The sequence below is a fragment of the Halichoerus grypus genome, chromosome 2 (assembly GCF_964656455.1).
Source record: "Halichoerus grypus chromosome 2, mHalGry1.hap1.1, whole genome shotgun sequence".
Lineage (NCBI taxonomy): Eukaryota > Metazoa > Chordata > Mammalia > Carnivora > Phocidae > Halichoerus > Halichoerus grypus.
Window position 1 is genome coordinate 189,197,619 of NC_135713.1, and position 101,701 is coordinate 189,299,319.

The 101,701-nt window shown below is 51.4% G+C and overlaps 6 protein-coding genes, 1 long non-coding RNA gene and 1 pseudogene across 12 annotated transcripts; 2 read left to right on the plus strand and 6 right to left on the minus strand.

The window, feature by feature from the left end:
• Positions 1 to 8,151: 8,151 nt before the first annotated feature.
• On the minus strand, positions 8,152 to 14,361 carry P3H4 (prolyl 3-hydroxylase family member 4 (inactive)). Its single transcript, XM_036069141.2, has 8 exons — positions 13,810 to 14,361; positions 13,344 to 13,496; positions 13,083 to 13,254; positions 12,300 to 12,428; positions 11,228 to 11,373; positions 10,493 to 10,576; positions 8,884 to 9,028; positions 8,152 to 8,571 (listed from the first exon to the last, which is right to left on the minus strand). The coding sequence occupies exons 1-8, from the start codon at positions 14,290 to 14,292 to the stop codon at positions 8,549 to 8,551; spliced, it is 1,335 nt and encodes a 444-aa protein (XP_035925034.2). The 5' UTR covers positions 14,293 to 14,361; the 3' UTR covers positions 8,152 to 8,548.
• A 982-nt stretch (positions 14,362 to 15,343) lies between these two features.
• On the plus strand, positions 15,344 to 23,655 carry FKBP10 (FKBP prolyl isomerase 10). The gene is made up of 10 exons (XM_036069131.2): positions 15,344 to 15,676; positions 18,662 to 18,807; positions 19,246 to 19,435; positions 19,552 to 19,697; positions 20,073 to 20,262; positions 20,435 to 20,580; positions 21,199 to 21,391; positions 21,813 to 21,955; positions 22,151 to 22,314; positions 22,605 to 23,655. Exons 1-10 carry the CDS (start codon positions 15,432 to 15,434, stop codon positions 22,788 to 22,790), a joined length of 1,749 nt encoding a protein of 582 aa, XP_035925024.1. The 5' UTR covers positions 15,344 to 15,431; the 3' UTR covers positions 22,791 to 23,655.
• On the minus strand, positions 19,798 to 21,204 carry LOC144380857 (uncharacterized). Its single transcript, XR_013445084.1, has 2 exons — positions 21,072 to 21,204; positions 19,798 to 20,275 (listed from the first exon to the last, which is right to left on the minus strand). It is a non-coding gene; the product is annotated as an uncharacterized LOC144380857 (long non-coding RNA).
• Positions 23,656 to 25,372: 1,717 nt separating the features above from the next.
• Positions 25,373 to 35,829, minus strand: NT5C3B (5'-nucleotidase, cytosolic IIIB). 4 transcript variants are annotated; one of them, XM_036069142.2, is made up of 9 exons: positions 35,748 to 35,829; positions 35,403 to 35,501; positions 34,703 to 34,772; positions 34,569 to 34,615; positions 31,365 to 31,450; positions 30,708 to 30,797; positions 27,771 to 27,933; positions 26,711 to 26,911; positions 25,373 to 25,867 (listed from the first exon to the last, which is right to left on the minus strand). In XM_036069142.2, the coding sequence occupies exons 1-9, from the start codon at positions 35,757 to 35,759 to the stop codon at positions 25,733 to 25,735; spliced, it is 903 nt and encodes a 300-aa protein (XP_035925035.1). In that variant the 5' UTR covers positions 35,760 to 35,829; the 3' UTR covers positions 25,373 to 25,732. The 4 variants fall into 4 exon arrangements, with proteins under 4 accessions (XP_035925035.1, XP_077921858.1, XP_077921856.1 ...); XM_078065732.1 differs by lacking the exons at positions 35,403 to 35,501; positions 35,748 to 35,829 and adding an exon at positions 35,502 to 35,707 and having other exon boundaries at positions 34,569 to 34,634; XM_078065730.1 differs by lacking the exons at positions 35,403 to 35,501; positions 35,748 to 35,829 and adding an exon at positions 35,502 to 35,706.
• Positions 35,830 to 36,651: 822 nt separating this feature from the next.
• Positions 36,652 to 42,244, plus strand: KLHL10 (kelch like family member 10). Its single transcript, XM_036069144.2, has 5 exons — positions 36,652 to 36,845; positions 39,370 to 39,859; positions 40,559 to 41,176; positions 41,485 to 41,634; positions 41,870 to 42,244. Exons 1-5 carry the CDS (start codon positions 36,652 to 36,654, stop codon positions 42,242 to 42,244), a joined length of 1,827 nt encoding a protein of 608 aa, XP_035925037.1.
• Positions 42,245 to 42,453: 209 nt separating this feature from the next.
• KLHL11 (kelch like family member 11) lies at positions 42,454 to 52,398 on the minus strand. 2 transcript variants are annotated; one of them, XR_004909875.2, is made up of 3 exons: positions 51,778 to 52,398; positions 46,277 to 47,935; positions 42,454 to 44,325 (listed from the first exon to the last, which is right to left on the minus strand). XR_004909875.2 is itself a non-coding variant. In XM_036069145.2 (2 exons), the coding sequence occupies exons 1-2, from the start codon at positions 52,320 to 52,322 to the stop codon at positions 46,354 to 46,356; spliced, it is 2,127 nt and encodes a 708-aa protein (XP_035925038.1). In that variant the 5' UTR covers positions 52,323 to 52,398; the 3' UTR covers positions 42,454 to 46,353. The 2 variants fall into 2 exon arrangements, 1 of the variants encoding a protein (XP_035925038.1); XM_036069145.2 differs by having other exon boundaries at positions 42,454 to 47,935.
• Positions 52,399 to 53,447: 1,049 nt separating this feature from the next.
• Positions 53,448 to 95,201, minus strand: ACLY (ATP citrate lyase). Of its 2 annotated transcripts, XM_036069147.2 has the most exons (29): positions 95,047 to 95,201; positions 90,678 to 90,859; positions 89,353 to 89,475; positions 87,619 to 87,681; positions 86,977 to 87,167; positions 86,410 to 86,489; positions 84,220 to 84,350; positions 83,287 to 83,405; positions 82,303 to 82,439; positions 81,529 to 81,590; positions 80,155 to 80,272; positions 78,165 to 78,319; positions 77,460 to 77,550; positions 76,311 to 76,340; positions 73,612 to 73,753; positions 73,165 to 73,333; positions 70,397 to 70,501; positions 69,415 to 69,611; positions 66,458 to 66,539; positions 65,697 to 65,807; positions 62,104 to 62,231; positions 61,180 to 61,273; positions 58,735 to 58,889; positions 57,281 to 57,431; positions 56,937 to 57,080; positions 55,855 to 55,968; positions 55,412 to 55,494; positions 55,056 to 55,132; positions 53,448 to 54,435 (listed from the first exon to the last, which is right to left on the minus strand). In XM_036069147.2, exons 2-29 carry the CDS (start codon positions 90,834 to 90,836, stop codon positions 54,341 to 54,343), a joined length of 3,306 nt encoding a protein of 1,101 aa, XP_035925040.1. In that variant the 5' UTR covers positions 90,837 to 90,859; positions 95,047 to 95,201; the 3' UTR covers positions 53,448 to 54,340. The 2 variants fall into 2 exon arrangements, with proteins under 2 accessions (XP_035925040.1, XP_035925041.1); XM_036069148.2 differs by lacking the exon at positions 76,311 to 76,340.
• LOC144380858 (NADH dehydrogenase [ubiquinone] iron-sulfur protein 5 pseudogene) lies at positions 84,358 to 86,401 on the minus strand (annotated as a pseudogene).
• Positions 95,202 to 101,701: the final 6,500 nt, after the last annotated feature.

Here is a 101,701-nt window from a genome sequence, read left to right on the forward strand (position 1 = left end):
TAAGCACCTACTGTGTGCCTGCCAGGCACTGAGGATTCATCTGTAGGATACAGAAAAGAATCAGAAAATGATGTTTACTACAATGAGCTGCCTGTGTAGAGGATTTGGTGTCAAGGGGCGAGGAGGTGCCTAGGGACAGGGATGAGAGTCTCTGTGGCCACAGACTCCCCGGTAGCTTGAACTTGAAGGACAGGCCACAGGAACATCTTACCCAGTCCCCTTCCTCCAAGCCTTTAAAGGCAGGGGTTTCTCTGTTTTACAAATCTCCAGGAAAGGAGAGTCTCCAGATATTATATGAATACCCTTGTCTCCTTTTAATGTAAGTTCCTTATGTCTAGCTTCACTTCGTATTCCTGAATTTTAAGCTCATTTCTCTTGCCCAGAGCTCAGTGGAAGCAGAGTCCTTGGGCCATGGTTAATGCAACCTTGCAGCTGTCTGGGTTCTCAGAGCAAAGAAGGAAAGGGCATCAAGGGGCTCATCCCAAACTTCCCCAGAAGTGGAAGTTACCAGCAAAGAGGGGTATGATGAGGGTCCAATGTTGGGGTGGGGGAGTTGGGAGGGTGGGGGCCGGGAGGTGCTTCCCTGGAGGAAGGTGAACAACAGCCAGGCCGCTCTCCTCAGCTCATCCTCCGCAGGCCTCTGGGCCGTATAAGGAGCTGGGAGAGATGCTGTTGTCTTCCATCTCAGCCCCCTCTCTGTCAGGGATTTAGATGTGCAAAAGCCACACACACACACAACCATCTGCACTCATACCTCCGGGATATACACTGACGGGCCTAGATTCACACATACAAACACCAGGCACGTCAGCACTCTCCCCCCAGCACACACACACACACACACACACACACCCTTCTTCCCTCCTCTTTGACCCAAGGTGGCCGCAGGGATGGCCACCTCTACAAAAGAAGATGGGGGGCACCTGGGTGGCTCAGTCGGTTAAGCATCTGACTTCAGCAGATCATGAACTCGGGGTCCTGGGATCGAGCCCCACAGCAGGCTCCCTGAAATTTTTTTAAAAATCTTATAGAAGAAGATGGGGTGAACAGATGGGTGGCTAAACTTCAGGCTGATGACGCTGCCTTTCCACAGCAGGAAAAACACAGACAATTGCAAGTTACTCCTGGGGGAGCAGACTGGAATCAGAGGCAATGCACAGAGCGAGGGGCATCTTGAGCGACGGCCTTCTCTCGGCCCTGGGGCAGAGCCATCCACAGGCGTGGGGAAGGGGCCTCAGCCCTGGTCCTCCCATGGGGGGGCGGGGGACAGCACTCCTCCACACAGGAACAAGGGGAGGAGCCTACACAGTGTTCATCCCTCTCCCCTTTGAGACCACACTCTGGATGGGAAACCGGAATTCCCTGCCCAGAGCTGACCCTGCTTGGGTGGCCTGTAGTTCTCTTGTTCTGGCTCTTTCTCCTGAGAATGGACAGAAGCAGCATGCGTGTGACGTGCACACTTGGGCCAAGGGGTGACAGGGGCAGGGATGGGGGAGGGATGGACACAGAGGACATGCTGCTGGGGTATCTACACACACGTGCTGGAAGCCCTTGGTCATGTGCTGATGAGTGGGGAGCCAGGGGTGCAAAGGGAAGGGGAGATGGCCCAGGCACTGGGGGTCGGGGAACAGTTACCCCAGGCTGCTGTGCTCTGAGAAGGAATCAGAACTCTCTGTTCCATCCTGGCCCTTCAGGTCACTGTAGGGGTATACTTGTCAAGGTACACCTTACTTAACAGTTTGTTGGCTTGATTTGTGCCCAACTTAGATCTCTGTATGCTGGCCTCCATTTGCACTCTGGCCCCTGCCTGCTGGTGTCGGGGTGGGGGGATTGCTCAGTGGGATCCCTTCGGGGCTGGGGAGATGGCTGCAGAAGGGCCTCTGGCTCCCAAGCTCTCCTGGCGGGAGCGGGGCCAGGCCTTGCTGGGAGCAGGAGCACACAGGATGGTGCAAGGACCCTGTGTGTGTTTGGGGGGGGGGTGCTCCTGCTTTTTGTGCTGCCCTCTGTCAGGGGGAGGAGCCTGGAGGCCAGAGACAGACGGCCACAGCCTGGTCCTGAGGGTGTGTGCCCAGCCGGCCAGGGGAGGGCTCTTAATTATAGAGGTAGCTCCCAAGACACTTCACTGCAAGGCGTGTGGGCGGGGATAGAATGTCAAAAAGAAAACAGGGAGACAAGAAAACAGAGATAGGACAGCCAGAAATAGCACAGGCCAGGGGGAGATACCAGGGGCCGGAGGTGGTGGTGGATAGGGAGAGGCTGGAAGAGGGTCAGGACCTCTCCAGAGCATGACGATCCCCCAGTAGGTACCCCCTTACCTACCCCAACCCCCCAACAAGGTGCGATTCCAGAATTTCAGGAACTCAACAGGACGGGCTCCAAGCATTGGGACTATATTCTTGAGCTCTGTCCCCCTGGGTTTCTGAGCAACCCCCTCCCCCTGCTGAGAGTTTGGGTGGGGGGGAAGCAGCAGGGGGAACCCTGCCACCTGAGTCACCCCTCTTGCTGCTCCTGGCCTGGAACAGGCTGACGCAGCTGAGGCCCCACCCACCTGCCAGCCCGCCTGCCCCTCCTGCTCCCAACAATCCCGGAGAGATGCCTGCCCTGACAGGTGCCCTTCCCACGGAGAGGCTGCCCCTCCCCTGGCACACGCGTGTGCAAGCATGAGAATGCTTGCACGTGTGTGCACACACACACAACCCGATGACAGGATTTCTCCTGCACCTGTGGAGAGTGCTTGGGAAAAGGAAGAAGAAACATCAATCAGAGTCTCCTTCCTTGTATATATGGGGAAACTGAGGCTAGAACCAGGAAAGGAACGTCCCCAAGGTCACACAAGCAAATTCCTGGCAGGCCTGAGACTTGAACCTTGTCTCCTGCCTTCCCCCGCGGCCCCCCCCCCCCCCCCCCCCCCGCCCCAGCCCACTGGTCCCACCAATCTAGGTCTTTTCTATCTCAGCAAAGGTGGGGTGCGGTGTATGTGTTAGGGGGAGAGGAGAACCAATTTTGTGGGAAGTCACCTCGTGTTGGGACTTCTGGAGGAAAACTTCGGGATTTGAGAGCCAGGGCTGGGGGGCCACTGGGGCCTTGCTGGGCTGGCCGGCCCTCCCCAGGGGTGGAAATCAGTCACCTCTGCTCACTGCCGCGCAAGCCTCCGCACCAAGAGGGCACCACCCAGAGCCACAGTCCTGGATGTCATAGGGACCTTTCCCCCACCTCCCGGGCCTCCGGGCCCCAGACTCCAGCAGGGCGGGACCCGCGGTCAGGGCTTGGAGCCCCCCTCCCCCGCCCCCCGCCCTGCTACGTGAATCCCTTGTTCCCCAGTCCCATCCTGCGGCCACCAGGGAATTTGAGAGTTGAGATCCCTGAATATTTCATCGTCACCTCAGCCCTGAGTTGAAGCAACAGCCAACTTCGAGCTCATGGATAATTTACGGCCCCGGCAGAGCACCCGGAAGTGGTGAGGGGGAGGGGCAGGGGGCGTGGGGCCGGGTGAAGCCTGGCCAGGGCCGCGCGGAGGGTGCTGGAGAGAGGCCAGGTCCATCCGAAGTGTGTGTGTGCTTATGTGTGTGTGTGCGGGGGTGCTCCAAGGCCTGGGACATTTCCATTTTTGAGGATACCAATGGATTACCAAAAAAAAAAAAAAAGGCAAAAACCCACAACCACCACCACCAACCAGGTTTGTCAAAATAATTGTACTAAAGGTTAAAGTCATGAGACAAGCATTTTCTGACTTCATTCCTATCCCCGTGTCTCTGTACCTGTGAGCATAACCTCATTTGGAGATACCAAAAGCTTTTATTTTTTTTTAAGATTTTACTTTTGAGTAATCTCTACATGCAATGTGGGGCTCAGATTTACAACCCAGAGATCGAGTCACCTTGTCCTCCAATTAAGCCAGCCAGGCGCCCCCCCAAAAGCTTTTAATGGAATGTCCTTCATGGCTGTGAGGTCTCTAAAAGGCCCCCTGCTCCCTACACCCACCAGGGCCAGGGAGAGAGGCCAGACTTGCCACTCAGACTGGCTGAACTGCTCTCCTTCCTAGCTCCCTCCAGGAGGGCCACCAGGATTTAGCCAAGGGGTCAAGGGAAAAGGAAGGCATCTCATGTGGCTACTCTTTACTGTGCTCCAAGAACGTAATATCCCACTCTTCTCCTAAAAGGAAAGATGAAAAAGGTGACCCAAATGGAAAATGTCAAGTTCTCCTTGACTCTTCATTGGGAGTAACTTACCTTAGTGAGTTCTTCCCCAGGTTGAAAGGATTAAGTATATGTGTGTGGGGAGGGGGCAGTAAAAAAGCAGGCACGTTCTCCCCCTTACCTCAGTTTCCCCACCTGAGTCATGGGTGTGAGAGGTGCTCCCACCCCAAGGGCTGTTTGGGGGACAGAAGAGATGCTATCCAGGTGCCCTGGCGCTAAGTGGGACCCAGGCAGGTGGTGATTACAGGTGATGCGTCCACAGGTCGGCCTGGGGCTGGCTCTGGTGGGCAGTTCCAGGCCCCCACATACTCCCACCTAATCCCTGAGTCATTTTGGGGCTAAGCCAGCCTTCTACACTCTCTGGGCCTCAGTTTCCCCATCCATGAAGGTGGGGCCATCTGCCGGGGCTGTCCTTGGGGAGGAGTGGGAGAGCTGGATGAAGACCCCAGAGCCGGGGGGGCGCCTGGGTGGCTCAGTCGTTAAGCGGCTGCCTTCGGCTCAGGTCATGATCCCAGGGTCCTGGGATCGAGCCCCGCATCGGGCTCCTTGCTCGGTAGGGAGTCTGCTTCTCCCTCTCCCTCTGCCTGCCACTCCCCCTGCTTGTGCTCTCTCTCTGTCTCTCTCTGTCAAAAAAAAAAAAAAAAAAAAAGACCCCAGAGTGGGGAAGCGGAGGGGGCGTGGGCCCTGCAGCTGCTAGAACTTCTGCAGTCAGGTTATGCTTCTGGCGTCGGTGCCAACTGGACACAGCCTTCTGACCCAGGGAAGGGGTCCCTCTCTGTCCCCAGGGGAGACCCTACTCTCCTGGAGAAAGGGGAACACCAGGGTGAGACTTTAAGAACTACTGCTCAAACCTAAGGGGGGATTTCTTCCATTAGAATTTACTGGAATTTTGGAAGAGCCTGTAGGACTGTCCCCCTCCACTGGCCCTCACTTCTCAGGATTCAAGAAGGTGCTGGTAAGTGACCCCGGCAAGTCTGTCCCCAGCCTCCCTAACATGGGCCCAATTCCACGGAGCGGACAATGGCAGGAGGCAGGGGAGGGCAGGCTCTGGAATTGGGGCCGAGATGCAGAACCTGACTGCCTGCTCTTCCTTCCCCTCCCTACCCCCTTCTTCCCTCCCCTTTTTTTTTTTTTTTTTAAGATTTTATTTATTTATTTGACACAGAGAGAGAGACAGTGAGAGAGGGAACACAAGCAAGGGGAGTGGGAGAGGGAGAAGCAGGCTTCCCGCTGAGCAGAGAGCCCCATGTGGGGCTCGATCCCCGGACCCTGGGATCATGACCCGAGCCGAAGGCAGACGCTTAACGACCGAGCCACCCAGGCGCCCCTCTTCCCTCCCTTCTAGAACTCTTTGCCTCCCTCAGTAGGCTGCAGCAATGTGGGGGCTCTGTCCACACATCTAGCCCCAAAGCCAGCACCTTTCTCTCCTTTCTCTGAGCAGCATCGATCTGGGGGAGAAGAGTTTCAAACCCAGCTCAGTCACCCCTCAATGTGAGGAACCTGGGACAAGTTGCTTCTCATTCCTCAGCCTCACCTGGAGCAGAAGGGAACTGAGGCCTATGTCACAAGAATGTTTAAGACCAAGTGCCCAGCGTATGGTAGGTACTCGGTATACTGTCGTAGGTACTCAGTACACTGCAGTAGTGAAGCTTGCTTCAGGATGGGGTCTTTCTGGGTCCGGGCATCTCTGTGGCTTCTGAGCCTGGCCCTATTGTGTGAGGTCGCCATCCCCAGTCCCTTTTAGGCCTTCCCTAACCTTCTACCCATTATACTACAGATGCTATGACTGATGAGGTGCTGGGTGGGGTTGGGGGGCGGGGTACGGAGGGACCAGGTGAGACAGAAGTGGAGGAGGCAAGGGTGTCTGCAGTGGGTGGGGTTGGGAGAATGGGCTGGAGGGCCCACGCCGGGACTCCGTCTCACCGGTTTGGGGACCTGGCCTGGCACTGGGGAGACGCTGGTATCGGGGGGGGGGAGGGGGGTGGTGGCTGCCTAGAAGAGGAGAGCTGAGTAAGGGACACGGGGCTGCAGGGCCTGGGCGAGGGCCTGCCCGTGGGGAGAGGGCCCAGGCCGGGGCTGGCGTTCCGCCCCCGGGGGATACCCCCCCTCACACACACACCCAGAGACGCCACTCTCAGCTGCACACTTAGACACACACCACACGCTTCTGAAATGGCATCCCCTCAACTCTCCCCGTCCCTCCTCCCCAGCTCTATTTTTCTGTCTGATTTATCAGACTAACCATATAATTTATTTATTATAACATTTATTGTCGGGGCACCTGGGTGGCTCAGTCAGTTAAGCGTCTGCCTTCGGCTCAGGTCATGATCCCAGGGTTCTGGGATCGAGTCCCGCATCGGGCTCCCTGCTCCGCAGGAAGTCTGCTTCTCCCTCTCCCTCTGCCCCTCCCCACTGCTCCTGTGCTCTCTCTAATAAATAAATAAAATCCTCTTAAAAAACACAACACTTATTGTTTATTGGAGGTCTCTCTGCTGGGACGCAAGCTCCACGAAGGCAGGTGCTTGGCCTGCTTTGCCCACTATTGTATGCCCGCACCTACAGTGCACTTAGCACATACTAGGTGCTCAATAAATACGTGCTGAGTGAGCGAACCCCTCGAGAAACACATTCACGAAGGCCTGCGCGGTCACGGGGCCATGTGCAGAACCATGCTCGGTCACCCGTGCGACTGCCACAGACATTCTCCGACACACGCACACAGACCTTCTTGCTCCTGCACACACACCCTGTCAGACTCACACCCAGCTGTCCAGATTCCGAAGCTCCTACTCACAGCAGGCACGCTCGGGCACATCCCAGCTCCCCAGCCCCTCCCAGAAACGGGGCGGGGCGTCAGTGGAAGCTGACAACACAGCAGCTAGGAAGGGGTGGGGTGGGGTGGGGTGGGGTGGGGCAGGCCCACCCTGGCACCTGCGAGACGCTACCGCTGCGGACCCACCTACGGGAGAGAGGGAGTGAGGTCACGGGTGCCCTCAGCCTTGACCCAGCCCTGCTGCAGACTGACTCTGGCCTCCCTGTCCTCGTCCCCACCAGAGACCCAGGGGAGGGGTTTGGGATGAGGCAGAGAGTCCTCCTGGGCACAGAGAGGGGGAGGGCCCAGGCCAGGTCACCTGGCACGTCTGTGGGGAGGGCAGGGGTGCGGGCTTCCCAGCATCCGCTCCACCCTCGGATAGGAAGAGAAGCCTCCTACACCACCCTGCCCCCTGGGAGGCCTGAAACCTGGGGAGTCGGGCAGAACTGTTACCTGCCTTTCGTCCTGGCCCAGGGTCCCTCTCCAGAGACGCCCCTTCCCCCCTTCTCCCCCCCGTGGAACACGGGGGAGGACACGGGTGCATCACGGCACTGAACAGTAGCCACCTGGCATTCCCCTCACCTCTGCACCTCCAGACTCTCTGCCCCCTAGAGCTGATGGAAGACTGGGCAGGAGGATCTGGCAGTCCCACTGCCACCACGAGGTCTCATGTTATCAAACTGTATGCCTAGGGCCCCTCTGGCTGCTGAGATGGAGCCCCAACCTCTGCTGAAGAATGGGAGAAGGGGCAGAGAGCAGGGCAGGGAATGCTTGCTCAGCCCCTCGAGAACCTGGCTCAGGAAATGCCTAGAAAGTAACAACCGGAAATATCCTTAGCCCCCTCCGCATGCTCACCACACTCCCCGAGGGAAGCAATGCTGAACCAGGAAAATATAGGACATCCCATCTTAGAAATCTGAAACCGCCTTCCAGCGGCTGCAGAAGGAACTGCGTGCTCACGCCCCCTGGCGGGCGGATCTGCAATTGCACACTGCTCTCAAAAAAACCCGCCCAGGTCCCCGGAGGCCAAACTGTGCCCCCTTGCCCACCCCATATTTACACAGGAGGGGAGATGGACGCGGAGGGAGGGAACGACCCGCACCCTCAGCCCAGGGGAGACCGGACCCCAGGTACTGCAATTCATTCGACAAGAAACATTTATTGAGCACCCACTGCCAGTGAGCCAGGAACCACTGGACTCTCGAGTGCTCTTCATAACATCAGCGGCCCCTCTGCTGTCTCTGAAATCCAGGCTGAGACCCAGCTTGGAGGAGCAGGAACCTTCCCTCCAGGAGACTGCCCAGCTGAGGAGAGCACCGGGGAGGAGGATGGGCCATCAGCAGCTGGAGCACCACCATCCTGTGGCCCAGAGACCCTGAGACCTGGGGAGCAGCACTCACAGGTGGGATGGGATGGGGCCTGGTCAGCTATGTCCGTTGTACATTTTTAATAAATAGTTCTTGCTGCTGCACAGGCTGGTGAGGGCGGTACCACTGGGCTCAGGCTTCCCCAGCTCTTGAGGGGTGCAAGGGTGGCCCTCTCATGCTGGTTCAGGCTCCAGCTCTGGAAGGGAAAGGAGGGAGCCCCGGGTTAGCCCCGCACCCGCTCCCAACAAGCATCTGGGCGCTGTTCTGGGGGCATAGGGGCAGGCAGGAAGGAGGCTCCCTGGGGCAGGTCTCAGCGGGGTCCCAGCTCCAGAGAGGATGCCACCCCCTCACATACAAGGTGGGACAGGGTTGGCTAACAGGCTAGAAGCCCCCAGAGGAGAGGTCCCCACACCCCAACTACCTCTGCCGTGCAGTACAAGGATCCTTCTGTGGCCAACCTCCACCCCAGGTGGCAGCCCCGCCCTCCGCCAGCACTGGAGTCACTGACCGGCCTCTGCCTCGTCACCCTTGGCATCCGGCTCCTGCCACCAGTCAGCATAGATGCCCTCCTCGTAGTCCCCCTCCCCCTCGAACTCGGTGTCGGAGGGCGGGTCCTTGGGCTCCACGGGAGGCACTGCCTCTTCAAGCTCCATCTAGAGCAGCCCCAGGGTGGGGAGGGAAATGAGGTCACAGCACGTGCAAACCCAGACGGGCTCCCTTCCTGGATGAGCCCCCCATCCCATCTCAGCCCCCAAAGCCCCTCCTTCCCCAGTCTCAAGATCCCACCAGACACTGATGTGAGGGTTTCTCCCACAAGGTCCCACCCCAAACTGCCGCTCCGAGGGCCGATGCTTCCCCAGCAGAGAGTGAATGTCAGCTAAGCGTTCCCTCGCCAAGGCCCTCCTTTAAAGTATGAATTCCATAGCGAATGCTGCTAGTCCACGTAGTGTGTGCTCATGCAGTTTCCTGGCCAGGAACATGATTACCTCCCCCCCCACCACCCCGTGCCTGGGTAATGCCTGGACCGCTCTTTTTGACCTCACCAACGCCAGGCGTCAGCTCCAGGATGCGACCCTGGCCGATGAGCCCGGTTGGACCTGGAGCCCTCCTCTGCTGGCCCGGGCTGACCTCTCCTGAGCACGTGCCTTCCCCACTAGACTGTGAGCTGCTTGGAAAAAGGACTCTGCCTTTCATCAACTTGCCCCAGGCCCCCACAGTGTCTGGCAAACAGCAGGCCATGAATAACAGTAATCAAAACGGCACCATTCACTGAGCATCTGTACTAAGTGCTTTCCATACTCGATCTCATTTCATTGCCACCACAATGGTGTGACGTGGGCATCATCCTCCGAATTCGAGATGCAGGAACGGAAGTTCGAGAGCTACCTAAGACTTGCCTGGAGGCTGCCCACCCGGTAAGTGGCGAGGCCAAGTCAGGCTGTTGCCAAAGCCAGGGTGCAAATGGTGTACCCCTGCCCCCGTATGTGACAAGTAGGGGCATGGGTGAGTGAACGAAGGGGGTAATGAATAAATCAGCACTGAGCACAACACCTCACTGAAATTCAGACTCTCAAACCCTCATTCAGAATCAAGGTACCACACTGTAGTCCTTCCTTCCTGGCATCCTGCGTTCATTCATTCGCTGGTTCATTCAAACTCCGTTTCCCCACACCAGCTCTGTGGCAGGTGCTGTGGGAAAGCTGGGAATAACCTGGTCCCCCGTCCCAGAGCACAACCCTCTGGGAGACTGGACAGAGAAGGGGGCTGGGGGAGTGGAGAGGGACCAGGGCTGCAAATCACTCCAGGTCCGGGGAGGCAGAGGGTCAGAACTGGCACTGCAAGCCAGAAGACAGAGCCAGGGCATGCAGGGAGGGCTTCCTGGAGGAGCTGCCCCTTGAGCTGGGCTGGGGAGTTATTGGGCAAGACACGTAGAGAAGGGGAGCACAAGAACACTGAGCGGGGAGAGAAGGGCAGGTATCAATGAGGGACAGTGAATCTCTCCTGCTTCACAGCAGTTGAGTGCCAGGAGGTGGGGCCGAGCTTTGGCACAGTGGCCCGCCGGAAGAAGATCAGAGGTCTCCATCATGGCCCAGCCTAGAGAGCAGGGGTTCGCTTACCTCATCATCTGACTGCAGGTACATATGTGCAAACTCCAGCAGCTCCCGAAGCTCAGTGGTCTGGTTGTGGTAGAGCATGGCCTCCTGAGAGGAGGGGAGGAACGTGGGGTAAGCCAGACCCTGCTGCCAGGTGGGCGAGGATCCACATTGTTAGGATCTGGGTCCTCCCACCCTTTTTCAGCTCAAAGAGCAGGGAACAGGTATCAGGTCACACGCTGGTGGAAAAAAATCACAGCTGCTTGGAGTGCCTGGGTTAAGGAGGATTCTGAGGGCTCTATTAGAAAGAGTTCCCTAATCCATTAGCAATGTCTGCCACACATAAGGAAATCGAGGGTGGCACCATGTGCCCCATGACTGCCAGTCTTGCCCTAGATTCCCAGGGGTTCCTTAGTTGGTCCAAGCTAGGGGGTCCCTGGGGAAGAAGGGCAAAGGCCAGCGGTGAGAGTGACCAGGGTGGGGCAGGGAGCAGGCGGGGATGGACAGGTGTTTTGGGCCTCCCACAGCCCGGGCTCTGTGCTGTCCCAGGAGGTGGTACCACTCCCATTTTGCAGGTGAGACCACATATTCAGAAAGGGTCAGTAATGTTCCCAGGCCCATTCAGCTGGTGGGGCTGGCTTTGAACCCAGGACTCCAACCACAACCCACAGTCTTTCTTTTCCCTTCGCATCCTGCCTTCCAAAGAAGCCAGGATTTTTTTTTTATTAAACCGAGAGTGACTCCAAAGGCAGTGCCCACCTCCCGGGGCTGGAAGTCCTCCTCCTCCAGGCCCCAGCGAGCCCGGTGGAAGCGGTAGTACACCAGGTTCTGCTGCATGACGCTGTCCCCGGGGTCGAAGAGCATGTAGCTGGCGGCGCTGTGGGCGGCCTGGCGCACGTCGTTCACTGCGGGCAGGACAGGAGTGAGAACTAGTCCTGGTGCCTCCCCACCTTCAGGGACAATGTCTTCCTAGCCCATCCCTATTTCCCAACTCAGTCCAGTGCTCCCGGCTCCCCAGCTGCCTCTCAGAAGATCTTTTGGCCACCTCACCGCACCCAAATAATAATGCAAGCTAGAATGTACTGGGAACTTGCCATGTGCCAGGCCCATGTAATTCATTTAAGCCTCACCATTATTATCATCCCCATTTTATAGACAAGAGACCCAAGGCACCGAGAGGTTAGGTAGATTTCTCAAGCTGACACAGCTGGAGAATAATGGCACTGGGGAATGAGAGCCCAGCAGCCTGGCCCTCAACCGCTCTGCCAACTGGACCCATGAAGGGTCTCCTGGCCCCTTGGTCCTCAGCTCCTCCACTCCGACTCCAGCCTCCATACGAATCTTGGCATCTTAGCATTGCAGGAACACTGGAGATCATCCATCCCAGCCCCAGCTGATGCTCAGGGTCTCCCCCAGACAAGAAGAGCCATAAGTCCTGGTGCTACTTATCATTAGCCATGTGACTAATGGCCGCATTGCGCTATATGAGCCTCAGTTTCTCATCTGAAAAATGGGTCCAGTCATGTCAGCTGCCCGGGGGGGGGGGGCTGGTGAAAGCATCAAGTGAGATAAACAGACGTGGCGGGGGTGTGTAAACTGTGAAGTGCTGTGCAGTTGTTGGCTACCCAGTCATTTACCCAAGAGATCCCTGAATTCTCCTAAGCCTGCTCTCTGTTCCTTCCCACCCTCTCACCTGCCCGCCACCCCCAGCCTTCCCTCCCGTCACCCAGGGTCCTCACTTCCGAGGAACGGCTCGCCAAGACTCTGACACTCCCAGTGCAGTGCTCTCTCTCCCCCCTGCCCCCCATCCCAAGCCCCCTAGGAGGCTCACACTTGTAGTAGGCAAACTGCAGGTAGTGATACATGGTAGCCACGAACTTCTCCACGAAATAGCCACCCACGTTGGGGGTCAAGTTGGCCTCACAGTCCACCTTGCACTGCAGGGACTCTGCAAAGAGATCTAGGGGGTGGGAGGCAGTGGTGAGGAGCTGGTGCCCAGCCAGCCTGTGCGATCACAGGAGGTAATGCTGGTGAAGACGTCGCTCAGCATACTAAGGGCAGTGCTAAGGACGACCGGGCCGGGGCGGCCTGGGCGGACTTATCACCCCCTCGATTCAACCCCCACCCCAAAACCCGAGGGAGCCGGGGCATTCTGAGGCAGATGAGGTTTGGAGGTGGGACTGAAGCCTAGATAGAGAAGCTCAGGACAGTCCTCTGTGCGCCCCCTGCTGAGGGACCGCACAGTTAGGGATCCCCAGACTAGGTGTGATTTCTGGCCACAAACTGCCTTCTGCACACACCACCTTGGCACCTTTGCCCTCTGCCTGGAAGGCCTGTGAACCCAATGTCCCCAGACCCTTTGGGCATGTCACCACCTCTCTGTACCCTTGCCCACACCTTGGCCAGTCAGCACCGTGGCCTGTCCCTCTCAGAGGACTGAAGGCTCCCGGAGCGGGTTAACACCTTACTCCGGTCCACCTCCCAAGAACTTCCTCCATGCTTCATCAAAGTGTACGGGAGGCATACTTGTGTTAAGGGGCCTTAGGCGTTCTGGGAAGCAGCGCCCTGTGGGTGAGAGGGACGTCCACATGGGTCTGCAGGGCCCAGGGAATACCTGCTATAGCCGGGTAGAAGTCCTTGAAGTCCACCTGCTCGTGGGCCCCCTCGCAGCCGGCCAGACACCGGGCAAAGACGGCCAGGTACTCGGCCAGGGCCCGCTCCATGTCCTCCGTGCTGCTGCGGAAGTCCCCGCTGTTGTAGAGCTTCACAGCCCTGAGGAACACGGCCTGGAGGGGAGCAGGTAGGGGTCAGGGAGACGCCCCAACAGCTCCCCTCCTCTACAAGCCTCAGGGCCAGCCCTACCCCTCCACCCCACCTCGTAGGGCTGCGCCTCCAAGTCTGTGAGCGGCTCGTCGGCGGCGTCTAGCAGCCCCCGGTAGTAGCTGAGATACTTGGCGGTTAGCTCGTGCTTCGGGTTCCTCTGGAGGAAGGTGTAGGCCGCGGCTGCCGCCTTCTCCAGCCGGTTAGCCTGTGCGGCGGGGACAGAGGGGTCGGAAGGGCCAGAGCCTGCAGCCCGGGGCGCACGCGCGGGCTGGGCTGTCCCGGGTTGTGCGAGCGACTCTGCTCCCGACCCGACGGAACCCGACGCCGGCTCCGAACCACGCGCCCCAGCCGGGCCCCGGGGGGGAGGCAGGGCAGGGGCGCCGGGGGTGAGAGGCACCCCGGCTGGGGGCGGGGGGGGGCATGGTTGGTGGGGGAGGCGAGGCGAGGGAGGCTCTGGGACTTGGGGCGCGGCGGGGCTGGGGGGGCGCGGCGGGACGAGGGGCGCGGCGGGGGCCCACCTTGAACAGCGCGTAGTGCAGGTACTGGTAGGGCAGGCGGCTCTGGAAGTCGCGCAGCAGCTGCCGCGGCGGGTAGGGCACCTGGAAGGCGGGCAGCGTCCGCTTGCAGCGCCGCAGGCAGGCGGCGCGTTCCAGGACGTGACCGAAGAGCTGCAGCTCGCGGGCCCACTCGTCGCCGCCGCGGCCGCCGTCGGGACCGAGCGCGGGCGCCGAGGGCGAGGCCGCGGGCGGCGCGGGGCCGCTGCAGTTGGCGTGGCAGAAGGCCTCGCTGTCCCGCAGCAGCCGGTGCAGCCGCAGCGCCGCCTCGAGGTAGCGCGCGCTCTCGCGCCAGCTCTCCCCCTCGTACTGCTCGAGCGCGTGCCCGTAGGCCGCGGCCAGGGGCATCAGGTCCTCGGGCGGGAAGCCCCGGAAGCTGTACTTTTCGTACTGCGCCGCGGCGCTGCCCAGCAGCAGCCACAGCAGCCCCCACGCCGCCCGCCCCATGGCCGCGCCGCGCGGGCCGGCTCTCCCGGGCGGAGCAGGCGTCAGGGCCGGCCGGGCGGCGGGAGCCGGGGCCGGGCGGGCGCGCCCGCTGGGTCTTAGCGCCGGGCACCGGGGGGGCGGGGAGCAGGAAAGCGGGGTCGCGGTCTGGGTCAGCTCCCCCGAGGGGCAGAGGGTCCAGTGGTGTCCTGAGTCCCCTACGTTGGCCGACCTCCTGCTCTTGGGGGTCTTCCGCTTGACAGATGGTAAGTGGGTGGAGGAACGCTTCCCGCAGGGATGGGAGCCCGCAAAGCCCCACCCCACACAAGGACAGTCCCCCACTTTAAGATCAAGAAACTGAGGGAGCGCCGCCTCCTCCACTCTGCCTAAACCCTGGCACCCGGTCTTCTTTCCATTACAGGGTCCCTTCTGCTTCTTCTCCGCCCCTAGCCCCGATGAAGTCACTCCTAGTGTCCCCTCCCCGCTCCCCCCCCACCCCGGTCCGCTACGGGGAGGCGCACACCTGGCTTCACCCCGCACACAGCACCCTCGCCGCCGCCCACCCACCTCCACCCCCGCGCGGGAGAGGCTTGGCGGTCGGGTTTTTTCGAGCCGCCGCAGCTCGTCCCTGGAGAGGCCATCCCTGGGACAGTGGGGGGGGGTGGGGCGGGGGGAATACCAAGATTCTGGAGCCCCACCAGCCACCTGGAGAGGCCTCGATTTGGGGGGTGCCAGCGAAAGAAGCAAGGGATGCTTCAGCCCGGCTTTAGGACCCGGGGGCTCCGGAAAAAAGACTCTGAACTTTTTTTTAAATGGGAGTCAGCTCCGACTTCTCGGCTTTCCCGAACCTCCCTCCCTGGCCGGGCCCCTGGACGCCGAGCCCCGGGGGAGCGGGAGGGGGGAAGCTGCAGTTCTTTGTGGTGCATTCCTGTGACTCCAACGCTCAGCCTCGCCCCCTCCTCCTATTCCACCCTCCGTCTCCCGCCCCCCGCCCCGCGCCAGCTCAGTCTCCCCTGCCCCCATTCCACGTGGACCCGCCAGGGCGGGGGTGGGGACGGAGGACAGGAAGGGGGGGAGCCTGCTCCGGGAGGAGGGGGGAAGAAGGTTGGCGGCGGCGACTCCCTCGCTCGCCCTCACTGCCGGCCGTCCCAGCTCCAGGCACCATGTTCCGCGCGGTGTCCCCGAGCCACACCTTCCTCGGGCTCCCCCTGCTGCAGTTGCTGCTGCTGCTGGTGCAGGCCGTGGGGAGGGGGCTGGGTCGTGCCAGTCCGGCCGGGGGCCCCCTGGAAGATGTAGTCATCGAGAGGTACCACATCCCCAGGACCTGTCCCCGGGAAGTGCAGATGGGGGATTTTGTGCGCTACCACTACAACGGCACTTTCGAGGATGGCAAGAAGTTTGACTCGAGGTAATGGGTTGGGTGCCCCCAGACTCGCCACTCCCCTTGGGGCCAGGCTCTCTTAATCCTGGGGATCCCTTGTAGCCCCTTAGGCTGTGTCTGTATCCCCTACTCCATGGTCTTCTAACCCCTAACACAGCACCTTGGGGATGGGGACTCCCAGACATCCATCTTCCCAAAGACATCCTTGCCCTGGATTTCAAACCCCCACCTCTCAAAGGACCCCAGTTTCTTTTACAGCAAGCTCCCCATTTTCCCCAAAGTGTTTGATGATCAAGGTGAACTGCTCTCTTTACTTACGGGTGCTTTACTTAAAGGCCTGGCAGGGAGGAGGTTCTGGTCCCCAGTGCTGGGGGGAAGGGCATGGCCCCTGCTGCATGTGAATCCTCCAGGGGTCTCAGTCTGGGACCCCCACCCTTTCTACCCAGGCTGAATCCCTTCTGGTTCCAGCCCCAGGGTCTAGTGCCTTTGTAACCAGAGAACAGGCAGTAGAACCTTTTTGGAGGCGGTGGGGATTAGGATAAGCTAGCATAGTAAAGCCGAGGGAGCATTGTAATAAGACAGCAGGATGGATCCAGGAGTGTAGGGCATAGCTCTGTGTAGGGATCCTATCTGTCTACGTGTCATATGGCCGGGCATTGACCCCCTGGGCTCCTCGGAGGGTTCTCTTACCTCTCTCTCCGGGTCTCCCTGCACCCCCACCTTCCTCCATCTTAGCTCTACCAGGCCAGGGCTGTCGCCCATCTTGCCAGCCTTGGGGTTTGAGAGATGGGTTTCTGGTCTGATCAGGCCTTTGGTCTGCTCTGGCAAGTCACTTTTGTTGGTGGAGGCAGGGCAGGGCTGCAGAGCAACCCTGGTTCAACCTCAGGTCCCAGTCACATACCATATCCCAAGAAGTCAGTCCCTCTTAGACCCCTTCCCAAAACACACAACTCAGCCCACGGGAAATTAGTGGCCTTGGCTTTGGAAGGCAGGCAGTATGTTGGGTAAGAACATGAACTCCAGAGTCCAAGACACTGGGTTCCAATCCAGCCTGTGACCATGGACAAGGAATTTTGCCACTTTAAGCTTCATGTTCCTAATCTGAAAAATGGAGGTTAAAAACAATCTGGAAAATTAAGTCCTCCCTTCCTAAGGCTGATAACAGGGCTCAAGTAAGATGATGAATGAAAGCGAACTTCGCGCAGTGCCTGCCAATCCAAAAGCCAGTTGAGGGCCTATTAGCCTTGACTGTGGGGAGGACTGGGTGCTCTGTGTTGTGGGTTTTTTTTTTTTTTTTAAGATTTTATTTATTTGTTTGACACAGAGAGAGAGACAGCAAGAGAGGGAACACAAGCAGGGGGAGAGGGAGAGGGAGAAGAAGGCTTCCCGCCAAGCAGGGAGCCCGATGCGGGGCTCGATTCCAGGACCCCGGGATCATGACCTGAGCCGAAGGCAGATGCTTAACGACTGAGCCACCCAGGCGCCCCTGGGTGCTCTGTTTTTAACTGGTAGAAATTTTGTGCAGGCTTGGGCCCTCACAACAGCACTGTAAAGGAAGCAGCTCAGTGGGCAGAATGAGGTATGGCCTGTGGCCAGGAGTACAGCCCAAGTCAGGGAGGGGTGGGGAGCAGGGGATGACTTCCTTGGTGCGACTCTGGGAGCCTAGCTGGCCCCAGTTCATGCAGTGCTGAGCTTGGAAAACTTTCCTAACCCATGGTTCTTAACCCCTTTGATCAAAATAAAAATCTCGGGGCACCTGGCTGGCTCAGTTGGAAGAGCATACAACTCTTGATCTTGGGGTCATGAGTTCAAACCCCACATTGGAGGTAGAGATTACTCAAAAAAAATAAATAAACTTAAAAAAAAATAAAGTGATTTAAAAATTTTTTTAAAATAAAAATCTCCAGGGTCACCTGGGTGGTTCAGTCGGTTAAGTGCCTGCCTTCAGCTCAGGTCATGATCCCAGGGTCCTGGGATTGAGTGAGCTCAGTGAGGATCCTGCTTCTTCTCCCTCTGCCTGCCACTCAGCTTGCTTGTGCTCTCTCTCTCTCTCTGTCAAATAAATAAGTGGAATCTTAAAAATAAATAAGTAAAAAAATAAAATAAAAAAATAAAAATCTCCCATCCTCCCTTAACTTCTGAAAACTGAAAACTGTAAGTAAAAGCAAATAAAAGTCAAGAGGTACAAACTTCCAATTATAAAATAAATCAATCACGGGAAAGCATGGGGAGCACAGATGACAGTACTGAATTAACTTTGTGTGGTGACAGATGCTGACTAGATTTATTATTCCGATCTTCTTGTAATGTATGTGAATGTCGAATCACGAGGTTGTACACCTGAAACTAATATCATCTTGTACGTCAATTATACTTCAATAAAAAAAATAAAAGTAAAAAAACAAATAAAGGCCACAGCAATTTTAAAACAGGCCTTTCCAAAATTGGAAACCAATCCCTATTCTCAGGGAGCCCTGCTGCCCCCTCCTTTCCTGGGAAATCGATGGTGTGGCGGCCCAAACACAGAGGTCAGTTGACCACGTGTTAGCCGTGTGACCTTGGGCAAGTCAGCTAGTCTCTTGTCCCAATCGTTGTCATGAGAAAAATGAAAACCCTAACGCCCACTTCACAGAACACAATAAGGTGGCGCATGTACAAGGCCGAGGATTTCATCTGGCCCGTCGTACAAGCTCAGTGGTCCTCGGCCCCTTGGTGCCATACTTCGCCCTCCACAGCCGCTCGCAGATCTTAGTAGGACACAGCCCTGCGCAGACCCCCGTCCCCCTGCACCCCCCCACCCCGGTCCCAGGCAAATAAAAGCCCGTGGCCTCCCTCGGGGGCTTCCCTGTGTAACAGCCCCTCCTCTTGAGTGGGGAGGGAGGCTCGAAGAGGAGACAGGAGCATGTAGATGCACACCTGTGTAGCGGGAGGGGGACTGAGTGTGTGCGTGCCCCTGTGCGTGTATGTGGCCCCCAGAGGCCACGTGGCCCATCTGTTTCCTCCCTCCTGCAGCTATGACCGAAGCACCTTAGTGGCCATCGTGGTGGGCGTGGGGCGCCTCATCACCGGCATGGACCGGGGCCTCATGGGCATGTGTGTCAACGAGCGGCGACGCCTCATCGTGCCCCCCCACCTGGGCTATGGCAGCATCGGTGTGGGTGAGAAGGGGTGGGGCCCAAGCATGGGGATGGAGGAGACCAGGAAGCAGAATCAAGGGCCCCAGGTCCAAAAACCTGAAGCTCAGAGTGGGAGAGTGACTTGCCCAAGGTCACACTGCACATGCAGCGTGAGTCGGGGCAGGTCTGGGACTAGAGTTTCGGTCTCCTGCCCCTGGAGTGGGAGGAAAGGAAATGACAGGGCCCTGGGTAGAATCAAAGCTTGACTGGGGAGAAGGGGACCTAGGGGCGGTGGAGCGGGTGGCCGAGCAGGACGTTCAAATGTCCATTCAACCCGCCACGCTGGGGCTGCAGCAAACACAGCACCAGCTTTGATACCAGGTAAGGCTAGAGGGAGTCCCGGGGCCCCGGGGACTGTGGTGCGCTGAGGGGTCCTGGAGGCTGCACCAAACATGAGCTGGGGCTGCCGGACTCTCACAGCGGGGCTCATTCCCCCGGATGCCACCCTCTACTTCGATGTGGTCCTGCTGGATGTATGGAACAAGGCAGACACCGTGCAGGTGAGCACCTTGCTGCACCCAGCCCACTGCCCCCGCACCGTCCAGGACAGCGACTTTGTCCGCTACCACTACAACGGCACACTGCTGGATGGCACCGCCTTTGACACCAGGTAAGGGCTGGAGGGAGTCCTGGGGCCCTGGGGGCCGTGGTATGATGGGGAGGGTGTCCGGGGCCCTTCCTGCCTCTCTCATCTCTGCAACATCACCTCTACCTCATTCTCTGCAGCTACAGTAGGGGTGGCACTTATGACACCTACGTCGGCTCGGGCTGGCTGATCAAGGGCATGGATCAGGGGCTGCTGGGCATGTGTCCTGGAGAGAGGAGGAAGATCATCATCCCGCCATTCCTGGCCTATGGCGAGAAAGGCTATGGTGAGGGCAGACAGGGACTCGGAGATTCCCCAGAAGAGGGCTGCCACATACAGTTGTTCAGGTTGTGTACTGTACAAGGGCACTCAGCCAAGGAGGCAAATCAGAGATGAACTCTATCTTGGTGATGATCTCACTAAGAAAGGGTGCTTTATTCTGATTCACACACGCATTCAGTATGGGCTGGTGATGGCCTTGGGGAAGATCCGGCTCACACCTCACAGGGGGAGCAAGAAACAGGGCTGCTGAGGGTAGGGAAGGGTCTCTGGAGAGCAGAATTAGCACCTTTTTGCAGGGTGCTCACATGGGCCTTCCTGAGTGGAGGAGGAGCCCTGCTTTGCTCTCCACTTGTATGGTTCAAGCCTATCCCTTCCCCAGGGACTGTGATCCCCCCGCAGGCCTCCCTGGTCTTCCACGTGCTGCTGATTGACGTCCACAACCCCAAGGACACTGTCCAGCTGGAGACGCTGGAGCTACCTCCTGGCTGCGTCCGGAGAGCCGTGGCTGGAGACTTCATGCGTTACCACTACAACGGCTCGCTGATGGACGGCACCCTCTTTGATTCCAGGTCCAGGGGGCTCCTGAGGAGGGAAGGTGGGGGCTGGGAGGAAGGTGGAAGAGGCTGAGGCAGGATCTGGGGTGGCCCCCCGGCAGGAACCGGGGATGGTTGGCTCTGAGCTGCCAGGAAGGGCCAGGGACCCCTTTGACCCCTTGCTGGCCCTCCCTGCCTTGTCTTACAGCTACTCCCGCAACCACACCTACAACACCTATGTGGGGCAGGGTTACATCATCCCCGGGATGGACCAGGGGCTGCAGGGCGCCTGCATGGGGGAGCGCCGGAGGATCACCATCCCCCCGCACCTGGCCTACGGGGAGAACGGGACTGGTAGGCGTGTCCCCTGTGCTCCCACTCACCTCCTCAGCTCCTCTGCACACTGTTCACCGACCTCTCCACCGCAGGGCCATCCCAGCACCTGTTCTGCCCCTCTCATCACAAAAACCATCACCCACCCACCTCCTGCCACACAGACTCCGTCCTTGCCTCCAGGGGCAGCCCCCCCCCCAACTTCTCCCTTCCATACTGGAGAAGGGCAACCGACTCCTGAGTTTGGGGAAGGGGGGTGGTCATGGAAGAACAGAAACAGCATAGCCCTAGGAAGCAAAGAGACCTGGACTTGAGCCCCAGCTTTGCTGGAAGCCTCAGTGTCCTCACCTGTAAAATGGGACTAATCCCATTGACCAGCAGGGTAAGTTGCTGGGAGGTTGCAAGATGATGTGTATAAAGGGCTTTCTAACTGGCCTGGCCCTTCCCTCCCCTGCCCCTCACCCCCCCCCCCCCCCCCCCCCCCCACTGCACGAGGTATTAGAAGAACTGACCCTGGGGACAAATACCCTGTCCCATCCTGGTTTGAAAACATAGGGCGCGGGAGTCTAGGGGCCTCTGTGGAGGCCTGAGCAGCCCCTCCTGGATTCCAAGCCGATCCACTCCCCGTTCTGGCCCCAGGAGACAAGATCCCTGGCTCCGCTGTGCTGATCTTCGACGTCCATGTCATTGACTTCCACAACCCTGGGGATCCGGTGGAAATCAAGATTCTGTCCCCGCCCCCGGAGACCTGCAATGAGACGGCCAAACCCGGGGACTTCGTTCGCTACCACTACAACTGCTCCCTGCTGGATGGCACCAAGCTCTTCTCCTCGTGGGTCCGGGGCTGGGCCGGGGCTGGGCAGGTGGGTGGGCCCAGGTGCGGGGAGTCCTCCTGAGAGCCCCCCGACGGGTGCTTTGTCCATAAGTTCCCATCCAGCGAGCGTGGGGGAGCACGAGGAGCTGAGGTTCTTGACTTGCGGGCACAGGGAAAGTGAAGCCAGCGTCTTGGGGAACTGCGGGCTCCGTTTGTGGAGGGGACACCAAAGCAGGGGCAGTGGCACCATGAGGAGGGTGTGCTGTCTCTGAATTGTTGGGCCCGGCCCTCGGCTGTGTGGGGTGGGCCCCAGGAGGAGTGACTGGGAAACTGGGCCTGCGGGGGCGGCGGGGGTGGGGGGACAATGGGATTCCAGCTGGCCTGGGACAAGGATGGGCGCTGACCTGGGAATCTGCTCTCCCCCCCCCCCCGCCCCCAGCCACGACTATGGCGACCCCCAGGAGGCTACTCTGGGGGCCAACAAGGTGATCGAAGGCCTAGACACGGGCCTGCAGGGCATGTGCGTGGGAGAGAGGCGGCAGCTCGTGGTGCCCCCGCACCTGGCCCACGGAGAGAGCGGAGGTGAGGGGCCGACTGGCCTTGGTGGCTGGCGAGAGGGGTGTGGGAAGCCTTCCCAAGGGTTCTGCAAACATCCCATGTGCCCAACACGGGAAACGGAGGCCTCTGGGCTGGGGAGCACCCAGGGCAGGCTGCGAGTCGGGCCAGACCTGGGCCCGATGGCGAGGCCTTCCTTCTCTTCTCCCTCCCCGCCTGCAGCCCGGGGTGTCCCTGGTAGTGCGGTGCTCCTGTTTGCGGTGGAGCTCGTGTCCCGGGAAGAGGGGCTGCCCACAGGCTACCTGTTTGTGTGGCACGAGGACCCTCCTGCCAACCTGTTTGAAGGCCTGGACCTCAACAAGGATGGCGAGGTCCCCCTGGAGGAGGTGGGTGAAGAGTTGGGTCCTTCTAAGAACCGGTCCCCCACTGTCACCCCCAATAGGAGCCACCATGCGTGGTGGCATCGAGCAACGCAGTCCTTCTGCCGTTCCGTCTGCACCTCTTTCTGCCCCTGTGCTGGATCCCTGTGCCTTAGGTCCCTTGTCCCTGCCTCTTCCTCATGCAACCCACTCCCCCCCTACTGCTGGCTCGCCACCTGGGGCCCTTCCCCAGGCCACCCACAGCTGCTCAGGTGAGACCCTCACTCCCCTCTCCCCTGGGCTCTCTCGGCTCCTAGTTCTCCACCTTCATCAAGGCTCAAGTCAGTGAAGGCAAAGGACGCCTCATGCCTGGGCAGGACCCGGAGAAAACCATAGCAGACATGTTCCAGAACCAGGACCGCAACCAGGATGGCAAGATCACTATGGAGGAGCTCAAGCTGAAGTCAGACGAAGACCAAGAGCGGGTCCACGAGGAGCTCTGAAGGCCAGGGGCCCGGGCTCGAATGCAAAGGCCCACTTCTGGGAGGACAGTGGGCAGTGGGGCTGACCTTCCAAGAGTCACCCTCCCCTGTGCTGGCAGGATGTCGAGAAAACATCTAGAACTTGGTCAGAGGAGACAACTCTGGTCATCCCACCAGCCCCCAAGTAAAATCCACAGCACAGACCTCTATTCAGTTTTTCTCTTCTGACCCCAAACCCCTCCTTTACAAGTTTTGGAGTCACAAAGCCAAGCCGGCCATTGGCCGAGCCTCGGGGATGAACGGGGCCATTGCTGGTGCTTCACCCATACCTCCCCTCCACGTCACCAGACACTGAACAAGGCCAAGCTTGTCCTTTATTTCCCCAAACTTCCCTTTTGTCCATACTTTTCCTTGTCGTCCCCAGCCACCCCCCGCTCCAGTCCCTATTCCTGTGTCGTGGCAGCTCCCCAGGAGTGTGAACCAAAACTGACTGGACGCTCAGCCTTCCTCTCTCCGCTCTGGCTGGCTTCTGTCCCACCCCCCTCCCCTGTGTCCCCGCACCTATGCTGTCCACCCCTCACTCCGGCCAGTAGTGGCTAAAGTGACCCTGGGGTGCCGCATTCAGGGCTGGGCTTGGTGTTGCCTTTCATCCCTAAAGAAGGCTGCTTTCTCTAAGGGACAGAGAAGAGGAAGAATATGAAGGGGGCAGGGGTGAGGATAACTACTTGGGTGGGTCTTGGGGCTACGAAATCCTTGGTTCTGGGCTGAGATAAACTTGGAAGAAGGGCTCGTGGCGGGGGGAGGGGGGCAGAGCTCCACACACTCAAAAGGCTAAATTGGTGTCAGATCCCTTTCTCCTTTGTACCAAATAAAAGACTAAACCAAAGGCCTCAGGATGTGCTCTTCCTTCCGGGGGCAGGGGGAGGCCCTTAGACCCAAGGACTGGGGAAGAAAGGGGAACAAAGCAGGCGCTCAAGATACTGTGTCCCTAGGTCTCTGCCTCGTGCCCCCTGAGGCCTAATCAGGGCCCTCCCCATGGAAAGGGAGCCCCTATCTGCTGGAGGGAGGGTGGGGAGTGGGCGTCTACAGAGGGGCCTGCGGGGAGGTGTGGAGAGATGATCCCTGTCTCCTAACTATCCCAACTGAATGGAAAGATGAGGTCCCTGACCTCAAACATGACATCAGAAACTCAAGGATTAAATTAAGCTGCACAGGTCGGATTCCTCTCTTCCATGTAGACTTGTTCCAATGCTAGGCTATCCCCACCTCTCCCTGCTCCTGGCTGCCAGCCATTACCTCCTGCTGGATCCTCCCTCCTGTCTGAAGGAAAGGTAACAGGGCTCCAATCTCCGGGGTCTTGAGGGAGGAGTTGCTTCAGCCAGCACCTGCCCGGCCGGACTCTGGCCAGGACAACAAAGATGACCTAAGCCAGGAGAGGACAGGAGAGCGGGGGAGTCTTGGGGGAGAGACTGATGGTCCTGGACTCCCCGAACTGACCCATCCCCCACGAGCACCCGCTTCTTGCCCAGGATCCCGAGACACGGCTTTTCCCTATGGCCAATCACGGACACTCCTGGCCCCAAAGCATCCCGAAGGCACCTCAGGGTCTGACAATGGCTGTGGACCGGCCTCAGATGGTCACCACCCGCCCCCCAGAAGCGAACAGCCAGCTCAGGACCAGAGCCCGCGAGCAGGGGTGGAGGCGCGAAGCAGAAGAAAGGCGACGGCATCGGTCAGAAACACTGAAATCTGGCGCTAGCTCCTAGCTATGGAGTGGGAGCACGTTTCTGGTCTTTTCCGAGCCACCTATAGATGGGAACTACACCTACCTTCAGGGCCCTAGTGAAGAAGGCACTGCCGTCCCCTTCAGAGCCGCAGGGAAACGCATGTGCCACAGCTGGGCACCCTCTGCGGGAGGATGAGGGGAGCGTTTCTCTGAGGACAGGCTACAAAATGCCAGGTGAAACTGGTGGGTTTCCATTTTTTCTTCAAAAGGTGCCCTAGAGAGAATTCAGCTAGTTCTTGACCATCCAAGTCGACAGGGGAGGGAGAAGGAAAGAAACTGAAGGAAGCCCAGTGATGCAAGACGACGGAGCAGAAATCACTTCCACTTTACTGTGTCACTGAGTGCCTTCTCCCTTCAGGTCCCGGTCTTGACTCCCCTGAAGTCACCCATCTTCGTGGTCCTGGGCCCACATAAGGAAGAGAAGACGGCAGGAGCCAAGGGCACAAGAGAAAATCTGCACCCAAATGGATCCCTTTGGGGATCCATAAATAGGGAACTCTGCACACAGGGCTGGCCAGACCCAACTGACCCCAACTGAAGTTCAAGTTTAACGGCTACCTCAGCATCACGTGAAACCATTCCAGGTCAGAAACGCACCTTCCAATCCCGCTGCCCACCTCGGTCCCCAGACACATTTAGGACGTGCTCAGAGGGCCCTGTGAGTGAATTCCGTGTTTTGTTTTGTTTTGTTTTAAGATTTTATTTTCTAAGTAATCTCTACGCCCAATGTGGGGCTCGAACTCGTAAGCCAGAGATCAAGAGTCAAACACCCCACTGACTGAGCCAGCCAGCCCTGCACCCCCCAAATCAGAACAGCTGTTTTTTCCTTTTTTTATTTTGATCTGTTTAACACATTAGATTTGTTTGAAGACTAGCTTCCCGTGTTTAAAAACTGGGGGTGGGGGAAGAACCCCTGGACTAGTTGGTCCCTAGAGTGCTAACACTCCGTAGGTCCTGTGTTCGCCTGGCTGGCCCTCCCATCCGGCAGGGCCTCCCGCCAGCCTCCGGAGAACACCACAGAAGACGCTGGGAGAGGAGGAGGGAGAGGCTGGGCTCGGCAGATGCACCCCCTGGGACTCTGCGCACACATAGGGCGCAGCAACGCTCCCCACAGGGTGGCCTCCTGGCGAGGCTCCCCCTTCCCCGCAGCCCGCAGCGCCTGGCCCCCCGCCCACGCTCAGGAGCCCTGCGTCTCTCTCCAGTCCCCGCGGGGCAGGATGTGTTGTAGCACCCCGTTGACCACGTCCAGCGTCTCGTCCTTCTCCAGCACAATGTCGTAGGAGTCCATGTAGCGCTCCCGCCGCTCTTCCACCTGCCCAGGGAAGGGGGATATAGTCCCCAGAACACCCTGACTTCTGCCTCTGCCTCTCAGGCACCCGGGGCAGGGGGAGGAGAACATTCGAGCTGCAGCTCCCCAAGAGCAGCTCCAGGTTACAGGGACCCGCCCTTTGGATGGCAACGGGCACAGGGTGCCACCATTAACCCTTGGGTCAATGGCAAAAGGAAAGGACGAGAATTAAAATTTAAAAACCAGATGTCACTTCTAATCCATCTGGCCTGAATTTTCACAAGGCTCAAGCATTCTGGAGGTCTTCAGCACCTGCTGGCTGGGCCAGGGCGAGGGACTGGTAGCCTTCTAACTTGACACCATGCTGTGTCCCTTTAGGACTATGGTGTTTTCATTTGGCCTCTGGTCTGTTCTTGTGTTTTCCTTCTCTGAATTGTAAACCCACCTCCTGAATACTGACATCTCCCACTTCAATCATGCCTTACAGGTATGATTGAGGAGGACTGTAACCAGCCCCACCACTTCCTACACTATGTACCATGGGTAGATGAACCTCCTTGCCTCGGTTTCCCCATCTGTAAATTGAGGCATACGAGGCACCACCTCAAAAGGCTGCTGTAAGGACTAAACGGGTCAGTAGGCCTGGCACGTGGTGAGCACCCAGAGGAAGTGTCCCTGAACTCTGCTGTGGCGCCGTGTGCCCAACACAGCCATCATCACGGTGTCCCTAGGAGAATATAGCTTGTGGCTCGCCTCTGTGCCCTGGACACTGACCGCGCCCGGCACAGAGTGCTCGCTAGGCATTCGTTAACAGGCAGCGAAACAAAAGAGTGCCACTAAGACGGGAAGCCCCGGTCCCACACCTACCTTGTCATTTAAGAAGCCAATCTTGAGAATGTTCTCCACACCAGGAACCCCATCAGCCATAGTGAGGTCCCCCATGGAGTCTCCCAGCAGGAGGATGTTGGTTTTGCCCTGAAGCTGCTGGAAGTACCCAGAGTTCTCACAAACGGAGCTGTTCTTGTTGTATGTGTGTATGAGCTGGCCCTTGAAACCCTGGAGGAAACCCTAAATAATCAAGAGACAGAAGGGCTGCAGGGACCATCCAGAGCCAGTGTCCACTGTCTCTGTCACAGAGGAAAGGGAATCCCAACAGCCAGAGACATGCCAACACCTCCTTGTAGTCTAAACTCGGGGCCAGCCAACTAGGTCCTGCAGCCAAATGTGGCCTATTTTTATAAATTCAGTTTGACCGGAACACAGCCAGCCTCGTCTGTCACATTGTGTTCATGGTTGCTTTTTTTCCACAGCACAGCTGAGTAGTTGTGACCGATCAGAGTCCATCCCACAACGTCTAAAATATCTACTACCTGGCCTTTTACAAAAAAGGCGTGTAACCCCTGATTTAAACTCACAAGGACCCTCAGACATCACTGATCAGCTACTCTGGTGGGAGCATGAAGCCATGACACGAGCACTGCTCAGACCACACGTGTGCTCACCCTCTGCGGCGGGCGCGGCCTCACCCCAGGTGAACGGAGAAGTGGAGCCACTGGTGTGAGGGGAAGAAGTCAGAGTGTGGGTGAGTCAGAGCCGCCCACCTCTGGCTCCAGGAAGACAACTCAAAGTCTAAGCCCTGGAGTACCTAGGATGGCACATGACCTGGCACGGTGACACGGGGCCTGGGTGAACCCTAAATTAGGTACCCCAGGACACTGGGCTGTCAGTCAAACACCAAAGGGCGAGTCCTTCAGAGGTAACTGTCTCTAGCATGCATGAAGAAATAAATAACTGCCCGAGGGCAAGAAGCTAGCACGCTTTCCCTCCCTTTCCTCCCCAAGTCAGACTTCAGGGTTTCGGGTGCTACCTGAGGGGCTGGTGGTCCCCACCCCTCATCCACTCCCACCCTAAAGGAGAGCCGGCTCACGTCTTCATCAAAGTCCATGTAGTTTGACACGATGTGGATGTTGGAGTGGAACACTTTCATCTGTCGGATAATCTCCTCCAGGATGTCACCAATGCCCGCAGAAAAGATGAAAAGGGGAATGTTGTTCTGGTAGAGGGTGTTGAAGAACGTCTTGTATCCCTCCCTGAAAAGAGATGGATGGATTCCACAATGGCACTGCCTCTGCTCCTGGTCTTTATTTTCTATTGGGGTGATGAATTTTTAAATTTTTTCTTTTTAAAGATTTATTTGGGGCACCCGGATGGCTCACTGGGTTAAGTGTCTGCCTTTGGCTCAGGCCATGGTCCCGGGGTCCTGGGATCGAGCCCCACATCGGGCTCCCTGCTCAGTGGGGAGCCTGCTTCTCCCTCTGCCTCTCCCTTTGCTCCTGCTTTCTCTCCCTCTCCTCTCTCTCTCACATGCTCTCTTTCTTTCAAATAAATAAATAAATAAATAAATAAAATCTTTTAAAAAAATAAAGATTTGTTTATTTATTTGAGAAAGAGAGTGTGTGGGTGGGGAGGGAGGGAGGGGCAGAGGGAGAGAGAGTCTTAAGCAGATTCCCCACGGAGCACAGAGCCTGACATGAGGCTCGATCTCAGGACCCTGAGATCACAACCTGAGCCAAAATCAAGAGTCGGAGGCTTAACCGACTGAGCCACCCAGGTGCCCCTAAATTTTTTCTTTTATTTCTTTCCTTTTTTTCTTTTAAGATCTTTTATTTATTTGAGAGAGAGAGCAAGCAGGGGGAGGGACTGAGGGAGAGGGAGAAGCAGCCTCCCCGCTCAGGACAGAGCCTGACATGGGGCTCGATCCCAGGACCCTGGGATCATGACCTGAGCCGAAGGCAGATGCTTAATGACTGAGCCACACAGGTGCCCCTAAAAACATTTTAAATTGAGGTATAAAATACATACAATAAATGGTTAACATGCACTAATCTTTTTTAAAATTTTTTATTGTTATGTTAATCACCATACATTACATCATTAGTTTTAGATGTAGTGTTCCATGATTCATTGTTTGTGCATAACACCCAGTGCTCCATGCAGAACGTGCCCTTTTTAATACCCATCACCAGGCTAACCCATCCTTCCACCCCCCCTCCCCTCTAGAACCCTCAGTTTGTTTTTCAGAGTCCATCGTCTCTCATGGTTCGTCTCCCCCTCCGATTTCCCCGCCTTTATTCTTCCCCTCCTACTATCTTCTTCTTTTTTTTTTTCTTAACATATATTGCATTATTTGTTTCAGAGGTACAGATCTGTGATTCAACAGTCTTGCACAATTAACATGCACTAATCTTAAGTGTTCAATTCAGTTAATATTTACATACGTATACACCCATGTAATTACTAACCAGATCAAGGTTCCCTTCCCAACCAATGCCATCCCCTCCCGTTGTGACTTCATATCACTGCTGATCAGCTTTGCCTATCCTTGAACTTCATACAAATGGGCTATTGTTTGCTTGTTTGTTTCTGCCTTATTTTGCTGGAGCAAAATACAACCAGGTAGCTATCCGGGGCAGCTTCACTGAGGAAACACTCCAACCCCACCCTGGTACTTACTGGGTCTGCACGTGTCTCTACTTTCTTGGCTTTTCATGGCTCTCCCCAGTTCGGACACCCAATCCTGGAGAGCAGGCAACCACGTTGCCTCCTTCCTCTATGTGACCTCATCCCTCCTCCAGGAAAGAATATGGCAGCAGAACCCTATGGCCCAGCAATTGCGCTACTGGGTATTTACCCCAAAGATATAAATGTAGTGATCTGAAGGGGTACCTGCACCCCAATGTTTATAGCAGCAATGTCCACAATAGCCAAACTATGGAAAGAGCCCAGATGTCCATGGATGCCTGGGTGGCTCAGTTGGTTTAGCGACTGCCTTCGGCTCAGGTCATGATTCTGGAGTCTTGGGATCGAGTCCTGCATCGGGCTCCCTGCTCAGCGGGGAGTTTGCTTCTCCCTCTGACCCTCCCCCCCTCATGCTCTCTCTCTCATTCTCTCTCAAATAAATAAAATCTTAAAAAAAAAAAAAAAGAGCCCAGATGTCCATCGACAGATGAATGGATAAAGAAGATGTAGTATATACATACAATGGAATATTACTCAGCCATCAAAAAGAATGAAATCTTGCCATTTGGGATGACGTGGATGGAACTAGAGGGTATTATGCTAAGCGAAATAAGTCAATCAGAGAAAGACAATTATCATATGATCTCACTGATATGCGGAATTTAAGAAACAAGGCAGAGGATCATAGGAGAAGAGAGGAAAAAATAAAACAAGATGAAACCAGAGAGGGAGACAAACCATAAGAGACTCTTAATCTTAGGAAACAAACTGAGGGTTGCTGGAGGGGAGGGGGGGTGGGAGGGATGGGGTGGCTGGGTGATGGACGTTGGGGAGGGTATATGTTATAATGAGCACTAGGTATTATATAAGACTGATGAATCACAGACCTATACCCCTGAAACAAATAATACATTATATGTTAATTAAAAAAAGAAGAAGAAGAATATGGCAGCAGAGAGAGCAGCACTGGGAAGGCCACTGATGATCAAGGATCCCAGGCCAGCCAACTCCCATGTCTGGGTTAATCCAGAACACCAGTCATCATGGTGACCCCAAAGTCTTTTTACCACTGGAGAAAATAAGTTAGACGCTGTTTGTTCTGAGAGATGAAGCCTTGGTCATATTCATACTACATCCACTAGCAGCAGACAGCTTCCTAGGAAGCACCCAAGGGTGAGAAATCCTTTAGCTGTACTCAGAGAGGAAAAGCAGACCTTCTTCACATCAGCCACTTACGGTGCTTTGTCTCTTCTGACTCCCCTAGCAACTAACTCCCCTCCACTCCTTCCCAGCCTCTTTTTGTGAGCAAACCAGTTCCAAATGTTTTCCAGAGCAAGAAGCTTACCTAAGCATTGCATTGGACTCTCTAACCACCTGGGCAATCTGAACCTTCTGAATCTTCTGTTGGCACAGGAGATCATGTGCTTTGGTCCACCTAGAAACAGACACCCCACAAAAGCCCAAATTCCAATCACTAAGGAGGAAAGTGTCCTTTCCCTTTTTAGGGCCAAGTCCTCTCTGGCAAGATTAATGGAGGCCTCATCCTTTTCCACCAAGCCACTTCCTGAAGAACTCTGGCTGTCCTTAAAAGGAAGACGGTGAGAAAGCCATACCCCAGCCACAGGAACAAGAACTGGGTGAGATAACCGCTGAAGTTAGAGCTCCTCTGAATCTCTCCCTCGGTGACCCCATGTTCTGGAGAACTGGGGCTCTGTCTCCTATAGGACATGCTGGTTCCTATAGGAGAGTTAGCTCCCCAAAGCACTTATTCCCCCAAACCAAGAGGCTTCTACCTCCTTCCAAGGATTCTCACTGGGCCCCCACTCCAGCAGCAGCCACAAGTAGCCCCTTTGTGGCTAGACAGTTGGTTCTAATAGGTGGGCCAGGGGAATTCAGTAAGGTAAGGGGGCTTGCCACCTCATTCAAGCTCAGGAAAAAAATACCCACACCTGGACCAGTCCATTGTGGGGGCCAGGAGCAGTTCAAAACCACCGTCACTTACCATTCCACCATATGAGGTAACTTCTCTCTGATGGTCCGGTGTGGGTCAATCTCAATTGGGTAATAGTGGTGAAGGAGCGCTTTGAGCTGGGACATCCAAATGAAGAGAAAAGCTGTTAGTCCGCGCCAAGTTTTCCCCAGCGAAGTCCCACAGTTTAGCGTGAGAAAATAATCACCTAGAAGATGCAACTCTGTGTTAGGGAGTGACTGACATGCAGAGCTGGTCAGCCCTTCATACGCACCCTCAGAGTGTGAGGTCTAAGAATCAATAAAGATCTTTCGCTATCAGGTCATAAGTTACTAGGATTTTGTTGTTATTCACTAGTTCAGTCAGCAGGGCTTAACCAATAAGAAGGGATTAATGCTGTATTTCCCAAAATGGGGTACACTTTTCTCAGGGGTAGGCAAAGTAACTTTAGGGGGCACATGGATAAACACTTTTCATTTTAGTAGCTTTGGATTCATTTTAATGCATATTAAGAAAAAAAAAAAACTAGGGGCACCTGGGTGGCTCAGTCATTAAGCATCTGCCTTCGGCTCAGGTCATGATCCCGGGGTCCTGGGATCAAGCCCCGCATCGGGCTCCCTGCTCTGCCGGAAGCCTGCTTCTCCCTCTCCCACTCCCCCTGCTTGTGTTCCCTCTCTCACTGTGTCTCTCTCTGTCAAATAAATAAATAAAATCTTTTAAAAAAAGAAAAAAAACCTAGCACATCAAATTCATGCTTTCACAAAGATTGCTTCTTTTCTAATTGCATTCAGATTTTTTTTTAATATTTTATTTATTTATTTGACACAGAGAGAGAGAGAGAGAGAGTACACAAGCAAGGGGAGCGGCAGGCAGAGGGAGAGGGAGAAGCAGACTCCCCGTGGAGCAAGGAGCCCGATGCGGGGCTTGATCCCAGGACCCCGGGATCATGACCTGAGCCGAAGGCAGACGCTCAATTGACTGAGCACCCAGGCGCCCCGCATTCAGATTTTTAATAGTAACCCAACTTTAAGTAAAACATGTAGTAAAAATCACCCTAATAGATATGGCAAAAATCATGAAAGTGGAAGTAGAAAAATCATGGAAGTGAGTTTGGGACCCAGCATGTTAGTGGATAACCATCACAACGCCAACATTGAGTAAACCACTTCACAAGCATCCGCATGTACCTCCTCCTGCTAAGATTTCCTTCCACGTCTGGGGAGACCGCTTCAGGGACCATGTGTCACACAGGGCCAGTCAGTAACAGCGCCCAATAAAAATGGGAACTGATTGGGTAAAGAATTTTAACTTTAATATATGCACAGTCTCAGAATATTATGAGATCAAATGTGGAGTCCCTGACCATGGGTCCAAAAGAGAGTCAAAGGCAAAGATCACACACTGACAAAGGGAGAAAGCTCCTGAAATGTATTAATGTGTGTTTTTTGGGGGGGGGGTGTGTTTCCCAATGTATGTGTTTTGGGGGGGGTGAGAACATTTTTATAAAAAGTATGAGAGAATTCAACAGAAGAATATACTTTTTTTTTTTAAGATTTTATTTATTTGAGAGAGAATGGGAGAGAGAGAGATGGAGCACATGACAGGGGCGAGGGTCAGAGGGAGAAACAGACTCCCTGCTGAGCAGGAGCCTGATGCGGAACTCATCCCAGGACTCCAGGATCATGACCTGAGCTGAAGGCAGTCACTTAACTAACTGAGCCACCCAGGCGCCTCAAGAATATACTTTTTTAAAAAGAAAAAAGATTTCATGCATAAACTTTGCTGTATTAATTTTTTTTTTTTCGGGAGCTCATCAACACCCAGAATCTTAGTTTGCCCTAGCTTCATTATCCTAGAGCAGGCACCCAAACCTGCAGTCTTACACCTGGATGCAGCTTTCTGGAAGCTGGTAAGACAGGTATGTGAGGAACCACTAACAGTGACTTACCAAAGGCAATTAATTAGTCCTGGAGCCAGAACTTACATTAAGCTAAAAGCGCATCTCCAGAGAGACAGGTTTTAGAGATATAAGAGCTATCTATAATTTGTTGCCCATCTTTCTTTTTTTTTTAAGATTTTATTTATTTATTTGACAGTGAGATAGACAGAGCACAGGTAGGCAGAGTGGCAGGTAGAGGGAGAGGGAGAAGCAGGCTCTCTGCTGAGCAGGGAGCCCGATGCGGGACTCGATCCCAGGACCCCGGGATCATGACCTGAGCCGAAGGCAGCCGCTCAACCGACTGAGCCACCCAGGCACCCTAATTTGTTGCCCATCTTAATAACAAGTAACCATGACAGAGTATTGAAAGAGCTGACCAAGATGACAGACTGACAGACCGCGTAGTATGTGATTTAGTGAATTTCATAACGAAGTGAAACTAAATGATATAGTTATTCAGCAGAAAGAGCTCAGCAAACTGCAGAGAAACGTGCAACCAGCAGGGCTCTCCTCTGGCAAAGAGGACAGAACGTGGAGCAAAGTAAAATGAACTCCAAGGCTGCAGGATTTATAATATTTGTATGTATCTCATGGAAATGGGCGTTATCATATATTGACATTAATTCAGAAGTCTTTCTTGATACCTGTTACCTTGCCAAAAAATTACATATTTTTTAAAAGACTTATTTATTCATTTTGGCGGGGGGAGGTGTGCAGGGGGAGGATCAGAGGGAGAGGGAAAGAATCTCAAGCAAACTCCCTGATGAGCAAGGAGCCCCTCGCCGGGCTCAATCCCAGATCCCACCACCCTGAGCTAAAACCAAGGGTCAGATGCTCACCCCACTGAGCCACCCAGGTGCACCCCCCCAAATTATATTATTAAAGAAATAGCATAATGTAATGAAAAGAGTTTGGGACAGAATCGGATCTATGGGAAAACCAAGCTCTCTGTGTCTTGCCTGTATGACCCTTGAAGGAGTTGCTTATCCTCTTCAAGTGGTTCTATCCACCCCTGGGAGTTGCTGGAGGGTTAAAGAGCAAATGTTGAAGTCTCTTGTAAACTCTATAGCTAGCAGTATGCATAATACCCATATTCTAACCACCAATCGTCATATGTCTTGAACAAAAAGGAAACACTGCCCCAGTGTGTGAGACTAGGTCCACCTGAACATAAGAACAACAATTTTTAAAAATACTAATCTTCTAAGGTCTCTATCCTGGAATCTTTGATCCTAACCAATAACTATCTGAAGTAGTCCATAATGGCCATCTCTGAACAAAGAAGGGGAGTAACCCACCTCATTCTGGCACTCCTCACTGATGATCTTGCTGTTATCCAGAATGTCTGCAAAAACACAAAACTCCTTTCATTTGCCACTTAGAAGCCACCATCTTGTCAAGCGCAACAAAGCAAAGCTAGTATGTGACTTACTGTAAGAAGAAGGGCATCGCTTTCCATTATATGCAAACCTGCTCAAGGTCATGTCAAAATCAGAAATGACCTAAAAGGCAAAAGAGAGATGCTATCCATATAGGCTCCTACCGGTGTGGCCCTGCCTGGGGGGAAGATTATGAAAGGCAAACCAGCTCAGTAGCCAGCCAGTGCAGGAGTTAGGAAAGGCCGGCGGGGGGTGGGGGTGGGGGGGGCACGACACGGACGAAGCCTAGGTAGGAGAATCCTAGTTAGTAGAATCCTAGTTAGTAGTAGCGTGCTAAGCCTGAGGACGCCCAGCCTCTTGCGGGTCGCTGGCAGAGTGGGGACTGAAGAATCAGGACCCCCTTTGACTCTTAGCCTTGCCATCTCATTGCCTTGGGTCCCTTCCGAGGTGACCCATGTCCACATCTGCAACTTCCTGGGGAGCCCGCTGACCGGGCTAGTGTGGAAACAAGGCCCCAGGGCCTGGTGCTTTCTACCTAGTAAGAGGAAGCAGCAGCTGGTCATGACTGACAAATTTGAAATGTAGGTTTTCCGGCAGGTGGGCTCTAACCCAGGGCAATCAGGCGGAGCAACCTGCTTGCCCTCAGGCCGCTGGCCATTTCTAGGGGCTCAGGGCCGGCAGCGTCCGCGGCAGCGCGGGCAGGCCCCTTGGGCGGGTCACCTCCCCAGCCGCCCCACCTCGCCCCGGCCGTACCTGCAAGCGGTCTCCCCCGCCCCTGCGGAGGGCGCCCACGATCTCCTGCACCCGCCCGGGCTGCCGCATCAGGACCGTGGCCTTCATCAGGGTGCTCACCTGTCCCGAGACCCGAGAGAAGCGCTGACCCCGGCGCCGCGCTGGGCTCAGCGGGAGCCCGGGGCCGGCTCCGCAGCCCTGCGAGGCCGGGCCGGGGCGCGCGGGGCGCGCAGGGGGGCGCTCCGGGCCAGCCCGGGGCGCCTACTGGCCGGGGTGGCGCGGCGGGGCCCAGGTGGCCCGCTGGGGGCCTCGGAGCGCCCCGGGGGTCGGGGCCCGCCCCACGTCGGACGCTTCCTCCCGCCTCACCTCCTCCGCCATGGCGCTCGCGGCCGGGACGACGGCGCCGGGACAACGACCTCCCCGCGGCCGCACTGCGCACGCGTCGCCCGCAGCCAGGGGGCCGGGTGGACCGCGGGCCCGGGGACCGGGCGGCGGGCGGGGCCGGGGAGAGGGCGGCGCCCGCGCTGGGCAAGACCCCGGTTGCGGGCTCTGTGTTGAGGAGGGTGAGGGTCCCAAGAGTTGGGGTTACCGGGTGCCACCGTCGAGAGCAAAAGCCCTGGCCAGAGGGGTCATTTCCAGACGTAAAGTTTGCATGACAAAAAAAGCCGCAGGAAGGGAAGGGATATGGAAAACATCCAGAAGGGGCTTAACTGGGCCCACTCCTCATCACAGAAGAAAATGAGCGACTAACACAAGTCCGCAGGGCAGGAAGGCCCTGGACAGCTGGGCCAGCGTGAACTCTAATCGGCTTTCCTTCCTTCTGCCTTCTCTGACTTGGTTTCCTTGAATTCAGTGTCTGGGGAGCCAAGTGCCCAGCAGTGGAAGAAGGTGGATGATGCTACACAGATACAGAACTGGGCAAATGAAGTGGGCAACAAAAGCTAGAATGGATAAAAACTCTTATATGGTGTTGGTGGTCACAGTCCTGCTCCAGATTCAAGGGCTTGGAAGGTGTGGGGTGGTCTTCAGCCTGAATGGTGGGAGAGGGGAGAAGGAAGGAGGACAGGGACAGGAGAGAGTTCCAGAACCTGAGAGCACAATCCTGAGAGTGATCTCACTGCGGGCCCAGGATTCTGGAACTTGAGCTGCCTGAAGGGCCCTATATGAAAGATGTAGTAGGGAAAAGGAGCGACAGCAGGCTAAAGGGGCCCCCCACAACCCTCCCCGACACCCTAGGAGAGCAGCCTCTCTCCGCTGGTCCCAGGGTGCCATGGAGATGGAGAGCGCGGCGGCCTCCACACGTTTCCACCAGCCTCACATGGAGAGGAAGATGAGTGCGATGACCTGTGAGATCTTCAATGAGCTTAGGCTAGAGGGCAAGCTCTGCGACGTGGTCATCAAGGTCAATGGCTTTGAGTTCAATGCCCACAAGAACATCCTCTGTAGCTGCAGTTCCTACTTTAGGTATAACAGGGTTGCCAAACTAAGCCAAAGGGGGACTTGGGCTCATTCTGAGACATTTTGGTTCATTTCATGTTTCACACTGTCAAATCTGTGGGCTCCTCTAGCCTGGCTCCTTTGTCTTCTGAAGAGGCACAACTAGGGCCGGAGCCGCCTCTCTGCTTTTCCACTGGATTTCAACCAACTGTTGGTGGGCCAGGTGCTTTTCTCCTTTGATTCTCACCCAAACCAACCTTCGGGAAGGTTGGACACCCATACTGGATTTCCTACTTAAACCTAGATGACAGTGCCACCTCAGCTGCCCCTTGTGCCCCTATCCCAGTAGAGACTATCTCAAACAGGGTGATGAATTAACAAGGATTGAGCAGGTGGGAAGGAGGATGCGGGAAAGCACCAAGGAAGTGTTTATCGGAAGATAAAGGGAGTTTGGGTCACAACCACTGTGACCCAGGAAGTGGCAGAGCTATTTTGTTCATGAGCTGAAAATGTTTGAGTTATCAGTTCCAACGAACATATGATACATGTGTCCCATCTGTTGCTAAAAATTCTCATTCATCTAGACCTGCAACAGGGTCTACAAAAAGACCAGATAGTGAATATTTTAAGCCTTGCAGGCCATACGGCCTCTGCCACAATGACTGCACGCTGCCTGTTTTATAGTGGGAAAGCAGCTGTAGACAATACTAAATGAGAGGGCATGGCTGTGTTCCAATAAAATGATTCATGGATGCTGAAATTTGAATTATAATCCAGGTGTCACAAAATCTATTTTTTCCCCCACTTTTAAAAATGTCAAAAACAGGGGTGTCTGGGCGGCTCAGTCAGTTAAGCGGTTAAACTCTTGATTTCAGCTCAGGTCATGACCTCAGGGTCGTGAGATGGAGCCCTGCCTTGGGCTCCACGCTAGGCATGGAGCCTACTTAAGATTCTCTCCCTCTCCCTCTGTTCCCCCCCTCCCCACTCTCTCGCTCTAAAAAAAAAAAAGTAAAAACATTTTTAGCTTGTAGGTGGCACAAAAACAACAGGTGGGCCAAATCTGGCCCAGAGGCTGTAGGCTTGCAGACCCCTGCTCTAGAGAAGAATCTGATTTCCGAGCCCATATTCCCTTAAACCATCTAGAAAAAGGAAGCAAAAATTTGTTAGGGCAGGTTCTTCTGTCTTTTTCAACACCTAAAAAAGTACCTAGGTATACAGTGGGAGCCAAATAAATAGTTCTGGAATAGTACACTGTCAATAATCATTTATTGAGTGCCTATTTTGTGACAGGCACTATCCGAGGTACTAGAAATAAAACAATGAGTAAAAAGATAAACATTTGTGTTCTCATGAAGTTTACCTTCTAGTAGGTAATTCAATAAATTCAATAAATAAAAAACATAGCAGATCATAAGTGCTCGGGGGGGAAAAGGAAGGTAGGGAGATTTTATTTATTTATTTTTCAAGATTTTATTTATTTATGAGAGAGAGCTAGCATGCACAAGCGGTGGGAAGAGGCAGAGGGAGAAGCAGACTCCCAGCTGAGCAGGGAGCCTGATTCAGGACTCAATCCCAGGACGCTGGGATCATGACCTGAGCCGAAGGCAGACGCTTAACCGACTGAGCCACCCAGACACCCCAGGTAGAGAGATTTTAAACAGGAAGGCGGCAATTTTAAATAGGATAGTTTGCTGACAAAAGTGACATTTGAGCAAAGACTTTAAGGGGGAGGTGGGAGTGAGAAATATGGAGATCTGCAGCGGGGAGCCTTCCAGGCAGAGGCAACAACATGTACAAAGGACCAAAAATGAAGCACCTCTGGTGTATTCAAGGAAAGCAAGGCTGGTGGGACTGGAATGGAATGAGGGGGACGGTGGGAGGAAGTGGCCAGAGAGGTATTACTGGTCCAGACCTCAGAGGACTTTGTACTCCCTGGTAAGCACCTTATATTTTACTCTGAGCAAGAAGGGATGTCAGTGGAAGGTTTTGAGTGGAAGGGGTACGTAAACTCATAAGGTGGTTGGGGTAGGACTGTAAACTCTGGCAGTATCAAGGGCAGAAGCAGGGGCATCAGAAGGTTGCTCCCAATCATCTAGGCTGGAGATGGTGGTGGCTTGGACTAAAGAGGTAGCAGTAAGAGGTGAGGAGTGATGAGATTCTGGGTGTGTGTTGACTGAACGGTACTTATTTAAAAAAGCGTATTGCTCAAGTTTAACTTCCTTAAGCAAGGTTGAGATAGAAGAGACCTAGGTCTTACTCCTGGCTCTAGATCCCAATTTTTCCACCCACCAAACAGGGAAAAGTTCTAGTTATCATGAGGATAAGAAGAGTGACCAAAGTCAAAGTTCTTGGCAAGGTTCTCTTGCCCACTGTGTAAAGCACATAGTCTACCCTCCCCCTCCCCTTCCCCATGCCAATTTATTTCCAGCATACTCACCGTGCACTATTTGGGAAATGTCCAGATTCTCCTCGACAAAAGAAGGTGGGGGGGAGAACCTGGTAAACTGGAGAGAAATGTTTCAGTGGCTGCTAGTTTCTTTCTTTCTTCCAGAGCTTTGTTTACCAGTGGCTGGAACAACACTGAAAAGAAGGTATACAACATTCCTGGCATTTCCCCTGACATGATGAAGCTAATTATTGAATATGCATACACCCGGACCGTCCCTATCACACCGGACAATGTGGAGAAGCTGCTGGCTGCCGCAGACCAATTCAACATCATGGGTATTGTCAGGGGTTGCTGTGAGTTCCTCAAGTCGGAGCTGTGTTTGGATAATTGTATCGGCATCTGCAAGTTCACGGACTACTACTACTGTCCCAAGCTGAGGCAGAAGGCCTACATGTTCATACTGCACAACTTTGAGGAGATGGTGAAAGTCTCGGCCGAGTTTTTAGAGCTATCAGTCACTGAACTGAAGGATATCATTGAGAAAGATGAGCTCAACGTCAAACAAGAAGATGCTGTATTTGAGGCCATTTTAAAATGGATTTCTCATGACCCCCAAAATAGGAAGCAGCATATTTCAGTTTTGCTTCCCAAGGTCAAGTTTAGTTATTTTTTGTGGGATGCTTAATTGCTCATGTTCGGTTCACTTACCCCGGAGGGACTGTGCGAAGAGCTATATTCAGATGTTTGGCAGCTTCTGGGGCTGTATTTACATATACTTATATAGAAGGCGTTTCCTAATCTTTGGAATTTTGCAGTTTTTCTTTCTTGACATTGCTAGTTCCTTCTACCCCACTTACATTCTTTGACCAAAATTCTCCCTGGCAGTGGGGGAAGGAGATGGCAAGGCCTTCAAAAGAATTTTAAAGGGCCCTCCTTTCAACCATTTTTATTCTGTGAGTTTCCCCAAATCCCAGGTAGAAGTGGGATAGAACACCAAACAGTACTATACACAATTATAGCCATTTGGCGCTAATCTGTGTTATTTTATACAGAGAAACATAGATGTTCAATGACTGAACAATCACCCCAGCCTTCTCTGGTCTAACAGTACTGCCCAGTGGCCAAGGAAGAGGCTAGCTCTGTGATCATTTGAGGTGCCTTCTATCTAGCTCATTCTCAGCATCCAAATGTATATCACCTCCAAAAAACAAGGGTTTAAACTGTGAGCTGTAAATTTCAAACACAAAATATGATCCTGCTGCCATTCAAAGTCAGACTGTAAACGGGGACTTGTGGATATGGGTTTTCCAGGTACCCTCACCTCATCTGACTTTCTGTATTTCTTTCTTAGGTTCGCCTGGCCCTAATGCATGCTGAGTACTTCATGAACAATGTGAAGATGAACGACTATGTCAAAGACAGTGAGGAATGCAAGCCAGTCATCATTAATGCCCTAAAGGCCATGTATGACCTCAACATGAATGGACCCTCTAATTCTGACTTCACCAACCCACTCACCAGGCCCCGCCTGCCCTATGCCATCCTATTTGCAATTGGTGGCTGGAGCGGTGGGAGCCCCACCAATGCCATTGAGGCATACGATGCTCGGGCAGACAGATGGGTGAATGTCACTTGTGAGGAAGAGAGTCCCCGTGCCTACCACGGGGCGGCCTACTTGAAAGGCTACGTTTATATCATTGGGGGGTTCGACAGTGTAGACTATTTCAATAGCGTTAAGCGTTTTGACCCAGTCAAGAAAACGTGGCATCAGGTGGCCCCGATGCACTCCCGACGTTGCTACGTCAGCGTGACAGTCCTCAGCAATTTTATATACGCCATGGGAGGATTTGATGGCTATGTGCGTCTCAACACTGCTGAACGATACGAGCCGGAGACCAACCAGTGGACGCTCATTGCCCCTATGCACGAGCAGAGGAGCGACGCGAGTGCCACAACACTCTACGGGAAGGTAGGAATGGGGAGGGGGGGGAACATGCCCAGAAGTAATGCTCTTCTTTGTTTTCTGGCGGGTGGATGGAAAATAGAAGAGGCAGTCCTCACTTTGCAAGACTAACTCCGTCCTCGAATGACAAAGTGGCCCTTTGTAACTGTCCTTTAAAATTTTACTCATTAAAAAGCGATGTACGCACACATGGGAAAAAAGAAACTGGACAGACTGGCATCAGAAGGGTCCCCTTGTCACCACCATATACACACCCGTTCTTTCTACTCCCCAGAGGGAATGAGTTCAATAACCTTGCGCCTCTCTTCACACAGGTCTACATATGTGGTGGTTTTAACGGAAATGAGTGTCTGTTTACAGCGGAAGTGTACAACACTGAGAGTAATCAGTGGACAGTCATAGCACCCATGAGAAGCAGGAGGAGTGGAATAGGCGTAATTGCTTATGGAGAACATGTATATGCGGTGAGTTTATCTTGTACCGCACAAAAACGATAACCCTCGATTTTTTGTTCGCAAATAGGTTTACACTATTATCGGTAAGCATTTGAAAAGCAATTTTTTTTTCCCCCGTGGAAAATAGTGGAAAGAGGGAGGTATGAAATCACTGGTTCCCCCACCCCACCCCCAAAGGCGGCCTCTTCCTCCATGAACAGAAGCCATGGCTAACAGTCAACCATGTTTCCCTTGCTGTCCATAGGTAGGTGGCTTTGATGGAGCAAATCGACTTAGGAGTGCAGAAGCCTACAGCCCAGTGGCTAATACTTGGCGCACAATCCCCACTATGTTTAATCCTCGTAGCAATTTTGGCATCGAGGTGGTAGACGACCTCTTGTTTGTGGTGGGCGGCTTTAATGGCTTCACTACCACCTTTAATGTGGAGTGCTATGACGAGAAGACGGACGAGTGGTATGACGCCCATGACATGAGCATCTACCGCAGCGCTCTGAGCTGCTGTGTGGTGCCAGGGCTGGCCAACGTCGGGGAATATGCAGCTAGACGGGACAACTTCACAGGATTAGCCCTGCGAGATGAAGTAAAGTACTCCGCTTCGACAAGTACCCTACCTGTATGAGCCTCTTCATTTAGCTAATAAAGAGTCTAAGCAATAAGAATTACTTCTTTTTTTAAATAAATGCAGTGTTTAAACTTGCAAGAGTACTGGAAAATGTTCAACTTAAGGGAGCCAAGGGTTGGATGAATAAGGGAGTAAGAGGGAAGGAAGAAAGCATTTATACCAACAGTGCATCATTAATAAAGAAAAATCACACAGTACAAACCAGCTCTAAAGAAATATGTTTATTTAAAACTTACATTGAGACAATTAATAGCTTCAACACAGAACAAGATAGCTTTAGGAACATAAAACAAGCTATTTTACAATGTAATGTCTCAAAGCATCCTAAATTCTACATCTCCTCTGACTTAAAGGGAGAGAGCCAAGATTATACTTTCAGTAGAGTAGGGGCTTGGATACTGATAGCCCAAAAAACCCACCGTGTATCAACTTGAACTAAATATGTATTTTACAAATAACTCAATGAGCCCTAGCACATAGATCATAATCTTCAAACATCTAACAAGCTTAATTTTTCACAAGTGCATTATGCAGGAGGATTAAGTTAACAAGTGCTCTACTGTATGTGCTTCAATGTCAGACATTCGTAATGATGCTCAGAGAGTAAGACAAAAGCCCTACCAAGGTAATCAACAAAGCCGTTATTTGGCTGTCTAATTAAATTCCTTGAAGCAAGATGACTACTATATTATGTTATTGTTACTGTACTACTCACTCAACTATGAGCTGTTTTGTTTCCAAGGACCAGAACACGTTATGTAGGCATTATAACAGCAACAAAAATGGACTATTCTCAAGAAAGCAACAAACTGGAGTGATGGACCGTGCCAAAATGTTTGACAATTAAAGGAGAGACTGAACTGTTTCTCAAATATTCTACAGTTAAATGGCAACCTATAAATACCCTATTTTTCTAGTGGAGGCAGGGAACTTGCTTCACAATTCTGTGAACTTTCAAAAGACAGGAAGTGTGGCCAACATACCCTCTTTATTTAAGCTTCATTTGACGAAAGTATAAAAAAAGTCCCTTTAGTTATGCTTGATTAGGCCAAGTAACTAAAACATACAATTTAGCTTACTTGTCTACCTATAGAATAGTCTTATTAGGATTATGAAGCAGAGAATGAAGTATTTAAACATACCACATGCTACACTAGTCAAGAAACAAAGAAAAAAGTGTGCCCTAGAAACTGCCTTACCAGAGACCTGAAGAGTTTAAAAAACAAAAGCACACAAATCTTTGATAAACACTACCTTTCCAGCTTCAAACCTGTGTTTTTATATATATTAGTGTTTTAAAAGTTTTTGGTCCCAACAATACTATATAAAACTAAGTGATCAAAACAAAACTGGTATCAATGAATTGAGATTTTTTCCTTAGTAAAATATCTTTGAATTGGCACAGCAAAAGCAAAGTTGGATATCAAGATATACAAGACTAATCATGCAAACAACTGCAAGTGAAATGTATTACTTAAACACTAAGCTCATGACTGACATTCTCAATAGATACCACAGGTTTGTTTTTTTAAAGCCATGGTGGGGTAGGTGTAGTTAAAGGATATCCATTCTAAGATATAAATAGCACTCAAAATTATGTATAGGTATTATTTTTTGGTATAATCAATTCCTCTCTTTTCCTTCCACAAAACAAAAACAAAAGCAACAACAAGAACAAAAGGTCTGCTTGAATATATGTTAAGCTGTCCTTTTTAAAGCTATATTTTTAACTGCTTAAATTACCAAACACACTCTTTCTAAGTTTTCATCAAAACGGAAATTTCTTTCCCAAAGAGCCATTTTAGGCTGGTTAACATAGTCAGAACCTTTCTAAATACTCTGGAAGTTATTTCCAGTTTAGATTTCAGAATGTCAGCCTTGAACAGATTTAAGCAAATCTGGTTTCCTTCCTTATTAACAAGTTAGTTAGGATATTTCAGAAACACAAGTTATTGATGTGAAGTCACGCATGTGTGAATTCAAATATGAAAATTAGAAATTCAGTCGTCAGGAAAACCTGCACACATCATGCAAGGAAGGACTTACCCCTTCTTTTCAGCCATGGCCTAGGTTGCCTGCTGAGTTAAAAAAAACAACAGTTTCAATCAAGTTTTCAAAACCAGATTATACCTAAATCTTAGAGGAGTTAGAACTTGTCACATACGTGAAAAAAGACCACCCCCCAAATAACTTGGTAACAACTGTCTCAGAAGACAACGCTAAGATCCCAAAACCTTACATCACACCTTCTAGAGAGAAACTGCCATTGTAGTGAGCTACTAAATTATTTCACCACCACCAAGAAAAGGAAGTTTGCTAGCTAGCATAGTCTATCAGAGAGGAGAACATCACTCAATGAGCTTTTCTGTCTCACTTGCATAGACCTCAACTCAGAATTAGCACTTCTCAGAAATGGCTTTTTTCAAAATAACTACAAATGGAAATTGATAAAACAGTAGAGATGGCACAGGATAATATGTCCTCATACAGAAACAAGACTTGAAGTTTACTACCCCCACCCCAATCTAAATGAAATGGTTTTAAAGCAGATTTCCAACACATTTATTGACAAACTTTGTCCTAGGCAGGGATACTAATTTAGAAATTTCAGGGAAGTTCTTGGTATAGAGTCCAAGGGCTAAATATTAATAGTCTTGCAGCAAATTGAGAGCCAAAATTTCTAGTTGTGCTTTTTCTCTTTTGATGTTTGATACAATAAGGAGGTTAATTATAATGGACTAGGGAAAAAAATAATCACTGCACTTGGAATTCAACTTCTAGAACAATATTCTGGAATGTCTAAGGAGACAGACATTCTGAAAGAAACAAGAAACATAAAATGGACCCCTTCTGCAAGCCATTAGGGCAGGAGTCCTCTAAGCTGAGTGCTAATTCGTATAAAGTTTGGGAGTGTGTTAGAGAATCAGAAGAATGCATAAAATAAATAAAAGGTAACTAAAGCAATACATTTTTAAGAGCCATAATTGTGTACCTAAATTTGGTATTCTAGGCTCAAAGTTCCAATAAAAGCCTAGGGCAACTGGATAAAATAGTAGAACAACCAGGGCTGAGAAACAATAAGGCTTCTCTTTAGCAACATTTCTCGAAATTGTCACTTCCTTCCCATTTTGGAAAAAGTTTCTTTTAGAAAGGAATGAGGATTCTATACAATATATATCAGAGCAAAATTTAAAATTGAAGGCATTGAGTGTCGATTGTCATAGGCATTATTTACACACTCAGTAATTTATCCTCAAGTAAGCCTGCAACTCCTGAAAAAAGTGTTTAAATATTTTAATGCCTTTGATTGCTCAGTCTACCCTAACAATACTTTTCTTCTTAGAGAAACAAATTTCGCATATATACCTTCCTCTATATTAAATCAATCAGCCAAAGATCAATACTCTTGTCAACCACCATCATCTCAGAACGATGGCTCCAAGTTTCTAACAGTTGGTGAAGAAATGAAAAATATTCAAAAATCAATGAGCCAATCACAAATTTCTCATCAGTCATCTCTTCTAGAGAGAAGCAAAACAGAAGTTCTAGATAAGCACATACAACAAAATATCAATGCAAATATTCTGAAATCATCTCGCTGAAATATTGTGCTTTTCCCTTCAAATCTCAGTCTCACTATTGCACATACCTCCTGCAGATGAGGGCTCAATCCATAAATTCTGCCCTTTTCAAAACCAGCCATTCAGGAGAAAATCAAAAGGAATATCAAAGTATATGTGCAAATAAACTGTTGCTTAAAGCATGTTCAAAACAGTAAGTCCCTAAGACAAAGGAGTTTTAACTTGTTGGCGGAAAAACAGCCAAGTGACTATCCCTGGGTTTTCCACTTGTCATTAATAAGATCTCATTTAGCTAGCACATCCACACAAACCAAAGACATAAAAAGACTACAAACCAACAAAAGTAACCACATAGTAAATCGAGTTTCCCATTCTTCAGTTTTTTTAACTCTATTTCCTTTATATGGGGCAATAATCAGTTTAGGTAGAAAATAAGTTATCGACATACTTTTTCAAGTAACAGTCTGGGTATCCTCAGCCTCACGAAACAGGTACAACTGTTTGAAGCTGCACCTATCAGAGAACCTAGCATTCAATCTGAGAGCTCGGCACTCGTCGCATGTTTAGGGCGTGCCGATGTATTTCTTGCATCTGTCTGATCCGGTCCTTCTGCCACATTAAGTTTTGAGGCATAGGATATCTCTGGGTGCCATGCAAGTACCGGTATGGGATTCTCACATGGCAAGCAGTGGCTCTACAACGCGGCTGTGGCATGGGGGGAAGAAGCATCCACCGCTTTCTTTCAGCACAATACCGGTAGGCTTCTTTCCGATACTGTTTGTCAATATCGTCACTGTTTTTCCAGCCTCCAATAATGAAAACATCATCTTTGTAATAGCAGATGGCTGCTCCTTCGATGCTTAGGACTTCTGGAGGTAAACTTTCAAGGATCTCGTCGGAAACTTGGCTGGCAATTTTTCTTACTGCCTCTTCATTTTCTAAAGAATAACTCTTAGGACAGCATGATGCTGTCTGATAAAAGTTTGAATTGACCACAGACATTTGGAAAAAGCAGTAATTGTCAATAAGTGGCAAAGATTCCACATCTTGCCACTGTCGAGTCTCCGTATCATAGCAAGTAATTACAGCCTTTAATCCGTCTTCCGTGTCCCGGTCCACAGGAGTGCGGGCAGCAATGTACACAAACCGGTCTTCAATGGCTAGCGCTTTGACATCTCGAAGAATCTTTGGTGCCGATTCCAAGTTGTGCCATTTATCAAGCTCAGGATTATAAACAGTCACATCTTTGAAGCCAGGACTAAAGTTGCCATGTCCTCCAATGCTGTAGAGCTTCCCTTTGACTTCTGTTAACCCAAAAGAATGCTTCCTTGTCATCAGACTACAAACATGTTCCCACGTATTCAAATTTGGGTTGTATCTTTCCACAGTTTTAGCAAACCCTGGTTCCATTGATCCAGCAACATACACATAGGACTCTGTTACTGCAACAGCATGTCCATCAAGGTGATTATGAATATGGGGCAGGTTTACCCATCTGTCCTCATCGACAAAATATCCCACACATTCACTTAAATAATCCCCTCCTTCTGACACGCCTCCAATAACCATGATCACGTCCATGTTTTGCCCATAGCGAGGTAATAAGGAGACATGAGAGGCGGGATGCTGGAAGGTGCCAGACTGTATGTTTTCAGCCCTCAGAGCATGCCTCTCTACTGCATCGGCCACTAACTTGACGCAAACTTCATTATTGGCCACCAGCCTCTCTGGTTTGACATGCCGAGTAAGGTAAGTAGGTTTCATCTGGGACAATCTGAGCAATTTAAAAAGTTCTTCAAAGTATCTTTCTCTCTCTTCAGCATTTCTCTGAACCCACTTCAAAACTGTTTCAAAGAGAACCTCTTCGGAATCCACCGTAATTTCCAAGTCCGACAACCAGTCTCGAATGAGATGGAAAGGTAAGGTATAAAATTCTTCATCCTGAATTACTTTGTGGAAATTTCTCCGTATCATATCGGCAGCTTTCAGAGCAAGTTGGCTCAAGGTATACATGTGAGCTAAGCTATGAATGGCCACACAATTAGAGAGATGAAGTTTTTTCTTGAGAAATTCTCCACAAAATTCTTTTAAACGAATTAAAAGGAACCTAAAATCAAGAAAAAGAAATTTTCAAATGTGCATATTTTTTGTGGTTGCATTTTAAGAACATCTGACTTATACAAATTAAAATAGTAAGCTTCATCTCACTTTATGCCTAACATCTGAAAAAAGGAAAATCCCCCCAAATTAAAAAGGATTATGCTGAAAAGTATATTTAAAAGCATAAAGTCACCTTTATATAGGATATATTTTAAATTATTTGTATTATATAGTTTATATATAGTTATCCATGATACATACAACACACACACAATGGAGAGCTCTTCATAATGTAAGGTTTCCTGAAATATATCCTTTAATAAAGTACAAGAGTCAAAGACAAATACATATGATCTCACTCATATGTGGAATTTAATAAACAAAACAAACATGCAAAGGAAAAAAAGAGAGACAAACCAAGAAACAGACTATTACCTATAGAGAACTGATGGCTACCAAAGGGGAGGGGGAGGTTGAAATGGGTGATGGGGATTGGGGAGTGCACTTATCATGGTGAGCACTGGGTAATGTACAGAATTGTTGAATTACTTTGTAGTACACTTGAAACTAATATAACACTGTATGTTAACTATACTGGAATTAAAATAAAAAACTTAAAATAAAAAGTAAAATACAATAGTCCCACACTTTATTTTTATTGGCAAAGGCAAATCCCAATCCCAATTTGTCTATGCCATTCCTGTCCTAATCCTCTGTCAACCACCAGCCTTTTCTTCAATGAGGCAGGATCTCAGGGAAGAGACTTTATTAAGCCTTGACTAGATGCTACAAGAACTGTGGCTCCTGGGAGGCTATGTCTGCTCAAATATCAGAAGGAACAGCAGTGGAAGCCTCGTGTCAGAGGTTTTAATCGCCTCTTCACCAGTTTTCTCCTTGGGCGGCAGATGATGGGGGCAGGAGATGGTGCTGGGCGGGTGCAGCCTGAGTTGGGTTCTCATTAAAGCAGGGGTGGCAAGGCAAACTCAAACAACAATAACAAACATATGAAAGTGGTTTGGCATGTAGCTGACCAGAAGTTGTCTGCCCACCTAAACTCACTGACTCATATTCCCTTGGATAGGGTGTTTGGAAACACTGCTCTATGAAAACAACAGCTCTCATACACTAGGCATTTGCCGTGTGCTGGGCAGTGTGCTGGACACTTCCTATTATTTCCTTATAAGTACCCTGGAAGGAAGGTATGATCAACAGACAGTATATGGGTGGTAGGGAGAGGGACGCTGCCTCAGAGCTGATGGGTAAGATTAGATGTGATGGTTGCAAGGCACTTAGAACAGTGTCTAACACCAGGCAGCTGCTAAAGCAGCTGACAGATGGAGAGAAGTTAAAAGTTTTAAGTAAATTGCCTGGGGTGTTCTCTCATCACCTCCGATTCCCCTATAAAGCAGGGGCAAATTTGAAAAATAAGCCCCACGACAGACACAAACATAGCTTGAGTGATTGCAATGACCCTTCTCTACCCATTTTCATTCTACAAACATCCCTCTCTCAGATCTGTACCTGCCCCCATCCTTTCTCACCCTCTAATGAATGACCCAACCTTGGGCTTTGAGAAAACAGAAATCAGGCAGAAACTCCATCTCCCCATCGCCCAATCTGCTTGCAGCTCTATCCTATACTCTGCCTTCCCTGTCCAACTTTTCCATTTTAAATATGGATTCTATCCCCTTCTTGGTTTTAAGGACTTTGCTCCTGCAATTATTCCCCTACTTTTGTAACATCAATTTCCTCCTCCACTGATTTTTTTTTTTTCAAGCACACAAACAAGCTCATCTCCCATCTTAGAGGGGGGGAAAAGACCTCCCCTGACTCTTCCCAAACATTTCCATGTGTATCATTATTCTGACCCTCTTTATAGGAAAAATTTAAATGGCTCTTGTTAATGCCATCAAGGACCTCTATTACTGCCAAATCCAACAATCTATTACGGTTGACGGAGTTGACGTGATTAGGCTACTCCCTCCTCTACACCCTGTGAGACCCATCTCCTCTGCTGGTTCCTTAACATTTTGGAACCCCAGGGCTCAATCCTGCCCCTTCTCTGTCTATACTCTCTTCCTAAGTAATTTCATCCAGTCCCATGGCTTTAATTACCATCTATATGCCATATTCCTCCCAATCTCTAGCTCCCAATGTTCTTATATCCAACTGCCTCCTCAGACATTCCCTGGACCAAAACCAAACTCCTGATCTTCCTCCCAAACTTGCTTTCCTACATTCTTCCACATCTTAATAAATAAATAACCCTATCTTTCCAATTGCTCGGATCAAAAAACTAGCAGTCTTTTCCCTTATACTCTACATCAAACCCACCAGCAAATTCGTCTCCTCTACCTTCAAAACATATCTAGAATTGAAGCGCTAATCACCTTTACTTTTCTTCGATCCAAGCCTCTACCACCATTCCAACCTCCTAATCTCTCTGCTCTGCCCAGAAGCCCCATCCTGTTTTCAACACAGCAGATTCTTCAAATCAGACTGCATTGTTCCTCTGCTCCTAAAGCAAAATTCTTCAAATCAGATTGCATCATTCCTTTGCCCCCAAAACCTTCCCATCTCATACTCATTCAGAGTAAGAGCTCCTTCCACAGGCTGCAAGGCCTTTGGAATCCAAGCTCCATGGAAACTAGATCCATCCCCATCACCACCCTGAGGGGCCTCTCCCACCCTCTCCACCTGCATCCATTTGATCCAGCCACACTGGCATCCTGCTATTCTCTAACATCCAGATAAGCTCCACCTCACGGCCTTTCCACCTGTGTTCCCTACCTGAAATACTCTTTACCTCATCTCCTTAGGTTCTTTGCAAAATGTCTTCTTCATTAGGTATTCTCTATGTACCCAATTAAAAGACACAGTTCCTCTCCACCAGCACTTCCTATATGTCCTTACCATGCTGTATTTTTCATCAAAGCTATAACAATCATCTGACATGCTACCTATTTTACTTATTTATTATCCATCTACCAAGGTAAGTGCAACAAGGAAAGGGACTTTTATCTGTTTTGTTCACCACTGAATTCCCAGCACCTGAGAACCCGGTGTCTGATCTGATGCATCACAGGCACTCAATAGGTATTTGTTAAAATAATGTACCTGTAACACAATACTGCCAAAACAGACTCCTCCACATCTCTAAAAATGGCATTCGCCTGCCTCCTAACCATTCTCTGAAGCATCCATTCCTACCCCTTACAGTCCATTTCTCACAGTAGCAGAATCGGCTTTTAAAATATTTAAATCAGGAGATTTCTTCACCCAGCTTGCCATCGCACAGTAAAAAAAAAATCAAACTCCTTATTTCAATGCATTTCACACACCCTTCACCTACGAGATCCAGCTCCACTGGATATTTCTTTTAGTTCTTTAAGCCAAACTGGGTCCTGCCAGAAGGCCTTTGCGCTATCTGCCTGGAATGTTCATTGCCCATCTTTGCACGGTAGGTCTTTCTTGCCGTTTGGAGGTCGGTTTAAACGTCACCTCCTCAGAAAGGTCTTTCCTCTACCCAATCACTATCCTTTCATCCTTTTTAAATGTCAACACAGCATTGATTACACGCAGACTTTCTTTTTCATTGCCTTTGTCCCTCCACCTGGAATCTGAGCTCCCTAAGAGCAGGGCGCCCTCGTCAGACTGGTCGGCTGCATCCTCAGTACCCGGAGCAGTGGTGCCCCACAGCACACAGCAGGCGCTCAATAAGTATCAAACAAATGCACTTCCTCGGGGTCGCACCGCCTCCCTGCCTCCCCGCCTCCCCCTCCCTGGATGAGGCCCTCGGTGGGCGAGCATCCCCACAGCCCCGCGCGCGGCCCTCCGCATCCCGCCTACCTGTCGGCCAACTCCAGCACCTCGTGCACGCTGCCCGTGCTGACGCGGATGCGCCCGGTGTACATGTATTCGATAACGGCTTCCACCGTGTCGGGCTCGGGCCCGGGCTCGGAGCTCCACTTGCGCATCTCCACTCGGCCCGAGCGAGACTCCGAGAACTGGCCCGAGAGTAGGGGCGTGAAGTACTCGGTGGCGGCGGCCAGCACCGAGCGGTGGGCCCGGAACTCGCGGCCTCCCGCGCCGCCGAAGCACAAGGTAATGTCGCAGAAGAGGCCCTGGCGCCGCTGCTCGTTCTGCCTCCAAGACAGCTCCGAGCAGTGAGAGCTGCACTCGAAATCCTCGGCCTCCGGGCCCGGATCGCCCCCGCTCGCCTCCATTGCAGATATGCCGGGCCCAGACCCGAAGTCCACCGTGCCGCTGCCTCGGACTTCGGCGGCCAGCCCTGCCGAGCCGGCGGCGGCCGTCTCCATGCTCTCCATCTCTAGCACCTGAAGAGATGCGGCCGCGGCTGCCGCTGCCGCCGCAGCCACCGCCGCCGCCGCCATCTTGACGCCGCCGCGCCCGACCTCCGCAGTCTCGGAACGATCCAGCCGTTCTGGTGCGACACAGAGGGATTCTGGGAATAAATAGTGGGCGCGGGGCGGAGCCGGGCGCCGCTGGTGTGCGCACGCGCGCACGCGCCCACCCGGAGCCGTCCTACCTTGGAGAGGGCTCGAAGGTGCTGCTTCCCCAGACATCCCACCCAAGTCTCGGTGGGAGAGTGGCTTGTCTCCTTCCCCTTAGAGTAGCATGCTCTTCGTGGTCATTTTGTGCAACAAAAGCCAACCTGGACCATCAAGCCATTGTTAGTGTCTCGGGTGGCAACAGTGGACTTTTACCTAAAATTTAAAATGAATTTGGAGTAAACATTAAAAAAGAGAAAAGGTTTGAGACCGAGACCGAGCTAAGCAGATGAGGGTGAGCAGGTTACTTAGTATTTATCTTCTAAAAATGGGATCGTGTCTATGTTGGGAGATCGCTGTGAGGATTAAACGAGATTCTTGTGTTTTACGTAGTGCTTGATCCGCAGTTATTGTTCCATACATACTTGTTAAAAAGATCAATAGAAGCCACTTTGCGGGTTTAAGCAAGGGAGTGGCTTAGTTAGATTCGTGTTTTAAAATAGCACTGGTGGCTCTAGAAATAATGAAAAAGTGGCACTAGGTGTACTAGTTAGGCCAGATATGGATGGATCGGAGGGATAATGAAAGGATAAATCCATAGGAAGTGGCAACCAGAGAGAAGTGGAAGAAAGGATGACTCTCTTTGGGTAGAGCTTTGGTTCTTCACTGAGAAAGGGAGAGGTACAGATTTGGAGAAGATAGGGTTTTTGTTTTGTTTTTAAATTTTATTTGTTCACCATTTTTTTTAGTTGATTTTTTAGTAATCTCTACAACCAAGATGGGGCTCAAACTCATAACCCTGAGATGGAGTTGTATGCTCCACTAACTGAACCAGCCAGGACCCCCCTTAGGGGGTTTTCTTTGAAGCTAGTGTTTTGGTTAGTTCTTTCTGTGTGTGTGTATGAAGAGGCAGATGAACATTTAAAAAAATGACATGTAGTAAAACCGTAAGTATATATACATTCAAAGGAATACAGAGGAAAGGATATGGAGGACATGAGACAGTAGTGTGTCTTCATTATTACTGGATAGTTTATTGAAACCAAACTGATAATACAGAGAAGAGACTGAGGTGGCAGCTGCCAGAATCTTGGTGGATTACAGATGCAAACTGGCTGGAGACGAGTCCTTGAACCCACACTTCTGTAACAGACTGATAAATCAGTTGCATAAATACAGAGAACGAAAACACGAGACATTTCACAGCTTTTTGCTTTGCATTTCTGTTTTAAACATATGTATGTTACAACTTTACATTTTAAATTACCACGCCACGGATTTTGTGACAATGGCTAAGGATGCAATGGTCCCATCCCCCTGATATAAGCAGAGTTTGGTCTGCAACGCACAACATTTCAGTGAGATACCAAACAAACCCTTAACACATAACACATAAAAAGATCTTTAAAAATCAGATTAACACAATGCCTTCGGGTTATACAAGGAAGAACGGGAAAGTGGAAAAATAAGACATTAGGGATGCTTCTAATTGATAGTGTCTTGAGATCTTAAAAGTTTCATTCCCTTACTCCAAGGGGAAAAAAAAAATTTTTTTTAACTAATGGAAAAAAGAAAGCAACATCGTAACACCCTACAATGCGGAAAAACACTATCCTTACAGTGCTTAGATGCTTCCATATAATAAATACAGCGGGTAGCAGAGCAAATGTCACAATTTATTGGCTTGCTTTTTATTTCTATGCTTATAAAAAAAATACTAAGCTTCTTTGTGTGTACTGAACAGTGTTAGCCCGTGGCTGTCTTCGGTGCCTGGACACCAGTGGCTGTTTACATTCCAGGCCCATCCTAGAGCAAGCTCCCGTACCAGCTGTCTGCACGCTGTTTGTTTCCCAGGGGAGGGGTTCTTGTCTTCACTTTACTGCAACAGGGTTCCTGGCTCATTACATGGTCATGTGTTCCGGAAGAACATACGAAATATCATCCCACGGGTGACGATACAGCCCCTGCTTCAGCCTCTTCTGATCGAGATAGTGTCCTGAAATATGGAGCAAAGGCATCTTTTTATTAAGAGCTGGTGAGTCTGTTAAAAGTCTGGTGAGGGGGAGAGGATAAGGAGGAGAAATCTTTCTAATACAAAAAAAATGAGGAAGTAAATCCAGATCCACTGCATAAGTGTATGGCAGCCTGGGTAAAAGGCAACTGTTAGATTTCATTCTGTTTTCCTGGGCTAGCAGTCAGTCATTTCCAAGAACAAAGGAACAAAGATAAAGGGGGACGTTAAAGTAAGAAAGGAAGAATTAGGAACAATGATGAAGATAACGTGACACGTAGAAACTTGCCACACAGGTAAGTGTTAGAGCTGAACCATCGGGGGAAACCAAACTGAATTCTTTTTTTTTTTTTTTTTAAGATTTTATTTATTTGAGTGAGCGAGTGAGCGAGAGAGAGAGAGAGAGAGAGAGAGAGAGAGTGCAAGCAAGAGTGGTGGGGAGGGGCAGAGGGAGAAGCAGGCTCCCCGCTGAGCAGGGGACCTGATGCGGCTGGATCCCAGGACCCTGGGACCATGACCTGAGCCAAAGGCAGACACTTAACCCACTGAGCCACCCAGGCGACCCCAAACTGAATTCTTAATAACAACAACAACTACCAACTCACCAATGAAGCCCATACTTCTTCCCAACACAAAGATGCCATTGAGGGCTCCAATGTCAATATATTCATCAGCTTCCTCCCTGCAACACATAATCAACCTGTGGTTTTAAAACAGCTCATGTGACTGCCCTCCTCCCCACAGACAGTACAACTTCTGCCCTAGAATGAGAAGCTAGCTCTCTTTGGTTTCAAAGTAGAGAAAGGGTGCTCTGGGTGGTTAAGAGTAGAGATAATTTTTGTTTTCTTTATACCTCTCCATATTTTCTAAATCCTCTGTAATGAGCATGCACTGCTTTTAGAACTGGAAGGAAACAACAAGCATCAATAATTGTTAAAAAGAAAACGGCCGCACAGCTCACCGGGTAAAGGACCCACAGTTTCTAAGCATGTCTACAAATGCAACTCCGATGAAACCGTCTACATTCAGGATAAGATTTGGTTTCTGGGAAGGCAAAAAATTAAAAGCACTTATTATTTCTCATTTTTTCTTTGTAATTTTCCACAATTACTACTACTAACCTAACTACAAATTCTGACCACAATTTACAAACCTCCCACCAAAACATCCCAGCTGGTTAGGAAAGGAAGTGTCAGTTCAATTCCCAATGTCTAGCAGAGGACCCAGCACCTAATTGACACGTGGTATGTATCTGTTGAACTTAGCAGTGCGACAGAAATAGAATTTCCCAGAAAACCAGGTTTGATTTTGGCTGCATCATCAAAATGTAGGCTGGCTCTTGTTTTCCCCAAGTAATGCACCCACAAGCTATGATTTGGGAATTAGGGACATTTTCTCTTTTACCTTCGAGGTGGTAATCTTCTCGACTTCCAGCGCATAGTCAAGCAGAGGGGTGGCGGGGAAGTGCTGTTTGACGTAATCTTTGAGGATCTGCACTCGCATGTCTGGGTTGTTTATCTAGAAAGTGACCCAAAGTTACAGAGGAACCTACCCTAACACAGGTATTAAGAGACATGTTTGCACTCCTGCCACAGACGGAATGCACCATATCTGGGAGGTGTGTTTCAGGGACCTGATCCACATGTCTGATTCCGTGCAGCACAGACGATGACACTGCTGTGAGGCTTAAGGTTTCTGAAGTCTTTTATGTCACCAACAAGGAACTGAGACCCGGAGATGTTAACTGCGTTTGCCACAGGCCACAGGCCTCGGTTTAAGCAGCAAGGGGCCAGGGCTCACCTACTCTCCAACCAAAAGTCTTAGGTTCTGGCCTCTAACCATGCTGCCCACTAGTTCAGCAGCCTCATCAAGCTGTAACAAAGTTCGACAGAATTCTTCATTTCTAAACTGGCAAGCACTTATTGGTGTGGGGCAGCAGAGCACCCCTGAAATTTTAAGGAAAGCCCTGGACCTGCCATGCATGGGGTTGCACCATCTGTTAAGAGACCCACGCTAAGCATAATGGGTCAGTGGGGCAGGGAGGTAGTTCAGGCACCAGCGAACTCCAATACTACAGTGACCTCAGCCACTGCCTATCGGCTCTCGGGCAGACAGCGCTGCTCCAGCCCACAGCACAGGGCCTCTTTCGGAGAGAATGTCACATCTGTGCTGCCACACTCAGGCTTTTTGGTTCCTCCCTTTCTGGAGTCTATACTGACCTAGCGTGTCTCTTCACTAAGGGAGGAGGTCACTGTGGCTGCAAAGCCTGGATGGAATGTTCCTCAGAACGAACACGGTCCCTGATTCTAATGCAGTTTAAGGGCATTCTGTATTATAATGGAAAAATAGCTGCCTTATCTTTGACATCTGTCAACACAGCCAAAGCTTTGCCAGTTAAGAGTCAGGAGCCTAGGTTCCCAACTAGAACAATGCTGTCTCGTCACCATCCACCTGCAGATCGGTCCTTAAGGAGAGCCACAACTTACCGATTTCACTCGGTGACCGATGCCCATGATCAGCTTTCCTTCCTTCTTCATCTTGTTCACAAACTCCATGGGGATAATACCACTGTCAAAGGCTTTGCTGAACATCTTGGCAGCGGCATCCAGGGCACCCCCAAACCGGTCCCCCTGTGGGACAAGCAAGCCCATGTTGCCCTGAGCTGGAAGAGCCTCCTTCAGCTTCGCAGACCAATTTGGTATGCCCCGAATTGCCCTGTCACGGGGTTTTACACTCCAAGGCCCCTTCTAGGACCCCGTGGCAGCCAAGCGCATGTCGCCAAAGCCATTTATCCCCTGCAGTTCTCCCCTCCCAGGATGCCAGTACTCACAATAGTGAGCAGCCCCGAGGTGAGGCTGGAAACCAGGTCCTTCCCAGCCCGAGCACAGATGATGGTGTTGTGAGCCCCAGACACAGCTGGCCCGTGATCCGCGGTCACCATCAGACACATCTCGATGAACTGGCAGGCATACTTGGGCAACCTAGAGGGGGAGGAAAGGGGCACTAAGAGGAAGGTCAGACAGAGGCGAGCAGCTAGACAGGAGCTCCGCTGACCTGAAGAGCCAAGCTCCTACTTGCTCCCATCCTCCCTCACTAAGTCACTCACATTCAAGAAGGGTAGCAACTTCACAACCCGTGTCTAATACTGTATCAAGCAATCCCAGGGCAAAACCTCCCAATAGCAAATACTGCTTTTAAAGATTTTTAAAAATTTATTCATCTGAGAGAGAATGCAAGCACAAGTAGGGGGGAGGGGCAGAGGGAGAGGGAGAAGCAGACTCTCCACTGAACAGGGAGCCCAATGCCAGGCTCGATCTCAGGACCCCGGGATCATGACCTGAGCTGAAGGCAGTGTCTTAACCAACCGAGCCACCCAGTTGCCCCGCAAATACTGCTTTTTAAAACAGGGTTAGCTGCCAGGTTTGAAAATCTCTTCTTTAGGCAATGGCTTTCAGCGTGAATTACTGCAAGAGAGTGTAACCTCTATTTGTGGCTTCCCTCTATGTGTCAGAGGAAGAAGTGAGACTCCTGTCCCCTTCCCCGTGTAGGAGGCCCCAGGTCTTCTGCAGGGTCCAATGCCCCAACTAATGATTAAGAACAAAGTCTGGAGACATGGGGATGCAAGAGCAGACAGGGAAACCCGCTTAGGTGTTACAACCTGTGAACTCCTCCCAGGAAGGGCCTAAAGCAGGACCAAGATCCATCTCTGCAGCTCAGGGCATGACACAAACCAAGACTTTGACCTGGCCTTCTGCCCAGTGCCACCCCAAACCAGGGCTCTGTGAATCAAGTACTCACTGGCCCCCTTGCCCCACTGTCAGGCCCAGGGGAGGGCTAAGTTTGGGAGTTGCAGAGAAACCAATTTTTTTCTAACACTCAGGCTGATAAGAGAGAGGACCCGGTACAAGGGACTTCATGCCTGTTTAGCAACTCTGCCAGGCCTGCACTCTTTGAGCTACCAGACCCATCCAGACCTTTCTCTCAAGAGGCCTACATTTACTCTGTCTCCTTTCCTTAAGAGCACCAAGGACAGGGACTGATCCAAGATCCCTGATGAGGTCATTGCTTTCTACTTCTTAGTCGAGACTGGCTTTTCTGTCCTTGGAAGACCTAGGAACAGCCGGTATCTCTTTCCTCTGACCTTGCAATTGATCTGTGGCCATAAAGATTGATCCTGGACATATTCCCCAAGACTGCCCACCTCCACTCCCTGGTCAGGGGAAAACCCTAAACTCTGAGCCACAGATGGTGGGGTCCTGCCATCTTTTGCCCTGCACACCTCACCTTCTCTGGAACCACAGGAGGCCAAGGACCCCGCCAATACCCATCTCCTCCTTGAAGACCTCGGTGATGGGCATGCCCGCGTAGATGAGCTCCTGTCCTCGCTCATCACAGATGCTGGTCATGAATGAGGCAGGTTTGCGGATCAAGCCCAGCTCCTGAGCAGAGTCGGGGGGAGAGGGGAGCAGCACGATGTGACCACAGAACCAGTGTCTCAGGTAGGTCTTAAATTCTGACTGCCAAGTACCCTACACTCAGACCAACTCATCCCAAGAAAGAAGTACAAAAGCCCTTTTATTATCTGGTTTTTGTTGTAGAAAATAGGAATGCCAAGCCCACGGCACCCACAGTTCCCATCCACAGGTTCGTTTTCGCCCCACAAATGTGTCCTAAGGAGAGGGAACGAAGCTCAGAAACCAGCCCAAGGTCACCTGGCTAAGAAATGCAAGAACGAATCTAAAGGGAAATTTTTCTAACACCCCACATTCAGCTGCCAACCCCCCACCAAAATGTAAGGAGGCACGTGGCTGTGGAAATAGGGGATCCCCTCAAGATGTCCTTCACCCAGGAAAAGGGACTGGGTTGAACTCCTAGCTTCCAGAGTTGGGGCAAAATGGGGGCAACATTGCCAACTCTGCCTAGGCCCATTTCTCCAATTATCCCCTATCAATTTTAAGATTAAAAAAAATTTTTTTTTTGGAATTTTTAAATAATAAATGTGTGTTCTGAGCCCGGAGCACACACTCTGCAATCTCAGCACTAACCACTGGGGAGAAGAGCCCTATCGATTTTAATTTAAAAATGCCTTTCTGCCTTAATGTTTGTCAGTTTAATGGACGTCTATCTGGTTCTCCACTTTTATTTATATATAAAGACACATGGAGAATACACAACACTGTTTTTTGTACATACATTTTTTCATAATCATGATATACTGTCCCATAATACCCTATTTACTCAATGAACTTGAACTCCATAAATGTCAGCACATACATAGATCTAGTTCATTCCTTTTAACTGCTATACAATTGAGCCATTCTTCCACTGATAACCATTAACTGGAAAAAATCTTCAACACATTTGTGTGAATGCATAAGCATTTCCCTGAAGTAGCTTTCTAGATACGGGATTAATATGCCATCAGGTGTGAGTGCTCTTTTTTTTCTTTTTTTTAGTAGTAATCTCTACACCCAACCTGGGGCTTGAACTCACGACCCCGAGATCAGGAGTCACATGCTCCCCCAACTGAACCAGCCAAGTGCCCCAGGGGTGACCACTTTTTTATTTTTTAAGTTTTTGAATTTTTTTTTAATTAGCGAGAGAGAGAGCATGCGCACAAGCGCACGAGCAGGGGGAGCAGCAGAGGGAGAGGGAGAAGCAGACTCCCTGCTGAGCAGGGAGCCCCATGTGGGACTCAATCCCAGGACCCTGGGATCATGACCTGAGCCGAAGGCAGACGCTTAACTAACTGAGCCACCCAGGCGCCCCAGGGGCAAACACTTTTAAATCTGATATTCCCCAACTGCCATTCAGGAAGGTTGTGCTCGGTTCCACTCCCACCACCAATGGACGGACAAACGCACCAGTCTCCTCACACCCACAGAGACCCAACATATTATTGAAGAATTTTTTCTTTGTTGACCCAAAAGGGGAAAATTGGTATCACAGCTTTTCCTTTGGCTCCTTTTTATAATGAGTGAGGCTGAGGGGCGCCTGGGTGGCTCAGTTGGCTGAGCGTCTGCCTTCGGCTCAGGTCGTGATCCCAGGGTCCTGGGATCGAGCCCCATATTGGGCTCCCTGCTCAGCAGGGAGCCTGCTTCTCCCTCTGCCCCTCCCCCCATGTTCTAATAAATAAATAAAATCTTTAAAAATAAATAAATAATGATTGAGTGTGAGCATTTACTTTTTCATGTTGAAAGGCCATTTCCTACCCATTTTTCTAGTGGTCTTTTAAAAACTGATTTCAGAGAGTTCTCGTGTCTTAAGAACATCAGCTTTTCATCTCTGCCGCTCAGACAAGCAGGCAGAGAGGACTCTGCTTCACCGTGAAGCCCCGTCGAGCAAGTGCAAACTACTCTAGGGGACACTGTCTGTCTTCAGCCCCCACTGCCAGGCGAGACCACGTGGTTGTGGGAGATACATGCTGCCCTTTGCCCTCTTGCGACCCTGAATCTGTTTTTCCCGTTGGTCGGAAAGGGGCTAGCTCACAAGCTCCAGCACACAAGGAGGGGCTGGAAGCCAAGAATCATCATCAAGGTTCCTCTGATGCCCTTGGAGTAGAGCTGCCCTCGAGGGCAGGGTTTGGAGGCCAGAGCAGTGATTTACAGGGTTGCCCCAACTAGTAGGGCAGGCCTGGTTTCCAGGAATTCAAGCCAAGTCAACTCAAAACCCACCGCGTCAGCCCCCCAGTCTGCCTCACCCACACTTAGAGGCATATGCAGCACCTACCCTGGCCCAGGAGTAGTCCATTGGCACGGTTGGAGGAGGCACCTCCTGAGCAGGTACAATGACTCCTTTGGCCACAAGATCTTCATACACAGACCTGGGAGGCGGGAGAAGGGGAGGAAAGAAGACAGCCATGTGGATTTTATGCTTCTGGGTGCTTCTAAGCCATCCCAGGAACGCTCCTCCATCCAACCCCAAAACTCTAGGTTTTCTAGCTCTGCACCCCCTCCTGGCAATGCCTTACACCAGGGGATGCCTTACACCAGCTGGATGCCTGAGAACTGAAGGAAAACAGGTTCTGGCCAAGAACCATCCACCAACGCCACCGGGCTTTACAGGAAGCTGACTCTGGAAGCTAAGGAAGGACAGAGGGGAGGAATGGGAAGACACAGTGGGTTATCCAGTAACTGTTTATCAATCGATTAGAGGTGACACCTTCTAACGGTTTCTATGCCCATTTCTTATTTACAGAACAGCCAAGTAGATAGGCTCAGAAACCGAACATGTTTTAATACCTGTCTGAACGGCCTATAACTGCTGTGTCTACAAACAAAATAAAACAAAAACCGAGGGGCACCTGGGTGGCTCAGTCGGTTAAGCCGCTGCCTTCGGCTCAGGTCATGATCCCAGGGTCCTGGGATTGAGCCCCACATCGGGCTCCCTGCTCAGCGGGGAGCTTGCTTCTCCCTCTCCCTCTGCCTGCCTCTCTGCCTACTTGTTCTCTCTCTCTCTCTCTCAAATAAATAAATAAATTCTTTAAAACAAAAACCGAAAAGTAAGAAAAGATTTCGGACCATCTGTACAGTTGCACTCGTCACCTGAAAGGGACCAGGAATTTCAGACACCTCTGTGTCAGAGAGGCTGCAATCCTCACGGGGGACCTGGAAAGGGAGTGGGAGGCTGGCATCCTCCCCACGGTCCACTTACTGGATGATTTCTCCCAGTTCATCAAAGCTCGGGGGCACAAACACTCCTGCCTCCTTCAAAGCCTGGTTCTTGGCTACTGCAGTTTCAGAAGCCTGGTTGGCACAAGCTCCGGCATGGCCAAACTGCACCTGGAAGGCAAAGGGGAGAGGCTTTACCGGGCTTGTTAATCCCCGGAGGGAGAGAACAAAGGCTCCTGGGAATGTTGGTACCCATTACAGGCTGGACCCTGCTAAACGCTCAATGTTTATCACTTCATTCAAGCCTCACACAGCCTCACTCAATAGGTATGCCGAATGACTCTCAGCTTAAAGAAGAAGAGACCGAAGCACTGAGAAGTTCAGGAGCTTACCGGAGGTCACACAGCTGCTGTGTGCTGAAGCCAGGGCACAAAGCCTGGCGGCCCATCCCCCTGCGCCACCGTCGGGGGTGGGGGCGGGATGGAGAACAGCAGGTAGTTGTGAGCCACTGTGAGAAGTGAAATTACACGCTGGCAAACTTAGGCTAAGCTGACCTCACAGATGGGATCTGATTGTCCTGCACATGCTTTTTATAAAATAGGTACAAAATCTCATGTAGGGGCGCCTGGGTGGCTCAGATGGTTAAGCATCTGCCTTCGGCTCAGGTCATGATCCCAAGGGTCCTGGGATTGAGCCCCACATCGGGCTCCTGGCTCAGCAGGGAGCCTACTTCTGCTTCTTCCCCTGCTCATGCTCTCTCTCTATCTCTCTGTCTCAAATGAATAAATAAAACCTTAAAAAAAAAAATGTCATGTAAAAATACAAATTCCTAGCGTCTTTTTTTTTTATTTATTTATTAAAGATTTATTTATTTATCTGAGAGACAGAGAAAAAGCACACATGAGCAGGGGGGAGGGGCAGAGGGAGAGAAATCCCGAAGCAGACCCCCTGCTAAGTGTGGAGCCTGATGTGGGACTCAATCCCAGGAGCCTGAGATCATGACCTGAGCCGAAACCAAGAGCCAGATGCCTAACCGACTGCCTTCGGCTCAGGTCATGATCCCAGAGTCCTGGGATCGAGCCCTGAGTTGGGCTCCCTGCTCAGCGGGGAGTCTGCTTCTCCCTCCATCTGCCTCTTCCCTAGTTTGTGTATGCTCTTGCTCTTTCTCTCTCTCAAATAAATAAAATCTTAAAAAAAAAAAAAAGTCACGGGGCGCCTGGGTGGCTCAGTCGTTAGGCATCTGCCTTCGGCTCGCGTCATGATCCCAGGGTCCTGGGATCAAGCCCCGCATCGGTCTCCCTGCTCCGCGGGGATCCTGCTTCTCCCTCTCCTTCTGCCTGCTGCTCCCCCTGCTTGTGCTCTCTCTGTCTCTCTCTGTCAAATAAATAAATAAAGTCTTTAAAAAAAAGTCAGATTGTAGGTGTCTCAGTTGGTTGGGCGACCGACTCCTGATTTCAGCTCAGGTCATAATCTCAGGGTTGTGAGATGGAGCCCCACGTAGGGCTCTGCGCTCAGTGTGGAGTATGCTTGAGATTCTCTCTCTCCCTCTGTCTCTCCCCCCTTTTTGTAAATAAATGTAAATAAATTTAGATTTGTTTAAAAAGATAAAAAGTCGAGTTGTCTGTAGGTCTATATTCCCACATGGCAACTATCATCTGGAGCCGACTAGCACCTGCCCCCTTCCACCTGAGCATGCAGTAAGATAAACTCTAAATCCAATGGCACAGGGGTGACTGGCTATGGGAAGGGAACATCAGGAAAGAGAAAACCCATGGGAAGAGCTACACGGTAACTGTGTCTTTGACCACGCAACAGGGAAAATGAGGTTACCAAATGAGATGTGGTTCAAAATCCCGATCAGGGCGGGGTGAGGTGGATAATCACACCAACATCTAACCTGTTTGATTAACACTACATTCAGGCACTTTTCTGCGCACTTGACTCATTTCATCTTTCAGTTGCTACGGCTGCTTCCAGTGAGAAAGGAAACAGAACGCTGGAGGGGTAACGTAACTTGCCCAAGGCTACACAGGTAGCATGTGGTAGCATCTGAACCCAGGCAATGTGACCTCTCCCTATGTTCTTACCCACTACATATAACAAAAGGGGCCTCAAGTGTGGGAAAGGTCAGGAACCGCTGCTCTGGTTAGCGATGCTGGAAAACACATGCTTTAACATGCAGGCTCCCAATGCGTTCTTTATAGGACCGAATCTGCATGGGTGGAAGGGGTGGGAAGGAGAAGAGATTCTGTACTCAAATAAATGGACAATGCTGGGTTCAAGGAAGTTAAACAAGTCTCTTTAACTCTGAGATTCCTCAAAACTAAAACCAAAAAAATTAAAGATTTTATTTATTTATTTTAGAGAGAGAGAGAGAGAAGGAGGAGAAGGAGAAAGAGAGGGACAAGCAGACTCCATACTGAGCAGTGTGGAGCCCGACACGGGGACTCAATCCCATGACCCTGAGATCATGACCTGAGCTGAGATCAAGAGTCAGATGCTTAACTGACTGAACCACCCAGGCACCCCCCAAAACCAAAATTTTAAAAGGGAAATAGATTATGTTCCATGTTCATAATTTACAGAAGCTCCCCGTTCTGTTTGCTTTGGTTTTTGTTTTGTTTTGAGGACCACGGCTATAGGACCAGTGTTTTGTGGAACATAGTTCTGAAAAATGTCACCTATACAAATACCTCCAGTTTCTACTCCCATTGCTCAGTTCTTAATTCTGTTTTCCTGAGGAGCTGTCTCTGCTTGCCAACAGGTGGAGATTTTGTTGCATACCTTTATTACCTCCTCTATAGGGCAGAAAGTTCTGCAAGGTCATGTGACCTAATTAAGAAATCAAAAATCACTTATTAGCTGGGCAGTCATTGTACTCTACATTTGCGTATGCTTGAAATTTCATAATGTTTTAAAAAATTAGGGGCGCCTGGGTGGCTCAGTCATTAAGCGTCTGCCTTTGGCTCGGGTCATGGTCCCAGGGTCCTGGGATTGAGCCCCACATTGGGTTCCCTGCTCAGCAGGAAGCCTGCTTCTCCCTCTCCCTCTCCCCCTGCTTGTGTTCCCTCTCTCACTGTCTCTGTCTGTCAAATAAATAAAATCTTAAAAAAAAATTTAATTGAAAGACAAAAATAAAACACTGTGAGGACCTGTCCCATCCTTGGGGTGATGATGGGTGCCCAGCCAGAAAGAGAAGAGAGTGCTGCGCTCACTGCAGGCCTCTGGGCACCTTCACATCCACAACAAACCTGGCTTTCTTCTACAGCCCCTCCCCATGCCCCTCCCCAGCTCTGCACCTGTGTGTCCTCTCCCTTCTCAGCCTCCCTTTCGGGAAGCAAACCCCTTTCTCATCCCTTAGATGCAGTGCAAGCCTCACCGTCCCTGCGGAGCCATCTCAACTCCTCCAGACAGAACTGTGCCGACTCCAAGCAGGGACTCGCCTGCTGATGACTGCCCCCCACCCTCCAGTGGACTTAACCTCCTAGAAAGCAGGGCCCTGGCTGGACCTCGCAGTAACCCAGCAAGTAATAAATGTTCATCGGAGGAACGAGCTGCTTAACAAGATGACCACATGGTTCACCTTGAATGCCCCCTTTGGCCTCCCTGTCCAGGAGTGACCCGCCCCGGCTATACCTCAGAGGAGAACATGGTGGCACAGGTCCCGATGCACCAGCAGACCACGGGCTTGGTGATGCGGCCCTCCTTGATGCCCCGGCAGATCTTATATTCCTCAGTGCCCCCTATCTGCCAAGGAACAGGGAACGAGAAAAAGCCCACAGGTTAGGGGAACCCGTCCCGAGTTGCTGTGGGAAGCACTGCAGCAGGAAAATCTGCCCCAAATCAGGCAGGGGTCACAGCCACCAGGGGTCCTGACTTACAACTTGGCTAGAAAATGAAGACACATGGGCTTTGGCCAAATAGCCTGTAAGACTGAGACTGGATGCAAGGAAGAATTGTAACGGGGGAGTGGGTATCCTCCGGAGTCCCCGGGACTCCCCCTCCCTGATCTAAGGGTATAAGATGATTTTGGATCACACCTGCTCAGGGGCACAAGCAAGGAATGGGGTTAAAGGACTCTTCCAAACTGAAAAAGTGCACTTCTTACTCCAGCTACGCACTGCCCAAGAGACCAAGGTCAGCCAAAAGCTTCTTCTTTATTGGTACTAAAATGTCTTGTGCCACCAAGAGGCAAGAAGTTTTTCAGGAACAAACATGACAGTGTTGACGGTGATGGCCTTTATGTCCCAGAGTGGAGGGAGCAGGATTACCAGGGACTGTCACATTAAGTTATATATAACCAAAATGCATGCATTTTTTTTTTTTTAATGGAGCTCCCACATTACTTTTAGAGTCAGAAAAATAAAATTAAAAAAACAAAACAAAACAAAACTCACCTCTCCAAGAACCACAATCATTTTCACTCCTGGAGTATCCTGGTAACGTAGCACATGATCCATAAATGTTGAGCCAGGGTACCTGGTGACAGCAGAGAGAACACATGGGATCAGCAGGCCTGGGGAGGTGCAGGTACGGGTGTAGGAAGCTACCAGGAACACGTGAGGCTTCTCGTGAGGGCCCAGAGATGCCTCAAGTGTTGGGGGTGGGTAATAAATGAAGCACAAGGGAAGGGAAGGAGGAAAGGGGAGGTTTGCTTGGCAGTAAGAGATGCTTACAGAGCACATGTGTGGTGGTTTTAAAATACGGCTGCAAATTCTTTTAACAAGGTGGAACCTCATGCCTCTCTTGCGTATGAATCAGACTTGATGATTAGTTTCTAATAAACAAAATGTGGCAGAAGTGATTCTCTGACAATGGCTTCCGTGGCAGGGTTATAGAGAAAACAGCTTCTGTCTCGCACTCTCTCTTGAATTGCTCACTCTGGGGGATGCTGGTCACTACGTCCTGACGACACTGAGCAGCCTGTGGAAAAGCCCACAAGAAAGCCCCCTGCCAGCCTGTGGATGGGCCATGTTCTATTATAGTTTGAAACCACCTGGTTTGCGTGACTTTTTTTTCTTTTAACACAGCAATACATAATACAGCGTGCCAACTCATGTCCCAGGATTGGCAGGCTATGGCTGCATCTCTATATAGGCCTGTACACATAGTTGGTCCCTGAATGACGTGATGTTTGGGAACATCAATCCCCACCACATGCAGTCGAAAACCCAAGTAGACAGGGGCGCCTGGGCGGCTCAGTCAATTGGGCATCTGCCTTTGGCTCAGGTCATGATCCCGGGGTCCTGGGACTGAGCCCCGCATCGGGCTCCCTGCTCAGTAGAAAGCCTGCTTCTCCCTCTCCCACTCCTCCTGCTTGTGTTCCCTCTCTCGCTCTCTGTCAAAAAATAAATACAATCTTTAAAAAAAAAAATAAAAGAAAAAAAGGAAAAGAAAATCCAAGTATAACTATGACTCCCCAAAAACTTAACTACTAATAGCCTACTGTTGACCAGAGCCTTGCTGATAACATCAGTAGTCGATTAACACATATTTTGTATGTTATACGCATTATACACTATGTTCCTACACTAAAGTAAGGCTAGAGAAAAGAGAATGTGATTAACAAAGCCATAAGGAAAATACATTTACAGTACCGTGGTGTATTTATTGAAAAAAATCTGCATATTAGTGGACCCGTGCAGTTCAAACCCGTGTTGTTCAAGGGTCCCCTGTATTTTTTTACTTTCTCCTGTCACATGAGTTTACTAAAGGATTGTTTAAGGCCAAGGATGCTTCTCTGCAGATCTCTGAGAGCATTGTACATCACAAGGGGACAGTTTAACTGCCCAGACTTATTTGAGCTGGAGCCCGTCGTCAGGGAACACCAGGGACGAGGGTCCCCCAGGCCGTAGCCTCAAAGACCTGGTGAGAGATCTTCCTCACTCAGGAAGTCCATCTGACATGATACTGGAGAGCCAGGAGATGGACAAGGTGCCTCACTCACCCAACAGCTTTTGGTTGAGGCAAAGAGCAGGAGATGTAATAATAAACAGCAATGGCTAATGTGTATTATGGCATTAGGTGGTAGGCATTACTCTAAAATAATACTCTACTGATTACCATTCCCACTAACAAAAACAATGAGTATACTATCTGTGAAATAAGAAGAAATAAAGATTTGGTCTCTGTCTCCAGTTCCTGACGCAGAGCTCCTAAAACCCTTGGGATTTCCTAGGTGACAAGGGTGTCTTTTATTCTCATGAGGCAACTCTTGGTGGGCGCCTGCAGAGCTCCTGGATGCGGGCTGGTCACTAGAAAACCAAGCCATGATCAGAGGCTTGGAATTTTCAGCCCTACTCACCATCCTTTGGGGAGGGGAGAAAGGCCAGAGATTGAATTAATAATCAATCATGCCTACATGATGAAGTCTCCATAAAAAATCCCTAAAGAAAGGGGTTTGGAGAGCTTCTGGGTTGGTGAGCACACCAAGGCGCTGGGAGGGTAGCATGCCCACAGAGGGCACAGAAGCTCCATTCACTGCTCCCCGTAACTTGCCATATGTGTTTTTTTCCTCTGGTTGTTCCTGGGTTCTGCAAGCCATTCTAGCAAATTACCAAACCCAAGAAGGGAGGTGTGGAGACCCCCAGTGTACAGTCAGCTGGTCAGGAGTATCGGAAACCTGGACTTGCAGTTGGCATTTTATGAGGCTGAGCCCTTCACCTGTGGGATCTGGTACGAACTCCAGGTAGATACTGTCAGAATTGAAATGCATTGCAGGACGCCCAGCAGAGAATTGGAGAACTGCCTGGCACAGGAAAAAAAATCCCAAAATCTGGTAGCCAGAAGGGTCAGTGAGGTCATGGTAGAGAGTAGAGAAACAATTCTTCCTTTCACTATTACAGACTACAGTTAACACCTGCTGAGTCAAGTGCTAGGCCCTGTATTAGCCACCTTCTATAAATATTACCCTCACTTAATCTTCGAAACAACCCCATGAGGTGGCTGCTATTATTCTACCCATTTGATCTATAAGGATGATGGAGGTCTGCGGAGGGTAAGTGATCTGCCCAGGACACTTCCCTGGTCAACAGAGAAACTGGGATTTGAGCCCCTTGCTCTGATTTCAGAATTAGTCCTACCAACCGCTCCGCTCTGCTGCCTCCCTATGGCCACAACTCAGACAAGGAACAGAATTACCCCCAAAGCCTAAACACCTTTGAAAAACATCTTTTCCTGTTTTTTTTTTTTTTTTTTCTGAGTTCATGCTGATGTCAGTCCTGAGACAGAGTAGAAATGCCGTTTTATGGACTTCACTCGGCAGCAGCGAGCAGAGATTGGAGGACCCAGCGCCCCCCTTCTCCTAGCCCACCACTCCCCAGCATGGGAGACCCGCCTCGGCCCAGCCGATCACCTGTCCCCGCCAATGGCCACGCCCTCGTAGACGCCGTCTGTGGTCCGAGAGATGATGTTGTTGAGCTCGTTGGACATGCCCCCAGAGCGCGAGACGTAGGCCACGCTGCCAGGGCGGTAGAGCTTGGAGGCCAGGATGTTGTCCAGCATCCCACCTGTATTCCCAATCTTAAAGCACCCGGGCTTGATGCCTCCAACCTGTGAGGGCACAAACAGCAGTCAGGAAGGAAGTGTAAGCTCCTGACTGACCACAGGGCTCAGTGGAATCATGAGGCCCGGTGCGACCTGCTCAACCCCCCGCTGGCTGGTCAGGATGGGAAGGAAATGGTCCGAGAGAGCGAACACCTGCACACTGGGTTTCCGGCTTAGGAAGAATCTCATCTCTCCCTCAAGAGCCATTACACAAGAAAAAAGAGAACCCTGCTTGTAAAACATGGCTTACTACTGCAGATTCAGATTTGTATACTCAGGATTAAGTCACCTCCTCCGCTTTAAAAGGGCGACAGCACCCAGGAAAAGTGTAAAATACAGGTGTACACCTCTGCTCAACATCACCCTCTGCCTCAGAGATGAAAGAAAATCTGACCGTCAGACAACTTTTTAATGCAACGACTAAGGAAGAACAACAACAAAATAGTCCCACGGCAATTTCTTTCTATGTGAAGGCCTTTGGGCAAATAAAACCTGTAAGTAGATTCTTCTTCAGTTCATGGTTAAAGGAATAATCAAAGACTATGCTATGGTTGTATGAAGGTGGGCAAACACACAAAAAATCTTCGTTAGCCCCCTAAAACTATAAAGGTGATAGGGACTGGGGCGAGAGCCCTTTAAAGTAACTGGATATAAACTGACTTTCAATGGGTACTCTCCAAATCTTTTCAACCCAAGAGGGAAACCGAAGAGTCAACAAGTTTGCTTTCTGTGGGCCCAGAACTTCGAAAGATAGCCTTGAACTTAAAAGGCTTTCCGGAAAGGACACTCACAGTGGCAGGTCCAATGATGGTCACTCCCTTCTGGTCCGCCTTCTTGATCAGCTTCCTTGTGAGGGCCTCAGGGATGCCTTCAGCTATGATGGCGATGGTCCGGATCTAAAGGACAGTCCTTCCTGTTAACTTTGTGTCTCAGATGAAGCAACGGGGTGGCGCCCTTAATGGGACCCACCTTCCATGCCCCCTTCCAGGCTCTAAGAACCAAGTATGCAGTTAACCAAGTTATCAGTATGCAACCCTTTCTTCCCATAGGCCTCTGTCACTAGCCTGACCACTCCAACCCTCTCCCAAAAAGAGAGGTGTAGACATCCAAAGCCAATCTCCATTGGTTAACACCACAGTAACTCAGGAACCAAGCAGGAGCAAATGTTTCTGAAAACCCACTACCATCAAGAGTGGCTATATTCTCTCCCAACCAAAAACCCACAAGACTCAGACCCACCTGTTCCCCACCTGTCCTAGTGCCTATTCATAAAGCAGGTATCTATGGCTTTTTCCACTGTGTCCTCTGAGTCTCTGACTCTATGTCCCAGGGTCAGTAAGGGACACAAATGAGCTGCTTACACTCAGACCAGAGAGTGGGCTGGGGGAGAAAGCCAGAAGGAGTGGGGGTGGGCAGGAAAGATCGCGAACCATCTCTCTCTGGCTCTAGAACAGGGGCCAACAAACTTTTTCTGCCTTTTTTGGTCATGTGGTCTCTGCAGTAACTACTAAACTTTGCCTCTGTAGCATGAAGGCAGCCATGGACAATACGTAAATGAACACAGCATGGCTGTGTTCCAACAAAACTTTATTTGAGAACCAGACAGTGGGCTAGGTTTGACCCTTAGGCTATAGTTTGCTAAACTTCGCTCTAAAATAAAAAAGCAGCTTATTTTCAGCAGGTGTGCTTTTGTTTTTGCTTCACTGAGATGGCAAAACAAGTTTACATCCTCCAGTCGTACACTGAACTAAGCCAGTCTGGGATCAGACGATAATTGTGAACAGAAGAATCAATATCTTAATCTATAAAGACTCATACAAATCAGTAACAAAAAACACAAACACTCAACAGGAAAAAAAAAAAAAGGAAGGGAGAGCAAGTCACAAAATATAAATGGTCAATAAATGTTTTTAAAAGCTCATCTTAGGGGCGCCTGGGTGGCTCAGTCGGTTAAGCGTCTGCCTTCAGCTCAGGTCATGATCCCGGGGTCCCAGGATCGAGCCCCTCATTGGGCTCTCTGCTCAGCAGGGAGCCTGCTTCTCCTTCTCCCACTCCCCCATGCTCATGTTCTCTCTCTCTAATAAGTAAATAAAATCTTTTTTTTAAAAAGCTAACCTTAGTTAATAATCAAAGATATGCAGATTAGGGACGCCTGGCTGGCTCAGCAGGTTAAGCATCTGCCTTCAGCTCAGGTTGTGATCCCAGGGTCCTGGGAGCAAGCCCTGCGATGGGCTCCTTGCTCAGCAGGGAATCTGCTTCTTCCTCTTCCTCTGCCCCCTCCTCCCACCTGTGTGTGCATGCGCATGTGCACTCTCTCCCTAATAAATATAAATCTTAAAAAATATGCTAATTAAATAGAACACCTATCACTTGTCAAATACATGCTTGTTTTTCTTAGAGAGTGCGTGTGTGGGAGCAGGGGTGGAGGCACAAGGAGAGGGAGAGAGAATCTTAAGCAGGCTCTACCCCAATGCAGAGCCCAACTCAGGGCTCCATCTCACGACCCTGAGATCATGACCTGAGCAGAAATCAAGAGTCAGATGCTTAACCGAGTGAGCCACCCAGATGCCCCAAATACATGTTTTTAAAACGCAAACATTCAGTGTTGGCCAGGGTACAAGGAAGCAGGCATTCCTGAATCACTGATGGAGTTTCTGTCCTTACAACTTTTCTGGAGGGCACCTGGAGATCAAAGGCTTTCAAATCTGCACATTCTTTTTTTTTTTTTTAAGATTTTATTTATTTGACAGAGAGAGACACAGCGAGAGAGAGAACACAAGCAGGGGGAGTGGAAGAGGGAGAAGTAGGCTTCCCACTGAGCAGGGAGCCCGATGTGGGGCTCGATCCCAGGACCCTGGGATCATGACCTGAGCCGAAGGCAGACACTTAATGACTGAGCCACCTAGGCGCCCCTAAATCTGCACATTCTGATGCAGCAGTCTGACTTCCAGACATTTATGCTGGGGAAATAATTAAGAACATATGCAAATGTTCATCTAAGATGCTCACCACAAGACCTGAAAAAGCTAAACTGATGTTTGCCAATGAGTATTTACGGATGTGGAAAGAGTAACTGAAGAAAATGGACTACAAAACAGTCACGTATAGTATTATTCCACATGTTCAAATCCAGAAAAAGGAACAGAGGAGGATCTATTCAAATGTTGGCAACCATATTTCTGGGAAACTGGAATTGACTGAGGTATTCATTTTTTTTCTTTTTATTTAATAGTATTTAAATTTTCTCTACAATAAACATGTAATAATTTTATAATAAGAAATTGCTTTTGATTCTGTTGTGAAAGCCGGTCTTAGCAGCACAGGGGGGACCTGGTGGGGGGCAGATGATCCTGAACGGACTCTCTGTTAGCCTAGGTAAGCAGCCCTGTCCAGCCTGCTTGCCCTCAGTTACCACACTATCTTCTAAAGATCAAGCATATCCAACCACTTTCTCCCACACCACCGGCCAGTCCTGAGCGCCAAGTCCTTTTTCCACGGTGCCAGAAGACACCATTCGGGAGCTTTCCCTGCTTCCCCACCCCTGTGCCCACTGATCTACCTGCGCATAATTCATGGTCTCAATGGTACTGTCATAAGCTGAGCGGAGAGAGGCAAAGTTGATCAGCACGTCTACTTCTGGGTGTTTCTTCATGGCATCAGCCATGTTCTTGAAGACAGGGATCAGGATCTCCTTGTGACCCCAGTAAAACTTCTGCTTGTGGTCCCCACTGAGAGAGGAGGAAGACGGGTCAGGATACCCCCAAATTGTCAGGGCTGGGGAGGGGGAAGCCAACGGGAGGAGCTTCATCTAGAAGGTGGAGAGACAGGGTCCCACATGTGGGAAACAGATCCCCTAGGAATATGGATCGCCCCCAGTCTGGGATGGCAGATGCTCCCCCAGCAAAGGGGATAATCTTGCTGGCTCCCCTGGGTCTGTCTTAGGGAGAGGAGATGAGGAAATCCCACTTGGCAGCCATCTCTTGCTTCCCGCCGTGGTGGGACTCACGTGAAAGGGTACACCATGGCGGCCACCGAGGGCTCGTCTCGGGAGCAGACATAGTCGAAGTCCAGCATGCCCTGCACGGCCCGGGTCTGCATGCCCCACACGATGGCCTTGGTATGGCAGCTGAAGAGGGTGGCACTCTTTCCTGGTGGGCAAAGACACAGCGAGTGCACCCAGAACACACACTCCTGGGAGACAGGTAGGGGCTGCCGCACCCCTCCACACCCAGTCCGGGGAGAAGGGCTCATCAGCATGGCAAAGGGACGTCAAGAGGCTGGGACTCTGAGAGCTGGGAGAAGAGGTGCCCTGGTTTCTTTGCAAAGAGGTGGCAGAGCAAAGAGAGCTAAGAGGATCTGCCTAGCTGGTAAAGAGCTAGCAATGAACACAGAAAGGACTCCCGTGCAGAGAAAAGACCCACAGGCGGAGAATCCCTACAGGAGGAACTGCTCCGCCTCACAGGACAGGCATGTAATCAGCATTTTGCTTACATGCAAATGAAGGCTTGATCGATTATTTTTAAAGACGCTGAGAAAAAAACATCAAGCTCTCCCAATTCTGGTGGCCACACGATTTCAAACAACCCAACAATTATCACCTCTAAATCTGGACATTCCCACATGGGGGGGTGGGGGGTGGGGAAATTCCCACACTTAGGCCAAGATCCGAATCCTCAGGATTCTAGGTCAGTGTAGGTCCAAAGAAGAGGCTGGCTGCAGCCTTATTTCTACCTGAGGTTCTGGTCGGAGCACATTGGCTTCGTGGCATCCCCCTAACATTCTCTGTGCCGTCCCCTCCCTCCTGTCCGCCTCCCTCTAGCAGGTGGCCCTCTCCTGCTCAGAACAAGGCTCTCGGGCAATTCTCCAGGGGGCAGAAGAGTGAGAGGCAAAAGAAGCGGGGAGAAGAGCTGTCAGAAGTGCTTGCAAGGCCTGAAGGGAAAGGCCCCTTCACCACCCTGCAGACAGGTGACCTGTCCCTCCCATTCTCTGCAAGTCACTGGACGACAAGTCACTGGAGGAAAGTAGCCCCTGGGGAGACTCTCAGCTCCCCCGGGGAGAACCAGGCACCGAGCTCAGGGGCCATCTGGTCTTAATTAACCTAGTGTGCTAGTGCAGGCTTGGCTAATCAGGTTTAAGGTCTGATAAAATAAATCTGAGATCACTCTCCCAAGGCATGCAGGGTTCTCATCCCTACATAGGCTTGCTTCTTCCCTCTCAGCTGTAAGCTTCTCATACCAGAAGTCTCCTGCTGTTCCAAATACCTGGGACTTGCTGTCACCAGATCCATCTGGGTTCTCATGAGACATGAGCTCACCGAACAAAGACGGCCACCTAATCCAGTACCCTCACTTCCCAGGCCCCGGAACCTGAAGCTCAGAGCTGACAGATGACGGAGATTCTGTCATCTAGCATCAGGGCCAGATTATATACTAAATTACGATGCAGCTCAACTGTACAAGGGAGGAGGGCAGGATACAAGCCAGAAGGGCCCGGCCTCGCCCCACCCTTGGGGGAACCCACACACCCCCCAAGTCAGAGTGTGAGCAAGCACACAAACATGCATCTGTCTACCCGAGAGAGTACAGAAAAGCCTGGAATCTCTCCAAGCCCAGGCACACATCCAGCATGAAAGGGGCAGAACTCAAGCGTGCTCCTGCTTGAGTGCAGAGATGGCAAAGCCCAAGGTTGTCATCCTCAGCCCACCAGCGGCAGGGGCTAACTAACACCCCCACCAGGCTGCTCTGCTGGCTCAGGGACTAATAGTAAGAGACCCCAGCCCTTGGGTGGAAGAGCTCTCAGAACTGGGGTAGACCCCTGTTCTTTTGGCACAGGGCTCGGCCTCAGCTCTGGTCTTTCAGGTAACAAAGGATCTTTCCAGAGACAGGAAACATAGGGATTAAAGGCACATAGTGAGAGGGCTGCATCCCTGGCCTTCCTAGGGGGATATCTGATCCTAGCCTAGTTGCCCCTTCCCCTCCCCTTAGCAAGGGATCAAAGGTCAACACCTGAAGTTTCCCCTTGCCCAGGAAAAATCTCCCACAGCTGTGAATGTCAAAAAGTTAAGTGGAAGCCCTGATGCTTTGAAGGGACAGTGTTTGCGTGAACGTGTGAGTGAGCACGGCAAATGCCCCTCGTAAGCAATGACCTCCTACCCCAAGGCCCAGATCCCCTCTTCAGATTTACTGCACATCCAACTGGGCTTCTACCTCTCTCCTTGACTTGTCTAGCCTGTCTTCCACCCAAAACCCAGAGAAGTCTGAACCCGCTGCTGGCACTGAGAGCTCAGGGATGCAGGAGGCAGTGGTGAGGCCAGGTGGGAAGGTAAGAAGAGACCTTGAGACCCAGATGAGAATCCCAGAAGCCTGAGGTTGCCCTCCTCGCCCCTGCGCTGCCCCTCCGCCTTTAGCTTCCATGGCTCCCTCCTTCCCAGGACGCTCCTCCCTCCTCAGCAAACACCACTCCACTCTCCAAGGCTGTGGGCCTGGCTCTTACTCCCACGCTCCCTACCCTGTTCTGTCCTGTCCGGAGGGCAGAGCCAGAGACAGCTGGCCAGGGGAGCGCTGAGTGGGGGTGGGAGCGACTAAGCAAGGGTGGGAAAGCGAGGGAGGGCGAAGACTAGGACTTGGGGGGAAACAAAGCACACGGAAGACTATAACCTGCTAACAAAGCCACACACAGAGCTGGGGCGGGGTGGGGGCATCCTACCTTGCAGGGGTCTTGGACTTGGGACTGAATCTGTCAAAGAAAATGACCAAGGCAGCTGAGTCACCTGCTGGTGGCTGGAGGCTTTGGAGGGAGAGGGTGGGAAGAGGGAAGGGTCCCAAGGACAAGCCTCGTAGGGCTGATGCCCTCACTGTCTCTCATCTATTCCACAACAGACAGGAGTGAAGCCAACAAAAGAGAAGAGAGCACTGATCAGCAGTGCAGAAGCAAGAAAGGGCAAAGGGCCAAAAGGCCAGAGAGGGGGCGGGAGAGGCAAGAAGGCTTGGAAGGGGTGCTGAACACCACAGGCCCCCAGGCTTTGTGGAGGGGCAGCTGGCCAGATCCCACCCTCGTAATGCCAATCCCGTGTCTGTCCCCATGAAGCACAGTGAGATGATTAGGTCACTGTGGGCTGGACCTGTCACTGTGCTGTAGACAAAGCTGCTGGTTTGGGGGACTGCAGGGGAACAGCTTACAATCTCAAGGGCCTAGAGCCTGTAGAACTATTTCACAAAATGCCTCAAGCGCACGCGGTCTGTACCAGGAAGAGGCTGCAGCAGCCCCGTGCTGACCAAGGCCTAGTACACCTCACGCTGGCTGCAAGGGCTGACTGGCAGGGGTCGCGTCTGATGAACCAGAGGACGGACAGACAGGGGAGGCGAAATGCAGATGGGCTGGTTACTGATGTGTGCTCTTATGGTGTGCTCACAGGAAGGGGGGTCTTCAGAAGAGCCCCAGGAGGTGGGATGGGCATGTGGGCGCTCGCTCTGCCGTCCCAGCTCTAAGGCTCGTGCTCTCCACTGAGAAGCAGAGTCTGGGAGATCTTGCCACCTCTGGGTATTTCTGTCGCCCTGTCTCTCCAGTTTCCCTGCCCAGCTCACAGGCCCCCGCGGGAAGTAAGGGGGTAGAAGAGAAGATAGTAGGGAGCGGGGTGACTCAGGCGCAGCGTGGGTCCTCAGTGCCAGGAGAGACAGGGGAAGGCTTGGGAAGGCCTGAGTCTTCATGTCCTCATGTCCATTTTGGCCCATGTGCCACACCCACTCTCATAGCAAAGCCCAAACCCTGTTCCAGTGCCCCAGGAGGGCCTAGACAGGGCAAGGAGAATGGGGGGCGGGGGGCAGGGGGAGGGAGCCTGAACCTGCTGGCAGTTACCTTGTGGCATGGCAGGCTTGGCTTTCTTTGCGGGTGCCACCTCATCGGCCCTGGACTCAGAAAAAGATGCCGTCCTGCTGGGGGCTGGAGTCTGGAGTGGGACAAGGAGACAGCGTAAGAGCCGCAGGTAACAACTGGGAAAAAGAGCTATTGGTCCTTAAGCTTTGGTTCCTTAAGGCCCAAGGAAATCGGGTAACAAGAACCACCATGTACAGAACTATCCTCTACAAAGTGCTTCCAAAAGTATTATTCTAACAACCCTCTTGAGATAGGAATTAGTATTGTCTCATTATCACAGATGAGCAAACTGAGGCTCCGAGGGCATGACACCTGCCAACGTCCTGCTCTCAACAGGATTTGAACGCTGGTCTGATTTTAAACCCCCTGGTCCAGGGGCACCTCGCTGGCTTAGTCAGTGGAACGTGCGACTCTTGATCTTGGAGTTGTGAATTCAAGCCCCATGCTGGGCACAGAGTTTACTTTAAAAACTAAACTAAAGTAATAAAAACCCCTGGTCTTTCCATTATACTACCTTGACTGGGCAGAAAAAAAATTGGCAAACATACAGAAACCAACCTGTCTTTCCCCAGTGCCCCCAGATGGCCAGGGACAGAGCAGGGGCACTGTGCTCTGGATGGGGGTAGGTATGAGGGGGAGGCAAAGATGACACAAAGATGCTTTAAGGTGGAGGACGGGGGCACCTACCGATGTACTCCCACTGGCATTGAGGAGGAAATTTGCAGTGTGAGCGGCTGTGGGTGGCTGGTTGGGGATGGGGCGGTGGCCTAGGGCCATGCCCACAATGGCCGTCATGTGAGTCTCAGTGCCAAAGACATGGATGGGGATCCCAGTGGTCTTCCCTGTGAGGGAAAGAAAAGAATCCACCATTCAAGTCTTCAAGTAAGTACCCAAGTCCACAGGACTCTGCAAAGGCCCCTGCCCGGCATCTAGTGCTTTTTTCTGCACAAGACAGACCAATTGCCCTATTTTCACCACCAAGCAACTCTTTGTAAAGACCACCTGCTGATAAGAAGAGCAAGAAGGAGCTTTCCTGATACCCTGAAGCGGCCGCGAGCATAATTAGGGTCTGCGCTGTCCTGCTGGCCGCTGGACCCTGGCCCTCCAATCCCCTGACCTCGATATCTGCCTGGCCTGCCTCTGTTCCTGAGCTCCTGGGCTCACTTTCTCGGGGCTCTGGCCCTTCTCCCTTTGCACAAAGCCCTCCCGTCACCCGGCTCAGCCTGAGTGCCACCTCCCATGGAAGGCCTTCCCTGGCCTCCTCCCCCCAGCCCCTGGCCGCCTCACTGTACGCACACCTATCGAACAGCATCTTCTTTTAGTAATCGTTTACTTGTTTAATGTCTCTGAGTTCAGTGGCCCAACTGTGACGAACATTCACTGTGCTGTACCCAACGGCTGTCCCCACAGCAGGACCTCAGTTGTAGGTGAAAACGAGGACTAGCACCCCTTCGACTGATGTAAGTGGGCTACTGTTTGCCAAAACCACCGCATTTGGGAAGATGGGAGGATGGAAAGCTTTTGCCCTTCCAATCAAAGGGCACGGCATGCGCCCTGAGCAAGAGCATCTTGTCACCTCTCTGACACCTCACATGAACCCCTGCCCCACACATAACTGCTCTTAGCAATGGGGGCTGCACTAAAGACCAAAGCCGCTGGTGACCAAGTTCACGTCTCAGGCTCCATGAGGTCAACTTAGGGAGACATACTCTTAGTCCAGACGGAGAGGAGGCCCCCAGCTTCTGGAGAGCTCTAAATGTGAGGTCTCATGAACCTGCTGGAGATCCTCAAAATGCAGAAGGGAGAAAGGAAACCAAAACAGATGCCACCACCCTCTTGCCCCTCATCTCAGCGAGGGACACTGCTCTCCCGTCCTACCAGTTACCCGCCCTTTCTCTCCTCTCCCCCACAGTCTGAGAGATCTCCACCCTCCCGCCTCTGAACCTGCTGTCCACCTGGCAGCCAAACAACCCTTCCAACCCGAAGTCAAGGTGTGCCCCTCCCTCAAAGTCTTCCACAGGCTGCCAGCCCAGGGGCATGGCCAAGTGCTCCCGGCACCTGGACCACTCCCACATGGCTCCCGCTGCCTCCCTGCCTTGCTGCCAACACCCCGCCTTTGTTCCCTCGGCCCTGCCCGCCAGTCCCGCACAGCAGCACACTCCCACTCGGGGCCTTGGAACTTGCCCTTCCCACCGTGGTCACCGCCGAGCTGCTCCCTCCTCTCCTCCAGCTCACTGCTCAAATGTCACCTTTTCGGTGAATCATTCCCCGATCACCCCATTAAAGCCAGGCCTGTCCCCTCCCACATACGCTATCCCTTTCTTCGGCTTTGTTTGTTTTCGCGGCACCTTGTGCCACCTGACATGACAGTCAATGTTCTCAGCAGCACAAGGGCTTGCTGTCTGTCACGTGTGCGGCTGTAACCCCCGTGCTCTGCCCGGAGCCTGGCACAGGGCAGGTGTTCCACAAATATCTGTTAAACAAACAGCTGAATGGCAATGCTTTATGAACCATTCTGAAGTTTAGGTCGGGGGCTCCGCATCATAGGAGCACAGACACTGGAAGCTGAAGCAAGCTGCATATCCAGGAAGTGGGGTGCATGAGCAAGTGTCTGAGGACCGACCCGCTTCCAGGAAGCCCAAGGAGGCAGAGAAAAGGTCCCCCCGCCCAATCTTACCGACTTCTCCCATCACTCGCAAGCCCTCCTGATAGTTGGGGCCACCTCTTCGGACAAAGATGGTGACCTCATGCTCCTTCAGGGGGCCCTGGTAATCTCGAATTGCTCTCACGATGCCCTGAAAGCATGAAGGGCCGACAGACATGTAACTAAAAAACAGGCAGTCCTAAGTCAATTATTATTTATAATCATGATAAACATACCACGGTGTAGGTAAGGAGGGCTGCTTCTCATGAAGAAGCATGGCGGGCCCAGCAGTCAAGAATTTCACACGTGTGGAAGAGACTACCCACAAGCAACGGAAAGGCCTAGGATTCATGGGCACTCGTGCTGCTGCTGAGGTAACGCTGCTGAGGAGCCTGGGAGTCACACCCCTCGATGCACGGGATGCTGGCTCCCGTCATCCTTGTTATCTCCTATTGCAGTCTGGGGGGAAATCGAGGCCAGGGTCCAATGCAAGAGTTCTCAGAGCTATCAGGACATGATCCACTTAAACATCCAAGTCCTACTAAAACCTCTTCCAGCAATTTCGGGGATCAGCCCTTGCAATGAGTATCAACTCTGGAAACAATTTGGAAGAAGGTACAGGTGCGTACGAGTTCTGTCTCTCCAGACAGGAGGCTAGTTTATGGAGCCCAGAGTGTGATGTCTGTCACCCAAGGCATTCCACCTGAAGCTCTACACCCAGGTCCTGCTCCAGACCTGAGCAGCCTACCAACTCTGCGGCTTACTACAGGGTTGCTCAGAAGTGAGCACAAAGCCGTCAAGATTCACCTGCTTCAGGTCCGTTTGCTGAATCAGGGCCAATAAAGGAGACCCTGTTTTAGGCAAGACTGACAAGGCCTGGTCCCCCACTTTTTCAGAGGTCACTTGCAAGACTGGCATTTATTTATTCATTATTCTCAAAACTTACACGCTCAACTACCAGGTGGGACACATTCTTCTGAGGAGCCTCACTGAGCATCGGATAGTACGGAACAAAACATGGCCTCCTGAGGTGGTTGCTGAGAAGGGGACGACTCTCGATCCATGTTAGTGCTGTCGTCCTTCCTGACCAGCAGTCACACTCTGAACTGTGTGCCCTGATGCCCCTGACCTGTGCACAGGGACCCAGGCTGACAGGCCCTGGCTGGATGAACAACAGCCCCAGATCACTGGACCATTTTCCTCATTCTGACCTTTTGGAAAAGACCCGCATCTATCCCAGTGTCTTCTGCATCCCCAACAAGGGACCCTGGGACGAGAGCCCCTACTGACCTGGGTAAGTCATGGGAAACTGCTTCTGCCTCAAACCCTGCTTACGGAAACCTCCCTTTCTGGCTTCCCCCAAACCCACATTCTCCAGAAACTGCACGGTCCCCTGTGGCCGATTACCTTGAACGTGGCAGCCACATTGGTGAAGTTTGCGATGCTGCCTCCAATGATGAGGATCTTGCCTGTGTTTGGAGTAGAAGGGTTATTAGAAAGGGAGACTTGAACATCTTACCAGAAATCTAACTGAGGGAGTTCTCCCAAGCATTAGGAAGTATCCGTGCAGAGGCCAGCTGGGGTGGGCAGCAGGCTGGCCTCCCCTGACATCCATTCAGTCTTAACCGACTCAGCTTTCCATCACCTGTGCCCTCGAGCCAGTGGTTAATCCAAACTCACCGAACCTCTATATCATTCCTGGTTGGCACTCAGAAACCCAGGTTAGTTTCCGGATACCCCTGGTGGGAATCTCTTCTGGCTTAAGGGAAGGTGACCTGCTATGCGTAATCCACAAACACTGGACAGGTGGTAAAGGGAAGCCGGGAATCCCACAGCCCAGATTAGTAAATGTAGAAGTGGGCCACTAAAAAAAACAAACCTAAAAAAAAAAGTGGGCCACTAAGATCTGAGCTTACAGCAGTCAGTAAGAGCACGCTGCTGCCTCCTCCCCCGCACCTGCTCATAGGGCTCTAGGTACACATCACTTCCTTGCCTCCCTGGAGCTCCCCCGTCCAACAGCCACACTGCCCACTGTATACTTGGAGAAACAGAAGTCCAGAAGCTGAATGACTAACCCCAGGCTGCCAAGCACCAGGACCACCACCTCAGTGCCTCCTCGCCCAAAGCTGTTCCCACTGCAGCACAAGGGGCCGTCCTGGGGAAGGAGCATGTGTGTCTCACCATCTGGGTGCTTCTCCCGGGTCATGAGGGAGAGGATCGTCTTGGCGTAGTCATAGGTCTGCTGCTCACTGGGGGCGCCCGAGTATTCCCCGTAGTTTGCCAGCTCGTTGACACCCCCTAGGTCACAGATGGTATCACTGCCAGGGAGACAGAGAAGTCAATGCTGGCTCTGACTCGAGCGGCAGAGGGTGGCAGCTTGGTGCCGAGGAGGACACGCAGATGCCCCAGAGCCCTGTGGTCAGCCTATGGGACCGATCCCTTGGGCCTCAGACCCTCCAGGGTCCACAAAAGTCACACCAGAAGGTTAAGTGCACGGCATCAGGCTCTCCCTGGCAGTGAGCTCTGCTAGCCCCAGGCCATCGTGGGGCTCTGGGTTGACACTGGTAAGTAAAGGGAACAAGGGGCGCTTCCAGACACAAAGAAAAACCACGCATTCTAGGATTCCCTGCCAGGCTGCCCAACAGAGAAGTGAAACGGTTGCAGCCAGAGGAGGGCCGAGCCAGGCACAGAAGGGAACGCGGCAGATTACCGCCTGGAAATGAGCAGATGCCTACCGTGCTTTAAGAGAAAAACCACCAATTATTGCAAAGGGTATAGAATATGGGCTCAACATTCCTATGAAGTGTGGAAGTATGAAGACTTACACAGGCATTAAAACAGCTGGAAGGAGGGAAGGAGGGGTGGGGAAACAGCCAGGCAATGTTTACTTTTAGGTGCTTCTCTGTATTTACTGTACCTCTGCATGAAGCATGTAACGTTAACTATAAAGATTAAAACTAATAAAAGCAATCTCATTTGGAAGTAAACAAGAAAGTTGCAGAAAACAGCGTAGAGGACAGGCGTTCCCCAGAGTCTCTGCTGTGCACCAAGGGGAGGAAATGAAGATCCCCATCCCCACTCCGAGGTGAAGCAATTTGATCCAGATCACACACGCGTGACTCCAGGCAGACCTGGTTGCCCTCCCGTCAGCAGCCCCTCTGTCACCTGTACACGACCGATGCACCGCCTCCAGCCACCATGGTCCAGATCCTCCCCTTGGGGTTCAGCAAGGTCAGCTTCAGGCTCGCCCCACTTTTGGCATCCAGGTCCGCAATGTAAGCTTCCTAGGGACCAGACAGCAACAGGTGGGTCCTGGAGGTACCCCCTTCACTGGGTCCCAGCTCCCAGGACCCTGCTCCTTTCCCTGGAGATACATGAAGAGGTCCTCAAGCCTTAATAGGGTCAGGGAGAGGAGCTGGGCAGGGCCCTACGTGCCTGGGACAAAACATGATGACATCCTCAAGTACCAAAACCACCCACGGCCAAAGTCACTGCCTGGGGACAAACTTCCCTACTCCTTTGTCTCCGACCTCAAGTCCTGGCCCTCTGCCCAAGTCCTAAGCCTCACTAGGTCACCCTGCTACTGCCACAGCCCCCCACTCCCAACGTCTGCCTGCCTGGCTCGTAACAAGCCTCTCCACCTACAGACCCCATCCCTTCTCCCAGCCCAGCCTCTTCCCCTGGCCTGGGTTATGACTCACAGGCCTGATCCTGCTGTGAGGACCTCTCAAGAGGATGGGGTGGGAAAGAGCTATTAAAATTCTCAGCAAGTGGCCAAAAGAACTACCTTCCTCTGGCACGATTAGCAAGAGCCACTCGGAATTATCAACAAATCAAGTTAAGAGCCCAGGGAGGTTGATTGAGAGAGAAGTCTGAAAGGATTTCTGGCCGGGATTCAGAGGCTTGGCTGACTCCCACCCCCACCTCCTTTGGGGTTTTAAGAAAATTAAATGGTTCTCAACCTTCCTTTCCTGCCAAATATACAGCCCACAGTGGGGCGGGGGGGGGGGGGGGGGGGAGGGAGGCGATGCTCCTCTGATATCAGTCACCCTCTCCCAGGTCCCCTCACCCGCCATTTCCTCCCCAGAGCAGCCGTACCTCTGGGTAAGCCTCACGCCCGAAGGGAGGAGGGAACTCTATATCACCCCACTTCACTTTGCAGATGTAGTCGGCTGTGGCATCTATCTTGGCCGCCAAGTCAAGGACGTAGACGCCATCTTTGGTCACAACTGCGAGAAAAGCAGAGGCAATCAGATGCAGGCCCCAGGCAGAGGCGACCGCCGACCTCCAAACCCCTCCACAGGCTTCCCCACACACCAACCACCCACCCTGGGGTCCCACCCAGACTCTAACTGTCCAGCTCCACAAAAAACCAGATGGCCCTTCCACACAACTTTTACCCCATTAAAAGAAAAATAAATTATTTAAGACTGCCCCCAACCTCTGACCTATAGGTAATGCAACAGGAAAGTCTGTTTTAGTTACCATGACAACTTCTCAAAAATACTTATTTATTTATTGGCGGGGGTGCAGGCAAGTTGGGGGAGGAGCAGAAGGAGAGGGAGAAGGAAAGAAGCAGACTCCCTGCTGAGTGCAGAGCCCCCCATCCCGTGACCTATGAGATCATGACCTGAGCAGAAATCAGGAATCGGACGCTTAACCAACTGAGCCACCCAGGTGCCCCTGTGCCGTGGTAATTTTTTTTTTTAAACAGGATAGAGCAATCCTTTATTTTTAGACACTTTCACAAAGAGGTTTTCAGTAACTGAACTTTCCATTGGAGAAGAGAGAACATGAAAATCAGCCTCCAGCCATCAGCAGCAGCTCTGCTCAGGGCCTAGGATCCTGCTTGCCCAAGTGGTGAGGTGGAGGTGCGTACTTCCCTTCCTTTATTAGTTTACCCCACTGCCTCCTGACGTCACTCAGACGTTCTACGAAATCATCAAATTCTATCTTGCACGCTTTCTCTGCAACGCGTACCACCGATTCCAGGCGCACATTCTATCCATTCTTTTTCAAAAAGCATGGCATCGACCTGGAATCTTGTGAGGCTGCTCAGCACTTTGGATTGTCATCCAATGATCTTAGTTAAGGCCCAGCCTTTTCTGCACATCAAAGAAAGGCACGGCATCACGCCACCATGCCTTGCCTCCTCGCTGGCCGCCGCTACTGGATGATCTCACCATGGCAATTTTTAAACTTTTTTTTATCTTTTTTTTTTTTTAAGATTTTATTTATTTTTGACAGAGAAAGAAAGACAGTGAGAGAGGGAACACAAGCAGGGGGAGCAGGAGAGGGAGAAGCAGGCTTCCCATGGAGCAGGGAGCCCAATATGGGGCTCGATCCCAGGACCCTGGGATCATGACCTGAGCTGAAGGCAGACACTTAACGACTGAGCCACCCAGGCGCCCCTAAACTTTTTTTTAAATGCTACATTCCATGCCTTCAATCTAACCATTCACCCCTTCCACAGTCTTGCCCTTAAAACAAAAAGCATTAAGATACTGACTGCTATCGGAAGACCCCCCCAGGTGTGTCCAGGTGGGTTTCCTGAGGTCAGCTAAGGGAAGCCTTAAGTGTCTAGGGGAGTGAGAAGCCTCGGGATGCACTGCGCCCCCAGCCAGGATTCATTTACTGCCAACTAACTGGACATCCATCTTCCCTTTACCCCAGGGTCATTTAGCTAATTAAGTTAGCACAGAGCCATCTGGTTCATTAGAGGGGCTGCATCCCCAGCTGGAACCTGGAATCGGACTTTGCCCTGAGCAGCCCTGGCTAGAGCCAGCTCCTACCACCCTCCTCCCTCACAGCCTGAGAGGCTTGGACCAACATCTTCCCAGCCTTGGGGCTCAATGACTGACCAACTCCTGGGGCAGGGGGGCGGTGCTCCAAGGGCACAGAGAGGAAAGAAGAGCCTGAGTAGTCAGATCAGTGCAGAGGCAGCCCGGACCCTGGTAGCACAGCTTAACCCACTGGCAGGAACAGCCACTAAGCAGAGATTCAGGTCAAAATCAGGACTTCCCCATCACAGAACAAATTAAAACCAAAGAAAGCTGGAGTTGGTTTAAAAGAGGAATAATCATTGTCTTCTGAGAGCTCAGAAACAGCAGACTGCATTCCATGAGCCCAGACATTCCTCTGCAACCATACACCTGTCTGGACTGCCCTCTATGAGTGCGGGGTCTGGTGTTCCGAAGGTCAAGGCCAGGGTTACCACAGGCATGGGGACCCTGTTATAACTGCACCTTGCCCAGGGCCCCCACCCCCACCCCCAGCACAGCCAGTTACCAAGGGGGTTGATCTCGAGGTAGGTGAAGTACAGATCCTCATAGAAATTGAAGAGGCCAGAGATAAAACTGGCCAGAATCCTAGAGGGAGAGGGAGAGAGGGATGGTCAATCCTCAGGGAGCCAGGGAGCGGGCCCAGCAGCAGCCCCCAAACACTCCCTCCCCACAGCAATCTCTCACTGCCACGGACAGCTCCACTTCCCAACACTCGCCCCGCCAACCCCTCGCTTTCCTCTGTGAACCGTGCTCCCTGGACATCACTCTTCAGCCACTGAGGCGGAAAGGAGCTGTCAGGCATGAAGCTGGAGACAGTGACGCCAGACAGACAGGGGCAACGAGGTGAGGGACGCAGACGGCATATTTCAGTCTGAGCCAGCCTCCTGTCCACCCCCAGCGCCCCTCCTCGGGACAGGGAAGGACTGTGCCTACCCTCCCACCCAGATGCTGGGGCGGGGCAGGGTGGATGTCCACACAGGGAAAACTGCCTTGCTTTCCCTGCTCTGTGCCCAGAGCTGTCAGCCTTCCCCATTCCCCTGCTGCCACTTGCTGGCCCTCCCTCTCACTCAACTCTTTCTTATCTCCAGGAGCATGGACCAACAGGTGTTTCTTGATGTCCTCAGGATTCAGTTTCTTGTCCACGCCAACGAGCAGTTTCTGGGCTTTGGCGTCCACGTCACCCACATCCACCCCACCTTCATGGTGGAACAGGACATAGTCCCCTTCTCGGGTAGCATAGATACAGACGTAGAACTCCTCCGCCTTGAAGGGGAAGACAGGACCACGTGGGTGAGGGGCACTGAACTGGCGAGCCCAGCCCCTGTGGTCTCATTTCTAAAACCCTAGTAGAGAACAATCACTCGGGGAGACCTGTCCACCATCTTCCCCTCGGGGACAAGAGGAAAGAAGAGACCACTGCCTAGCTAGCAGACAGTCCAGCCTCAGCCACGGGGACCTGACCTGGGGGAGGGTGCCTGCCTTCAAGTCTTTCTCATCCCAGCACTGAGAAGTCCCCTCTGTTACCAGCCCCGATTCCTCCCTGCTCCATCTCTGGACTCCCTGCTCCATGGCACCCCTCAGACCCTCGGTGCAGCTTCAGAGACTCTGGTCCCTTTGACTTTTCTCCAGCAGCTTGCTTTCTTCCTTTAGCATTTTAGGGTCGACAAACACAAAGGGAAGGAGAAGACCCAGCCTGGAGCCACCTCACACATACCTGACTGTGGGGGACGAAGGGTTCGATCAGAAAGTTCTTGAGGAAGCCTCTGGCCTTGCCCACCTATGGGGATCAAGGAAGCTAAAGTTTAGATGGACAGCACACCTTGTTCCCCAGAGCAGGAGGATTGCCCTCTGCTCCCTCCACTGGCCATCCCATCGGAGGTAGGGCCCACGTACTACTGCCACAACATCTGACAGAGATTTTCCAGAAACCAGGGCAATGTGGTCACAGACCCCTAAGCTAAAGAAGTATCCATGAGATTCCCCTCTTCCGTTCACTGCCCTCGTGTCGGCCGCACTTGGAAGTGTACTGACCTCACACGTTCTTGCTCTGCCTCCTCTGGAGGGTGACAAACGAGCTGGACTGACAGCGCTGCCCCGGCCCCCAAAGCACAGGCATCAGGAGTCCTCTCCATCCTGCCATCAGTTGCACAAATTACAGAGCCCAGACAAATCAAGGCTCTCCATCCCAGAGCTCAAGCAGAGAGACCCAGCCCAAGGACGGAAGTCCAGGCCCACAGAATTAGCAGGGATGGCACAGCGGGGGAGGGAGTGAGAGCCTGACGGGGAAAACTTCACGCACACTTTCCTGGCTGAGGACAACAGGCCTGCAGAGCTAATCAGTTTGAGTGTGTCCCTGGTGGCCGCTGAGGCGAGACAGCCCTCATCCCAGTGTCCCGAAGCCCCCGCCCGCCTGCATGCGTCACTGCTGAGTCAGGGACCAGACAGTGATCCATCAGAGGTAATGAGCCGCTCCTGCTGGGGCTGACACCCCCCTCCCAACAGCCAGCCGAGAAGGGCGCATGAGGACCTCCCTGGCGTACCATTCAGCCCCCAACCCTGCTGTCCTCTCCCCAAAGGCCTGCAAGCACAAAGGCCAGTCAAGATCCCTCCGCCCCCAGGTCCACGTGCGACTTTTAGAAGCCCTCTTTACTCCAAGAGCCAGAAACTGGGGAATTACCACTAAGAGCTGATTTGAGAAAGCCCAGTAGAAGAGGCAGACGGCTCCATCACCATCCTCATCCTACTTCCGGGACTGCCAAGGAAGAGAACAGCTCACCCCTGGTCATAGTCCCCCAAGACAGGACAGCACACCCTCCCCGGTCTCAGGGACACCTCAGCCCCCTCCCCCTCTCCTGTTCCCCAGCCCCTTCTAGGACCGAGAAGGAGAACTGCAATTTTATCTCTGAGCCTCTCCTAGCCTTCCCAAACCATATCTCACTTTAGCTCTCATCTCCAGAGCTGACATTAATCACAAAGTTGGGAGAAGCCAAGAACCGAATTTACTCTTCAGTATTAACAGTCTCATTTGAGGCTCTTGGCCCAATAATGTCTCTGCCTAAACGAGTCTGTGTCTTCTTTCTTGAACTTCTTCTTACCCACCCTCTTAGACATACACGGCACAAGCTGGAAACTGAAAAGAATGGAATTCCCTGAACGGGCCACAGAGACCCATCTCCATGTTTGCCTTTAAGAAACAGGCCATTTCCACCTGGCCATGAACTGTACTGGGGTGAGTTCTGCAGCCCATCTTGCCATTCCCTGATGGCAGAGCTGGGAATGAGCACCAGGCCTGGCCCTGTTACTCAAGTCAGCTCTGCAAGACCCTCGCCTTCCCCAGGCTGCAGTGTGTCTGGGTGCGGGGTGACCCACAGGGTTGCTGATCTGGAGCTGACCGCATCTGCTTCCGTTACCACAGCGCCTCCACCCCGACCTGTCCCCGTATACTCACGGTGGCCTCCTGTCCCAGCCGTGGTTTCAGCCAGGACTTAACACCTTCCAGAGTGAGGTTGACTCCCACGAGGCCTAGCTTTCCACGCCGTTTGATCAGCTGGTCTGGCTTGACCACCAAGCTCTGGAACGAGAGGGGTTTGTACTTAGAACAAGGAAAGAAAGAAGAGAGTCAAAGGCTATATATAGTTCTGGAACCCAAAGCACAGGACAGCCTGCATGGCTTCCAATCCACCCAGCCATTCTTCAGGGTCAACTCCTGGAAGCTCTCCTCACCTATCCCAGTTTACACCTTTCTTTTGACAACCAGGAATCCAGAGCCATCTGTGCCCAGGATGGGGCCTGGCACAGAGTAGGTGCTTGCCAAATACCCGCTGAATGAATGATTCCCTACCCTCCCTATGTGCTATCTTAGCTTCACTGAACCACGAACTCCTCAGAATATGGACCAGCACCTGTGTTCCAAAAGGAGGAGCAGAAAGACAGAGCCCTGGGGTGACAAAGGACCTTAGAGATCTGGTCAGTCCCATCCCGGTGCTTGATCCTGCCTGTAAGCCCAGCAAGCAGCCCCCAGGCACTGTTCACACTGCCTGTCAGGAAAGGCACCACTTCCTGAGGCAGGGGGAGGGAACGTGCACCCCCGGAAGCCACCATGGGTCCTGGTCCTGCTCTCCAGGCCCTGCCTGGGCAGCCTGCCCTTCCCAACAGGGGCCCTGCAGGGAACCGGACAGAGGAGCCTCGACTCCAGGCTAGCCGCCCAAGGCTATCGGCCACTCTACACCAAGTCCACGGCACTGTTCCTCGCAGACCTGACACAATCCTGCTATGCTCTACCTGGGGGATTGGGGCACACACCTACTTTTACTGAGCATCGACCAAGTGCCAGATGGCACACTAAATGCTTTCCAGACATTACTGCTAATCCTTAGAGCTCGCAAGGCGAGCGTTCCACCCATCTGACAGATGCGGAACCGGACAACTCAAGAAAAGTTAAGAGTATAACCTTTAACTTAAAGAGTTAAACTTTAGTTAACCTTTAATTAAACCTAAACCTCGAGGTTTAGGTCCAGGCCACATGGTTAATCAACAGAGAGCTTCGATCTGGACTCCAGTTTGTCTAGTTCCAAGCCCATGCGCTGTCCCCTGCCAGGGCACCTCGACATGTGGTGCCCACAGCAGAACATGAAACCCCGCGCAGCCCACTGCATGCTGCCCAGGGATGTGGGCAGTCTGCCATTACGTGACCCGCTGTGACGTCTCCACCAAACCAATCCTTTCTCCTCTGACCCTGGGCCTGGAAGCAGGGCCCAGGGAGGGCGGGCTCACCTGGCTGAGCAGCCAAGGGTGGTCCTGCAGCAGGCGGGCCCAGTCTGTGTCAGGGGTGACCCGAGCATACTTGAACCTGTTCTGGATGGCCGAGGTGGTACAGATGTACTTGTAGAGGAGTTCTTTGCCTGTCTGCTCCGAAATTGCCTTGGCCGACATGGCTGCAGAGGGACCTGCTCTACCTGTTGGGGGAACAGGAGCTGGTGGGAAGGGGCAGGGGAAAGAGACCCGTGTCCAGCTGCCCCCAGACAATAAAACCAGATCTCAGTGCTCCTCAAGAGAGGGAAAGAGGACTGGCCCAGCGGGAGGGATGGAAGGGAGAGCTCAAGGATCAGGAAATGATGGGAGAGAGAAGATGGTGGAAAAAAAGAAAGGTGGCATTTTCCCCGGGACTCTTGGCCTCAACCCTGTCCCTACTTCTTCTCAGCAAACCAGCTCATATTTGTCTTGGAGCAAAAGGCAGCTGGACGGGGAGACAGAAATACCAGTGGTGTGACCCAAACCGAGCACTGGTCCCACCCGAGGTCCCACACAGACACTGAAACACACCCTTTGGTTCTGTGACCTATGGGGCACCCAGCCAGAATTGTGCAAGGCTACCTTTACTCCCCCTACAGGTTTTGTCTCCCCCACACCCAGACTCACCCACTTCACACACTTACACTCTCACCACCAGGCTGAGGACCAGGCGGGTGAGTTTACTTAACCTCAGGCAGGATCACGCCCCTGAGGAGCCAAGAGGAAGCATCATCTCAGAGTTCATTTCTCCCAGGACACTAGACTCCCACCCCTGAGTTCAGACACAGGGCAGGGGAACGGTGACCTTCAGTGCATCCCATCCACCCCACTGAGTCACCCAGCTACTAATTTAGAGCAAAACTGAGGTGTCTCTGGGGACCGCCCTGTACTGGTCACTTCTAACTGAGCCAGAGCTGGGGGAGGGGACAAAAGTCATCCTCTGTCACATGTATGGAGATGCTCATCTTCTATGAACCCTGTGAGGTACACTGAAATACACCTATTTCTTAGAGGAGGAATAAAAGCTCAGAGAAATTAAGGTAACTTACCCCAAAAGTCAAACTAATAAGCAGGGGACCCAGGACTTGAACCCAAATCCTTTACTCCTGGTCCACAGAAAACCCCACACCCTCAGCCTGAGAGTTTTTCTCCAAGGACCAGGCCGTGTCCCCCTTCACCTCACAGAAGGGTCTGTGATGACAATTTCTTTATCTCCCTCTCCCCCCAACTGCTATGCCCTGACACACCCATTCTTTCATGGGCAGTGAGAGGAGCAAGTTGGGGAGAGGAACAGGGGCAAGGGGAGGGAAAGGAAACCGTCGTTCATGCTAAGAGTTTGGCCAGATCAGGAAAAGTCACTCCAATCTCTCCCACAAAGATCCAGAACTGAAGTTGCTGCATTTGCTGGGGAAGAAAAGTCAAGTTCAAATAAAGGAGGGCGGAGTTAGAGGCTTGGCTCGGTTATACACCCAGGAAGGTTGGTCTCCATCCCCAGCTCGAGGAAGGCCAAAGTTCCAGAGGCCACACTCCACCTCTCTCCCAACTGGCCAGGCCGGGGCTTCAGGTTCTAACCCTGGCTTGGCTGGCCCCCTCAGCCTCCCAGCTAGTCTCCAGCTCAGCACAATGGGTGCTTTCAGTCTGGTGTCTGGCCCAAAGTGGGGTAGCTGGGAAGGGGCTCAAAAGAAATGTTCCCTCTTCTGGCCTTCCCCTGGGATGACTTCCGGCTCCAACTCAACATGAGTTTCTGAAGGCGATGCCTCAACCAGCCCCAGTGCCCCACAGTCCTCCACCCCCCACCCACTCCAGCTCCATTTCCCAACCTTCTTGACTTCAGACCAGAAAAACTGGTCCTGAAATCAGATGGGTACACCAGCCCCCACCCCCCTCCCAAACAGAGTGCAACCCAGGGTAGATCGAGCAGGGTAAGGAGGCAGCAGCTGCTGACCACCCTCAGCAGTTCAGACACATCAAACACCTGGAATCACAAACTCCAGGAGGAAGGAGCCCCTCAGCTAAGCCTCCTCAGCAGACAGCAGTCCGATAGACACTACCAGAGCAACGACCCCCCAGACCCGGCAACGACCCCCCAGACCCGGCACCTCCCAAAGCAGACAAAGGATAAGGCTGAGAAAAGGGATGTTCTGTGCTGAAAAATCATAACTTTCTTGAGCCCCAGATTAAATCTCAAACGCAAGAGTTCATTTCCTGGGGGGGGGGGGAGGGGCGGGGAGATACAACATGGGGATGATACAGGATAGAACAGATTTGCCAGCTTACCAAAACAACAGATATGCCACCAGAGCACTTTGGCTTAGATGGGACAGGCCCTTTCAAGGCCAAGACAGGATTTATATGATAGAATAACAGTGGGGAAAGAATCTGGCCTCCGCATATTCACCAATGCAGCGTAAGGCTCACAAACTCAGGGAGTAGCCGGAGTGGAGAAAACTTGAAAATGTAATCATTCAGAGGGGTCACAGAAGTCTAAGGCAGCGGCTCTTAACCTATTTGAGGTCTCAGACTCCTGAGCACCTGAAGCCCAGAAAAATGTGCCCCTACCTGACTGTGCATATCATTTCAAGGTGCTTACGATTATGACCACAGACCACCCACTCTAGTGACACTGAGACTTAAAGTGTCAAAAAAAAAAGTATATACCAATCTGGGTTTGGGGATCCACCCCACCGAAGCCTTTGGCTGCCTCCCCAGAAACTGAATGTGCTGTAGAACTGATGATAGGTGGTTTTAGGACAGAGCTAAGATCCCAGGGGTCTGCTTTGGGGCCCCAGGAACTGTCACCTAATAACAAGTAAAAGTATAAATCATTTGGGGGTAATCATGCCAAGGAACTAGACCACACACTCTCTCTCTCTCTCTCACTCTATCTCCCCAAGGGAAGGACTTTATGAGCTGAATGGGGTCTTTTCTGCAGACAGGTAAGTGACCCAGGATTGAGTTCATCCACAGCAAGGCTGAATGAAGCAGCCTGTTCCCCAGAAATGTACCCCTGGGACGCAGCCAGTGCAGAGGAACCACTAGGGATGCTTCTTAGAGTATCTCTCTGAGAAAGACAAAGAGCACCCATTTTTAGGTTAGTTTCCATAGGACTGGTGTGGTTTTTGTTTTTGAGAGGACAAGCAATTCCCAGAGTAAAGGGGAGAGGCAGAATTCTGTGTGGGTCCCCTACTGCAGCAAGCATAGTGTCAGAATGGGGGTGGAGGCACCAGCTGCCCCATGTCCAAGGGCTCTTCCTGTCACTCTGGCCCAAGCTGTTGAAGTTCTCTCAGAGATGAAAATTACCCGCCCTGGGCAGCTGGGGTCTACCAGCTCTTCCTCACCCAATATTTCGGATCTCCAAGGACCTGCACTGGCTGAAAGAGCAAAGTTAAAGGCTGGAAGGAGTGGGCTGGCTGGCCAAACTGTGCCATGCACTGCTCCTCCCCGCCCTCCCAAATCCTCCTGCCAGGCAGACCCCAGGGGACCCCCCCCCCGCAATGGCAGAAGTCCTCGGTATTGCACAGTATCTGCCAAGGTTGGAGAGGGCAGCTGGCGCTGGGTCTGGCTCTCTGCCAGGCCCTACAGGAGGGCGGCGGCAGCATCCTCCGGCTCCTTCAGGATCCAGCCTTGGCCAGGCTCCGCGTCAGCGCCAGAGGTGGGGAGGGAGACTGGCACCCCGGCCATCTGTCGCTTAGACGCTGGGCCCGACGGCACCTCCAGTGCGAGGAGGGTCCTTCCTGCGCCGCTGCCCCACAGGCAGGTCCTCGCGCCGAGGCCAGGCCTCGGGCACCATGGAGCAGCCCGGCCCCGCGTGGCCCACCAAGGCTGCGCGCCCCCCTCGCTCCCTCCACTTTCTCGGCGCGGGACTCAGTCGACTCTCCACAAAAAATAGAGGAAGGGCCTGAGGCCGGGTAGGAGTGGGGCGAGTGGCCACCACTCTTCCTACTTCCCGTCCCCCGCATCCGGTGGGGAGACCCGGATGGGGACAAGAGGGAGCCCGCTAAAGCCCGAAGAGGCTCGAGGACTGGCCCCGGTCGGGGTGAGGGGGGCCTGGATGGTACAAATGCAGTTTTGCGAAGGGAAGAGAAGCCAGGACGATGGCACACCCCGTGCAAACTCCCAAAAACTGGAATGCGGGAGAGTGGGGGTGGGGTGGTCGACACGCGGCCACCGGCCGGGTTCCGAGCGAAGGCTAACCTAAGGCGAAGACCCCCAAAACTTCTAAGCAGGTGCAGGGAGGGCACGTGGGCACCAAGGAGGCGTCGGGGAAGGCGGTTCCGGGTTGGGGGAGGGAGGCAGGAAGCTCCTGGGGCAGGTAGGGCCCCTCCCGCGAAAACAGCGGCCCGCTACTAACCTCTCTGCGAAAGTCCGTGCGTAGCGCTCCCTCCGCGGGCCCCGCCTCACCGCCCAAAGCCCGGAGCGCTCCAGCCTCAAGCAGCCGCTCGGAATCCGGCTTTTGTCCTGGACCCTGCGGGCTTCTCTCCGCCCCCATCGGCACACGGCGCGAGCGGCCCCGCGATTGGTCACACGCGTTTCCTAGCCTGAGCGCCAGGGCTTTCCCAATTCGCTGCCCGGTATAACTCCGCCCCAGGGGCGGGACTCAAGGGATGCTGGGACTTGTAGTCCACCTGGAGCGTCCGTCCAGATGGCAGGCAGGCACCGCCTCTCCAGAACCCGCAGGCCTCGGGCGGGTCCGGGGGCGGGGCCTCGGTGTGGGGAGATGGGCGGGGCTACGCTGGGAGGAGAACGTACGGGGCGGGGAGCCGTAGCCTGATCACATAGGGGCTGGGCCGACGACCGCTCGGAAGGTGGCATTGGCCGGGTGGGGCTGGCGGAACAGCCTGTAGCACAGTTTTGGGGACCTGGAGTCTCCGTCTTCTCTCCCTTTGGGAGAAAATAACGTCCGTATCCCAGCTACCTAAAACCGGCCACACTGAACCCAGTTGCTTGGACCGGCTTTTCACGTAGCGGTGGCCGACTGCTTTTGCATCTGCACGTGGGCCCTCTCCATTGAGCCGGTAGGGCAAGATTGAGAAATCAGATCAGACCTCCCGAGGTGGGATAGGGCGGGAATGGAGTGAGTGGGTGGGACTAGGTGGGTGCCAGTCACACCAATTTGCGTCCCACTCACCTCACCTGGCGGAGCTGAGAATTCAACGGGAGATTCTAGCACAGGGCCGGGGCCATCTCTGCAGGTCTCCTGCTTCCCCTTACCGCCCCCCCCATCCCAAGTTTCCCCACTGGAATGAATGAACTCTTGCCTTCCCTTTCTCAACTACCTGTGAGACAGGCTATCTTCCAAACCAAAAACTGGAACATCCGGTCTGACAGGTGCCAGTGAACCAGTGGGGCAGAATATTTGAAATCAGGCAATCCTGGAAACCAAGACATAGATTTACTGCTGCGACATTCTGGAGTTTTCACCTCAGTCCTGTCAGTCTCCTGAGCAGCTCTTTGATGCTAACAGCTACCTAGCTCCAGGAAGGAGAACCAATGGGGAGCACTGACCAGATCAGGTGAAAGGGTCAGCCCAGTATGCAGAGAATCACCATGACTGTGCCCCTGCCAAGCGCGGGACACTGCAACAATGTTGCGACATTCTTTTGGACAAAAACTTCAGGAAGCCCTCCTTCCCCCAATCCAGTTGTAATCAGGAGCGGGTCAGCTAAACTTGCTGCCCATGCCTAAACCAAATGATCCCTGATGATGTCACTTTCTGGTCCCTTTCCTCCCAATCATCCTTTTGAAAGAACAACTCTTCACCTCCTCTCTGCTGTTGGTCCTTGAGAGTCTTCTACTCCTATATGGATTGAGCTCCAACCCTATCAAGAATCTCCCCCAAAAGCACAAATCTCAAAGGGTCATCTCTCAGTAGATAAAGAAAACCTCTCCTATGAAGAGGTACTCAAAAAAAAAAAAAAAAAAAGTACTCCTTTTCTGGCCTTGGGGAGACAGCAACTCCAGATGTTCAGAAGCTAGCAGGAAGAATGTAGTCAGGAGGAATCACTTGTGTAGCAATTATCCCTCTGGTTGGAAAGATACACTCATCCAGAAAGCCTCATCCAGGTAGAACATAAACTGTAACAAAATGTTCATCAATTTGGCAATATCAGTAAAAATTTTCAATGCACATGCTTTTGCCCCAGCAATTCCAGTTCTAACAATTTATCAGTCAGCTATACGTGCATATGTACATAAGATGAGGCTCTTTGTTTTCTTCACTGCTGTGCCTTCAGCACTTTGAATAAGGCCTGGTACATAGTAAACACTCAATAAATATTTGCTGAGAGATTGAGTCCCCCTATATAGCTGTTGCCGGGCCCAAATGTGACTAGTCCTGGGTGGGGGCAACAAGAAAGGAGCTGTCCAGAGAGTGAGGGAGGAGAGGTGCTGGCCACAAGAGTCCAAGAGCCAGCCAAACACTGGGATTTTTCAGTTCTCTGTGTGGTTCCATCCTAGGTCTTTCCCCACAGCTCTCAATCCTGCCAGGAAAAACTCTTTCATCACTCTACTATGCTCCCGCAGAAGCTCTTCTGCTCTGAAATGATTAATCTGGGCCCCATTTTCTTACCTTTCTGACTTAAAAGCTCTAAACTACTTTGTGTTTGCCATTTGAATCACCTCCCTCCTCTTCTAGATTGGGCTGGAAGACAAATCCATGTGACCGGATACAGGAGGATATAGGCACTATCTCTGTGCCCAGGCTACAGGCATTCTACCACAGTAGCATTAGCCTACTCAGTGACTCCCTCCTAGATTTTAATCCACTTTAGTTAATATTCATTGAACACCTACTATGTGAAAGGTAAGGGCGCTAATGCAGACTCCTCATGGCAACCTCTTGAGCCAATCGTTTTGCAGATGAGCAACTGGTTGGATGGGTTGTGATATCATTCACACAAGGAAAAACTTGACAGCAGGGGAGAATGAATGAATTGCAGTCACACGCAACAACATGAATGAATCTCAAAAACATAATGTTGAGCAAAAGAAAATGGACCATGAAAAGTACATATATAGTATGATTCAATTTACATAGAGTTAAAACAAACAAATCTAAATTCTATTATTAGAATGGATACATAGGTGGGAAAACTACCAAGAAAAGCAAGGAAATGATTATCACAAAAAAACTGGACTCTAGTTCTTTCATTCAATCCATACTTACTGAACACCTGCAGTGTACCAGGTACTATTCTAGGCACTGGAGCAACAGTGAATGAAACAAGCAAAGATGCTCAGCCTTGCCTACCTCACATTTTATCAGGGGAAACAGCAGTAAACAAGGGCAAAGAGGCTGCCATTTAAATAGGGTGGCTGGGGGAAGCCTCATTGCGGAGGAGAAATCTGAACAAATACAGGAAGGAGGGGAGAGGGTCAGTTAAGTAGCGAGGAGGGAGTATTCCAGATCAATTCCAGGCCATTTGAGGCTGAGAGAACACCCAGAGTGAAGGCCTTACGAGGAGCATATCTGCTATTTTCCTGTTCAAGGAACAGTTAAGAGGCCAGGTGGCCAGAGCACAGGGAGTGATGGGGAGAGTAGCTTTTATTCTGCGTGAAATGGGGGACCACAGTAGGGTTTTGAACACGAAATGACAGGATCTGACTTGTATTTTAAAAGGAATTTTCTTTTTTTTTTTTAATAGGGCAACTTTATTTTTTTTTACACCTTTTTTTTTTTAAGTAAGCTCTACACCCAACATGGAGCTTAGACTCGTGACCCCGAGATTAAGAGTCACATACTCTACCCACTGAGCTAGGCAGGTGCCCCTTAAAAGGAATGTTCTAACTGCTGTGCTGAGAAGGAAGGAGGCAAGGGTAGATCAAAGAGAATTAGAAGGATATTATAGTAATCCTGGAGGGAGCCAATGAGGGTTCAGACCAGGACAGTAACCAGGAAGGTGGTGGTTACGTGGGGAGGGGGATAGTGGAGGGATGAGACTGTGACTGGGGAGGAGTCTCACAGGGAGCACCCAGTTGGCAATGCTTTTTGACTTACCTGTGAGATGATTGCATGGGTGTTCATTGTGTAATTAGTTAATAAACTGTATATGTATATTTCATATATGTTTTTGCACCTATATTTCACAATAGAAGGAAATATAAAGAAAAAAAGGAGACAGAAAGAGGTAACATAAGATCGGACTCCCTGCTCGGCGGGGAGTCTGCTTCTCCCTCTGACCCTCCCCCCTCTCATGTGCTTGCTCTCTCTCATTCTCTCTCTCTCAAATAAATAAATCAAAAATCTTTAAAAAAAAAAAAAAAAAAAAAGAAAGAGGTAACATAAGGATCTCAGCTAGTAAGTGGCTGGGACAGGTTGGGAACAAATTCCAGTGCTTTTTACCTTAACCGATTCAACCTAGGCCTGGGCCCCAGCCCGGCCCACCTACTTCCCAGTGATGTGGCTTCAGGCAAGCCCTGTCACTTCTCTCAGCCTCATTGTTTCATCTATGAAACCAGGCAAATAGTGCCTGGCTCCATCGATCATTAGGATGCTGTCAAGATCACAAAGTGCTTTGTAATCTGTCAAAAAGCACACAATATTATTGCTATTTAACTGTGTCTATTTATTTATTTATATGATAGGAGAGCACAAGCAGGGGGAACAGCAGAGGGGAGGGAGAAGCAGACTCCCCGCTGAGCAGGGAGCCTGACATGGGGCTGGATCCCAGGACCCTGGGATCATGACCCAAGCTGAAGGCAGATGCTTAACCGACTGAGCCACCCAGGCACCCCAAACTGTGCTTTTTTAAATAAAGATTTTATTTATTTAGTTTTGAGAGAGAGAGCACGAGAGAACACAAGAAGGTGGAAAGGCAGAGGGAGAGAGAGAATCTCAAGCAGATTCCCTCTCAAGCAGATTCCCTGCTGAGGGCAGAGCCTACATAAGGCTTGATCTCACGACCTGGAGATCTCGACCTGAGCTGAAATCAAGTCGGACGCTTAACCTACTGAGCTACGCAGGTGCCCCTTAACTGTGCTTTTTTTTTTTTTTAAACAGCTTTACTGATACTTAATTGTTGTACAATCTGATGAGTTTTAACACAGGTATACATGGTGAAAACATTACCATGATCAAGATAATGCATATATCCTTCACCCCTGACCCCTAAAATCCTCTTGTACTTCTTTGTATTCTATCCCTCCCTGCCCTACTTCCATATTCCTAGGAGGCACTGTTTTGCTTTGGGGCACCATAGATTAAGTATGTATTTTCTACAATTTTATTTTTTTAATTTTTTAATTTTTTTAAACAAATATTATTTTTTGTTTTTTTAAATTTATTTATTTGAGAGAGACAGAGCAGAGTGAGAGAGAGAGAGAGAACATGGGGGTGGGGAGAGGCAGAGGGAGAGGGAGAAGCAGGCTCCCTGCCAAGCAGGGAGCCTGATGACGGGCTGGATCCCAGGACCCTGGGATGATGACCCGGGCAGAAGTCAGACACTTAACTGACTGAGCCACCCAGGTGCCCCCAAAACCTTTTAATCTTGATGTCAAATTTATTTTTTCTTTTTCATGCTTTTTGTACCTTGTTATTTTCAACTATTTTTTCCCTAATTTTCTAATTTTGACGTTTTACATTTAAATCTATTGAGTTAATTTTTGTATATAGTGTGAGGTAAGGTTTTTTTGTTTTATTTTGGCATATGGCTATCCAATTGTTCCAGTACCATTTGTTGAAAAGATTATCTTTTCTGCACCGAATTTCTTTGGCAACTTCGTTGAACATTAATTGATCATATATGTGTGGATCTATTTATGAACTCTCTATTCTGTTGCATTGATCTGCATATCGATCTTTATGCTAATACCATTACTATAGCTTTAAAATAAGTCTTGACAGCACAACATAACTTCTCTTTTGTATTTCTTCTTCAAAATTGTTTTGGCTCTTCTAGGTACTTTGCATTTCCACATAGATCTTAGAATCAGCTTGTCAATTATCAAAAAAAATTCTGCTGGGATTTTGATTGGAATTGAATTAAACCTATAGATTTCCTCTTTGCAGGAGGATTTTCCAATTAACTGCTGGTCACTTCAGCAATGTGTTCAACTCACCTATGTGCCCATCTTAATAACATATAAGTTATGGAAGCCAGCGCATGAGGTTGCTGCTCCTTACACACTTTGTGAACTTACACACCTCTGGCCTTTGCTTACCTCCTTCCCTACTTAGGTCTCTTGGGCACCATTCCTACTCACCCTCCGCTCAAATGTGACCCCTTTTGTGAAGCTGTCTCTAATCCAGTCCAGGCCCTGACTGAATTTTTCACTCATCTATCCTCACCTCCTTCACAGGCACACAGAACTTCGAATATCTCAACATCGCTTTGGGAAGTCATTATCGTTTATGCATCTCACTCCCTGACTAGACCAAACTCTTCCAAGCAAGGAACCATATTTTTTTATCTTGGCATTAAAGTCATTCTTTTCTTAATTAGACTTTTATTTTGAGATAATTGTAGATTCATAGTCAGTTGTAAGAAATAATAAAAAGATCCCATGTACCCTTTACCCAGTTTCCCCCAATGGTAACATCTTGAAAAACTTGAGTACAACAACACAACAGAAAATAGACGCTGGTACGATCCACTGATCCTATTCAGATTTCTCCAGCTTTACATGTACTCATTGGTGTGTACATCCGTGTAGTTAGGGCCATCTTTTAACTATTTAAACTTTAACAATGATTTATTTAGCTCCTACTATGTGCCAGACAGTTGCATTCTGGAAACAAGGTTACGACAGGGTCCCTGCCTTAATGGAGGTCACGATGTCACTAGCGTTGGAAGTTGACGTTTTAAAAGTAATGTTGCAAAGGCAGGGTGTTCGCTGGAACCTAGCAGAATCTAGTCTACCTTTTTAGCAGAGAGAGTGAGGGAATGGGGAAAGCCGTCAGGAGAGGCCTCGATCAGAGCCTACCACAAGCAGGTGCTCCATAAATGTGTTAAATTAAGGTCGAACCCACCGTTGTCTTCCACGAAATCCCTTGCAAATCCTCAAGTCCT

What these genes read in the sequence shown, in the direction of transcription:
- P3H4 (XM_036069141.2), bottom strand. Translation starts at nt 14,292, where the DNA reads ATGGGGCGGGCGGCGTGGGGGCTGCTGTGGCTGCTGCTGGGCAGCGCC. An exon ending in TGCACTACGCGCTGTTCAAG is followed by an intron (nt 13,497 to 13,809) that starts GTGGGCCCCCGC and finishes CCCGCCGCACAG; the next exon opens with GCTAACCGGCTGGAGAAGGC. An exon ending in CTTCTACCCGGCTATAGCAG is followed by an intron (nt 12,429 to 13,082) that starts GTATTCCCTGGG and finishes CCCACCCCCTAG; the next exon opens with ATCTCTTTGCAGAGTCCCTG.
- ACLY (XM_036069147.2), bottom strand. Translation starts at nt 90,836, where the DNA reads ATGTCGGCCAAGGCAATTTCGGAGCAGACAGGCAAAGAACTCCTCTAC. An exon ending in GGCGTGAGGCTTACCCAGAG is followed by an intron (nt 83,406 to 84,219) that starts GTACGGCTGCTC and finishes TCTGGTCCCTAG; the next exon opens with GAAGCTTACATTGCGGACCT. An exon ending in GGTGCATCGGTCGTGTACAG is followed by an intron (nt 82,440 to 83,286) that starts GTGACAGAGGGG and finishes TCTCCCTGGCAG; the next exon opens with TGATACCATCTGTGACCTAG.
- NT5C3B (XM_036069142.2), bottom strand. An exon ending in GCGATGCCCTTCTTCTTACA is followed by an intron (nt 34,616 to 34,702) that starts GTAAGTCACATA and finishes GTGTTTTTGCAG; the next exon opens with ACATTCTGGATAACAGCAAG. An exon ending in GAGTCCAATGCAATGCTTAG is followed by an intron (nt 27,934 to 30,707) that starts GTAAGCTTCTTG and finishes ATCTCTTTTCAG; the next exon opens with GGAGGGATACAAGACGTTCT.
- KLHL11 (XM_036069145.2), bottom strand. Translation starts at nt 52,322, where the DNA reads ATGGCGGCGGCGGCGGTGGCTGCGGCGGCAGCGGCAGCCGCGGCCGCA. An exon ending in GTGCTGGAGTTGGCCGACAG is followed by an intron (nt 47,936 to 51,777) that starts GTAGGCGGGATG and finishes TCTTGATTTTAG; the next exon opens with GTTCCTTTTAATTCGTTTAA.
- FKBP10 (XM_036069131.2), top strand. Translation starts at nt 15,432, where the DNA reads ATGTTCCGCGCGGTGTCCCCGAGCCACACCTTCCTCGGGCTCCCCCTG. An exon ending in CTATGGCGAGAAAGGCTATG is followed by an intron (nt 19,698 to 20,072) that starts GTGAGGGCAGAC and finishes TCCCTTCCCCAG; the next exon opens with GGACTGTGATCCCCCCGCAG. An exon ending in GCGAGGTCCCCCTGGAGGAG is followed by an intron (nt 22,315 to 22,604) that starts GTGGGTGAAGAG and finishes CTCGGCTCCTAG; the next exon opens with TTCTCCACCTTCATCAAGGC.
- KLHL10 (XM_036069144.2), top strand. Translation starts at nt 36,652, where the DNA reads ATGGAGATGGAGAGCGCGGCGGCCTCCACACGTTTCCACCAGCCTCAC. An exon ending in TTTCAGTTTTGCTTCCCAAG is followed by an intron (nt 39,860 to 40,558) that starts GTCAAGTTTAGT and finishes TTTCTTTCTTAG; the next exon opens with GTTCGCCTGGCCCTAATGCA. An exon ending in ATGGAGAACATGTATATGCG is followed by an intron (nt 41,635 to 41,869) that starts GTGAGTTTATCT and finishes TGCTGTCCATAG; the next exon opens with GTAGGTGGCTTTGATGGAGC.